The 143,807-nt window shown below is 45.0% G+C and overlaps 2 protein-coding genes and 2 long non-coding RNA genes across 8 annotated transcripts in view; 1 reads left to right on the top strand and 3 right to left on the bottom strand.

The window, feature by feature from the left end:
- Positions 1–9,781: 9,781 nt before the first annotated feature.
- LOC311582824 lies at positions 9,782–10,841 on the bottom strand. Its single transcript, XR_014774258.1, has 2 exons — positions 10,588–10,841; positions 9,782–10,494 (listed from the first exon to the last, which is right to left on the bottom strand). It is a non-coding gene; the product is annotated as an uncharacterized lncRNA (long non-coding RNA).
- Positions 10,842–50,237: 39,396 nt separating this feature from the next.
- PTGER3 (prostaglandin E receptor 3) lies at positions 50,238–117,849 on the bottom strand. Of its 3 annotated transcripts, XM_084757071.1 has the most exons (5): positions 117,171–117,825; positions 115,167–116,314; positions 86,875–87,054; positions 53,239–53,327; positions 50,238–50,381 (listed from the first exon to the last, which is right to left on the bottom strand). In XM_084757071.1, the coding sequence occupies exons 2-5, from the start codon at positions 115,983–115,985 to the stop codon at positions 50,378–50,380; spliced, it is 1,092 nt and encodes a 363-aa protein (XP_084613197.1). In that variant the 5' UTR covers positions 115,986–116,314; positions 117,171–117,825; the 3' UTR covers positions 50,238–50,377. The 3 variants fall into 3 exon arrangements, with proteins under 3 accessions (XP_084613197.1, XP_084613199.1, XP_084613198.1); XM_084757073.1 differs by lacking the exon at positions 86,875–87,054 and having other exon boundaries at positions 115,167–117,849; XM_084757072.1 differs by lacking the exon at positions 53,239–53,327 and having other exon boundaries at positions 115,167–117,826.
- Positions 117,850–126,081: 8,232 nt separating this feature from the next.
- On the bottom strand, positions 126,082–138,671 carry ZRANB2 (zinc finger RANBP2-type containing 2). Of its 3 annotated transcripts, none has more exons than XM_084757076.1 (11): positions 138,541–138,671; positions 136,937–136,989; positions 136,740–136,848; positions 135,923–136,005; positions 133,835–133,911; positions 133,306–133,440; positions 132,494–132,663; positions 131,099–131,185; positions 129,216–129,374; positions 128,207–128,281; positions 126,082–127,719 (listed from the first exon to the last, which is right to left on the bottom strand). In XM_084757076.1, exons 1-10 carry the CDS (start codon positions 138,594–138,596, stop codon positions 128,248–128,250), a joined length of 963 nt encoding a protein of 320 aa, XP_084613202.1. In that variant the 5' UTR covers positions 138,597–138,671; the 3' UTR covers positions 126,082–127,719; positions 128,207–128,247. The 3 variants fall into 3 exon arrangements, 2 of the variants coding, with proteins under 2 accessions (XP_084613202.1, XP_084613201.1); XR_014774523.1 differs by having other exon boundaries at positions 127,627–127,719; positions 128,207–128,277; XM_084757075.1 differs by lacking the exon at positions 128,207–128,281.
- Positions 138,672–138,905: 234 nt separating this feature from the next.
- Positions 138,906–143,807, top strand: part of LOC311583463 — a 4,932-nt gene continuing 30 nt past the window's right edge. The window contains exons 1-3 of the long non-coding RNA XR_014774524.1: positions 138,906–139,037; positions 140,067–140,107; positions 143,587–143,807. The exon at positions 143,587–143,807 is cut by the window's right edge and continues 30 nt beyond it. This is a non-coding gene — a long non-coding RNA (uncharacterized lncRNA). The remainder of the gene's footprint in view (positions 139,038–140,066; positions 140,108–143,586) is intronic.

The raw sequence follows: 143,807 nt of genomic DNA, 5'->3' as shown, positions 1-143,807 counted from the left end.
GGCTGGTGTGAGAGCCACACTCCACTCTTGGGCATTGTGCCGAGGCCCCAGAACTGGGCACGTCACTGAGAGGCAGTGATGGGTGCTGACCTTACAGGTGCCACTGTGGGTCTGAATGTTTCCATGGTACGGCCCTTCCAACCTGGCACTCCATCTCACACAGGCATGGCCGGGCTCTCTGGTCCCTGCAGTGCTGCCTCCTGGCACACCAGAGGCCCACGCCGTGCACACATGAGGTGCTGCTTTCCCTGCAGGATGTGATTCCCCTTTCTGGCCTGAGAGCCACAGCTCCAATTCCGCCTTCCCCATTTTCTGCAAGTGACTCTCTTTGCCCCACAGTCTGGACAATCACAGCACAGCTTTGCATTCTTATTTCCACCCGGCCCATGCACAAGTCTCAACTCTCTCGCTTTTCTGCTCTGAAAACGTGAACAACTCCCCCCCCACACACACACACGGCCTTTCTGTGTCTTACTAGGCAGCTGGTGTGTAAGAGTGTGCGCTCACAGATGGAGAGGAATGGCTTCTATGACTTTGCCTTCCCCTTGCAAATATACTTTACGAACCTCTTACCAGGAAAGCTGTATTTCTTCCAACCTCCTGGTTAACCTTACAGATGCTGCACTTCTTTGCAGGTAATCTAAAGATATTTCATTCAGACATATGCCATACTATGATATTCCTGAGACTAGGCTTCTAGACTGAATTTTATCAACCAGAGATTTAAAACTAAAATTCTGTACATTACACATCAGAGACAGAACGAGAACTGTGCTATACGGTCATCTATCTTCCTTAAATTTTAATATTTCTAATTTATATTTTGAGATCCAAGATTTTTCTCACAAAGAGATGCACTGCTGCTAGCATAGGGCCCTCAATCTGTCCAGGAAAGTCAGGGTAGGGCCAAGAGCTGCTCAGAGGCTCTGTGGGTCCTCACGCTGGCTCTCTCCCTAGTAGCTCCCTAGCTGTGTTTCCCAGCTCTTCAGAGCTGGAGAGAATTGAATTTGCTTCCACTTAGGCCCCAGTAGGTTGCCATGCTCCCTGAGGGACTGCAATAAATACTGACTAAATTGGATATTGCCCTGTTATCTTTCCCTCCCAGTTTCTCAGGCCTGCCAGTTCCCAATTCTCTATCCTTGTAGTGTTCCCTCCATTTCTCCTGTCTCTGTCACATACACAAACACACACACACACACACACACACACACACACACACGCACATGCACACGCACACACAAACACACACGCACACACACACACACACACACATGCCTGCACATATGCACACCTTTCTGTATCCGCGCTTGTTCCTTCTAGCATCATTGCATTTTCCCAAGTAACTTGACACACTAATAGATTTTTATATATAGAATAATCCATTTAGCATTTTTTTCTTGGAAACTTTTTTTTTTTTCAGTTTTCAGCTGGAGGCACCCGGGAAGGTGGGTTGGTTTCTATTCCACACATACCATCACAAGTCAAGCAATGGGCCACAGGGTCTATGGTCCTCTGGGCTTTTTTTCTCAGCTTCTGCCCAGACAGACTGCATTCTTCAGTGCTGGGACGCAAGGCACACTGAGCCCGGAGGGAATTCCCGCCTCTCATTCCCCTTCTGTTTTAAACTCCACTCTAGTATCTTTGGCCTGAGATACTGGCAGAGGAACACATTTACACAAAATCCTTGGAGCCTTGTGTCCTGCCTCTCCCCAACGCTCTCCCCCCACCCCAGTTTCTTTTTTTTTATTAATTTATTCATATTACACCTAGATTGTTAGCCCTTCCCCTGTTTCCTCCCATTCCTCCCTCCCTCCCACTTCCCCCCTTCTCCCCTCCCCTATGTCTGTGATTGAGGGAGACCTCCTCCCCCTATATATGCTCTTAGAATATCGAGTCTCTTCTTGGTAACTTGCTATCCCTCCTCTGAGTGCCGTCAGGCCTCCCCATCCAGGGGACATGGTCAGAAAAGGGGCACCAGAGTTCGTGTGAGAGTCAGATCTCACTCTCCACTCAACAGTGGAGAATATCCTGTTCGTCGGCTAGGTCTTGGTAGGGGTTCGAAGTTTACTGCCTATATTCTCCTTGGCTGGTGCCTTAGTTTGAGGAGGATCCCAGGACCCAGATCTGCCTGTCATAAAGTTCTTCTTGTAGGTTTCCAGGACCCTGTGGATCCTACTATTTCTGCTCTGGTTTCTTAAGGACTGTTTCTGGATGTGGTGTGATGCTCTTGATTTTCCCTGCTGTCTGGTGAATATGGAAAGAGTGACGGCACCTGTCCTTCACTGTGTTACCTTTAGCATAGTTCTCTAAATGGTATTTATGCTTGGGAAGTCAACAACCTAAGTGACACTAAGGGCTGAGGGCATCATGTCATGCGTGGATGGCAGAGGAAACCTCTGACCGATTTAGGAGAAGCATATGGCCTGAGAACTTTATTGGAGTGCTTCATTTAATATGCTGTGTATATGTGCACATGTGTGTTTGGTTATACGCGTGTGCACATGTGTGTGCATGTGTTTGTGGTCCCGAGTAAAGCCTCACCTATCTTCCTTAGGTGCCATCCACCTTGGCTTTTGACACGGGGCCTCTCACTGGTCTGGAGGCTGCCACTCAGCAAGCCTCAGGGTTCTGTCTCTCTCCATCTTGCCAGGGCTGGCATCACAAGCACACGCCATGATATCCAGCTCTTTTTTAATGTGACTGTGGGCTCTTAGGTCACCATGGTGGCTTCCTAATGCAAGGAAAGAGGCTGGAGGAGCCAAGTGACTTTATAAAGGACACATACCCAATAGCAACAACACCACACTTGTTAAATGTGAGTGTTTTGTGTTCTCAAGGGCAGAATTTATGCCTTGAAAAAAAGAAACTCTTCAAGGTTATTTTGGTATGAAGTGTCACTCATGTTTATGCATTAGTTTGTGATTATTTTTTTAAACACATTCATAAATTAGAAAAAATTTACACTACTTTGGAGTAATTCTTTTAATTTATAGTCTAACTTAATTGAGTCCCCTAATATTTAACTACTTTCATTAATGTAATTTATTTTGATTCCTTTTTTAAGCACAGACATCATCTGACTTAACAGTCCTCTTAAGAACTCATTCTCACAAACCTGGTAAGTGAATTTGCGGTGTGACAGAATCAGATTCTCCTCAGGGTAAGACTTTGTCTGAGGCTGTAACTCTAAAATAATGGCTAAATAACTCTAAAATAATGGCTAAATAACTCTAAAATAATGACTCAACCGAACAGTTCAGTCTGAAGCTGCAAAGCTGCCTGCTGTTCTAAATGCCTGAGTTTTCTCAAACAATTTTTAAAAATGAAATTCTAAATGAACGCACCTTCCTAAGTACAAATGTTTCAGAGTCGTCACACGGCTGCTGGGTTCTCAATAAATAATGGCAGATGTTGGCCTGTCTATAAGAAGACAGTTCTACCATCCTGAGTGACTATTTTCCTTGTGATGTTGGCCCCTTGAGGACTGCTGCTGGGTCTCAGATGGTTGTCTTCATCTGAGCTGCGTGCCTGAGAGCTGCCTGGCCCGTGGCACCTCCTGTCCAGCTCTCTCTCTTGCAGGCAGAATGTGTGAGCATGACTCCTTGCTGTGTGGCCCCCAAACAGGTGACACTTTAAAAGAGAGATTCAAGAAGAGAGAGCCAGAGACTCGGGCTGAGAAACAGGCCCCTCAGATGATGCCATCAGAGCTGACTGTACTCCTGGCTTCAGCGGAGGGAGGACTGAGCAGAGAACCTGCCTCCCCAAATTCAGACTCTCCTCCTCTCACATAAACCAGGACCCTTTAGTTCCTAAGCTTGTGATTTGTTAGAAAGGGGTAGAAACCAAATGAACCGCATTGTTGCCCTTTGACCTCAAATGTGCTCCAGACTCCACAGAGCTGTTGAGGTATCCTTCACCTGTACACACACACCTGCTCCCAAGCTCTCACAAGTAGGAACTGGAGGCGGCCTCTCTACTCACAGTGCCCCACGTTCTCCTGGATATTAGAGTGATGCACCATGGAACTCTGTGTCTCTTGCCGTGGTATCTAACTCGAGTGATGCACCATGGAACTCTGTGTCTCTTGCCGCGGTATCTAACTCGAGTGATGCACCATGGAACTCAGTATCTCTTGCCGCGGTATCTAACTCGAGTGATGCACCATGGAACTCTATGTCTCTTGCCGCGGTATCTAACTCGAGTGATGCACCATGGAACTCTGTGTCTCTTGCCGCGGTATCTAACTCGAGTGATGCACCATGGGACTCTGTATCTCTTGCCGCGGTATCTAACTCTTTCTCCTGAGAACACTGGAGTGCAATCAGTGTGATTGCGCAGAGCTAGACTCTACTTTGAGAGACAGTGGTCACGTAATGACAATTAAACCATCTGTGTGTATAAGAAACGACGAAGAACATTTCTGCTCTGTGAGACCCTATGCTCAGGGTGGAAATAAGCTTGTAGATGCAAACTCTGCTTCAGCACGTGGCTGGCAGGAAGCTCCAGTCCTCAGACCCCGGAGGCTCCCGACATTTTCAGAGCTGGGGAACAGCTCAAGCTTGTTTCCTTCCAGTTCACGCTCTGCTCTAATATGATAGATGGTTTATTATTTTTGTCCATACTTTCTAATGAAGAGTCTAAATAATGTCTCCGTATATTTAAAATTCCAAATTCTTGTGATCTTATAAAGCAGAATAAAAAAAATCTGTTTTAGATGTGAGCTGGTTGATTTATCTAATCTACCATGTTCTATCTGGGTGGCTATGCTACCTCATAATTTTTCAAAACTTATATCCAGGAACAAACTATAGACTGGTATGCAAACAAGAACAAAGATCAGAGAATATTTTCTTTCTTTTATTGTGCTTGGACATAAGTTTCTATTCAGAAGTCTGAACAACCTAAAATGAGTGTGGGAAAGGCAGCTTCCGAGGCTTTTGGCCCAAGGGGGAAACAGTGAAGTGGTCTGGCCTTTCTGTTCTGTTTTGATGTCAATTAAAGCTGCGGTGTTGTGGGGGTAGACAGTCTGAAAGTCAGAAGAACCATCACGCGCAGCGGGCGGCACCATTCAGCCTTCTCCAGGCTGTGCTTCTGGGAGGGCAAGAACGCCCCACAGCTCTCTGGAAGTGGCAGGGGACCTAGATGTGCTACAGTAGGCTCCCCTCAGTCAAGAGGGGCAGGAGAACCCAGATCAGCATAGTTGGGTGTGTGGGTGGCTCCCATGCACAGAGAATTTAATGATCAGAAATAAATAAATAAATAAATAAATAAATAAATAAAACCACCACGGGGACAGGGCCAAGTGGAAAACGCACTGTGCTACATGTGGTCCTAGTCTCGGCAGTAGTCAATTCTTCTGTGGTCCCTACTCCATGTTTTTCTTCTTGAAATGACAGGGTATCAGCAACTTCCGATACGTCTTCGTGAAACCTTGAGCCCAGAAAGCAAACTTCCACCTCCTTAACTCCCTTTTGAAAGGCACCTGTGAAGTCTCCTCTTCTTGGGATTGATGTGTTGTCTGTTGGGCTTCGCCTTCCATCTTTTTTCCTGTCCATCTCAGAATGTTCCTTCTCCCCCCACCCCACCCCCCACTTTGACTCCTCTATGAGAACTGGATTCTTGGCCTCTTTGGGAAAGCTCACTCCAGGCCTCTGTGGCGCTTCATCCCAGTCAGCCTCAGCTGGCCCTCATTCCCTTGACTGCAGGGCAGAGGGGAGGAATGCAGACCTTCCCCTCCGTGAACAGCTGCGGCTGCAGTCCTACTGGCTACATCCTCAGCCCCAGATAGGCATCTGACTGCCTCCATTTCCTCTCTTTTGCCTCCCTTGTGACGACCCTGACATATGAATGCCCCTTTATCATCTTTACGGTGAGAACAGTACCGACTGTAGAGGCAAAGCGGGCTTCTCTAGATAAGAAAGCCAGTGAGAAAGTAAGGGGTGGGTTTGAGATTCGAAACATCTCCCTGGATCAAGCTGATAAGTCCAAGAACCTAGGAGCGGTGATAGGGGAGGTGGACACACACACGCTGACCCTAAAGCCAGGTTCACAAAGGTGTGCGCGCTTTAGTCACCCTTGCACACTGCCCTGCCAGGCTCCTTTGTACATGCATCACTTGGATAAAGGGCATAATGAAGTCATTGCAACAACTTTTCTTAGGACAGAGCTCTCTTCACACCTTGGTTCTTGACTCTCTCTGTCTTGGCCTCCAGAGTGACCTGAAGGCTGAATGTGGCTCCAGAGGGACATTTTGCTTCCTTTACTTCCGTGAGCGTGGCCGGCCCTTGTGCTTTCTTGCACACCATCGTCTCCGGAACCTGCCTCGCCACATTCTTTCCTCTTCTCTGCTGGGCTGTGTTGAGATACTCCTTGGAAGTCTAAGCATAGTCTGAAATTCTGTCAGCATGGCAGCCCGTTCCGTGGCAAACCAGAGGCCCTTTCTGCATTTGCAGCTTCAGACCCTAAGCATCCAGCAAGCGGAGACTGTCACACACACCAGCACTCAAGTAATGACTAGTTAGTGAAAAGTGAAGGGGCCGCTCCACTGTTTCCACTTGATTTTGGGATGGATCTCCTGAATTCTCATTTAAACTGAAAAGGCCATAAAAAGCCTACAGGTAAGTGGGACAGATCTATGGTGAGATATGGCAGGCCACAGTGAGGTGTGACCTACAAACATCTGAGACAGACCTGTAGTGAGATATAACCTACAATCAGGGATGATATACCTACAGTCTGCTGTGGCAGACCTGTAGTAATATACCAACAACAATATACAATATACAAAGAATAAACGCAGGTGTGGCGGACTACAGTCAGCTGTGGCAGACGTAGTCAGACACTACAGTCAGATATGGCAGACTCTGCTGGATGTGAGGTAGCCAGAGACAACTTAGTGACCTCAAGCCTGATGGTTAATTGCTTTGCATTTTATTTTCCTTTTTTTTTTGTTTGTTTGTTCTCATATTCTAGATAATTGGCAAAAATGAATTTTCAGACAAAAACAAGAAGACAAAGCCTCTCCACTTTTTAAAAACAGGCACACCCACTGTGGTGTGTGACCACCCACAAGGAGAGAACGGTAGCTGGTCCAGTGGACCTCATGGGTGGAACTGTGATCTTGGCGCAGCCTGCTTGTTTGGGCACTTTCAGGCTTGCATAGCATTCCTTAGCTCTAACTACATCAGCTGTAAAAATAGCAAGGACTCTTACAGCCTTGCTTGTAGCCCAAGGAAGGAAAGAGGCAAAACTGTGCCAATGCTAGATCACCAAAGGAGATCACAGACAGTCCAGGTACTCCACAGATGCCTTACTCAACATAGAAAATGGTATAAAAAGAGGCAGGAGAAAGGGCATCTGAGTGGCAGCTAACAGGGGGCACTAATGTATGTTGCATGAGTTGCTATTCAAAATCTTACGCACTGAGAAGGAAAATCAAAGCAGACCAGGGTCAGTGCGAACACGAGCTTCCGAGGCCAGGCAGGGTTTTCAGTAATCTATGAATAATTATTGGGGGCCCCCTTTAGTATGTGTGACCTTAAGTATGGGCTGCAGTTTGGAGCTGAAATGACCACCAAAAGCTGATGTGTTAAAAGCCTGACCTCTGGCTTGTGGTCCTGAAGTACTTGGCTCATGTGTTGCTGATTGGTGCTTAGTTAAGTTTATAGCAAAATGGGCTATTGCTGCTTACAGGAGGTAGGTCCTGGGGTGTGCCTCTGAAGGGAATATCCTGCCCCCCTCTTCTTTTCTCAGGCTCTTTTGCAGCTTCCTGTCTTCCATGAAGTAAGAGTCTTGGCGGTGCCTTTTCTTCCTGCTGCCCTGGTTGATCCCACAAGCGCTACCCCACCCCTGCCCCTGCTCCCCACCCCGAGTTGGTGTTGTAGAGTATTTTTTTTTTTTTACAGCAACAAGGTTGACATAGAATTAAATTCTAGACATTCATGAATTTCCAGGGGAGAAGCGTGGAGGGAAGGCAGACTTGCACCATATGCTCAACTACATCCCTCACAGGCTGTGACTGGGCTCCATCACATCTGTGACGCCTCACCTGTGCTGTTCCTGATAACCCTGTTCATAGGTTTGAGCAAGATAAGTTCCTGGAACAGGGCCTCACACAGAAGGACACCTGGCACAGGACGGTTTCCAGCTGCTGACATTTGTTTTGCACACTGCACCAGGCCTGATTAGTGTTGAAGGAGAAGGCTGCAAAGAAAACCAGGAGTGAAGGACCATCTCCAGCAGTCACACTTTTCTCTCTGCCCGCCCCCATAGCCCCCTCCCCCCAGTAAGCTGCAGCCTCCAGAAGAATTTTAATTCAGAACATAGCTTTTCTGGCAAGAGATCATATCCAAAGACTTGTGAGGTGTGTGTGATCTGGCTGGAATACAAACACGCCTTTAAGCCAGGAGACAGAGGCAGGTCCAGGCATGGTGGTACGTGCCTTTAATCCCAAATGAAGGTAAAGTTAGCTTGCAGTATGAGGTACCCATGTTTGAAAGTGATGTCTAATTGAGTGGCAGAAAAAGTGACAAATCGGAGAAAGATTTGACAGAATAGGATAAGTTAGCTAAGGGGCAATGCAGGGGGTGAGGGGGGAGGAGGAAGAAGGGAATGGAGAGGAAGAGAGAAGGAGGGAGAAGGGCGAGCAGAAAGGAGAGAGGGGGAAAAGGAGGGAAGGAGGGAAGGAGGGAGGGAGATAGGGGAGGAGGAGGCAGTTTTATTGGGAAAGTTTTACGGAGAGATGTTGAACGAAAGAACAAGGGAGACACAAGTGAAGACCAAACGAGCCAGAGAATGAGGAGCCAGAAGGTTATAGCAGACTGCTGGAGGTGGCTTGAGGCCAAGCAGAGCAATTCAGAGGCTGAGAGAGAAGCCAGATTGAACAAGTCAGCTGGGAGGAGTTTGAGCCAGAACAGCTGAGTTGAACCAGCCAGCCCAGAGCTCAGTAAGAACAAGAAAGGGTGAGCTTATTACGCGCTAAGTCTCAGAGGCTGAAGACGTTCTAGGCCTAGGTTAGATTGTATGGAGGCTAGAAGCTTCTGGAACTAGGCCTAGGTTAGCAGACAGAGGCAGTAAGCCCCCAAGACAACAACTGAAACAAGTGAATAAAAGCTCTATTTACAGCAGCCTCCCTGGACTTAGTTTACCTTTGTCTTTCTAGCAAATGGTATTATGGCACACCCATTGCAGATCCTGTATATACAATATACACACTGTATATTTCATCAGTGGGTGACATGACTGCTCCTGGAAAGCAGAAGCCATATTTGACTTTAAGTCAAGTTCCCTTCCTCGTGAATGCTGCACTACCTGGCTGCAGTGTAAGGAAGTGGGAAGGAAAGCGTTGAGAGGCCCGTGTGCTGGCAGTGGTGGTGCAGGCGTACCTAGCTCTGCTTCATGCACATCGTTTTCTCGTGACTGCTGATGGAGGCTGTGTGCAGTGTGCTTAGTAGTCCAGCACTTGAGAGATGAAGAAGAGGGATCTCAGCATCATCTTCAACTACATAGCAAGACTGAATGTTGCCTGGGCTATGTGAGAACCTGTAAAACTGATAATGATGAAAATAATAACAGCTTAATCCAGTTTCCTACATTTCCATGTTACTGTTTATATTGGGTGGTTTTGCAGATATGTGAAATGCTTTGTACATGACTAAGGGCTAGTATCTAAATAATACTTTCTCAGGAATAATTAAAATGTTATTGTACAGAACGCTAAAATAATTCAAGAAAAACTTCTTTTAATAATGACTGCTTCAACGAAATTCTCTAACTGTTCCAAATTTTTATTCTTAAAATGAAGGTGATCTGTATGTGACAGAAAAATTGGTACATACAGTTTGCCCAATTTAAAAAATGAAATTGTCTATCCAAAGGACACTTTGCTTTTTTTCATCAAAATGGAAAAGAATGCTTTGAAGAGCCAGATAAATTTAATTTTCTTATGTAGTTTTGATAGCATCATCAGTTTAATTCCGTTAACCAACAAATGGCATTTTGAGTCTGCCAGAAAATGACATCCAATTCTTAGCTTCCTAAATGGCCTCAAATAGTGTTACACTCTTCAGAATCTTCTGGGTGTTTGTTATGAAGGGTAGCTGGCTGTCTTCTATGGTTCTGAAAAGTAAATTCCATTTTCCCCTCCAAAATGTATGTTATGTAATTGCTCAAATCAAGATTAGAATATTTTAACAAGATGTTGTCACAAGTGAGAATTTCTGTGGGATTTGGACCACTGATTCCCTTTGGGCAAAATCATGTTGAGATTTGCATTTGTTTCTTGATGCTTTTCCTTCAGATCTGTCTTCTGTCACCAGCAGAGACTGCTGATTGTGGCTCCGTCTTGCAGACACCATGGGTCCCCCCATGTAGACAATGGATCCAGGACTGTGGAATTGCACGTGTACTCTCTCCCCCAATAGGAAGTGGCCATCCACACCCAGTCTTCCAGCTACTAAGATACCTCATTAGCATTACCACAATTTCTTCTCTGATCTGTCAACATTAATTACGGAAGATAAAATTTGGAAGAGAAATGACAACTAAGATAAAAAGAATAAGTGATATAGAAATTAAATGTCTGCTTACCGTTTTCTTATGTTCCTAAATATATCTGAAAATTGCCAATGCACCCTTCATTAGCGAAGTGTTGATGGCCATGAATTGCAACTCAGGTTAATGCAGTCCTCTGTGGACCATGTCACCTTGCCCAAAGTGTGAGGGAAAAGGTAAACTTAACAACTTGGTAGCAGACAGCAGGCTACAAGCTCCCCATCAGGAAAATAATTTGCCTTGAAGAAAGTCCTAGATACAGAATTTACTCCCTACAAAATAAATTTAGAGTGAAAAAATAAGAAGAAACACAGCCCGTAAGACAATGATGACAAACAGAGCATGTGGTGCCGCATGGTAGAGTCTGGAGCCACCCCTTGTGAGACACCCTCTGAGTGTGCCTGTGGAGCATTACCCAGTTAGGGCAGTGGAGGTGCTACACCGCCTTAAACGTTGGCATGACCATCCCAAGAATCAAGGGTCTGGGCTGAAGATAAAGGAGAGAGTGAGGCGAGTGCGGGCATTCGTCATCTCCACTGTCTAACTACAGGTGCTGTGTGAGCAGCCACCCCAGGCACCTGCTCCTTGTACTCTCTCCTCCCGGGTGGACTATGTCTTCTGGTTGTGAGACAAATTAAAACCCCTTTTAAGTTGCTTTTATCATTACACTTTTATTATGGCAGCAGGAAAGGTGGCTAATGTATCGGTGGTGTTAAAGAAATACCTGAATAAAGAGAGTAAGACACAGCAAGGGTACTGAAGGAAGGCGTTTTTGGTTACCTGGTAGTAAGGAGGAGTGGGGGGGGACGTCAGCTCTTGTGGGAACCTGGCATGCTGAAAATGTGGCTAAGGAACACAGGCAGGTGGCTAGGAGGGAGATAAGTGAGTCACAAAGGAGATATGGGGAGTAGTGCAGAGAAACAGATATTCAGCTGGGGCTATGAAGGTCAGTCGATACAGGCTCAGGTCAAGGTGGGAAGCAAGAGATTAAAAGGCTTGGAAAGGAAAGAAACACTTTATCAACAACTGCTGAGTGCAGTAGTAAAGGCAGGGACAAAACCCAGGGAGATCCAGAAAGAAGGAAAGCAAGTGTGTGTGTGGGGGAGGGGGGGACTGTAAAGGAGAAGGCTGAGAGAGTGTCCGGGCACAACCAGGAATCTGCAGAGACAGCACTGAGAGACATGGTAGGGCTGACATGTGAACCAGAGATGGTAGCCACTGTGGTAAAGATTTAGGTCGATCTATGAGAAAGGAGTAGCTAGCGATTCAGATTTGCAGTGAGTTGAATGTTGGTTTCCAAAAGATGCGCCCACATGCTAATGTCTAGAAAAGTCTAATGCTACGGTACTTTTTAAGTGTAAAGGTCTGAGCCACAATGGTCTGAGCTGGGATTGCCCAGCTGGCTGCTGAATCAAACCACACAGGGCCTTAAAGGAGAAAAGCAGAGAAAGAAAGATGAGAGAATCAAGGGGAAGACAGAAACAAGCAGACCGAGAGTGGAGAGGTGCTGCCCCAGGCCAGGATGGCTGAGCAGGAAGAGGCAAGGCACTTTTCTTCTCCAGCCTTCAGAGAGGTGTAGCCCTGTCCGCACCTCCAGTTCAGCCTTTGGCTTTCCAGAACTGCATGAGAAGACTTTTCCCCCTGATTCTGAGTCACCAAAAACTGTGGGGGGTGGGGGGCTTGTTGCATCCCTGAAGTTAACACAACCTTCAAACTTGGTCATTACAAGAGAGACAGCAATGGCTTGCATGGCACGGCACCCTCCGATTTACAAGCCTCTTCTTGTGGACAGGATCTTATTCTGACGATAAGACAGTGGGGATAGTCTGTGGTATGCAGGAACTTGAGATTTAAATAAATACAGAATAAAATTCTTACGTTTATTCTTGTGTCTCCAGATTTCTGTTTTACGTATTTTTTAGTAATGAATCTGTCCCTAAGCGCTGCCTTCTTGACATCCATCTGTTCTTAGTAGTTTTGAGTGGCGTCCAAATGGTCCTCGCAGACCTGGACTGGGAAGGAGGGAGTGAGAGGTGTATCGGGAAGTGAGTGCAATAGATCATAAATCAGGCCTAAGGCCCCTTTCCTACCTCGTGGGTCTCAGATATTGATTTTGAAATATTGGGTGAAGAGTTTCAGACTCTTTCTCTTTTATGAAATAAGGGTACTAATTCCTACTTGGGTTGGTTTAAGAATGAAAGAACTGTGTAAAACAACTTTGAAGTCTGCAAGGACGTTGCAAAATAGCAATTCGGCTTAGAAGGGGAAGAGGGAGGAGGGGAGGGACGGGCCCTCTCAGGGGGAACTCTTGGAAACTCTTGGAAACAGCATGTGCCTGCCCTGCACTCACTCCAGAGTCATTAGATCGGGGCCTCATAGACCTTGGCGGCATTATTGTGTTTTATAAATCTCAAGTTGGTCTCTTGCCTACAGCCGGATTTTACAACCCACACTGGAGTGGAGAAAGGTGAACTATGGAGTTAAACTCATCCTGAAATGACTCACACAAAACAACAGAAAGTGCCACTCTGTAAATTGAATGATAAGAGGAAAAGAACCTTTTTTTTTTTTTGGTGAGTTAATCTTGGTTGTCAACTTGTAGGAATTAGGATCATGATGGAAATGTGCCTCTGGGTTAGGGTGTTTTCAGGAAGATTCAACTCAGCAGAGAAGACGCATCTATTTTGTTATCTTTTTTGAAACTAGGCCAGAGCTTGCTTTGTAGACCAGGCTGCCCTTGGACTCGCAGGGCTTCACGTGGCTCTGCCTCCTGAGCGCTGGAGTTAAAGGCGTGGACTACCACACCATGCCAGGGAAAAGCCATCTTGACTGTGGGTTGCACCATTCCAGCTCCTGAGGTTCCAGGCTGAAGACAAAGGGGACAGTGAGCTGAGCACCAGAAATCATTCCTCTCTGCTCCCTGACTGTGGATGTCGTGTGCCCACGTGTCCCACAGTCCCGACTCTAAGCCTTCCCTGTGTGATAGGCTGATCCCCAAACTGTAAGACCAAACAAATCCTTCCTTCTTGAAGTTAGTTTTGTTAGGAATTTTGTCATAGCAATGAGAAAACTTACTAATGAAAACCTCTTCAACTATCCGTGCCTATGGCTTTAAAGTGGAAATAAGACCAGCTAATTTTCTTTAAATTTGGTTTTTCAAGACATGGTTTCTCTGTGTAGCCTGGTGGTCAGTTCTAGAACTCACTCTGTAGACCAGGCTGGCCTCGAACTCAGATATCCACCTACCTCTGCCTCCCAAGTGCTGGGATAGAGAATGTAGTGTAGTACACCTTTAATCCCAGCTCCACTCTTTACTACCAGCACTCTGGAGGCAGAGGTAAGTGGATCTCTGAGTTTGGGGCCAGCCTGGTTTACAGAGTGAGTTCCAGGACAGTCAGTGTAACATGGTGAGAACATTTTGAAAACAAAAAAACAAAAAGAGTAAAAAAATAAAAATAAAAATAAAAAAGATCAGTTAACTCACCATGCAGTTTTCAGAGCTGATTTAAAAGTACATGCACATGGGAGAGTGAGTTCATGCTGACCTGGTTCCTGACACCCTTCTCATGTCTGGAACATCAGAAGGCTGGAAACTCGGGCTGTGCTGACCTCTTCCTTATACACATACCTGAATTTCAGCCCTGTGCTGCATTTTCTCAGAGGTGAAGTCTTAGTAAGTGTGGCTCTGGTGTTGAGTATAGACACTAATCACATTTCATTGATTTCTCATAAAGCCAGTAGTTTCTCCTATAATTATTCACATTAGCTAAGAGACTAAGTGTTTCTGCATTAATCATTGCCCTAGGAAAATGCCAACTGTTTCATGTGCATAGCAACTGGGTTTGATTAAAGTCACAAGACACCATGCCCACTGTCAAGGGCATTGTGGTTGCTATAAGAAATAGTGGTGGAGAAGTCCAGGTATTGGACGTTTGTCAGCAGTCTTTGTTTTTAGTTATGGAAGATTAACTTTGTCTTGCAAGGCATCTCATTTTTGCCTTCATTCTGTAGTGTGCAAGGAATTAGAAAAATTGCTTCTTTTCTCTAAGGAATTTCTGACCAGCTCTCATACACACTTACCCAGCTCCAAGGAGCCTCATGTCATGTCATAAATGAACCATATTGTAACAATCTAATTAGAGTTGATAAGAGAGCACTCAATTCTAGGTAAAAATCATACAAGAAATGGCTGATTTCAAGTGGTTGTTTCTGTTTGACTGGTGTCAAAGGGTCAGAGAAACCAACCAAACAGCAATAAAATAAATAAAACCAACTTCTATGGGCAATAAAATAAATAAAGCAATATTAGATATAACCAAAGTACAGAAGGAACATCCACATGTTTATATTTATAAAAACAGCTAAATGGATGAGCAGAAAAGAGAATTTGTTCAGCAGAATTTTTTTAGTAAATATTATTGTTCAATGTTTATTATATATTTTTTTCATTAGTGAATTTATTTATTTTCTTTACATCCTCATCGGGTCTTCTCTTCCATGCCTTCCCTTCTTCCTTCCCCTCTCTCTTTTTCCTCAGAGATGGAGAGGCCTCCCATGGATATCAACCCTCCTTGGCCTATCAAGTTGCAGTAGGATTAGGTGTTATTTTATTCTATTGAGGCCTGACAAGGCAGCCCAGTTAGGGGAAAGGGATCCAAAGGCAGGCAATGTAGTCAGAGACAGCCCCAGCTCCTCCTGTTAGAGGACCCACATGAAAATCAAGGTCCACATCTGTTACATATGTGTATGAGGTCTAGGTGCATGCTTTTTGGTTGGTGTATTAGTCTCTGGGAGCCCCTGTGGGCCCAGGTTAATTGATTCTGTAGGTTTTCTTGAGAGCTTCTTGACCTCATTGGCTTCTTCAGTCCTTCCTCCCCTCTTCCACAAGATCGCCCACCTCCAGCTCTGCCTAATGTTTGGCTGTGGGTCTCTGCATCTGTTTTTATCAGCTGCTGAGTGAAGCCACTCAGAAGACAGTTATGCTAGGCTCCTGCCTACAAGCACAGCGGAGTATCATTAATAGTGTCTGGGATGGGCTCTCTCTCTCTTTCTCTCATAGCATGGGTCTCAAGCTTGACCTGTTATTGGCTGGCCATTCCCTCACTTTCTCTCCCTTCTTATTCCTGAACCTCTTACAGGCAGGAAAAAACTGTAAGTCAAAGGTTTTTTTGTGTGTCTGGGTTGGTGTCCTTATGCCGTTGTTGGAAGTCTTGCCTGGTGGTCATTTTAAGGTCTATAACCTTGTTGCTAGGGGTGTCGCCTAGGGTTTCCCTCATAAGTTCCACAGAGGTTTCATTGTCCTAGGCTTCTAGCTCATCCCAGAGATGCCCCCTCATCCCAGTTCTCTGTTGAGCAGAATTTTAAATCCTTTACAAGATGTCTCGAGCCAAGGAGGTGGGCATAACTTCCCATTTTACCCTTTGCACAGTGGCTTCCTCCTGATGGGAGGAAAGAAAAACAACTTAGTGAAGACAGCCAAGCAGCATGGGGATCGGTACCCATCCACGTCCGCTGGGTCAGGATGTTGGCAGCATGGTCCTCCAGTGACAACATAAAAACAGCCCCTTCCTCCCAAAGATCCACATCCCTGGTACAATAATGAGGCATGCAAGACACAAGAGTAGAACGTTATAAACTGTAAAGTCAACCCTCTTTAAAATTATAGGGTCTTTAATAGCTGAATAGTATTCCATAGTGTATATGTACCACAGTTTCTTTATCCATTCTTCTACTGAGGGACACTTAGGCTGTTTCCATGTTCTGGCTATTATGAATAAGGCTGCTATGAACATGGTTGAGCAAATTTTCTTGCTGTGTGCTGGAGCATCTTCTGGGTATATTCCAAGGAGTGGAATAGCTGGGTCTTGAGGAAGCCCTATTCCCATTTTTCTGAGATAGCACCAGATAGATTTCCAAAGAGGCTGTACTAGTTTGCATTCCCACCAGCAATGAAGGAGTGTTCCTCTCTCTCCACTTCCTCGCCAGCGTGTGGTGTCGCTTGAATTTTTGATCTTAGCCATCTTGATGGGTGTAAGATGGAATCTCAGCGTTGTTTTGATTTGCATTTCCCTGATGATTAAGGAGGTTGAGCATTTCTTTAAGTGTTTCTCAGCCATTTGATACTCCTGTGTTGAGAATTCTCTGTTTAGTTCCATGCCCCATTTCTCAATTGGGTTATTTGGTTTGGTGGTATTTAATTTCTTGAATTCTTTATATATTTTGGATATTAGACCTTTGTCAGATGTGGGGTTGGTGAAGATCTTTTCCCAGTCTGTAGACTGTCGCTTTTGATTGAGCTAGAAATGATCATAATGAGTGAGTTAACCCAGAAGCAGAAAGACTCAAATGGTATATACTCACTTATATCTGCATATTAGCCCAACGGGCATGTCCCACGAAAGCCTTCACTTACCAGGAAACAGCGACAGAGGAGAGGACATTCTAGTGGGACTCTAGATGAGAGAATCATGGTAGAAAGGCAAAGTAGAAGGACCCAGAGGGTCCTAGAAGTCTACAAGTAGAACATTATGATAGGCAGATTTGGGCCCAGGGGTCCCGCTCAAACTAAGGCACCAGCCACGGACAATACAGGCGGTAAACCTTAAGCCCCTACCCAGATCTAGCCAATGGACAGAACACTCTCCACAGTAGAGTGGAGAGTGGGATACTACTTTCTCACATACTCTGGTGCCTCACCTTTGACCATGTCCCCTGGACGGGGAGACCTGGTGACAATCAGAGGAAGGACAGCAGGTTACCAAGAAGAGACTTAATACCCTATGATCATATAGAGGGGGAGGTAATCCCCCTCAGGAACAGTCATAGGGGAGGGGAATAAGGAGAAATTGGGAGGGAGGGAAGAATGGGAGGATACAAGGGATGGGATAACCATTGAGATGTAACAAGAATAAATTAATAAAGGAGAAAAAATAAAATTATAGGGTCATAAAAGATGAGGGATTCAAGAAATGCGGGGATGCTTCGGCTGTGTCTCTCAACCCTCACGACAAAAGCGTCTTTCTGTAGGAGATGCTGGGTACAGAGACCCACAGCTGGTCAGTCAACATGCATAGAATCAGAGACTGGGCATGTCTTGGCTCTAAGGGGGTCATTTATGTCACATCTCCTCCTGGACAGGCTCAGGGGTCACCACAGAAGAGGGTGGTGAAGAGCCAGTGGTAGTGCACATCTGAGGAGAGGCAGAATTTGCCAGACATGACAGGGCTGTTCTACATCCAAATGCACTGCATGCCTAAGACCTTCAAGGCAGCTGAAACCAGAGCATGCATGGGGAGGGCCTCATGAAGTCCCCTTCGGAAGTTATGGTGGCTGTGGGGTGGAGACTAAGTTTCCTGCAAGGAAGTGGCCCCCAGAAAGGCTCCCCACACTCCAGATGATTGTCACGTACCCGTGTGCACACAGGCAGCACTAAATGGATTCGATGGGCTTGAAAACACATGCTCACTCGCACACACAACATTGGGAGGTAAAAAACCATGGGAGGGGCGGGGGGAGAATTGGAGAGGAAGCACAGAGGAGTCGATTTGATCAAACATATTATATGCACACATGAAGTCATCAAACAGTTAAAAAAAAGTAGACACTGTCACTGCCTAAAGAAAACATGACAGGACAGAATGTTATGCAGTGTTATGGCTGGCATCCTGGAGCATGAGAAGGCATACATCAGAGGGTTTGAGGATGCTTGAGTGAAGTGTGGTCTCAGTTAATTATGGCAGATCACTCTGGCTTCTGAGTGTAGCAGCTCTACCGCTCCAATGGAAGGCAGTACGCTGGAAGCATCTCTGCAAATTAAGAACAGTTCTAAGGTTCATTTTAAAACAAAGGCAAGTTTGTGTAATGTGTTTTCTTGTCTGAGAAGGCAAGGATGGTAAAGCACCTACTGTGAACTAGGCACTTCACTATGTGTTGTGGTTATAAAGACAGGCAAGATTGGGAGATTTTAAACTTAATTTAATTATAGGAATATAGGTAAATAATGAAAATAATATAGAGTAATTGAGAAAACAATTATTTTATAATGTCATTGATGGAGATATTTTAACCAGTATTTGGTGAGAAACATTGAAGGTTTAAGTTGCAGCTATATGAAAGAAATCTTTCAGAAAAGCAAAAACACCAAACAAGACAAAGATGGAAATGGAAAACAATTTATAAATCATCAGAGTAGCTTCCTGAATAGAGAGGAAATTGGAAAAGTGGCCAACTAGGCAGAAAGAACAGCCAATTACTGCTTACAGTGAGAGTTCTGTCAGTGGCTTTCGTTCAAGTGCACATAATATGTGCAGTTTTATGCAAGTGAAAGTGAAGTGTTTCAAACCCCTCAGAGTCCTAAAGGCCTGCTGTCTGATGAGACCCTGAGAAAGTGGGGGTGCATTCAAAGAAGACTCAGGACAAATGGTGGAACAGCTTCCATGAGGACAACTCAGCCTTGTGGTGGCAGAAACTCTCCCGCCTGATCTCTGTGCTATTAGGCTTCTGTGTGGCCTGATTTCCAGATGCAGCCACCTGCTGAACTGTGGGACGCTTGGCACCAACATACACAACACACAGACTATGATGTGGTGAAAACAACATGGACAGCGGGGTTAGCCAGTGTCTCTTTAATGTCGCCAATATGTTGAAGAAAAAAATATGACAAAACTACCAATCAGGATGTGACGTAAGAGTGAGGACTGGCATGTTCCTGGGGTGGAGTGCCAGTGGATTGTGTGGCCAGGTTGCTCTCCACGAGCTCTTGGCTATCAAGTCCTCCAAGCCATTAGGCTGTGCAAGTAATAACCCGCCACACAGTGGGTGCCAAGCTCGTGACAAGCTACAAGTATGCCCAGGTATGCCTGGAGGGTACAACTAAATTATGTCAGCTGCTACCCAGCGCCACCTGTCACCTAACTTTATAGAGCAATGTCTCTCCCTCGGGACACACCTATGACCTCCCAGAGGGTTCCCATAAACATCTGTCAGGAGATGGCTTGTCTCTGAGTTACAAGCATACTGCCTAAGCCAAACAGTCCCCTTCACTGGTGGCCGTGAAAGACAGTGCATAAGAGAAGCTGATCTGTAGCTTCTCTTCAGGAAGCCCCTCTGGCCATATGCAGACAGTGCATGTCAGTTGAATTCCAACCCTGTAGATGCGCCTTGTGGTCTGACTGTGTCCTCTCCTGCTCAGCTTTCCAGCTGCTGAGTGCCTGGGTGGCTGTCACTCTGACCAATGGATGGCTGTCACTCTGACCACTGCAGCCCATTTTTGCACAGCCCTGAACGAATACCTCCCAGTCAGGGAGGCCGAGTGGGCCGGCCCCTAAGAGGAGGACTATTTTTATAAACAAGGTATTCAGAACTTTCCTCCCACAGTTCTGGCAAGCCATTGAATGGTTTCTAGACACTTCTGTTTATGCTGGTAGCAGAGGTAGCCAACCTCTGCTCTGCCCTCAATGTCATTGCTCCTAGAAAAGGACACCAGCCAGTGAGCGCCCACAGGACCACACAGTGCACTAATGCCGTATAGGCTTCCAGAGTTTTCTGACCAGGCTTGAGCTCTGCCAACCTCAGCTCACCCACTGACTGAAGGACCCAATGGTGTTTTCTTCCCTTAACCACCCAAACAACCATTTGTATCTGGATCTATGTCTTAGGGTCTGTTTCTAAAAGTTAAGGTACACCTACGGTAAACACTCATAGCTGTTATAAATAAGGCTGAAATACTTACGTTTAGAGAAGTCCGAGATATCCCTGACTGGATAAAAGCCAGGCACAGGCCCCACACAGACATGTGTCTCACATGTTGCTGTGTGATTAACTTCATGTACAACAGCCAATGCTTTAGAGAGGCCTGTGCCCACGATTTGAAGAGACACATGTTTCATCCTATATCGTAAATATGCTACTCACTCCAAAGGACATTTTAAAAAATATAAGAGAACAAAATGGGTGGAATACAGGGCATTAAGGACAATAAGCCGGTGCAGAGAACAGCTGTCCTATGCCACTTCTCATGTGTAGACTCTCGTGGGGGGAGATGATAAAAGTAAAAACAGCCTATTCAGGGAAATTAAGATATCATGGGTTGGAGGACGAGAAATAAATAAGAGTAATCAAAGCCCATCATATGCATTAAAAAATATCCAGGTTTCTTATTCCATGTAATTAATCTATGCTACTGCACAGGGGAACCAAATAAAATATTCTGCTTTGGTGAAGACCTGAAGGTATCAAAGCATGTATGGAAAGAACAACTCACTGTGTCTGAAAGAGTCTCAAAGCCCCAGAGAACATGGCACCACGAGCCCATTAAGGCAGAAGTGTGATTGAGAGGGGGCAGCTCACGGGATGGGGCCCCACCATGCTGGAGATGTGCAGCCAATTTTATTAGAAGTATGAAGGTTTTTCTGAAACATCACGGCTGTTCCTCAGTGTAATGCCTTTCTCCGTACACCTTACAAAATAACCAGAGTGGAGACTATGAATTGGTCTGGCTTGTTGAATGTGGTGTCTTCATGGCTCAGAGCACAGCCACCGACCTGAGCACCTTAGCTCCGCACCACACACACACACACACACACACACACACACACACACACACACACACACACACAAAACTGGGTAAATTTTTGTTTTGTCTGGCTTCTTGTTAACAACATATAACTGTGCATGCTATATTTTCTACTAAGTGCAAGTTATTGCCTGACAATATGGACTTAGCCTCAGCCAAATAAATGTTTGAGAAAGGAACTCTTGAACAAAGGGAGTCCAGCGGTCCCAGAAGAAAACCTATGTCCATCAATCAGGATATTTAAGTGTGGGGAACGGGGTATTCTATGTCAAGGTGTGGAGAAAGAAAGGGAGTCATGACGCTGGGAGTCGTGATGGGACATTGTGTCCGGCTCCCTTAGCCCAGTGGCTGGCAGGGTTTCTCATGGGCAGAGCGTCCCCTGGAGCAATGGCCACTCACTCCCCGCCCCCCACCACAAGGTTTAGTTTGCTTTGGGGCAACAGCAAATGGCTAGAGTTCAAGTACCTTCTGAATTTCTTCAAGTTGTGCCCAAGGGTGTGATAGAGAGATTAGCGGGACCTATGGCACGCTTCCTCCAGCAAGGGCACACCTCCTAATCCTTCTCAAATAACCAGCAGCTGGGGACCAAGTATTCAAACATATGTGCCCAGGAGGCCTTTCTCACCCAAACCATCTCAGTTACTAGATGACATCTGGTGACAATGGAACAGCCATTGTCATCAATATAAACAATGGGTATGTGCACTCATAGGTGGACTTGTTACTTTCCGGGAGCTAGGCTAGAGACTTGTTTATAGTTTGATAATCTTCTCTGCCTCAGAGAATTTATAGCACTAAACTAAAAAATATTACTAAAGAATTTATCATAAATACAGTTTATAGCATCACAATAACTTTAGTAACATTTAAGCCAAGGACACTATTTAAACATAGCAACACCACAATTTTTTTATTTAAGTAATTTATTCAGATTACATCTCAATTGTTATCCCTTCATTTGTATCTTCCCATTCCCCAGCACCACAATTTTTATGAGGTATATGGATTGGCTTTTAAAAGTATTGTTTTTTTTAAATAAAGGAAATTTGGCCACTCAATACCTTTAATCCCAGCACTTAGGAGGTGGAAGCAGATGAATTTCTGTGAGTTAAGATCAGCCTGGATTATATAGTGAGTTCCCCGACAGCCAGAATTGTATAGAGAGACCCTGTCTTGAAAAAAAATTAATAATAATAGAAAGTACTATACCATAATTTCCCAATTATAAGTCAAATTGGACAAATTTAAGAACATCAAATTTTGGTTAATACAGCAAAGTGCTTTTCTAAATTTTAATTTATTATAATTTACTCAGATTACATCTTGATTGTTATCCCCTTGCTTGTGTCTTCCCATTCCTACCTCCATTCCTTTTCCACTCTATTCCCCTCCCCTAGACCTCTGACAGAAGGGGACCTCTTCTCCCACCATATGACCACAGCCTATCAGGTCTCATCTGGATAACCTGCTTTCCCTTCCTCTGTGTGCCATCGGGCCTCCCCACCACGGGGAAGTGATCAAATCAGGGCACCAGAGTTCATGTCAGAGGCAGTTTCTGCTCCACCTCACCCAACAACCGTGGACAATGAGCTGTCCATTGGCGAGATCTGACGATCTGAAGTCTAGGTTCACTGCATGCATTTTATCCTTGATTGGTGCAACAGTTTGTGCAGGCCCCCCCCCCCCCCCCGGTCCAGATCTGCTGGCCTTGATGGTCTCCTTGAAAGACTCCTGAACCTTCTGGGTCCTTCCACCATCCCATTCTTCCATACCACTCTCAGCACTGCACCCACAGCCTATCACCCACTGGATGGAGTCGCTCAGAAGACATCTATGTTGGGCTAAAATCCACTTATAAGTGAGTATGCACCATTTGTGTCTTTCTAGGTCTGGGTCCTCACTCAAGATGATCTTTTCTAGTTCCACCCATGCAGCTAAGTGCTTTTTAATAGGTGATGAGAGATATACATATAACATTTTATATTCTGGGCCACAGAGGGGTTGGGAAGCAGGAGAAACTAACATTTTTCTGTATATGTTTTACTTTATGCAGTTACAAGACACTAGTAGTAAACACAATTTAAAATAGCTAGGATTTAAAATAGCTATGAGCTAGATAGTTCTGTAAATTCACATTGCTCCATTAATATGTTATTTCACTTTTTGAGTGTGCAAGTATTGTGTTTGTTCATCACACAGTGGGATGGGGTCAGGAGATGTTTGCATTCAGGCACCTTGGCCATACTGAAGGCCATTTACCAACCCTGTCATGCATTTCTCTCTCTCTGGCTCCCTTTCTTTTCCAAAATTGCCCTTTTTATATTCAGGACAAATGAGCATATACATTCCATGAATGAGAGAAAATATGTGGTGACTTACTGTCCTTTAAGTAAAATATGTGGTGACTTACTGTCCTTTAAGTAAAATATGTGGTGACTTACTGTCCTTTAAGTAAAATATGTGGTGACTTACTGTCCTTTAAGTAAAGAATCCAGTAACTAGGGACCTAGGTTCTAAGACTTGATTGAAGGAAGAGTCTGGGTGCTTTAAGTTGAGAAAATCTTCAGACTATAGGAGTTCTATAAACTTTGTGTGTGTGTGTGTGTGTGTGTGTGTGTGTGTGTGTGCATGCGCGTGCACGCGCTGCTATTATGGAAAACACAGTCTCTGGCATTTCTAATGGCCAGTCTAAGGTCAACATCAGAAAAGTCTAACACCCCCTGCTGTGTTTTCACTCCTTGCCTTTTCTGTGACACCCACGCCCTGAGGGATTTCTTCATTTTTCTTCTAACAATAAGACTGTGTCGTTCACAGCCGTTATTCTGCTGTCTGCTGTGAAAGCCAAAGAAACTGTGAAGTTAAGTGTAAGTATTAGCTTTTTCTTCAGGTTCTGCTTCTCTTCCCTCCCTCCCAGCTCTCCTCACACTTCCCTCCCCTCCCCACTGCTTCATACCCACCCTCCTTTCCTCCTCTCTCTCTCCCTCCCTCTTTCCTTCTCCTCTTCCTCTCCTTCATTCCCTCCCCCTCTTCCCCCCTCTTCAGCTCTCCCATACACTCTCATGCCCAAGGTTCAAAAAGAATGGGGCTAGTTTCTGACAAAAAAAATTAATTCTCATTCTGGCCCCTGTGATTGACCTTATAATTTAGGTAAATTTATGTAAAACATCAAAAGTGTATATGGGGAGAGGAGGAAAATAAAGTAATTAAAATTAAATGAGTAATAACTGAAAACCTAGTGAAATATTGACCATATCATTAACTTGGTCTTGTCCACTCTGGTTAATCAAATACCCTGTGACACACATGGCATTGAAACAGCATCTCACTCTCAGCCGGGCGCTCTGTTTACAGTCTAGTGGTGAGCTGGAAAATGAGTAAGGATGTAAGTCTCTCCGAGTTCCCAGAAGTCCCAAGGAAACGTTCTTATCTCAGCTGTCCTTTAAGTTACTGGTAACTGAGAAGTAAATAACGCTTTGCATTTCCAGGGCTTTATTTGGTCTCAAAGAACTCCAGGAGAAAAGAAAGTGGGAATAAAACTTAAATGCCTGAGTGAACCAGTAGTGCAAGCTAGCAGCTTCCAAAATGAAAAAATGGCTGAGACAGTTTTCTGTCAGAACAGTCACCCAACACTCTCTATAATGTTGGAGCAAGATAAAGGCTTTACGTTAATAGAGATGAGATATGATAGATACTGAATTTCATTCAGGAATTTAGACCCAACAAGATAGGAAAGATGTTTATTTCAAGTTTGACAAATACAAATAGCCAAATCACTATGAATATAACATTTATATATCTCACGATTGTCTCATGATTCTCCCTGCTGCATGTAGTTTGTTTTAGTCATGTGTAATAAAATAAATATATATGTTAAAAAAGAGATTATATTCAGCAGTTTTAAATACAAAGAAGAAGAAGGAGGAGGAGGAGGAGGAGGAGGAGGAGGAGAGAAGAAGAAGAAGAAGAAGAAGAAGAAGAAGAAGAAGAAGAAGAAGAAGAAGAAGAAGAAGAAGAAGAAGGAAAGATCTTTCAGGAAGTTTTCTTCCAGAGAGCAGGTGGCTGAATTACATAGATAAGTGAAACATGGGCCAGAAGCAGGAATGCTGTTTTCTGGCGTGAGGTGGAGCACACCCCTCTTCAGCTGCTTTCCAAGAAATACCTCTTGCCTTCCTGTACGGACAGGGTTACATCTTCAGACTTTAGCTAGATCATAGCATTCATATCCAAAGATGGAGCCAGCTGTTCACTCCAGCTGGTTGTGCTGTAGCTGGGAGGAGACGACAGAGCCGAGTCCACGTGTGGGTCTTGCTCACCTTGCCAGCCTCGGCCACCTGAGTGTTTCTTGGGGCACTGTACCTATCCTGAGCCTTGACGTGTTTGGCTTTCTCTGCTTTGTGTCCAACCCATAAGCCACATTTAATCCTCATCCTATCCTTTTCCTTTCCCTCCTCTTTACTCAACAGCCACACACTCATGTGTCATGCTGTGTGTTTCATGTATCACGTGTCGTATTTAACATCATCAGTCCCTCATATTATTATTTACCTCCATGTATATGCATTCCATGGTTGAATCATGAACTCCCAACAATCAGAGCTGTGTCCTTGTGCCTCTACCCTTGTCCTCTTGTCTGGTGTGAGTTAGAGCTTGGCTAAGGCTTGATGGAGCATAGGTGTAAGGACGCCCATGGTCCTGCAGGGGCTCTGTGAGTCTTCATTGCCTCTGCAAAGCCTTGCGCGCCATTCGTCAAAGGTGGAAATAATCCTCCTCCCTCCCTCTCTCTCTCCCCTCCCCCATCTCTCCTCCTCCCCCTCCTCTCCCCCTCCCCTTCCCCGCTCCCTCCATGTCTGTCTGTCTGTCCATCTCTCTCTCTCTCTCTCTCTCTCTCTCTCTCTCTCTCTCTCTCTCTCTCTCCCTCTCTCTCTCTCTCTCCCCTCTCTGTTCTCAAAATGCTTTATTTACTGCTTGTTGCTGCCATCAACATTCCTGTTTTTCATTTACTTGCACCCACCCTGTTAGGAAAGGACACTGCCTTCTCTCCTCCTCATCTCCATGTACAGTTCTGCGCTTTGTTGGAATGACTACACATCTGACTCTCTCCCCCACCCCCAACAGACAGTCAACAATGCAGAGGCTCCAGGAAGAGGAAGGGTGACCAGCTGAGAGCTAAACTAGACCCAAACTCTTCATGCGTCACAACAAGCTCCTCTTTACTGAAGGAGTGAAGCAGGTGGTGCTTCTTGGATTGAAAAGATACTCACTCTTCATTAATTTCCTTCAGGGTCTCCTGGAAATAAGGAATTCAGGAAGGGTTGTGGCTTTGGCTTTTTAAAAATTCAGTGCTTAGGGATGAGTTCACTTTTGGCACATATTCCCTGCACACAGATTGTCTCAACTATACCAGTGTCTCTCATATTCTCCCAGCCACCTCCCTCCGTGGCACCTGCTCTTGCATTTTAAAGGTTTTAACACAGCTATATAAAAATCTATAGTTCACAAATAAGAGAAAACATTTGATAGTTATCTTTGAGTCTTGCTTTTTTGCTTTAGTGTGATGATCCATCCACACCCCTAGAGGGGACAATATTTCCAGGCACTAGAAATAGCTGGGGCAACATCTTTGATAGATGACTGAAAATTTAGAGCAGGCTCTGCGTGTTGAAGCCAACAGTGACATGGGTGAGCATGGCAGGACCAGCTACTGAGAGTCAAACCTGTAAGGATCCTGTTCCCCTCACAACACACACAACTACACTTTCCACGGAAAGTGTCTGTATTCTAGACTCAGGCCAATAGTACAAAGTCCTGTTCATTTCACTTCACAGTGTCATAAACTAAGCATCAGAGGATGCTTCCTATAGGTGAGGAAAGTAAGGCTCAGAAGTGTTCAGTAATTTACCCAATACTGAGTATTATCACAAGGTGCAATTTAATCTTGATCAAAGCTTACAATGGAAAAAAATCAACCTCTTTTCAAGGACCTGCTATGGATGTAAGTGACCCACACTTGCCATCGTGGCTTAAAAACATAACTTTATTCACCTTGATTCATTCAAAAGCAGAAAAAAAAAGTGCAACCAACCCTTAAATATCTAGAAAAGGGAACTCATGAGCCCACACATGGAACCAACCACAAACAAGGCAATGCTAGCTAGCCCCAGCCAACACTGACCAACATGCAAAATTAGCCATGTGAAATTTCCTCTACCTCCCTGCGGCCATCCTGCATTTCTGGCATAACCACGAGGAATGGAGACCAACGACAAGATGTTGCTGCAGGAATCAAACAGACACCTCTGTGCTTCCAGCTTCCCTTCAGGATCTTAGCTGCCTGCGCTGAAGAAATGCAGCTTGGGAAAGCAGACCCTGGAACTCCACTCTTCTGCTTCAGTTCTGCACTTGGGAAACCCTGCCTCTTGGCACCTACTTTTCATTATCAGCAAAAGCATCTGTTTACCCCAACACTACAGCCTTACTCATGACAATCTATAAAGGAGACACAGGCCTTTATGCAAATAGGCAGGCTGCATGCTTACTGGTGTGAAAATAGACACAAACGCAATTGTTACCTAAAACTGCTCATTACCAAAAACACTCGAAGTGTGCTTTGCAAAATCACTCCCCAGACCACTCTTAACAATAAAACTTCCTCAACAGAAGATGGTGGAATTTTCTTAGAAGCCAGTGGTTCTCAACCTTCTTAGTGCTGTGACTTTTTTATATAGTTGCTCATGTGGTGATTCCCCAACCAGAAGATTATTTTCCTGCCACTTCGTAACTGTACTTTTGTTACTGTTATGAATCTTAATGTAAATGTCTATGTTTTCCAATGATTAGGTGACCACTGTGGAAGGGTCATTTGATCTTACGCAAGGGGTCCTGACTCATAAATTCAGCTGTAATCTCAGCTGTTGCAATGAGGGCTTCCTCTGGCTGGCCTCTTTCAGCCTGCCAGTTCTAGACTTTTTCTCACTGGCTCTTTCAGATGCATTTTGATCACTAGGCCAAACAGACCTACCTTACACAAGATACAACCAATGTTAAATGTGGTTTATACTTTAGAGATAAAATGAGAAAACATGTCTACAGCGAAGCCACCAAAATGCCTCAGTCTTAAGGTAAAGCAGATTCGAGGGAAACAATTTAACTGTGATCGAGGAAAAGCACAGTAAAGTCAGAAACCGTTCCGAGTCAAGCAGCCCAAATCTCTTCTCACTGCCTCCTGGCTCCCTCACGTATGTTAGACTTCAGCGATGTGTCTGTCCGTTTTGCCTGCTCTTTCTCTTTCTGCTCAGTTCTTATAAACAGAAATAGCAATAAATATATCATCCAGCTATTTAGTGTATTTTAGCCTAAGTTAGAAATAGAAGCTGGACCTGTGCCTTAGTGGGAGGACTGTCTGGATTAGTGGAGCTGGTTCTTAACCTTGAACATGAAGCACTCACAAGTAAGCTCAGTGCAGAGCGTGACCTTGTTGGTGATGTTTGTCCTCGGTTTTATTGTCTGTCCTGCATTTAATTTGTTGTTATAGCTTACAAATCCGTGGGGCCTTAAAAGAAGCCCCTAGTGAGGCGTTTTGTTGGGACTCTGTATCTAAGTGCACCCTGCTTCCTATCTTTGGTCACTCACATTCTACCTGCACAGGTGTTTTCAGTGGTGTTGATGAATATAGAGACTGGAAGGACAGAAACACTGGGTGAATGCATGACGTTCAGGATAATTGAAGAAACCTTTACAGAAGGAAAGTGCAGGTAAGCTTCAGCTTTTACCAGGTGAAAAGTATGGAAATCAAGCTAAAAAGGAAAAAAACTCCCACAAAGTCTCCAAGGTATGCGTCTTCCAGAAAAAGGATAATACCAGCAATTTCAGGACAGACTGTGTTTCAGACCATGGTCTCCATTGTTCTGGATGGGTGTTCTGGATGGGTGTTCTCTGGTGTTCTGTATGGGTGTTCTCTGATGTTCTGGATGGGTATTTTTCAGTGTTCTGGATGTGTGTTCTTTATTATTCTGGATGTGTGTTCTCGATTATTCTGGATGAGTGTTCTCCATTGTTCTGGATGTGTGTTCTCTGGTGTTCTGGATGGATGTTCTTGATGGATGTGATTAAGGCAGGATTGCAGTGGCATGCAGAGAGCAGGCACAGTGATGTTTCATTTCTTACTGAGCCATGATTTAATCCAACAATTTAACAGCAGAGAACTAACTGTGGATTGTAGCTCTACCCAGGGTACTTAATCCTAAAGGTGATTTCAGAATTCAAGACACTTAAATTCATTTGACTTCCCCTAGCAAAGGGAGACTGGTAAGATAAGATCCAGCTGAGGAGCAGGAAGGATCGATTAACTCTCGAGGACGCAACAAGTAGCAATGATTTTGTAGGTTCTTCAGCAGAACAGTAGGGGAAAACCAATCTTCACGTGTTTAGGAAGCTGGTGTTTCAAACCAGATGACAGAAGAGAACAGAGGAAGTGTAGTGTTTGCTCTGGTATTAAGCCATGCTTGTTATAGTGAAGCTGTGTTACTTGAAAGGTGTCAGGGATGACCTCACCTGCCAGGAGTATCTACTTTATAGTTAGCCTAGTCCCCAAAATACATCATGGTAGAGTCACCTGTGGACTTGTCTCACGTCAGTTCCTGGGATAGCAAGTCCCTATTAGTTGAAATCTAAGAGAGTTGATAGCTGACAACTAGTAAATAGCAACATCTTCATCAAGAGAGAAACAAAGGACCAAAGCGCATGAAATAAAATACAATAAAACAACACTTTCAGAAGATCTTCTGTCCAAGATGCATCTTCCCATTTTGCATGCTTGAATAGGGTTCCTTTGTTCCCCAACAGGGTTGGGAATCACTTAATGACAGAGTTTAAGGTTAGAGATTGACATTAGCATCAGAGTAGAACAGAAATGACTGTGAGTATAAACAGTACATTTCAGAGGAAAAAGGATTATCAGGCACAGACCATCATGGCAGCTACAAGTCGAGGCTGGGATTGGTATGCGCTAAGCTTCTAGGGTTTCATTTATCACAACTAAAGACTCTTCAAACTCTATTTTAAAATAGCATGCAACGTTCCTAATAAACCGCAGAGCATCACTAATTTACACGCCACGAAACACAAGTATTTTAATGTCTCCAACTTAACTTAGTGCTTACTGTGTAGCATGAATCAGTTGGACTGAAAGTGCTGCGCATGATGGAGATCCTGAGGCCCTCATCACTCGTGGGCTTAGGACAGCATGACTTAAGCCATTCCGCTTCTGACTAAGTAAGTTATCATAAACATGTTTACTTCAAGACACTCTCCCAAACACATTGAAACCCAAAGAAGGAAGAAAGGAGGAGGAGGAAAGGAAGAAAAGAGAGAGAGGAGGAGGTGAGGAAGAGGAAGAGGAGGAAGAAGGGGGAGCTTTCCTACAGGAGAGTTCCTTTCTGAGTCACTTCACTCTTCTCTGATCATGGCCGTGAGGAAGGGATGGCTGTTGTGTTCGGTTTGGGAGACAGTTCATGGAGCAGAGATATTTCCCGTGAGCTGGACTAGAGCCAGGAAAAGACTACAACACAAGAATCTCAGCATAAAGCAGGCAGCTTGGCTACAGCTTTGTTTAGTTTTTATCACCACACAAGACACTTGAACTTGATAGACAGTGTGTCACTTTAACACACTTTGACTTTGTTTCTGACAGATGGAATTGGGAGGGTTTTACAGATTTCTTTGAGACATGACAATATTTATAGACTCTGTTCTTAACAAAAGGTCAACTACAAACTAGTACCTCAAATATTTTCACAGGGTTCTCAGTCCCTCATGCCCATATAGAAACACTCAACAGGGCTTTTACCTGATGAGCCAACCTTCCTGCAAGTGTTTTGTTTTCTCTGATCTTAGAGACTACGAGGTCAACTCTTGTCATTTCATGCTAACCAAATGGGATGCTATGACTGGAGTCTAAAGTGCTCTCCAGAGGCCCCTATTTTGTAGCAGGCAGGCCTTTCAGGGGTATGATCTAGTCTTTGGCTCCAGTCCAGCCACCATGGGAAGAACTGCTATGTACACCACCCACCCACAACCAGCTCCACCTGCACACACGCCCCCTCCCCATCCCATGCGTCTCGGATGCAGTGAGTCAAACAACCCTTTCCTCACCTAACCTATCTGTGGTGGTCTGAGCAAAAGTGGCCTCGTAGCCCCATAGAGAGTGTTGGTATTAGGAGGTGTGGCCGTGTTGAAATAGGTGTGGGATTGTTAAAGGAAGTGTGTCACTAGGGGGTGGGCTTTGAGGTTCCAGAAACTCAAGCCAGTCTCTCTCCCTCCCTCCCTCCCTCCCTCCCTCCCTCCCTCCCTCCCTCTCTCTCTCTCTCTCTCTCTCTCTCTCTCTCTCTCTCTCTCTTTCCCTGCTTGCTGCTGATTCAGATGTAGAACTCTCTGCTCCTTCTCCAGAACCATGTCTGCCTTTGTGCTACCATGATTCCTGCCATAATGATTATGGACTAAACCTCCGAGCCTGTAAGCCAGCCCCAATTAAATCTTTTCCTTTTAAAGAGTTGCCACTGTCATGGTGTCTCTTCACAGCCGTAGAAATTAAGACCCTGCCCATGCCAATTATTTGGTCACAGAAATGAGAAACGTGGAAGTTTGCGTGGTAAACGTCAACTTGTATGCAGGATATGGGCCTTTAAATGTGGGATGGAGTGCGGCATTGTAGCACCAGACACAACCCTTCAGCTACTAGGGATGGATTATTTTGAAAAGCTATTTATATTCTTTTTCTTTGAAACAAAAAGAGAGTAGAGAAAGATCATAAAGAATGTTTAAAGTTTCTTATTTAACTGTATTCAGGGAAGTATTGCGTTTCTCAGGTTGGCCTTGAACTTCCATTGCAAAGGAAGAACTTGAATCTTGGATCCTCCTGGATCTCAAGTGCTGGGACCACAGGCTTGTACCAGCACGCCTGACTCTGCAAGTTATCGGAAGTTAAACCCAAGGTCTTGGACATACTAGGCAAACATCTACAAAAGGATCGACGTTCCCCCCCCTTAAAATGTCTTATTTAAAACAATTTATGATATTAAAAATAGGAAATCAAAACTTAGAAGACAGTTAAGACAAATTAGTGCCCAAGGGTCAGTCCCCAAACATCTCAGGATAGATGTCAGGTTATACGTCTCAAGAAATGCAGGGTCTTTCATCACAGAGAACTCAAACATCATTTGTAGGTGATGTTTGCCGGGCGGTGATGGCTTACATAATTTACCATAATAGTGCTCTCTGAAATAATTATTTGAGGGAAATAGTTGATAACAGCGCTATTTTAAAATATTTACATTTCCTCATATTAACCTCATCTAAAAAGGTAAGCTTCCTCTAGCATCTGGACAGTGTTTGGAGATTTGATATTTTTCCTAACAGTCACTTGATAGGAACTTTCTTTGGATTCCATCGCTAGCCCAGTGGTCATGTGGCTATCTTTTCTTTGGCGCTGATATCTCACTCTTGCCCTCACTTGAGCAGGTTAAGGAAAATGTTTAGTTAAGTGGCTCATGGCTTCAAGAGAGCATTTGTTTCTAGCCAGGAACTCATGGGGGAGGAACACAGCCACCTCTTCTTTGTTAGTTTACTTACTGTTTTGTTTTTTAAATTTAGAATCTTTTTTTCTGTTTTCTTTTGACTTTTCTTTATCTCTTAGATTGTTATTTCTTTCCTTTTCAGTGGGCTCTTATAAGAGCAGGCTTAATGCTTAGGCACACACCTCATGGTGACCCTTGCACTTGTCAGGACTGCACTGGCACTGAGAAAGCCTTCTATAATGATTTATCTTATTATAGTACTTGACCTGCAGATCTTGGAAGGTGTGCACTTTCTCACTTTTGACATCAAATAACTGAAAAATAGCTGAAGCACTGATTTGTGACTAGACATATTTAAAATATCCCTTTTCACTTAAGAGCCATTCTGCTTTGGCTCTAGAATGGGAGTTTTGAGACAGCGTTCCTCTGCCATTCCCAGAGTCCACAGGTACAGCTGAAGATGTCGTCACGTAGGAATACAACACCCATTCTCCCTTCCCTGATAACTGTAAATTTCAGTTTTCTTTCCTGAGATGTGGTTCTGTACTCAGAACTTTTTGGACATTAGGGTCCCACACAGCCTCAAGCTCACTGTGGCACATGGAGCTCCTCCAACCTCTCCTCTTCAGTAACATAACCAAAATCTTGCCACCCAAGCTGGACACTTCGAGCTTCTAGAATCTTCTTCTTTCTATCGCCTGCAAAGTCATCAGTAGTGATCCCAAGGACTCTCCTTCCAAGTGTCAGCTCCTCTGCTCCATCCTCCCTATGGATAGCCCTGCTCTGGGCCAGAATTAACTACACCATCTCTGGAAATCATGTCCCCACTCTGAGTCTGCTATAAACCTTTCTTCACAGTGCTAGCAGCGATACATGTAAAAATTAAATCTGAGATGGCTGTAATACCTCGTGTCTTTTGGTCATCCAAGCACTCAGGAAGCTGAGGAGGGGGAAGGTTGCCACCTTCATACAAACTTCCCGATAACTCAACAGTTTCCTTAATTACCTTTGCAACTTCATTTCTTGACTGCTAGCTCTCACGTGTCCTAAGCTCCACCAAACCAAACCAGGCGGGATTCCAAGCTCAGACATGTATTCTTTTGTTTTTATGCCTTTGTTTCTGCTCTTCTGACCATGGGAACACACTCTTCCTTTACGATCAGGGGAAGGAGAAGGTGTTGGGGACTCATGTTCAGCGTGTGGCTGAGTGAGGTGCCCAGCCAGCTTACAGGACACATGGGTGGGGAAGGCAGCCTCAAGTGTTTCTGGATGTGATTGCCTTTGGAGACTGGTCCTTCAAGGAAGTAACTGAAGTTAAGTGAGTTTTGGAGAAGGAGAATTGTTATCTTACTGCTCTCCTCCTGAGGACAGACAGGTGTAGGCTGTGGAGAGAAGGCAACCCTCCTCCCAAGGATGATCCACGAGAAAACCAGACCTCTTGATGTTTTACCTTAGACATCAGTCTCCACAGTGGTGGGAAGGGCTCACCTGTGGTGCTCTGAGGTGCAGCTGTGCCAGCTCCCAGGGGGCGGGATTGTTCCTTCTCTGCAGCTCAGCAGCGTCCTGTCCCACATTTCCCCATTATCATTTACTGTAACTGTTTTCCGTTCCTGGTGTCCTTGTTTGACTCCCTAACTGGGCTGCCCATGTGGGAGAGGCTTCCTTAAGCCCTGACTGGAGAGGAATTTAGTGTTGGGGTCCCTTTCACTGTCTACCTGCCAGACAGTGAATTTGACCCTCAGTGGCTGTGTCGTAGTCTCTGGCCTGCCTCTGTATCCCTTTCCCTCCTAAGCCTCTATACAATTCCTGAGTCAAGGCCATGAGTTCTGCTTCCTAGCAACAAGTTCTTTCTAGCAGGGGTGTTGGTTGTTGTAGCCGCTGCCTTTTGGTATTTTTTCCAGCATTCTGTTACCAGGGTAGAAAGTCTGAGGTGCACATAACCATAAGCTAGACCTTTCACACCTACGTATTGCTTTACTCCAAGCTCTGTGCTGCATTTGGGTGGTTTGACTAATACAATTTTATCTCAGGAAATTTGAATCGAGAGCTAGAGAAGCTGATACCAATTTCTTCTGTATAGTTGAAACCACACCAGGATTGTGGGACAATTCTGAGCATTTGAGAAGCAGCGAAACCTGACCGAAGGAAGGGAGACATATCCCACTGCAGAGAAAGTGCAGAAGGAAAGCCCGAATAGGGGAGGGCAGAGAAAGAAGGGGGGCGGTGGCTTTTGTTCTTAGGCATTGCACTTCCTGCTCTCAGATTCCATCGGGTTCCTGGAACAAATCTCACTTTGCATTGAGCTACTTCAGTGGATTTCCATTACTGGCTTAAGTTCATTGTTTCACTATAGCTAACATCTTAGACATTGAACACCTGATGAATTCTCCCAGGAGTCTGATAACCACATTTCAGATGCCCTTTTTAAGTCACTTTACTCTGGACCACAAGGCTCAGCAGGACCAACGCTGGGGCAAGAGATCAGCTTACAAAGGAATTTATGGCGCATGCCGAGCCAATATTTTCATCAGTAACACTTGGAGGAAGCACTGTAACGAGGGGAAATCCTCCTGAAACTGCTTCCGTGGCCAGCCTGACAGCCTGGAGCAGGACTTGACTTCACCTTTATCCACTGCTCATCCTCTGATATCTATGTGCCACTCCATTTTCAACTCACATGACCCCAGCTTCGTGAAAAGCCACATGTGATGAGGTTTTTTTTTTTCTCTTTCCCCTGGAATAGCAGGCTGTGATGTTTACAACAACAATGCAGGCTGTATCTGCCTTTCAAGTACATGTCTGAGAACATGAGAAGGAGAGAGAGAGAGAGAGAGAGAGAGAGAGAGAGAGAGAGAGAGAGAGAGAGAGAGGGAGAGAGAGAGAGACTCAGGCTAGAGACTTGGAGCCATGATAGAGTCAAAGACCAAAGCTTTATATGATTTGACCCAGCATGGATTTAAAAAAAAAAAAAAAACAAAATTTTGCTATCCTGGTGATAGACTATCTGTTCCATATCAAATTGAAAAAAATTCATAAGGCAAGAAAAACTCCTAAAAGAGCCATGTTTATCACTTGAATTACCATTTGTGGAAACATTTTTGGAAGAAAAGGCTTACTACTCTTTGAAAATCTCATTCCTTGATACACATGTAATGCATTTCTCTTGGTGCAGAAGGGATTCATGGTATAGAATATTAGGAGTCTTCAGATTTTAACTGAAAAATCTATTGTATATCTGTGACTTTTTTATTTCTGAGAAGCTACAGAGCACTAAATATTAAATGAAGATGGTGGTGGAGGAAGCTGTGTCGGCCTCTCATCAACCTCATCAAGGCTGGAAAGATGGCATCTGTTAGGAGTGCTTCCTGCTCCTCTAGAGGACCTAGGTTCAATTCCCAGCACCCAACCCCAGCACCATGTCACTAGCTACAACTCTGGTTTCTAAAAATCAGATGCTCTTTTCTGTCCTTTGAAGGGACACATACACACATTCACATACTCCAACACACACACACACACACACACACACACACACACACACACAGACACACACACACACACACACGCAAATCATGTATCTGGGAAATGAGTCAGAGGTTAAAGGAAGGGCTATTATTCTAAAGGAGCTGAGTTCCGTTCACAGTACCCACGTGGTGGCTCACTGAGTTCCGTTCACAGTACCCACGTGGCGGCTCACTGACTTCCGTTCACAGCACCCACGTGGCGGCTCACTGACTTCCGTTCACAGCACCCACGTGGCGGCTCACTGAGTTCCGTTCACAGCACCCACGTGGCGGCTCACTGAGTTCCGTTCACAGCACCCACGTGGCGGCTCACTGAGTTCCGTTCACAGCACCCACGTGGCGGCTCACTGAGTTCCGTTCACAGCACCCACGTAGCGGCTCACTGAGTTCCGTTCACAGTACCCACGTGGCGGCTCACAACCATTTGTAACTCCAGTTCCCGGGGGCGGGGTGTGTGTGCGTGTGTGATTCCCTCTTATAACCTCCATGGTCACTGCATGCTTGTGTACACAAGTACATGCAGGTTAAACTTTCACATACATGAAATAAAAAATAAAGTAAATCTTTAAAACAAAAGTCTTATTTTTAAGAGATGGCGCTGGGTTCGGTAAAGCAACCATGTGGTGACCACTGGAATGAGTTTCTAGAAGGGACGTTATGAAAAGACCTTCAGTTAGCTCATGTTTCGATTGAGACAGCAAAAGAACTGAGGAATTCTGGGATCGTGTTGACATGTGGCCCCTACCCTGGGGAGATTCCCGAGATCTCTCATTTGTAGGCGGATGCCCCTACTTGACTCTTCCCTTTCAAAACCCAGACTCTGCAACCTGAGCTCTGAGTGTGAGCTCTGGGTGTGTGCTAAGCCTCCACTTCCATCGCACACTAGGTTTACACCAGACAGTTGCTCAGCTTCCTTCTTTGTTTGTGATGCATATATCTAGGACGTTCTTGAGACAGGCGCTGTTTGAAACTCTTCTATCTTAACTTGAATAAAAAGAAAGAAAGAAAGAAAGAAAGAACATTATGTATGGCTCTTAGCTTACAAATGAGCAGATGCAGAATGGGTGTGGCAGGCAGACTAGGCGGCTCCATTCTAGAGTGTGTGCTCCTTGTCCTAATGCAGTCTAAACTACAACGGATAATCAGATAAGGGTGCTTCCTCCTCTCTGTGGGTTTCCCGCCTGAGACAGGTCACGTGAAGCATCTTACATGGGAGTAGGCAGAGGGGTCCATCGTGGCCCCTGAGATCAGCTACTGGGTAGGACCTAGGTGCTCATGGGTGAGCCTGTCTTGCCAACAGCACCTTTTAAGTGTACACACCTGGGCTTCTACTGTCCTTTTTCCACTTGACTTTCCTTTTTTCAGTGGTGTGCCCCAGCCCTACCCCCAGCTTACTTGGCTGGGGTCCTGACTCAGGTGTGCATGGTCACATGTCTTGTGTTTCCAGATTGGCTGTACTTCATTGACTTTCAGAGTGATTTTCTCTCTGTGTCCTTGAGCAGGTCCTTCACTCAAAGATAGCAGAGTGACTTGTTGTTTTAGTTGTCTTCTACGTGCTGTCCACTCTCTAGTGGTTGTTCCTAGGACTCAGCTGGGGCTCTGCTGATGCTTCTACACCGAAGGAGCCAGCGCTGCCATAACAGAAGCCACTGGGCTACACAGCTCAATAGAACTGCACAACTCTGGAATTGGCTGCAGGCTTGGATTGGAAATTTTGCTCAGAGTAACCTCAGATGCCCCTCTAGTTTGTTCAAGGAGCTGCTCTGTGGTTTGTAGTGTGTGGTGTGAAGGGCGGAGGGAAAAAAAAGTTCTCCATGTGGGACACACAGCCACATACAGACACAGACACAGACACAGACACAGACACAGACACAGACACAGACACAGACACAGACACACAGACAGAAATGCAGAAGAATGGATCCTTGCAAAATCCTGGGAACGGCCCAGGTCCCCAGGGTTTAGCTGTCTTCCCTTATGAAATGTTGCCTAATGTCCTGTGTACAAAGTACACACGACACACCCCTTCTGCCTCAAATTGTTTTCTGATGTTGAGTTACATGAATAGCCCACCAGGATTAAACAAATCTCACACCTCTATGCTGTCCAAAGGGATTAAGTGCCTCCTCTTGAAATGTTCCATAAAACCAGAGTTGTGATTTAGAGGAGAAGGAAAGACCATTCCAGACATGGTGACAGGAGACGCCAAATTGGAGCCAAGAAATGGGGGGGGGGCGGGGGTTGAGGACTGAGTTGGGGGAATCTTGTAGTTGGACAGGTAGTAAAGGCCATGGTGGATTTTAAAGCTGAAAACCTACCAAGAGCATTGGAATCAAGACTTTCCAAAGACTTTTCCTGACACTGGTGCCCTCTAATCTGAGCTGGTCAGATTTGAGTCAGTTCGTCAATACTCTTTCTTACTACTTAAGATGCCTGGGAAATGAATATATAAATTAAAGAAACTGATGATAAAAATTCAGAAAAACCAAAATGCAATTAGAATTCTGGTAAAAAAAAAAAAAAAAGGAAGGTTACAATGAGAGGTTAACAGTTAATCCTTTTGAACATCAGAATCACTGATTTGTAATGTCTTGATTTACAAAGAGAGGGAAAAAAACAAATTTAATAAACAGCATAAACCATTAGGACTTATCAGGTGTTGTGTCCAGAGGCAGGCCATACTTATAAAATTGAAATGTTTTAGCTTTCTGTGGAGCAGAGGCCAGCTTTGTGATCTTATGTGTTTGGCTTTCTCACATTCTTATGCCTGATTTTGTTGGAAAGCGGTGAGGGGTAGGGAAATGGCTTAGTGAGTTTATGGTGAGAAGCTTGTGAGAGGGAAAGGTGAGAAGCAGCCATTTAGCCTTGATAAACTTTTCATTAGTCACCGCATTATTCCGAGCTCTTCCTCTTCTGGTGGAGGGACAGCATTCATTTGAAAAGAAACCATCATGGCCCTGGACCAGCTTTATTTAAATGACATCACTGCTGGGGCAACAGTTTCTACAACATATTCCCCATCTTTTCTTTGCTAACTAAAGGTCAGCATAGGTCTTGCAGAACGGTGGAAATATAAAAATTTTGCAACAGTAAGATTTGGAGTCAGAATATGCTATACCCAACCCCCCAAAATTAAATATATAGTTTTAAAAATCCATGGTCTTGGTTTAGTAGGAGTCACCAAACTTCTCAAACACTGCAGGCACATTTCTTCTACACAAAATAAATCAAAATATTCTTGAATTCCTTCTAGTCGAGGCTGCAGCATCTCCCTCCATCTACACATTTTCCCTTTGCCTGGAGCAGACATGTTGGTGGTTCAGAACCCATGCTACCCTATGCTAGGCCTAAACTGGGTTGTAAGTGGCCAACTTGTTTTTGCAGCTTTGAGGAAAAAATGCCCAGATCTGCCCCTGTCTAAATCAGCTCTGGTTGCTGATAAGCTGCCCTTTGCAAAGTCACATAGCCCTGAGGAAAACAGGCTTGGGGTTGTAGCCTGAAAAAGAGAATGCATTTGTCTAAAGTGCAATGGTCACTGTGGCTTGTTGCCTCTCTTCTGTGCTTCGGTGATGTTAGGGTGTGAGTTCATACTGCTCAGGACATGGTATTTCTTCTTTTCCTCGTTCTCACCCACTACATACTTCCTCTAAAGTTGGCAGGGTACTACTGTATGGTGCCGAACCATTCTGGGGTCTCCCCTGGCCATGTGAGTATGTCTAGTGAGGTCTTAGGCCTCCTCTGGGGTCTCCCCTTGCCGTGTGAGGATGTCCAGTGAGGTCTTAGGCCTCCTCTGGGGTCTCCCCTTGCCATGTGAGGATGTCTAGTGAGGTCTTAGGCCTCCTCTGGGGTCTCCCCTTGCCGTGTGAGGACGTCCAGTGAGGTCTTAGGCCTCCTCTGGGGTCTCCCCTTGCCGTGTGAGGACGTCCAGTGAGGTCTTAGGCCTCCTCTGGGGTCTCCCCTTGCCATGTGAGGACGTCCAGTGAGGTCTTAGGCCTCCTCTGGGGTCTCCCCTTGCCATGTGAGGATGTCCAGTGAGGTCTTAGGCCTCCTCTGGGGTCTCCCCTTGCCATGTGAGGATGTCCAGTGAGGTCTTAGGCCTCCTCTGGGGTCTCCCCTTGCCGTGTGAGGATGTCTAGTGAGGTCTGAGGGCTCCTCTTATGCAGCTCCAGCCTGTCCACCCAGTTCCAGCACACATTCCTGTAGGACCTGAGGACTCCCACCATTTGAAATCAGGAAGATTCAGTTTTGCTGTGTGTGTTATGGCCTCTGCCTCCTGTAGCCTCTACACATTCAGGGTAAGAAGGACACACAGATTTCCAAATTAAGGAAATGTTACTTTGATAGAAGGCGAGAATTCTGGTGAGGTTTGCATGGCCTTGGTGTAATGCGTCCTTGTAAAGCTATGGTAGGCCCCTTGGGTGCGCAGGTCTCCTGAGGACGACCTTAGGAAAGATCTAAGGAAACGTGTTGCATTTGCTACAAGTACCAAGAGAGGTTGACAGGGACTTCAGGGAGCCACAGGGAGGGCGGTACTATTGCATGTGTCGGGGGGCTCTTGAGGTACCAGGGCATCAGATGGCCTTCACACTGATCCCCACAGCAAAGGCCATGTGATCTCTGTGGCAGGAAGATGGGTGGCCACTTTTAAATCACCTACCTCACACAGAATAAGAGGAGAAGTTCAGACCCAAAACTAGTACCTCTGGTGACAATTTAATTTTCCCCTCTCCCTTCACTATTGATTTTTGCGTGTGTGTGTGTCTAGACAAGTAAATTCAACATTGTCTAGGCCACACTTGACTCTCAGTGGAGACAGTTCTTAGTCATGCAGTGGGGGAAGTGTAATTCTGTTTTCTATATTTATCCAATGACTAAAAAAATAAATAAATAAAAGAAAGGGAGAAAATAAACTATAAATAATCTCATAAAATGATATGAAGGTGGTGGTGCCCAGCAGAGACCTTTCTGGCCAAGAAAAACAAACTTCCATGGAACTCTTACCTCTGCCTACAAGAAGGAAGAGAGAGTAGAGGTCTGTTCAAAATATCATTTCCTTAAGAAGTTATCAATGAGTTCTTATGAAGGATGCAACTCTTAACGGCCTTAAGGTAGGAAGTAAAATGCATCAAGACTAATTAAAAGTTACTAAGTTTTAGATATTAGAGCTACCTTGAAAGTTACATTTAAAATAGGATTTGGGCTGGAGTGTGTAAGCTCACCCCCGTGATCTCAGTAACCAGGGCCCGGTGCAGAGAACCTGAAGTCATAGGCCCGAGCTACATAGTAACAGCCTGTCTCAAATCACGTGTGCATGTGCACACTTGCACACACACACACACACACACACACACATACACACACACATACACACATATACATACAGAGAGAGAGAGGGGGGAGGGAGGGAGAGAGGGGGGAAGAGAGAGAGAGGGAGAGAGAGAGAGAGAGGGGAGGGAGGGAGAGAGGGGGGGAGAGAGAGAGAGAGGGGGGGGGGAAGAGAGAGAGAGAGAGAGAGAGAGAGAGAGAGAGAGAGAGAGAGAGAGAGAGAGAGGTTGAGGCCAGGCTAGTGAGCTTGAATTTTAACTTGGTCGTGTAACGCTACTGACCTTGGGAGAGTACATGGATCCCCAAGGTAGAGACAGATCCTGAAATGGAAGTTTCCAGTGCCAGTCTCCTAGAAAGAAGACAGCTAGTGAGAGAGTGGACATGAAGCATCTAATCAGTGTGATTTTCAAATTCCACATCATCTTGTAGGTTTCTAGGACCCTCTGGATCCTTCTATTTCCCCATTCTCCCATAGCTCTCTCACCTAGAGTCCCAATAGGGGGTCCCTGCATCTATCCCAATCTCCTGGTAAGTGAAGACTCTCAGGGGACATCCTGTTGGGCTAGTGTCCAATTGTAAGTGAGTATACACCATGTGAGTCTTTCTGAGTTTGGGTTAACTCACTCAGGATGATCATTTCTAGTTCCACCCATTTGCCCACAAATTTCATGATGTTCTTGTTTTTAATAGCTGAGTAGTATTCCATAGTGTAAATGAAACCTACAAGAACATCTGGAGCCTTTTGCACAGGGCTCTGGGTGTGTGGCTGTTGCCAGGTGCAGATCTGGTCACATCTGGAGACAATACAAGCAGTAAACATTGAACCCCCACTCAGATCTAACCAAGGGACAGGGCATTCGCCACAGTTGTGTGGAGAGCGGGGACTGACTCTGGCATGAGCTCTGGTGCCCCATATTTGACCATGTCTCTTTGGTGGGGAGGCCTGGTGGCACTCAGAGGAAGAATAGGAAGGCTACCAAGATGAGACTTGATATGCTGTGACCATGTAGTCGGGAAGAAGGTCCTCTGCTGTCACAGACCTAGGGGAGGGGAATAGGGTGAAAGCGGGAGGGAGGAACGGGAAGATACAAGTGAAGGGATAACAATTGAGATGTAATTTGAATAAATTAATTTTAAAAATAGAAAAAAATTTTTCACATCATGTGATTCTCAAGAGTCTCTGATTCCTATTTCCAAGTAATACAGAACAGAATGGGGTTCATTCAATCAATAATAAAAAGAAGGAAAGAAAAGAGAGGGGGAGCAAAATAAAAGGGAGAAGAGACCTGAGGGGAGGAGAGAGGGAGAACTTTCCCAATGACCCATATGGGAGGTTTTGACTAGAATTTTGCTGTTTGTGGCATCTAAAGGAGTGATTTCCCTGGCCCTGGCATACACAGCCTCCCCACACTTTTGGGAAGGCTGTTTTCAAGAATTTGTTTGCTCATGTTTTATTTTTTAGTGTGTGATGCTAAAAATTGAACCCGGGGCCTTGCAAGTGTTAGCCAAGTAAATGCTCCACCTCTGAGTGACAGCTGTGGCTCAGCTCTGTTTAGCCTGGTGCCAGCTGGTATTGGGCAAACACCATGGTGACAGGGAAAACAGGAGGGCAAGTAGATATAGAAAGAACTTCATAAATAATGCCCGAAGTGTCATTATTTTCCCCCCAAAACTTGCATCCACTTTTAGAACACAGTACGCGTCTTTTCAACCACTAGTTTTTTTCCTTTAAAAGTGAGGATCTGAGTCTGTAGGTAAAGTGCTGAGATGGAGAACAGCTGAGGGATTTACAGCCACAAACTTCAAATCAGGGGAGATTAGCAGCAGGTGAGACTAGCAGTGTGCGCGTTAGACACGGAGAGCAGCTTTCTGTGCCTTTCACTGGCTCTCAGAGTCCACCAAGGCCCCAGAAGGAATTGTGTTGGAGGCTGGAGGGGATGGGAGGATTGACTTGGGTCAGTGAATACAGTTCAGGGTGAAGAAGTGCAGGACTGTCAATTATAACTCTAACAAGCTAGGGAAAAGAAGACAAGAACGGGTCTCTGCACCTGGCAACAGCCACACACTCAGAGCCCTGTGCAAAAGGCTTCACACAAAGCTTGAGTTGTCCTCCTTGAACTACACGTAACATTAGCTTCCCTCTGCGCTTCAGCCCCTACAAGCATACGGCTCCGATTTGGGTTCTATCAGGAAGAGGTCTTGACATTTAAAGCTGTGAGATCAGCTTGAGTTGAAACCTTAACTCTAAGAACTTCTAGAACTTCTCGCCTTCCCAACCATGGGACACTCTTAGTTTAATTCAATCATATAAAGCCTGACATAAACAACAGAACACCATTTCTATCCCATGCTCATGAAATGTGCGCTATGTGCTCTTTACCAGGTATTATGGGGTCAGGTGTATGGTTACTTTTGAGTTGTCTGTCTTAATTGCAGGTGGATTGCTGCTGGAATTTGCATTCAGTTCCCACATCACTATCTCCGGCAAGCCCTCTTCACGGCAGGTGCTGTGAACCACAGTTGGGCCCCCAGTGACAAGGTTCATCACCCCTCCTCAAACCCTGATGAAGCTGTAAGTGTCTATACAAAGATGAGGTACAGAGGCCCTGATCCAGTTTTGCTGCGGCTGCGTAACCCGGGGTCCATTGAGCAGGAACACTGAGATGCCAAGGCAGAACATGATGTACCTACAAGCCACGGACACTGATGGGCAGATGGATCAACAAGTCATCATCCAGAGATTTTTCTTCAGGAAAGAAGGTGGCAGAGTGGTCGACTAGCAAGCAAAGGGCCCTGGGTTTGATTTCACTAGCAGAAAAGGAAAAAGGTCCTTTGGAAGAGAGGTTCTTTAGCTGAAGGTGAGTTAGGGTTTTTCATGGAGGGATGAGGACGGAGCTCCCAGTGTGCAGGCACAGTAGGTGCCAAGCTACCCTCAATAGGAAGCAAGACAGGGATGAGAGAGAGAGAGAGAGAGAGAGAGAGAGAGAGAGAGAGAGAGAGAGAGAGAGAGAGGCAGAAACCTCATGGGCTACAGTTCCTGGTTTGAGTTTCATCCTGAATCTCATGGGAAAACAATGCAAGTGTTAAGAAAGTAGGGCCTCAATTTATGAACAAAATGTGACTCTGGTAGCAGATAGAGACGATGATCTGAGGGGCCTCTCATCCGGGTGCACAGTGAACAAAGCTCAGACTCAGTCCTGGTGGGGAAGACAGAACTGAGAGGAATGTACACAACTGAGCATTTAGCGAGCTCAAGAAAACATGAGTTTGATATTTTATCCCTTTTGCCCAAGACCACCTAACTTTGCCCTACACTTCCTTACTTTGACCTTTCTTCAATATTGCCTAAAAACCTGTTTCATATCCTTTACCACTAACATCCCCGCCAGCACCTTCCCCACCCCCCTTAGAGCACTCAGTGAGCTATTTATAGAGACAGGTTATCAGGCCACACCTGATTAAGTCTTCTAATTTGTACCACACTCCTGGTTTCAACCTTTCACTGTTGTTGGGAGCGTTTGTCTGGCTTCATGCTGGGATTTTAGTGACATGGGTTATTTTTCTGAAGTATTACTCTACACATGTTTCATGTGTTAATCTAAGGCACTGAAACGGACTCGGCACTTAAGGTAAAAGTTAAATCGATAAACCAATACTGTTGCTCACCAAAAGAAATAAACTAAACACTGACCCTCATTGACAGCATCTGATGTGCTTACTTACAAAAACAACCACTACACTTTAGCCTAAGCCCTTCTAAATTGTGTATTTTCTTTCATTATGCTCCATGTATCCTCTATACCTTGCATCTTCTGCCTTCTGTGGCCTGTAGGTGTGGCTAAAATTCACTGGGGACAAGGGAAGGCATAAACTCAGATAAATGTTCTCTTACACATAGACTTACACTTATTTATTCACTTTCTATATGGGCAGTCACCCCATATTAAAACATACTTAAAATTGCTTTCTATAAGAAGTTTGCTCAAACTTAAAGACTGCCCAAAATGGGCCAAGGTCAAAGAGGGCGTATGTAACGCACACTATATTGGTAAGTTGTCATGTGCTGTAAGTTCACTCAGAAGTAGGCTGCATCAGACAATTGCGCCCACCACTACAGACCCAAGCTTGCGTGTGTCAAGAGCCCTCCAACACACCCTGTCCTGGGTCAGGCTGGCCCATGGCTCTGCAATGGGGAGAGGAACAAACAGCCAATGGTTTCAAGTATTAAAAAACACTGAGCTCTTAAAAACCTCATTTTTCAACTAAGGTTAGTATTGTTTATCCCATAATATAAGAATGTCTACAGTAGGGATGGGAAGATAATCCACAGAAAGAAAGCTCAATTAGGAACTCCAGCTGGCTGCCTCAGCTTCCCCAGTTAGCCTCTGATGGCTATTGTGAGCACCCAATTTAATCATAGTATCTTTCTGCTATTTGCTGTTTCACTTGGAAGTCTCACCAAAGGGGACCCTCTGCTCCGCCTGGGGCTCACGCGGGAACTCCATCTGGTTGCTTCAGTCCCCTTCTGCTAGGTGTTTGTAAGGCCCAGTTTGATGATGTCACCTTTCCCTGCTGTCTCAATTGTGCTCCTCCAGGCATCTCCGCTGGATGCCATGGGCACCGAGTGTGATGTTGGGCTGTCTGTCTGCTGCTCCTCTCTCTAGGCTCCTCTCTCTAGGCTTCGCACTGCGTACTCTTTTACCTTTTCCCGTTATGTACTGAATAAACTCATCCATTCAAAACCCAGAGCACGGTCCCTGTAGCTCATTCTCTGGGCTGGGCAGACAGGAAACCACAGGGTGACAGGGCAGGAGGTCGTCAGCCGCACTCACATATGCTACAGTTAGATGGCGGACGACTGTGTCTTTATTGGTCACCTCTGTGTGCTTGCTCCCGCAGTGCAAGATGCATAGCTGACAGGATTCACAGAGCACAGGTCCTGGTTACAGAAACCTCACAATGTGGCCAGTATTAAAAAAAAAAAAACAGCCATAAAGGCTGTTAGATGCGTTTCATACAAGATATATATATGTGTGTGTGTGTGTATATATATATATATGTATGTATATATATATGTACATATACATATACACATATATAATCAGATATTGAAAACCAAGCCTAAAGACATGAATGAAGCAAGAACCACTTTCATTTACAGTCAATTAGACATTAAAAATAAGAAAGTATTTAGTAAACCCAGGATTCCTGAAACAAAGAAGCAAAGTGTTTCAAGACAGCAAGGAGACAGTTAAGTCGTCACAGTGAGGTCAAAGTACAGTGAACAGAACCTTAAGAAACCCACATTGTGACAGTATCTTATCATGCCTCAGATACATCCCTAACCATTGAGGGTGTGGGAAGGCTGCATTGTTTTAAATACATTCTGTAGCCTTCTTGTAACTTTCATTTCCTGTTTTTTTAATTTTAATTCTTGGCTTTTCTTATCAATAATAAAAGAGCAGACCGATTAAACTCTGAATTTTTATACATATTGTAGGCTACTCTAAATAACTACAACACATACATCTACACATATCTGTAAAAGGTAACGAGTCTACCTTTCTCTTTCTTCCTTGGGGAGACTGGAACAGATGCAGTTTATAATGAAAGCCTGCTTTCAGAGACCAGCACAGCTGCTTTCTGCTGGGCCGGCCTCTGACAGCAGGTTTGGCAAACTTCCTGATATTCTGGCTTCACACTGCTTCAGAAGCAGCCTGGTGGACATTTATTTATTTTCATTCACACTGGTTTGAATTGGTGCAAGTGTGCTGGAGAGTGGGCTCTACGGGAAGTCGGTTTTCCCAGTGCAAATGTCAGAGATCTAAAGTGACTCAGAATACATTACATGCAATGTACTACACAGAACATATTAGATGTATGTAACATGCCATATGTCACACATATGTAACTTGAATATGTGTAATATACTATAAAGAGCCAAACACACAACACATGTAGTATCTTACACACGATGTATAACAAAGAATCCACATATGTATATTTGGAAAGGAGCAAGAACTCGTGTCTGCACATCTGCTTAGCACATTAACATTACCCAGCTCTGTGTGTTTAACCATAAGCTTTATGGCTGGTTTTAAAATTGGATTAGGTTGACCAATTCCACTGAGGCAGTGACTCAATGGGTCTCTTTATTTTGAGGACTAGGCCTTGTTATATAACCTTATTATAATGGTTGGAGTGGTGTTTGCTGACGATACTGATGACGAAGGCCTTAAAGATTAATTCACGTGTCCCCGAATCATAGCACAAGTGCACATTATGGCAGAATTTTGCATTTCTGGTGAACCCAGTCTTCAGCTGATGGTTTCTCTGCACTATAACTAAAGGCATCCTTTAAACTCCATTCAGTTTTGTTGAATGCCGAAAACCTCACTGAAAACTAAAGCGTGTTTTAAACACAGCACCAGAAAGTGTTTTACATGGACACACACTTTCTCTCTGTCAGACAAACCACACAGGGGCCAGCCTGGCACCCAAGAGTCGCCTTGGTCATGTTTCTGGTTGCTGCATGGACTGTGGCTTTCACTGGAGCTAACACTGCTGTGCTGAGCTCAGTGTGATTCGTTTGCTTGGATACAGATGCGTTTTAAATCAGAAAGTTAACATGAAGTTTCCTCATCTGAATGGTAATACAGGAGAAGCTTCCCACCAAACTCCTCCCTGTTTTAAACTGGGCCCTGCATATAAATGCCGCCCCTGCTAATAATATACTAGCTGAATAATAACTTTCTAAATGCCAAACATGACAACATGGTGCTAAGAGATTGATAAAGAAAATATAAGAAAAAATGGCTCTAGACGTTGTTTTCCAAGGTGTGTGTGGGGGGGGGGGGGAAGACACGCACAGTGAAGATGCTTAAGGGACAGTGCAGGATGATGTCATGGGTTCCACGTTATGTCAGGATGTGGGTACAGATGAAGACACACCGGGGTACGAACCGTCTGAGACCTAAGACAAGGTGCGATCATGTGGGAAGCGGGAAGCTCTGCAAAAGTAAAGCTGATGGTGAGGCCTTACAAATGATAACACACAGGCGCTAGAAGTGGGTTGTGCCCAACTTCAAGTAAGGAAGTCAGTCTGAAGTTGAACTGAGCACTCATATGGAGTACTTTGAAATAATTCAAAACAAAGGCTTAGTCACTGCCAATGCCTAACTGGCATCTGTTGCATTACGGTTCACTCTGTACCCAGTGGGACGTGCTGAGGGGCTCAGGGCCTACGCATGGTGTATTGAGAGTCAAATCCGGACCCTGCTGATGCTACATCACCTGTCCTATAAGTGGGGTGGCATTGCAGCACATCTTACTGATGGTGCTTGTGGAGAACACTGGAGAGAGAGAGAGAGAGAGAGAGAGAGAGAGAGAGAGAGAGAGAGAGAGAGAGAGAGAGAGCCCTGTCCTGTGAAGATGAAATAGTAGACGGCAGCCCGGTACCCACAGAGGTGAGAGATGGACATTCCTCTGGTGATGGTCTTTGCTCTGTGCTCAGTAATGGTCACTACACATAAGTCTGAGAAGGACACAGATTCAAAACAAAGCAGTGGAAGCTGACAGACGATTACTTACAGACAGACGGACAGACAATGGAACCTGGCAGTGTGACATAGTGAGTGCCAAAGCAGACACTGAATAGCTGCCAAACTAAGTGGCCTAGGCTGGGGGATGGAGTTGAGAGGGCAGATAGAAGAGGGAAGAGCAGGTTGGTGGATTTGCAGGCCGGTAAACGTGTAGCAGATGGGAACCTATCAAATAACTCAGACACTTTTTCAAAGTCCACTATTTCAACACACACACACAACTTATTTTATTTCATAAAAAGTCACAGACTTATATGTAGAATAGCTGTCACTCATTAATTTCGCCCCCCCCTTTCTGTTTGTGCTGCCTGAGCACAAATTATGAGAAACCTTATGTTTATAGTGATTCAAAAATAAGATTGAACTGGAGCCATAGTTAGCTGGTTTCCTTTTAGTGACTCTAACAGCATTTAGCACCTGGCCTTGGAACTGTTAGTGACACTTGGGAAGGTGCCGTTAGCGACACTTCTCCCATTACAAGTAGAGAAGCAATGGCACATTCCTGAAGTACTGAGGGTCCCCTAACTAGAATTAAATTAGAAACTTCATTTCCCAGTCTCGCTGAGAAGGACACGACTCTGTGGTGCCAACGCCTGCATGGGACAAGCATCCTTTGTACAATCCCTCCTGTCCTCCATGTGGGCTTTCTCATCTTGTTAAGCTCCTGGCTCATTAGATGACGTTTGCTTTCAACACACTGATAGTAGAGTTAAAACAGTTGAAGATGTCCATGTCCATAAAGGTTCCGGGGCTGGTGCTGCAGACCCTGCTGCAGTGAGTCTCTCTCCAGTCCTGCCTATGCAGTCCTGCTCCGCTTCTCAAGTGTGGAGTCTCAGTCCTGTACAGGAGCCAATTAAAGTCTAGACTCTCAAATTATCCCAAGAAAGCTTGCTTGCCAGGCACAGAGGAGCTTGTCTGAAATCCCAGCACTCGGGGAAGCAGAGGCAGGTGGATCTCTGTGAGTTCCAGGCCAGCCTGGTCTACAGAGTGAGTCCAGGACAACCAAGGATACACAGAAAAACACTGTCTCAAAACAAACCAAACAAACAAACAAAAACCAAAAAAAAAAAAAAGAGAGAGAGAGAGAGAGGGAGAGAGAGAAACCTTGCTTGGTGTGTTTAATGGCAAGGAAAAAAAATTAAAATATGAGGCCAAAAGGAGACACAATCTAAAATAATTCAGTTTCCTTCCAGGAAGCAAGGGCTTCAGTGAAAGTCCATCTCAGGTTGCTCATCATCTGTTAAAACACAGAGAAAGACCTGTCAGTATAGTAGGGATGTTGTTTTAAACATGTTTGTGTACAAAGTAATAGTAACATATAAATAATAAATATATATGCCATGTACAGGAAAAAACACATGTATGTAGAAGGTAGGTGTGTTTTATAAGGTACATAAAATACACAGCCTAGCACACAAATCCCAGTAGATATAACTATGATTTTAAAAGATGGAAGAGCACCTTGAGCTCCTGTTAAATGCAGCCCTTCTCCCATCACACAGAGTCTTCTGCTAGATCTAAAGCAATGTGCCAGGCTAGTTACTGTGAAGCAGCTCAGAGGCTCTCACGGACAGAATTGTAAATCTCTAATTCTCTTAGAAAGCATTTTCGCTGCATGTGGTTTTCAAGAGCACTATAGATCACACACCACACACTCCTTTAGTCTTCTTACGCTAAAAGAAAATACAAGTATTAGAAAAAGTGATCTCATAACTGAGGGTGATGGCTCAGGCCTGAAATCCCAGCACCAGAAGGCTGAAAGAGGAGAACGCACCGTTCAAGGCGGCCCTTGACCCCACGAGTTTTAGGCCAGCCTGGACTGCAGAAGACACTATCAAACAAACTAACAACAACAACAAAAAAAAAAACAGCAACAAAAAAACCAACCAACTAAACAAAACAGCAACAATAACCCCTCAGTATTCCATGGTGCCCAAGGTGATGGCAGATCCCGGCTTAGGGAGCTCCTGTGTGGTCCTTGACAGACTCTTGCATACACAGTATATTAAAAATAACACAATATATTAGTCTACAGTGTTTGGAAATACTCTGGGAAGTGCATGTTCTACATTAAAGAAACAAGAACAATATTTTTAAAGCACACATAATAAATGCCTACAAATGCGTGCAGTAAATGCACCAGAGAAACTTCTGAGAATCACAGAAAAAGGGCTAGAGAAGTGGCTCAGCCATTAAGAGCTGTTAAGAGGAAAAGACTGTGTGTATGTGTGTGTGTTGTACGTATGTATGTGTTTGTGGTATGTGGGTATATGTGGTGTGTATGTAACTGGTGTGTGTATATGTGTATGTAGTGTGTGTGTTGTGTATGTATGTGGTGTGTGTATATGTGTATGTGGTGTGTGTGTATTTATGTGTGTGTGTGTGTATATGTGGTGTGTATATATATGTGTTGTGTATGTATGTGGTGTGCGTATATGTGTATGTGGTGTGTGTGTATTTACGTGTGTGTGTGTTTGTGGTATGTGTGTATATGTGGTATGTATGTATGTGGTGTGTGTATTTATGTGTGTGGTATGTGTATATGTGGTGTGTATGTATGTGGTGTGTGTAAATGTGTGTGTGGTGTGTGTGTGTTTGTGGTATGTGTGTATATGTAGTGTGTATGTATGTGGTGTGTATATATGTGGTGTGTATGTATGTGGTGTGTGTAAATGTGTGTGTGGTGTGTGTGTGTTTGTGGTATGTGTGTATATGTAGTGTGTATGTATGTGGTATGTGTATTTATGTGTGTGTGTGTATATGTGGTGTGTATATATATGTGGTGTGTATGTATGTGGTGTGTGTATGTGTGTGTGCGTGTGTATGTGGGGGCACTAACTCTTGTGCACATGCCTTAGAGTCCAGAATAGGGAAAAGAGACTCAGATCGTTGGCCACTGTGAGTCACCTAACGTGGGTGCTGAAACTACCCCAGGTCCAGTGCAAGAGGTGTCAGTGCTCTTAACCACTGAGCTATATATCCCCTAAGCTCTATAATTTTTTAAGCATTTCCAGAGTCTACCAGCATATATTTGCTGGTCTAGTTTCCAACTTCATAGAAAAACATATTCAGTTTCTTTCTCTGAAAAACTGAAGTGACTCTCTCTCCATCACCACAAACAGAGATAAATGGCCAGGACAGTAACACCGTGTACTAAGGAGAGGTAGTTCCCACACCTGGAAAATCAGAGAACAACACAAAGTCAGCACACTGCCTTCCTACTTACTTAACACGCCAAATGTGCTGTCTTTTTAAAAACAGTGAAGCCCTTTCCTTCACATCCTGTCTTTTGGATATGGGTTACAGAACCCAGTCAAGCTGATGGACTTCATTCAATCCACTTTTGCTCTGGGGTCCCTAACAGACACAGCGAAGCCAGTGTCCAGGGAAGAACTGATTTTCTAAACGCAACAGGATCAACTTGCATTTTACTCTCCATTATGCTCTGTGTTCCAGGGTGTTCATTCACCGAAGGACTCATTTCATACAAATCAAATCCAGAGGGGACCCGGGAATGTGCTGGCCACGTGACAGAGACGCCGGTTTCTGGCGTCTAATTAAAATGCTGATTCAGTGCGTCTTGTTATGAACACGAAGTGTTGGGGCAGTTGAGTTGTCTCAGTTGGCTCTCAGTGGGAGGAAATGTCTGAATACTTTTCTGGATTGAGATGAGTGTGATGACGTCCAGGGGTGAGTGAGTGTGTGTATGTGTGTGTGTGTGTGTGTGTGTGTGTGTGTGTGTGTGTGTGTGAGTGAGTGTGAGTGTGTGGGAGTGAGACAGTGTCTCCCACTGGCGTGGGATTTAATCACGTAAGTCAGGCCAGCTGGCCAGTGAGCTCCAGGGATTCGCCTGTCTTCCCCTCTCATCTCTCTACCACTGAGGTCACAGGTAGACATCACACCATCTTTTGACATAGGTTCTGTGGGTTGAATGAAGGCCCTCACGCTTGAGGCATGCACTAACAGACCAAGCATCTCCCCAGCCTTTACTTCACATTTTAACTCTCACAGGTATTTTTGCCTTTGTAGCATCACCGAGACCTGAGCAGACAGTGAGGGAAGCCCCTGTCAGGCCGGCCGCCTTTTCATCTCACCTTTCCAAATGGTCGCTCCACATCAGGGCTGAGGAGCCGGGGCAGGGCAGGGAGGTGGAGCTGGAAACATAGTTAGGGTGCTGCCTGATCTGTGGACAGACAGAGGTGTCAGAGGACAGAGCTACTGACCTTGGCTCTCTCCATCACATGATGCTCCCTCAAACATGGTGGAAGAAAAACCAAAGCCCCCTCCCCACATGCACACACATTGATTTACACTGGTCCTGATAAAAGAAGGAATATGCTTTACATTATGTTACCAAGAGCATCACACTTCTACCATCATGCTGAGGACCTGGGATTTGCACTCTGCTCCCTCCGAGTGCACATCTGAAATGCCTTCTAAGTCTCTGCAGTGGTGACCTCATCCTTTGTTGAAAACCCTGAATAAAAATGAATGTGATACAATGGTCTAAATCTGCTTCTTCCAGCTTGTAATTTTTCATTACTTCTGATTAGTCTTAGGCAAAGGCCAGAATTCTTAGCTAGACATAAAAAAACAACAACAAAAACAAAACAAAACAAAAACAAAAACAAAAACAAAAAAAACTGTTTGGTTTGGCCTCTGGCTGGGAAAACTAGCCTCATTTTAAACTTCCTTCTGTTCCTGTATCTTTAGCCTTCACTAGCCATCCTTGATGGGGTACAAATGGGGTCACATCTTCCCTCCTGCAGGGTCCCTGCTCCTGTTGGTGGCTAACTCTTACTCCCACCGTAGACCTTAACTTGTAGCTTGCTTCCTCATGGTGCCCTGCAGGACTTTCTCTACTACTTAATGCTTGCTGTTTGTCTCTTTAGGAACTCACTGTTGGACACCCATGGGCTTTATGTGTATTTTTTGTGTACTGTCTAAGGGAGAAGACTCACGCCTGTCTGCTTCTATTTGCTGCTGTGTCTCTGACCTGCAGATCATGACAGTAAGTGTTTGTGGCTCAAACGATGCTGCCAAATCAGGCCCAAGTGCCTACGCTGGATAGGAGTGCCAAAGATGCTACTGAGAAACTAAGAAGAGACTTCTCCGCTGAAACACATTTCTCTTTAATGTATATGTCAGTAATTTCCTTAAAAGAGAAAGCAGAATGAAATATGAAGTTGTTTTGGTGCCCAGGTGTAGTTTAGTCTCAATAAAGTTGTCGGGACCGGCTAAGGTGGCACACCTGTGGGAAACGCGTGACATTGATTAGCTTGTCAGGTGAGCAGGGCACCAGCTGGGTGAAGGAGAGGGGCGAGCTCATCAGGAAAGTGCGTCTGGATGCCTGCGACATGACATGTCTTTCTTACAGTTCTAGAGAAAGCAGGAAATACTGACATTTTTTTCATTCAAACACAACTCTGGATCAGGGTTAGACTTGGGAACAAACAGTGTGTTTTGCCGTTTCTTCTACAAGGCCCTCGGAGCCCCCTTTATTTTTCTTGTAGCTGAAGAAATCCCATCTGGCTGGGCCGGGTTCTGGCCTCAGTCAGCCTCGAGGTTCCTCCTGTTGCCAGTTACACCGCTTCCTGGTGTTAAACACAGTTAAGCCTGCCGTGTTTGTCAGCTACACCCGAGCAGTGGACAAAGCTTCAGAATATGGTATCAAACAGCAGAGGAACACTGAGTGGGGCTGCGGCAGGGTGTACCAGTCCCTGTGCGGCTGTGGCAGGGTGGACCCGTCCCTGTGGAGCTGCGGCAGGGTGTACCAGTCCCTGTGGGACTGGTCTATCCATCCGGAACCACAGCTCGTGCACCACACATGAACCTAACCCAAGCCATGGCCTCGGAACAGTCAGGTGTCTGTGTGAGCTCCTGGCCGGTAACGTGTGCACATCTTGTTTGGGACAGTGATTATGGGTGCAATCATGAGGGAGGGAGAGTGGATAAAAGCCTTCACTTCTCAATTCTGCTATAACCTCCCATAAAATAAGTCTGGTTGAGGTGGCTGTATACTTGATTGATGATGGTTAACCTAATAATGGCTTTCCTGGTGATGGTTTATTATCTACATTTTTCTTTACTCAAACACACCCTGTATACGATTTCTAAGACAAACATCAATGTGTTCTACTAAAGACTTTCAGTTTTTGTTGCAACTGGACAGAGTCCTCAGGCACCCAGGATGTCCCTGAGTGGCTCCTGCCATCCTTGTGGTGCCGCTGACCTCCACGTCCCTCCTGTTCCACTCTGCACTTGGTGAGGCACGAGCAGCAACAGGAAGGACTCAGATAAGGAAGCGAGCCATCAGCCAGAGCCGCATGCACAGTTTGTCACATTATGGTTTGCTGTGGGTGGGAGGGCTGCCACTGCATGGCTTGGGCATCCTGTGAACAGCAGCATTTTCTGACCACCTGAGATCTGATCCCCTTACCTGGGGTGGGGGTGGGGGTGGGGGGCTAGCTTTTAGACTATGCCGAGAACTGGGATTTAAAAGTACGTTGTCACTTGGCAGGCAAAGGCAGGAGACTGGAAGTATATGGCCAGTCTGGAACTTACTTAAGGTTGAAGGTGAGAACAGTTGAGAATATTCTTTTGAAGTCTACCCTACCCCAGAGGTACCAAACTCTTGCTTTTAAAATCATTTCATGGTTAACTCCTCAAGTGCCTCCCGCAGTTCCTCCAAAAGGGTATGGGCAGCTGCAAACAGGCCTCTCAGACTCCTCAGCTCTCCAGTATGGAGCTCAGCCTGTGTGCTGCCCAAGGACTTCTTAGAACAAAGCCCCTCACTCAGGTAAGCTCATAGGAGGCCAAGTGTTTCCCACACCTCACAGATGCAATCTACTCAGTTTTCTTTGAATATGAGCATGCAAAATGTTTAGTCAAAAGCATATCATACCACTTATCTGAAAGTGACATTTCTAGACATTTTTTGGTAGAGTTTTGTTTGTTTTTGTTTTTGTTTTTTTGTTGGTTTTAGTTTTTTGGTTTTTTTGAGACAGAGTTTCTCTGTGTTATCTTGGCTATCCTGAACTCTCTTTGTAGACCAAGCTGGCCTCAAACTCACAGTGATCTGCCTGCCTCTGCCTCCCAAGTGCTGGGATTAAAGCCCTGCGCCACGACACCTGGCTGAGGTTTTTTGTTTGTTTGTTTTGTTTTGTTTTTTCCCCGAGACAGGGTTTCTCTATGTTATCTTGGCTGTCCTGGACTCGCTTTGTAGACCAGGCTGGCCTAGAACTCACAGTGATCTGCCTGCCTCTGCCTCCCCAGTGCTGGGATTAAAGGCTGCGCCACCACGCCCGGCTCTTTAGCACGTAGGGAAAGAAGTCTACCTCACAATATGCCTTTGCTGACATATCAAGGCCGTTGTTCTTTAAGAATCCAGGTGTGACACTGAACAGCATCTACCCAAGGCCGGCTTCCTTGTGGCGACTGTGGCAAGCGTGCTGACATACCAGTCACTGGCCAACACCTTAACACGGCTCGTTTTGAGTCTTTTCTCTGTGTGTCCTGTGAACCCCGTGGCTGCCGGAGGGTTGAGTGAGGGTAAATGGCACCTCTGTTTACACTGCCTCTGTGGGCTGAACTCTGAGCTAGTCTGTCTGTGCACACGCATCCGCTAAGTGTCCTATTCCATTCACTTTCCTAGTCCCTGCAGCTCAGGGCTGGGGCAGTCCACACCGAGGCCTCAGGACTCCATCAGTATAAACATTAGCTTCATGTTTTGAGAGGGGAGAGAAACTTCTAGAACTCTCTCCCATCATCTCTAGTCACCCCTGTTGTTATTACAGCCATACTTCCCTGCTACCTTCCCCTCCCTCTTCTGCCTCCTGTCCACTGACTCCTTTCTATCCATTTGAATGTGACTTGTGCTGTTTGAGTTCATCCTTAAAAGCAACCATAATTATAAAGTACCTTTCCCCTGACAAGCAATGTTCTAAACTTTTGACCAATCTTAACTGATCAATTATCACCATCTTCCCTTGACACTGGAGGAAAATGAGGAACCTACAAGATGTGACAGAGTTTGGTTCAAACCACGCATGTATAAATGATACCTTACCAACATATAGCTAATATGTTATGCATACATGGCTTCCTCTAAGTCCATCACTGAGTTTCACTCAATGTTAATAAAAAAAAAAAAATCAGTGTTAGTAACTGTCAGTATTTGTTGCCACGGCTGGTACTGCAGTTGTTAAGGTAAGTATATCTGTGTTGTAAATTAAGCTCTAGCACAGATAAACTTGGCTCTTCCTTTCTTTATAGAAATAACAAAACATTATTATCTGGAATGAACATATTGTTCAGACGAGGAATACCATAAATTTATTTTCATGACATTGAAAAGTAATTTGCTCAAAATTAGTCATTTGGTCACTAATGATTAAGACTAAACATACCTGATAAAAATGGAATTGAAGAGAGTTGAAGGGCTAATTTTAGGATGTTGATATGGAAATCCAAATCCCTCATGGGCCACTGGCTTTTTGTAGTCCAAACAATAATATGCAGACTATATTACCTGATTTCTGCCTTGAAGAATGTATGAAATGGTAGAAAGTCCATTGGAATAACAAGAAACCGTAGAAAGGGCTCTAATTGCAGGAGAAGACAGTGTGATGTGGTTCTGTTCTTACTCAAGTGTTGAAAGTCACAGCTCATCCCGAGGGTCAGCTCTTAGGCACAGGGCCAACCACTCCCAACAAGTTGGTAATCTTGTGAATAAGCAAAGCTGCACTTTTTAAAGCTAGAAGGAGTCTTAGGGATCAAGGAATCCAACTCATTTACACATGGGGATGTGAAGCTGAGCTGTTTTTCTGGTAACAAAGCTGGATTTTGGTAAAGTTCTGTCTGGAATCCAGTTTCCTCATTTTTGTCCCATATGAGGCCCCAAGAATAGATGAGTGGATTTCATCTACTTTATAAACAGCCCAGAGCATAAGTTGTTCATCAAAAAAGAGAAAGGAGGGAGGAGAGGAAGGAGGGAGAAGCACAGACGAGGAGAGATAGTAGAGGGCGGAGAGGGGAGGAAAGAAGTACAGGACGGGGGGGGGGGGGAGAGGAGAGAGAGAGAGGGAGAGAGAGAGGAGAGAGAGAGGGGAGAGAGAGAGAGAGAGAGAGAGAAGAGAGAGAGGGGGGAGAGAGAGAGAGAGAGAGAGAGAGAGAGAGAGAGAGAGAGAGAGAGAAGAGAGAGAGAGGAGAGAGAGGGGGGGAGAGAGGAGAGAGGGGAGAGAGAGAGAGAGAGAGAGAGGAGAGAGAGAGAGAGAAAGAGAGAGAGAGAGGAGAGAGAGAGAGAGAAAGAGAGAGAGAGAGGAGAGAGAGAGGGGGGAGAGAGAGGGGGGAGAGAGAGAGGAGAGAGAGAGAGAGAGAGAGAGAGAGAGAGAGAAAGAGAGAGAGAGGAGAGAGAGAGGAGAGAGAGAGAGAGAGAGAGAGAGAGAGAGAGAGAGAGAGAGAGAGAGAGAGAGAATGCATTCCTGACCAGAATGAGAGCTGACAAGGCTGCTCATGGCCAGGACTGCTTGTCCTGAGCTCCATATGTTGATGGGTTTGTGTGTGCTGATGCCTCTGACAAAGCGCAGCCTAATTACTCCAGGGTATTTGGATGAGTGATCTTGTGTTCTCACATAGTATCTATAAGGAGAGATTAGCTCCAGTTATCGGCAAATGTCGTTGCTTGTGATGTTTCGTTGAAGTAAGGGACTTGCTCAAATATAGATCATGAGCCATACCAGAAACCAACCGAGACTTTCACATTACTCTCTGAAAGAGTCTAAGTTGGTAAACTATTCCAGAGGGAAGATAAGGACAGTGAGTCACCTCAGCCAAGGCACGGGCTCTCACCAGCTCACCCTGAGGAGGAGGAGGAGGAGGAGGAGGAGGAGGAGGGCCTCTGGTGCCAGGGCCCTAGCCCCGCTGCTGCAAGTAAATTACTGTCCAAAATGCTTGCCTTGTTGCCAGATTTTGTGACTCCAGTACTTTGCTTGAATCTGGGTGTTTTGAAAATGGTACTCTGTGCTTTTCCAATACACTACCATGTATTAAAAACAGAATAAATCTTAATTACACTGCCCTCCCTGCATTAGCATAGGCTCACAATTCCTTGAGGACTTAGAGAAAGAGACATATAAAAGTGATTTAGGAGATTTGGGGTTTCCTAGGATATAGAAAGAACTGTGAGGAGGAAAGCAAAGTAATAGGCCTGAGCCAACACTGCCTGCCACAAAGGCATTTCACTTTGAGGTGAGCAGTCTCTGGAGAAGCACAGCACCCTTCCTCCACCTTCTCTCCATATGCCCAAGGCTTTCACACACAATTTTAGGGTCACATGTGATAGCTGGCTGTCAAAAGCCTGAAGAACGTCCAGGGTGAAGTCAATTCTCCTGTGTAAGAGCCTCCTGGAAGACAGCAGAAAAAGGCTGAAAATCCGAGTCCTCATCTCTTGACGTCTGTGACCACACCTGGAGCCTCTCACACCAGGCTCCAAGGAACCTGAGTGCTGAGAAGGGTCCTCGTCCCAGAGCGGTCTTCATCTCACATGGTGACATAATAGGCTTCAGCGTGCTCCTTTAAGACCTCAACGTCATCACAGACAGCAAAGGAGGCTGCTTGGTAGTGCAAGGTGTGCGCAGCCCCGGGTGTGATTGTGCAGAAGCAGGGCATTCAGACAACTCAGCGCTTCTCTGTGAAGAAAGAGTTAACAGTTCTTTCCATGGAGTTTGATAGACATCATATATCCACACGGCCAGTCATCTCTGTACTGCCTCGAGTTTTCATTTCCTCTTTACATGGTTATGTTCTAGGAGAATATGCGTGCTTCATTTGGACACTAAGTCATTTAAAAAAATCTATATTCCAAAATGGTATAAGATAAAAGGACAATAAAGATCCGTATTCCAAGTGGTTAGTCATGAAATTATATGCATACAAGTGACTCTAAACAGTCTGAGTAGATTATGTTTATATATTCAGGTATGTGTATTCACACATATGCATTTACTAATAACAATTAAAGAAAAAGAGGCCAAGATTTCAAGAGACAGCAAGGAGGAGCATATAGGAAAGAAAGGGAAAATTATATTTTAACTTAAAATTTAATAACAAAAATTTAAGGTGGTATCTAAAGCAAATTCTATAATCTAATAATCTAAATTTAACAAAAAATTTTCAATGGATCAGTGTTCAGATATTATGCTAATTTTTAAAAATGTCAACAGGCAAATCACAAAGAAAGAAAAAAATAAATCCATATACCAACTGTCTAGTTGAAATGATTCTTTTTTATATATTTACTGTGTGTGTGTGTGTGTGTGTGTTTGTGTGTGTTTGTGTGTCTGTGTCTAGGTCTCTGCCTCATCTGTGTTCCTAGTGCCCATGCAGGGCAGAAGGAGTCATATCCCCTAGGATTGGAGTAATAGTTTTGAGACACCACATGGGCCCTGAGAACACAACTTGGGTCCCCTGTAAGAGCAGTCAGCGCTCTTAGATGCTGAAGCATCTTTGCAGCATCAATTCTAAAACAAGACAAAACACAACACAACAAAATGAATAAACAAACAAAAAGCCTGCTGGGAATCTCCTTCCATAACCGCAGCACTTTTTCACTTCCTCCTTTATCATGCTTGTACGATCATGTGGCCCCTTTGTTTCCTCCATGGACCCTGCCGTGAGTCCTCTCAATGACTGGACTGTGGCCTGGGAGTGTGAGCCAAAGCCTTTTCCTCCCCAAATGGCTACTTGTCAGAGTGTTTTCTCATGACAACAGATGAGAAAGCAGACCACTCTAGATGACTGTGGGTAAGGTTGGAAGGGACAGAGCTGACAGTGTGGCTCAGTCCTCAGGAGTCACGGCAGCACACTTTCAGCTGTTTTGGACATATATATATATATATAAAAGATTCTGTCCACTGCTGTCCACTCTGACTGTGGGGGTATGCAAATCCAAGTTGTAGGTTACTTAGTGGGTGACATATGACCTTGCCAATCAAGGAGCCACTTGTGGGTTTGATAATTCAACTTGAGCAAAGAAACAAGCCTCTGGTGGGTCTATGGGGGAGCTTCTAGATCAGATAACTAAGGCAAGGCGACCCATCTTGGTTGTGAGTGCCACTGTCCATGAGCTGGGATCCAAGAGTGAACGGCAGGAACAAAGCTCCGCTCCCTGAGTGTGAATGCAATGCGAGCTCCCACTCCTGACGCCTCTTCTCCGCTGTGGTGGATCGCATCTTTCCCTGAGTGTGGATGCAGTGCGGGCTCCCGCTCCTGACGCCTCTTCTCCGCTGTGGTGGATCGCATCTTTCCCTGAGTGTGGATGCAGTGCGGGCTCCCGCTCCTGACGCCTCTTCTCCGCTGTGGTGGATCGCATCTTTCCCTGAGTGTGGATGCAGTGCGGGCTCCCGCTCCTGACGCCTCTTCTCCGCTGTGGTGGATCGCATCTTTGAACTGTGAGCCAGAATAAGTCCTCTAGTGCTTCCTCTGTGTCAGGTACTTCGTCACAGCCAGGAGGCAAGAAACTGGCACAGCTGACAAGGCCAAGATGTTCTCTCTTTGAGGCTTTGAGCCTGGAAGGCAGTGTCATGGTTTGGGCCTGAAATGTCCCTTAATGCACCATGTCTTCTTAAACCATGAGCCCAAGCCAGTCCTGTCTCCCATCGGCTGCTTTCTGTCAGATTTTGCACATAAAAACAGGAGAAGTAACCAATGAGAGTGCCTGGGGACTCACAGCCTCCCTATCATCTTTATTGGTTACTTTTCTTGGCAAACCAGGAAATAAAAGGCTCAGGCCAGAATTGGGAGCATGCCCCAGTCATCGACATAGCCCTTAGGTCTGAAAAGAGGCCCCAGGGCCAGAAGATATACAGCCTTCCAAAACAGCACCACCAACTGGGGACCAGTTCCTCAAACATATGAGCTTGTGAGGGTACTTCCTATTCAATACATCCATTTGAATGGAAAATATTTTTAAAAGGAAGTATTTTTGTAATTTTTGTAGAAGATAGCTAAAAAGGAAATAAGCCTACATATGTATGAAATACATTAGAAAAAAATTTGGTGTCTGAGATTGGTAAAAATATTGTCCCCTAGCACCAAATTCCATTTTTATGCTAAGGGAACATAACAGTAAGATGACTCCTACAGACATTACTATGCTCATAGATTAGTGTCTTATGTAGACATCACCAGAGAAGCTCCATCCTATAGTAGGTGAAAATTAATACAGAAACCCACAACTGGACAATGTGCAGAGAGCGAGGGGGATTTGGAGCACTCAGCCCTAAACTTCTCCAACAAATGTCTCCCCTCAAGGAGCAGGGATCTGTACAGAAGAGGGGACAGAAAGACCATAGAGTCAGAGATGACAGATGACACCAAGAATACAGTGTCTTCCAGACACAACAGGACTGACACATGAACTCACAGAGTCTGGGGCCAGCATGAGCAGGGCCTGCCAGGTTCGAGCCACATGGAGTCCTCGTGCTGAGAGGAGGAAGTGCACACTGTCTCCCACGCCTGCCTAAGAACCTATCTCCAAAGGACAAACTTAGTTTTCTCTAATGGAGCCTCACTGGGTATATAAACCACACTAAAGAGTTGTCCTCATGCCCAGCCGTAGATGGCCAACACAAAATGAGCACCTTGGTATTTCATACTATTTGTCTTATAGCGCTTTTGTTTTATTGTTTGCTTGTTGCTTTTGTTCTGTCTTACTGGCCTTTTGACTTTATATTTTGTTTTCCAATTTTGTGTTTTTATGGGTTTATGTGTGTGTGTGTTTCTTGTTTTTCTTCTTAAAGTCTATTTTGTTTGCCTTCTTGTTTTTTCTAAATACAGAGAAAAGAAAAAGGCATGGAAATGGGTGGTTGGGGAGGACCTGGAAGGGGAAACCATGATCAGAATATATTGTATGAAATTTTTTTCAGTTAAGAAAGAAAGAAAGGAAGGAAGGAAGGAAGGAAGAAAGAAAGAGAAAAAGGAAGGAAGGAAGCAAGGAAGGAAGGAAGAAAGCTCTTGCACATGTAAACCCTTTTTCACTGTAACCAGAGGGAATTGCAGAGTGAGTGCAGCTGGGTGGCAGAGCCAAGCTTGCAGAAGACCTGCTCATGTTTAGAGGAGGAGGTAACGCTGAGTGCGGAGCAGAGAAATGACATCCTCCATCCAGCATGATGCCTCGACATCAGGAACAGGAACCCCAAAGAGGAGGAAGAAAGGACCTAAGCCATGGAGGACACACAGACAAGGTGCATGTGTGTGAGTGTAAGAGGGAGGCTGATGAGGAAGTCCTCATTTCCTCTGGTGTCTACAGATGCCACTGGGATTAAGGGACTGCATGGGAAAGATGGACTCTAGAGAGACCAGTTGGCTTTGGTTAGGGGCAAAGAGTTGTCCTAGTAGAGATTGTAGTTCATACAGGTGAAGGGCCCAGAGCAGTATCTCAATTCTAGAAGGAAATGGCTGTGCCTGCCATGTTTTCTATGCCAGAGGGAGGATAGTAGTCAGGGCTGAGCCAGCAGGACCACAGGGCTCCAGATGTATGAGGGAGCACCATTGATTTACCAGCATCTCTCTTCTTTTCAAGATAGGGATCACCGATGGGAAGTCCTGCTGGTTTGAGGGGCTGCACCTGGTCCACACGCAGCTAGCTCGCTCTCCTCTACCAGGTAGTGAGCCATATAGAAGAGCCTGCCCTTCACACTGGTGCCATCGCAGTCAGAGAAGACACAGAGCATGAGAGAGACCGCGCTGTCCTTCTGCTCCCAGCCCCCAGCACATCAGTAAAGAACAAAGACTAGTGGTCCTCAGTGGTGTTTCAGAGTTCTACACAACAAACTTTAAAACAGAAAAAAAATTTTAAATTCCTAAAATCACATCAATTTTACAATAGGTATTGTCACAGTCATAGTAAACCGTAAGTTGTGGGTGGTGCATGCAACCACACACACCCCAGTTAGCAAAAAGGGAGAAGCAGATGTCATCAAGGCTGAAAAGTACAGCAACTGCCCCTATAAACATGTGAATATGGGCCTTTCCCCTCAACTTAATGCATTACAGAGATGATCAGGAAGAAATCCAAATTACAGCCCACAATGACAAATTAAAAAAGGCCACCCTGATTCCAAACAAATGAGGTATGTGTATATAAAGGCAAATTAAGCCTGACAGAAAGTGCAGGTTCTCCTCTTTTGAATAACTTGTCATCAAAGTGTTCATTGAGGCTCTCCTTGCAGTTTCCTATGGCAAGCAGGTGACAAGAAATTCAGCTCGGACAGAAAGCAAACAAAGCAAAGGCTCTTACTTACTGCCGAGTCAGCAGCTGAGAGGCTCAAGGAGATTGACTTCTGGGGACATGGTAAGGTGAGGGAGCCATGGAGCTCATGATAAATCAAAGTTCAGCTCCAGGGCAGAACAGGTTTGGCTAATAATCTGCATTTCTGTGCACTGGGACTTTCCAGTCCCTGATGCAGGTAGCTGCTGTCTGTACAAGTGACTTTCCATGGCTCTCATTACGCATCTTTTTAAAGTCATGTTTTATTTTGAGGTATTAAGGACAATGTTCCAAAGTTATTATCCAGCAATAATGAATATGAATATATTGCCAAGTTGCTTTCTCTCTAAATTTGGGCCAATTGAATACAATCATTAACAATATACGAATACTGAATTTTCAACATCTTTTTAAAAAATTTGTTCACTTTACATCCAGATTGTAGGCCCCTTCCTTGTCCCCTCCTGATCCCACTCTCCCTCCCTCCCTCACCCATACCCTGTCCTTCCCTCCGTTACTCCTCAGAAAGAGGATCCCTCCTCCCCTAACATCTGACCTCAACCTATCAAGTCTCATCTGGGCTGCCTGTATCCTCTTCCTCTATGGCCTGGCGAGGCCACCCCTCCAGGGGGAAGTGATCAATGTGTGGGGGCCAGAGCCCATGTCAGAAGCAGTCCCTACTCCTCATATTATGGGACCTACAAGGAGACTGTGATGCCTACCTACTACATCTGAGCAGAGGGTCCAAGTCCTCACAAAGCATGGTCCTTGGTTGATGCATCAGTCTCTGCAGCCCCTCCTCTGCCTGGATTTGTTGGCTCCATTGGCCTCCTTGGACGCCACCCAGCAGGGGATCCCAGCAGAGGCTGAGACACATAGCCAAACTCTGGGGTGGGGCACAGGGAGTCTTGTGGAAGACTTGGGGGCTAGAGGGACCTGGAGGGGTCAGGAGCTCCACGTAATCACCCATAGCCATTCCACAGCCAGAATAAGTTGTCCCCACTGGGACAGTTTGGTCCCATCAGACGCTCTTTTATGCATTAGACAAATGCTTTAGCCTTTCAGTGAAGATCAAATCAGTCACCTCTTGCTGATGGTGTGGGTTTTTTGTTTTGTTTTGTTTTGTTTTAATGTATAAGATGTTGTCCAGGTAGTAGAAACATCTTGACTCGGTAACAACAAACTTGCTCTAAACTGCACACGGTTTAAAGTGACCGCTGTGCAGTGTACATCCTATGCGTTGAAGGGCTATGGTGAGCCTAAACTCAGTGTACATTTCTTTATGTCCCTAAATCAGGGAGACATTTCTCTAAGGTGACAGGGTCAGCCAAAGCATGGCTATACAAAATCAGCTCCAGAGTGGACTCTGGAATCTGAGACAGAAGAGAAATGTCTCAGTTTTAAATATGAAACTGTTGTTAATAGGAATGAAACTCCCAATTATTAGACTTTACCAATAAGGATTCAGGGACCAGATGCTGGGGTGAAAGCCTGCTAGCTCAGAGAGGTGGAGGAAGCACCCTGCTGACCTTCCTCCTCAGCAGATGCCCCACTTCTACTCAGTATATATCCCAGAAAAGGCCCTTCCTTCTTCTCCACACTGTCTCAAATACCCTTTAAGTCAATGTCCCTCCTTTCTACTTCCTGTGTGTCTCTCTATCCTCCAGACTTCCTCTCACTCTCTATGTTTTCCCCCTATGTTTATTTGCTGTCAGTGTTGTCATTTACTCTCCCTCTTGACCTAGGCTTAACTTTATTTAATCCTGTTTTCATAATGCTCTTGGATTAAAGGTGTATGCTAAGGCTGAGCCATACTACAACGATTTGCTTACAGTAAACAGAAAGTTCTAGCATCAAAGTCTGAGCCACACCACAATTAGAAACAGGTTTTTACAGTTCACAGTCTTCGGGTTCACAATGGGAGCAAATATCCTTTGATATAAAACAATGTAGTGAATCATTATTATCTCGCATTTTTTAGTCTGAAAGTCACACTAACTACAACCCTCAGCCAGAGTCTGAACAGATACCCGGACATTAAATAACCCCCACAGGGAACAGACATCACAGGGCCACTCACTCCCTGCAGTGTGCAAAGCTTGTGGCTCCCAGTAGCTACTCTCCCCTTCTTTGTGAAAGTGTCCATCACTAACTAGATACCAATGCATTCCGTGTTCTCTCTGTGTTAGCTGTGGTCATGTGATGAAATTCTGGCCAATCACATGTAGATAGAAGTGATGAGACTTCTGAGAGTTTTAAGGAAGAGAGGCATGCCTTTCTTTACTTTCCTCCCTCCGCCCCTCAGAAAGTAGACTCAATGGCTGGCACTCAGGCAATTGCATTGGACCAGGAGGCAGTGAAAAATAATAATAATAATGAAGCAAGTTTTCTTGCTCATGGAAGGCTCACCTCTTTCCTGAGAGGAGGGCACACTTTGGGATCTTGGTGTGAGGTGTGCCACAGACTTCTGCAGCCATATAGGGCAGTAGAGATCCCCCAGGTCCAGGATGCAGTGCTCAATCCAGCTATATGACACATAGAGACACACAGAGATACTCACAGACCCACAAAGACACACACACACAGTGGCACACGAATACACACAGACACATACAAGCCGTCACACACGCATGCCTTCTCCAATATGACGTAGGAAAACTCAACTCTAAGGAACACAAGCTTGCCACAGCCTATAACTGGCTTCAGCACTGTGTCCTGGGCCTGTGGATCTCTATTGCAGAAGTCTGCACAAAGAGATGGCTCAGTGGTTAAGAGCACTGACTGCTCTTCCAGAGGTCCTGAGTTCAATTCCCAGCAACCACATGGTGGCTAAAAACCATCTATGATGGGATCTGATGCTCTCTTCTGGCTTGAAGGTGTACATGCAGGCAGAACACTCTATACATAATAAATAAATAAATAAATAAATAAATAAATAAATATTTTTTTAAAAATCCCAAAGTGTGCCCTCCCCTCAAGAAAGAGGTGAGCCTTCTGTGAGCAAGCAAACTTGCCTCATTTTTTTTTTTACCAGTTTCCCCTTAGGGCTCAGATATTGAAGGAATAATTTAAAAGGTCACCCTGCACAGTGGCTCAGCCTTTGGTGCCCTACCTCACACAGGCACACAAGAGACCCTCCAAAATTAAGTCCTTCCCGCTCCTAACATTGAATGTGGACCTTAACTCTGGGTAGACCTTTTCTTCCCCAAACCAAAGATTCTTTAAGAACTCTACGTTTCCTTTCTCCGTAGTGGAACACATATCTCGAGTTTACTTGGCTTCTGGTATCATTACTGTACCTTTGCCCACCCCGGTTTGTCACTGTCTGTCTTTCTTAAAGGGGGAACTGCAAGCGGGACAAGGGAAGTCTGGTGTGTAATGTTCAGGCAACGACTATGTGGTAGTTGAAGAGCTGGGAGAGCCCTGTGCTACACTCGTTTTCTGAGGAATCCATAATGTGCTGAAGAGGGAAGTGGTCTTGGACAGAAATGCACATTTTGTGCGGTTAGGCAGCAGCCTTGTCTCTGCTGCTGCAGACCCCATAGAAGGCCAGGGCTAAGGAGTGTAGGAAAGCCTGTGGATCGGAGGGTTGGAGGGAGGTAGTGAAAATCCCAGTGTGAGCTGGATCCGTGATGAAAAGGGAAAGATCTGGGAATAACCGTGGGGGCTGTTAACCACAGAAGCAGGAAATACCTCGGAAGTGTCCACCCATCACAGCCTCGCCATGAAAGGCCTTTTCATAAAAGGTTCCAGGAACAGAAATGACTCGTCAACCCTTAACAGCCCCCCGCCTCCACACCTGGACCACTGAATGGGTCGGGAGTAGGGGTACTGAGTCCAGGGTTCAGTGCATGGTGTAGCCAAGCCTCGGGCTCACCACAGCTGCCCATCTTTTCCGGCCTAGGTACTCTGCTCTCAGCTGCCTGCCTCCCAGTTGAGGCTTTTCTGGGGACTCTGAGTCAGTCCTGACCATGCTCTCCCCTTACCTTACCTCAGAAATGTGGCGTAGGGTTCTGCCAATGATGGTGCTATGACCGCTGTGCCAGGCGGAGTCGCTGCTTCCTAGTGCTGTAGTAACTTCTGTGAACTCTATCGTTCTTTCTGCTGGGCACCCCAAAAATCCTTGTACTTATTGATGGGCAGCACTGTTGTGATCCTTCAATTCAATGAGTTTTTCTATACCTGCTAAGTATTTCTACTTCAGAGCCTTTACTGACATCGAGGCTGGGCACGTGGGGAGAAGAGGGAACGGGACAGGTCAGAGCGCCAAACTTAAGGGTGTGGTTCGTTATTCACGGGTCTAGAGGGAGGTGGGTCAAGCTGAGGGGTGTGGGGGAGGGGTAGAAGAAACCATCACAGACACAGCTGAGGGACCGAGCAGAGGGGAGAGCCATTGGCTCTGAATTCTGCAGAGAGAGGAAAGATTTAGTCTAAGCATTGATGACTTGGGTCTTCATGCAAAAGGAGAAAAAGGGGCGCGTATAAATAAAGGAACACAAGGCTGAGCTGTGGCCAGCCAGTTTGCCAGGATTCCAGAGAAGCTGGGACCCCAGCCTCTGGACGCCTCGGGAATGAGAAATTGAGCCTACGCCCTGCTAGCTTTGGATAAAATACAACCTTCTATTTGGGACACAGCAAAGGCTTATGAAGGAACTACAGTCTGACTCTGCTAAGAGGGGCAGATACTTGCTGTAGCAAACGGGGAGAGGGCATTTCAGCAAAGTTTGATTCAAACACTGCACCCACTCTTGATGTGATTTTTCTTTTATAACCGATTTATTTTAATGGGCAAGTAACAATTTTGTTTATTTATGGTTTATTTAGTCGATTGATATATTAGTCTTTCTCTTAATTTATCTGTAAAAACTAAGAATAATTTTCTGCATCTACCTAAAACATCCAATGAAACAAAGTTACATATATTTAAGTGCCTCAAAAACTGCTGAGTTCCATGACCATAAATGACTAGCACATTGATATTTTATTATAATCATAATTCATAATTTACTAACCACTCTTGAAATTACCATGAAGGCATTTCTACAAATGTATTCGTGCTGTTTAGTGTAAACATTGGCCGTAGTGGGTCAGGTATGGCTATACTAGGTCACTTCCCTTAATTACCTTGGAAAACATTATCCCTAACTTGTAGACATGAGCAGAGGCTGACAGCTGCCCAGTTGCACTGTTTATATAGTCAGGAACCAGGGATCGTAGCTTCCATACACAATGGTGCTATAACAAAGGCTGCTAGGGGGAATCGGCAGCAGTCAAACCCACACCCTGTAACTAAAACAGTGGCTGGCCTGGCAAGCTGGGCCCACGGGTGCACAAATATCCTGGGGGTAAACAAATACATTCCAGTGGGACTTAAGGCCCTCTCCGCAGGCACTGTAGAAATCTGGCCAAGAACCCATTTCTTAGGAGCCCCCAGGCCCCAGGGTTGAATCTACTATCATTACTCTGCTAAACACACTTAACTTCCAGCTGCCCTCCAAACTCCTCCCTCTCTGCCCAGAGAGTGGTCCTACCACAGCACCATCTGTGAGGTTTCTTTGTGCAGTGGACAGTGGTTAGCACAGAAACTCACAACTCTAAGAGAGTTGTGTGCGGAGAGTCAGTGTCTAAGGAGTGTTGAGCCAAAACCCGGACATCTATGCACACACTCCTGCAAGGTCAGGGACCAACTGGGAAGAGAGAGTAGAAAGATGGTAAGAGTCAGAGCCATTGTTCTCCTGAACACCAGGAGCTGCGGTTGCCTGCACAAGACTGAGCTGGTGAACATCCTAGCATGGACTGGGAAGTCGTTCATGAGTCCACAGCCCCACTGGACAGTGTGTGTGTGTGTGTGTGTGTGTGTGTGTGTGTGTGTGTGCATGTGTGACTCTCTGTATGTGTGTATGTGCATCTGTATGTGTGAGTGTGTGTGTGTACATGTGTGACTCTCTGTATGTGTATGTGCATTTGTATGTGTGAGTGTGTGTGTGCATGTGTGTGAGTATGTGTGTGTCTGTATGTGCATGTATGACTCTCTGTCTCTGTGTGTGTGTATATCTCTGTGTGTGTGCATGTGTAACTCTGTATATGTGTCTCTCTGTGTGTGCATGTGTGAGTGTGAGTGTGTGTGTGTGTGTGTGTGTTTGTGTGTGCATGTGTGACTCTCTGTATGTGTGTATGTGCATCTGTATGTGTGAGTGTGTGTGTGTACATGTGTGACTCTCTGTATGTGTATGTGCATTTGTATGTGTGAGTGTGTGTGTGCATGTGTGTGAGTATGTGTGTGTCTGTATGTGCATGTATGACTCTCTGTCTCTGTGTGTGTGTATATCTCTGTGTGTGTGCATGTGTAACTCTGTATATGTGTCTCTCTGTGTGTGCATGTGTGAGTGTGAGTGTGTGTGTGTGTGTGTGTGTGTGTGTGTGTGTGTGATGAAGTCTGGAAGGAGTGAGAGGGTGAGTGTTGATCTAGCAGAACGAGATCCTAAAAGAACAACAACCCTCGGCTTCCTTTGATGAGGTGTGACCTCACAGAGCACATAGTACTCTGCACAGAGAGGATGTCTTCAGGGAATGCTTAGAGACATCACAGGCCTCTGCAAAAAACAGACATCCGCACCAGAGTCTGTGCTGTAGTGAGGTTGTTGAGTAGTTGAGTAGAATGGCTCCTGAGCTTGACTAATCTGAAAACCATGGTTTATTCTACCGATCCGAGTACAATGACCTCGTTCAGTCTCTGGGCTCACATGAAAGGGCTGGGTTGAATGCACCCTTAATCCCAGCACGGGGAGGCACCTTGCTGTCTAACCATCCAGTCTAGCCAAATCAGCAAGATCCAAGTCAAGAGACCCTGTGTCCAAAACAAAGTGGATGACATCTGAAGACAACACATGAGGTTGCCTACCCCACACAGATGCTTCAGGACACGTGCACACCATACACACACACACACACACACACACACACACACACACACAGAGAGAGAGAGAGAGAGAGAGAGAGAGAGAGAGAGGGAGAGGGAGGGAGAAACCCTATTGTTGGTTTAAAAAAAAACAAAGACAAGAACCCACTCTGGTTATGTAAATGTATCGGTTCCTTATATTAGTTCAAACTTGTAGTGCTTCCCCAAAGATCTAAATCCAATGATTCATTCGTTCCTATATTTAAAACTCTATTTCTCTCTTTTTAAACTTAAAACACTTCACATACTTGGTAATGCCACACAAAAATTTGGTGAGAGAGGTTCACAATGGGTTTATCCTATTAACTATAATACATATACATAATAAAATATGTATTATACATATACATAATAAAAATGATCAGGATAAACAATTAATTAGCCGAGTTGGACCAAGTCCATTTTTGTTTGTTTGGTTGGTTTTTCGAGACAGGGTTTCTCTGTGTAGCCTTGGCTGTTCTAGACTCACTTTGTAGACCAGACTGGCCTCGAAACTCACAGAGATTTGCCTGCCTCTGCCTCCTAAGTGCTGGGACTAAAGGCATGCGCCACCATGCCTGGCTCCAAGTCCATGTTTTCATGAGCATTTTATAGTGAAGCGAATCTGTCTCTCATATTTATGAATGCTAGATGTTCTCATTTAACTACTGGAAAATAATCGCTGTGGCTCTTTTAACTTTTTCTCTGTTTGTATGAACAGAATTTTTCAGACAAAAATACAAACTGGAGAAATGAACATAACCGCCTATCCAGACTACCAGTACAGAGAGTTTAGCATCACACAGAAAATATTTGTCTCAGGGGAAGACATTTGGTGACAGACACTGCTAAGTTCAACTGCTAAACTCTGATAAATCTGCTTCGTTCACACCAGTTCAGACTCGTAGCCACTCTACAGCTGGTTTGTTTCATAGGACCCTGAAATCCGGAGTTGGGTGGAGCCTTAGAAAAGTATTTGTGTCCCCTCCTAGCTCCCCTCTGGTTGCCCAGCATTTGCAGGACACAAAACAGGGTCAAGAAGCTTACTGGGTCTTCAAGTGCACCTTTCTATCTTGGGCCACATTAGTTTGGCTTTTTGTTTTATTTTATTTACATCAAGTCAAACTTTCTCTGTAGCAACTTTTCACCCTTTGCAGTATTGAAACACACCTGCTTCCATGTCACACTCCTTAAACACATAGAAACTCCATCTTGGCTGCTGTTTATAGTTATGCTTAAGGAGAGACTTTCAAAGACCAGCACTTCAAAGGGATGGATGGTGGCTTACTCTGAATGTCATCATACAATTTTCCTCTGCTCTCTGCTTTTCTCCGTGGTTGGAATTTCACACCTGAATATATATTGTAATTGTAATGGAAAGTACATATAAGGCTACTTATATTGTGGGGGGATATTGAAGCTCTAAATATAATGAATAAAAACTGAGACTGTGTTAAAGAATCAAGTAATCTTAAGTCTGGGATGTAGGAGAGCAAAGTTCAACTCCCAGGGACGTAGCCTCATGTTAACAATGTTCATTACAGCTATGTGGAGGATATAGAAACCAAGTGGTCACTTATTCAATTGGTAATCCAAACCTACACAAATCAAATACCCTCACACATCCCTTCTTTTTACAGCATCAAAGCCAGGAGAGAAGTGGGACCTTCAGGACCAGCGGATTGCTGAGACCCCAAATGCTAAGGGAAATGTGATTGATTCTGTCCTAACCGAACACATCTGATGACTTCATGTTTTTTCTCAAATGCAGTGTGGTCCAAGCATTCTTTGATAGTTCTATTTGATAATTCCTCCATAACTAGACAGACAAAAAATTATCTTATGTGCATACAAAATATTGTTCTGTCTTCATCTTGATAGGTCTGTTGTTGACTTTATACATGAAATAACGGTGACAATTAGAATGGGTAAATACTTTATGAAGAAGCGGGCATGCAATGCTGACAGGTTTGCCTCTTCACAACACTCACAGTCCCTACGAACTAGAAGCCACGAGGCGGCAGGTGTGTCATGCCAGTCTGTACCAGCCAATGCTGTGAATCACAGATGGGTTTGGCCAGCCTGAGCTCTGCTGAGGGGAGGGGATACAGGGACTCCGCTAATGATCCTTTCTGAATTGCTACATGGTTCTTTATCTCACAAAGAGACATTGAAATTTTGATTGTAAGCCAAGCGTGGTGGTGCATGTTGTAAAGCCAGCCCTTGGAAGGCTGAGGCGGAGGGATCACCGGTTCCGGGTCAGCCCAAGCTGCATAGCAATAGCGTGTTATATAAAATAAAACAAGGCACCCAGATATGCTTGGTTTGCTGTTTTCTATAAATTCTCCTATTTTCTATGGAGCTGCTCCACACCCTTCATCTCTTACCGTGCGGTGGGTTGATAGGGCGGATGTTACACACTGGTGGATACACTTAGCTTCATTTGAAGACTGAAACACTTGACTTCTAAGCTTCACTTCAATATTAATAATTCTCAGAAATGAAGGACCTCTACTGATTGCTTATGTTGGAGTTTCATGAAATGCTTACAGTACATGTCTTTTTGTTTGTTTGTTTGTTTGTTTTTGAGACAAGGTTTCTCCGCGCAGCCTTGGCTGTCCTAGACTTGCTTTGTAGAGCAAATTGCTCTAGAATTCACAAAGATCTACCTGCCTCTGCCCCGCTGAGTGCTAGGATTACAACCATATGACTTATCGTATAAAACTGTTGCATCCACTTATAGCTGAACTCAAGATTAGAAAAGATGACATTAGTTTCATTAAGATGGGCGGATGAGTAAATTAACAGAGCTAATTTTACGCTCTGCGTTCTAGGATACAACATTACCCGGCTAGGTCTCTGAAGGCCACACAGCCAGGCAGGAGCCCTGGGGTCAGGCTGTCCTGTGTGAGGGATTTCCCAAGTTGGTGCTGCTGCAGCTGTCACTTTATCTCCTGCTGCTGAGGCAGCAACTCTCCCTCCAGACGGGTGTCCCCTCACAGCTGCCCTGCAAGGTAAAGTACTATACTTCTTCATACAAAAAGGTTATGGGATTTTACAGTTTCTTTAAAATCCCACAGTTATTAAGACCGTTTTGGACCTACACACATGCCCCCATAGCCCTGACAGTACTCCCACGGCACTTCCGTTCCAAACACAGACCCCACCGATCAAGTTGGCAACCTGCTTGCCTCCTGCCTCTAGAATATTCTCCTCTCGGCACAGCCTGTGCCGGGCACAACATTATCTGAGTGGGCCTTTCGTCATTCAAAGAGACAGAGGACTGTACTCTCTGCAATGAAACCATGGGATACAGTCTTCCCTTGCTGCTTCGGTTTCTTAACCACTGTCTTATCGAAACCTGCTTCCATGAGATGAGATCCATCAATTATTATGTAATTTTAAAATGATATAATTACTGATAACTACTATGAAGACTTCTAGACGCCATACTCAACGCAAACTGCAGAGAAACTGGCCAGCAGAGGGACATCACGGCTCATTTTCCTAAGCAACTCGTTTAATTTGATTTCATTAACTCCAGCCTAGTAAAAACAAAATTTTAAATAACTATAAGAAATGTGTTGAAGCCATTCTGAATAAACCTCACTGGATTCCCCAGATGCCTGAGGGCTGCATTTATGTTGAAATAGTCAAGATTATCATAAGAGATGGGATCAGTACAGACTGCACTGTGTGCCAACTTTCAACTCACGAGCCCTTTGGGTAGTTTGCCTTCAGAATTCACGTCACAGTAACGGTAGAATTTGAATTTGGAGATGTTTAAACTTTATCCCCTTGGGAAAAGGAAACAGTAGATAAATGTTCTAGACAGTCTGACCAGGAACTGGAAAGCACCGAGAAGAAAACAAGAATAAAAAGCTAGCGCACGTGCTGGAGAGATGGCTCAGAGGTTAAGAGCACTGACTGCTCCTCCAGAGGTCCTGAGTTCAATTCCCGGCAACCACATGATGGCTCACAGCCATCTATAAGGTGATCTGGCCTGAAGGTAGAGAACTGTATACATACTAATAATAAATAAATCTTAAAAAAAAAAAAAGCTAGCGCACCACGTAGATTCTGCCTGTTAAGCAACAAGCGAAGGAAAACCCAAAAAAGAAAATCAGGAATTATTTCTCTTTCTCAAAGACAAAATACAGCCTGCATCCAAAGTTGCACCTTGAAGGCACAAGTTAGTAGAGCAAGTTTCAAAATCGGGCAGAGGGCACGACATCGCTGCTGACAGTGGAGCTGCAGTCCTGACCGCTAGCCTTTCACTTTTCAGCTTCTCTCCCATGCTAAAAACCAGAGAAGCAAAAACCAAATGGGCTGGGAGATGTGATCTTGAATAAAACACACGTGACAAGCTTTTAACTTCTGCAAAACCCGCAGGCCTGGGCAGGAAGTGTCTGCCACTTCAGTCAACCACCCGCCACCCCCAAGCAGGTCTCCCCTTCACTGCTCACGCATCTAAGGAGGAAGAACCCGGACGTTTGCAGCACTGTGAGCATGCGCAGATTAGACACATGGGCATACCAATTTTTGATGAGACTCTTGTTTGCTGGCGTAGCCAATCCTGTTGGAAAAGCTGGCTCGTTACGGCTTCTGAAGATGGTCTGCCGTTCTTTGAGTAGAGCCTCAGAGGAACACACCCTCAGGGATCAGCTGGGAGCTTCAGAAATGCCCACAGCTGGGGCAATTCTTTGGTCAAGGATTCGTGATATTTAAGTCAGCTGAGAGCAGGTGTGAATCTCAGCTTTGCTCACATTCCATCTATGTACATAGTTGGAGAGTAGCCTCTAATGGACCCCAGACTCCTTCTCAACAAGTCCTACCTTGTGGCCCAGGCACAGGATCTGTAGGCCCCATGAAAAAAAACAGGATCATGAAATGAAGTCTACACTGTTGTTACCATGACCTTGGGTTTGCTCACATTCACCTGAAGATGCCCAGGAATCATAACTTTTGTTCATCTGTGTTTTGTTTTGCGACAGGCCCACAGTCTGTGCTGATTTCAACTTCAAATCTATCTATCTTAACCATCCAAGTGCTGGGATGCCACCATGTGCCACCATGCCCAGGTGAAGGTTTGGCTCTTGACACGTTTTCCTAATCAGAAGACCATTTTGAAAGCAAATGCCATCAAAATAGTGAATAATTTTTTTAAAAAATCAAGACATGGGGTGTAGAGGACAGGGCATCCAATTAGGATGGATGAAAGGAATGTATTAAATTTGTATTCTATTTACAACGAGAGAAAGGATGCAGAGAGAACCAAGGTCGGCATGTGGCATTTAATAATGGTTGAACAACACAAGCAACATACACATTAGTTAGAAACGTAGCAGTGAAAATGTGCTAGGACAGCAATCTCCAAGCCACGCAGAGCTGCAAGGTTTGAGCGAGGACCTCAAGGCTTGTGAGAAGCCTTTGGCATTATTTGCCTTTTTATAACGGTATTTTACTGGCAAATTCATTACACATACTGAAGGGCTTTAGAAACATAATTTTAGGAACACCGTGAACTTGGACCATATTTATCTCGCAACACACTCTCTTTTCTCTGGGTATTTTTTTTTTCAAATTATACTATTACCAAAAGTGTATTGTTTAAGAAAAAAAATACTTATTTCGGGGAAAAAAACTACACAGTTGAGTTATAATGAACAGTGACCGAGAGGTTAAGTTTTTCAACATGAAGACCGCACCTACGTGCAGCAAGCCCTTGTTTTAAAGATAAAGCCAAAAGAAATGGAGTGGCTATCCTAAATCACGTGCCCCATCTGGACAGGGACCAGCCTTCTAAGAGTGCTTAAGGTTTCTGATGACAGGGAGTGCCTAAAGCTGAAGGGAGGAGCAGGGGAGACAGAACCGCCATGTTAGCTTTCAGATGGGGCTCCCCTAGTGCAGCAAGGAACAGGCCTCTCAGTAAGACCTGAGACTCTCTTGTTCCACTTGCCCTAATAGTCATGGCTTGGCTGGAAAATTTGATGGCTTATCAAGAAAATAACTAGTAAGTGACAGTCTGACTGTTACTTGGCATTGTAACTCCTTGCCCAGGGTGGGAGACTTCCTCTTTTACTACTTTTCACAAGAACTTAGAAACTGTTTTTTTTTGGGAAATGACTTTCTTTGAAAGATTGTTAAGAATATTTACACAATTAACCTCATGCATGGATTCTATCAGGAATACTGAAATGACCGCAGCCCAGGGAAGACCCGTTGATGAGCAACCCTAATTATTGGGTGAACAGCACTTAGGTTAGTAATCACTCTTGGCCATTATATTAACAGTTATTTTTATATACAATTACTTTTGTCACCACAATTCTGAAAATTACTCTGTTAGGGGGAATTTTTCAATGCTCAGAAAACAGCAAAAGTAGCCAAGCCTGGTGGCACATGCCTTTAATCCCAGCACTTGGGAGGCAGATGCAGGTGGATCTCTGTGAGCTCGAGGCCAGCCTGGTCTACAAAGTGAGTCCAGGACAACCAAGGCTATACAGAGACCCTGTCTAAAAACAAAAACAAAAACAAAAACAAAACAAACAAACAAAAACAAAAACACCCAGCAAAAGTAGGTGACAATAAGCCATCACTTTTCTTTAAAAAAAAAAAAGACATTTGGTGACTCTTCTCCAAACCACCTACCCTTGAGAACCCTCATGCGTTGTTGTACAAACACTTCTACAGCCTTGCAAGTCGGCCCCACATCCTGAATGCAGCCCACTTCCACACCTGACAGCTACTTTTTCATTGATGGATTTTTTTGAGGGTTCTAATATTTCATTTCTGTCTTTATGTATGAAGCAAGAGCAATGCAGAGACAGATTTCACAAAGCACTCTGAACTTCCCCCTAGACCATAAACTATAGTGCAGCCTCTTCTAAAGGCAATGGCTCAGTGTGAAGGGTGTGTGTATGCCTTGTGTTCCTGTGCAAAGATTGGATCCGCTCGGTCCTCCCTGGAGCCTGCATTTTAAATAGCAACACACATGCTTAGCTCATGCAGAACTGTGAATAGAGTTGTGCCTACTTACACATCCTAGCCACGTCACATTCTAATCATTAGCTTGTTTGTGTGTGGACTGTACTCAGGGTTAGGACTGTACTTCTTATAAATTCTGAATATTGATTTGGGCTGCTCTTGCTGACTCAGCACAAAGTGAAACAAAAAAAATCCTCTTTGTGTTGAGACAAATGAGTCACTGGATAATTTTTGTTTTTAAAAAACATTGTCTTGAGGGATCACCTACTTAATGTAATGCTTGGCTAGTATTTGGTTCCTAGCACTGCGGGTTGGGGGATGGTGAGAGAGAGATCCTGTTCAGAGTGAGAAAAGCACATTTGTCTCCCTAGGTTTGGTCAGGCTCTATCTTATCATCCTGCAATGGCAGATTTTAATGACAGTGTGATGAGGTCACTTGGCCCTGTGTCTTTCTGTCTGTTCCCATGGGTCTCAATTGAGGTGTCAAGGAGTGTGGATGGCCCCTGGGTAGTAAACATATTGACTTGGTTACAACTTCAGCTTTCAGCTTTTTTTTTTTTTAACAAAACAAGGAAGTTTACTCAGTTCTTGACTCATGAAGAAACTCAGTGAGAGTCCTTAGCCTGTGTCCACCAACTCCCAAGGAAGCCCATAGATGGACTTGGTGGTGGTGGCTATACTACACAGCTCAGAGGTCCTCTACACTGCACACAAGGAGGGGACCAAATGTGCTATCAAAGCCTTTGGTAATAATTCTGTCTGAGGGATCAGCCTGGTTAACTCACCCAGAGACATTTCCTCAATATCCACTGCCTGTGATAAAAACCATCTTCTGAGGAAATGCATGGTCTGTAGTTCCCTCACGTGCACCAGGCAGGTGAATGATCCCTTAAAGCAAAGCTCTACAGGACAGCTGCCATGAAATGTGTCCTCAGTTACAGAGAATTAACACAGAAAGGGACATCAGAATGGATGTCGAGGCATCAATAGAAAGAAAATACTCCTGAGAGAGTGTACCTCCCCTTCTACGAATAGGCTTATGAGCTTACAGAAGCCGGTCAGGCCACTGTGATCCAGGCGTCACTGACATTGTGGTGCTGCATTTTCGCACAGTCACACACACATATTCTAGGGTCAGACTTCGGGGGAAACACCACCATAGGGGACATACACCCACTTGGATCCACGGCCCCTTCCTTTCTTTTCTTCCTTCCTTCCTTTTTTCCCCTTATTTATTATAACTTATTCACATTACATCCCAATTGCTATCCCCTTCATTATATTTTCCTGTTTCCTCCCTCCCTCCCTCTTCCACCCTATTCCCTTCCCCTCCCCTCCCCTCCCTGCCCGGGCATCTGACCTCAGCCTATCAGGTCTTATCCGGTAGCCTGCATGGTTTCTGCTGCAGACCAATATGTCTAACTGGCAGTCTGAGGGCAAATTTTCTTGTCCCCATTAAGGACAAAGTCTTGGTATCTAGTGAGTAAAGGCCCACATGCTGTTTAACATTCCTACAAGAAAAAAACAATCTGCCCCAGTGTGTCTGCAGTGCCCAGGCTGAGTGGCCTGGTCAATTCTTCTTTGGGAGTTAGAGGTGGGTGGGACTAATTGGAAAGCTGTAGCTTCTGGAGAGGTGACATGAAAAGACCTCTAACATCCTCTTCTCCCTCCAGGGTAGCAGCTGTTTCTTTTCTCCAAAACACAATACTTTGCCTGTCTCAGTAATTTTGTAGCTCTGGTCAAATCCTCTCCCTTTCTTCCACTAGGTTGTAAGCGCAAAGTGTGAACTACGTATTATCTGTTTAGTGTGTGTGTGAGAGTGTGTGTGTGATTGTAAGTACAAAGTATGAACTACATATCTTTTGTTTGTTGTATGTGTATATATGCATGTGTCTGTGTCTCCGTCTGTGCATGTGTCTGTGTGTGTGCCTGTCTGTGTCTGTCTGCCTGCCTGCCTGTGTATGTGTGTGTGTGTGTGTGTGTGTGTGTGTGTGTGTGTGTGTGTGTGCGCCCATGTGCCAGGGCTGCATGTATAAGTCTGAGGACAACTTCCTGGAGTTGGCCCCCCCTCTATCATGTGGAGCTCCAGGATCCAACCCAGGTTATCAAGCTTAGCAGCAGGCGCCTTGGCCTGCTCAGCCATCCCACTGGGCCATGCAAAGAGTGAGGGATTAAAATTTTAATCCTGGTGTTCTATCACCATCCAGACATTAATGTGTGACAGGTACACGAAGTTACAAGCAGAAGTACAGACCTGAGGCGCTGGCCCAGACTCTCCACAACCTGTGCCAGCAGCATTCACTCAACAGCTATCAGCACAAAGAACAACTGACTCCTGCTGCCCAGGACACAAATCCAGGGACATCACAGCCCATGGACAGCAGGTTCCCCATCACTGTGCTGGGGATTTCTAGTCAGACATACCCACTCTGGCTATAACGACTTTCCCTGAGCTGTGCATAATGCAGAGTGGGGGTCCTGCACTTACAACTCCAATGTGAGAGGAACAAGAAACAGATTTTGTCCTAGTAGCCTTGTCTTAGGAAAGGAAGGAAGGCGGGCTCAGTGCACTAGTTTTAATAGGTCTGGATTTCCAGAGCAGGGTGAAGCCTGGTCATTACCTGTACATGAATCCAGCAGTGGGGACTGTTGATCAGACACTGATATGCACAAGGAGTGTTCTTATCTTAGGGACCAGTGGTAGTTTATACCAGTATCCACAAGAGCAATGAAAGAGTTTAATTTATGAGTGAGATTTTGTGTTAAAAACAGCAACCTGAGGAGAGGCTGCATGCTGAAAATGCAGACAGAGCGCCTCTCCAGCATGCAGAGAATCAGTGAAGTGCTGCATTAGGTTATGCAGGGAGGACACGGCTATTGCAAGACACTGGCTGTCATTTCACCGAGCATAGCAGTTAGGAGATCAGCAAGATGCTTAATACCAGTGTGAACAAAATATCCCCAGCAAGAAAACATTCCTGAGATTAGGAAATAAAGACAGGGACACTTTATATCATTTGCTTTATTTTCATTTGGCAGACAACATAAATAACAAACATTTATTAAATAAACAGACAAGCTGTCCTTGGATGCTATCAGAATTCTGACATGCATCTTACACATTCATTCTGTCTACACAGTATTAGTATCAGCCTATGAAACACACAGTAGGTCATCAGCCTATAAAACACACAGTAGGTATATTTAAATATGCTGCAGAGAAATATCCAAAAAGCTTTACACAAGGTGGCAAAACATTCCTTCTTGCACAGCCAAGCATGTGGGGATGAAGCAGTGAGGGAGAGAGGCGGGGGGGGGGGGGGGGGGGTGGGGGGGGGTGAGGGGGGCGGCTCCCTACTCTGATCTCTTCAGTGGAGCTAAAAGTGCAGGTGTAGCCAGTAGCCCACTCCAGACAGTGGGATCCTGTTAGCTGTGAGCAGACCACAGTAATGTGACAATAGGTTAATTTCTCTCTCTCTCTCTCTCTCTCTCTCTCTCTCTCTCTCTCTCTCTCTCTCTCTCTCTCATTTAGTGGTTATCTGAGTGAATACCCTCACCTCTTTGCTTCTGGGTGAGCAGTGTGTAAAGTTAGACGAAGCCCCTCCCTGCCTCTGCTTCTGAGTTCTGCCTTAAAGGACCAAGGATTTTAATGGGTTGCTGTGGACAAGTCTCACCACCGTCCCCACGTTCCCCACCCCACGCACACCTTCGTGGTCATCCTTTTTAAAACTTCAAGCATCTTGAAGAGTATGTGAATTGCATGCATCTTCCCTGGTTTCTCAACAACAACAAAAACAAAAACATCATTTTCCCCCCAGAATCTGAAAACTACAAAAGGAAACTTTTTTTTTTAATGATTGCTCAATTTTGGTGACTACACACTGTCCAAAGATCTGCTTACTTAAAAAAACAAAACAAAACAAAAACCAAAAACTACATACTTTAAGTGTAAAGCATTTCACACCAGGATCCAACATGTCACATTTAAAAGGGATATTAGATGTGGAAGTATTTCCAAGATACTAAAAAAGCATAGAAAAGGCTGATTTAGTTCCTTTCCTCCCTCTCTTTCCTTCCTAAAATTGCCGCATTGAAGCTGTCTAGAAACAAGCAACATGAGCCTCACCTACAGCAAGTATGTCTGTCCTCTGTGCTGTCTGAGAGGACAAGCAGGCAGGCTGAGGAAGGCCAGGCCATGTGTGTAAAACAGTGGCAAGGGTGGGTGTGGGAGGCCAGCCCACGTGCTGTGAAATGTTGAGGACACACAGCTGGCCGTAGAGAAGCTCCTGGAAATAATACTCTTTGTCTCAATTGCAACTCAGACATGTAGGCAACTGAGAGGCATGTGGTAAGTTCTCCTCACTAAACAGAGAACATCCTCTGTTTATGGCATCACAGCGTGACGGTTGGAGCTAGAGGTCACAGGCAGACACATGACCTTCACCTCAGGGATCACAAATGTGGTACTTGAAGGAAATGGCCTCCTCAACTCTCTGGTTGGTGCTTTGCTTGCCAACTGCTTCCTTGGGTTGACTTTTAAGTTTTGTAATGCTCTCATATGCAATACTGTGAACTCTCATCAGCATTTTATTGCCACAGAAAATGCACCTCTGGGCTTAATCAAAGGCGCAAAAGTTTTTAACACTTATTTTGGTTTCAATTTTGACATATTTCAGTTTTTAAGAACTACAAAACAAACACCAAGTGATGATCTGCGATACTCTGCCACAGCCTAGGGCTTGGTGCCTAGGGCTCGGTGGATGAGCCACATTTTAATTATTCTAGTTAAGCTGTTCCTGTATTTACAGCAACAAGCACTCTGCAGGGTGGCTTGCCACTCCTCCCCACATCGCATGCGCTCGAGAGCTAACTGGCAACACACATGCCAGGAAATTTAGAAGAGCAAAGTTTTTCTATGTTTTCATCTCTGGTTTGATCTCAACTCCAAAGAACTAATGAATAGTTGAATAATTTTTTTATTCTGGGAAAGCTGATATCCAGCCACTAACTTGGGGCCTCCAATCAATGAAACTATGAAAACCATTGATTTAAATAAAGGGTCAAAGCCATTGGAAATGTAAGCATCTGGGACACTGCCAAAGGGCTACCATTTTGAGTCCTCTCTGTGAGGACTTTAAGTCTTGCCATTAACTTGTGGGACAGTCTATAATTTTTCTGTAACCTGTCAGATCTTTTATGAAATGAGGAAGAGTTAAGCAGAAATATACACATAACTTTTATATAAGAATAGTTTAAAAAAATTTAAAAAAAGAATAGTTTAAACCTATTGTGAGTATACATACGGATTTAAAATGCCTTGGTATAAAGCATTAGACAAGTTTCATAGAGCTCACTGTTTTGTTGTTGTTGTTGTTGTTGTTGTGTTGTTGTTGTTGTTTTGACATGCAGTCTTTTGTTGCCTGACTGGCAGGAAATCACTATGTAAGCCAGAGTAGCCTCAATGTGAGGTGAGCTTCTGGCCTGTACCTCTTGAAGTCTGTGACTAGAGGCAGGCATCACCTTGCTTGGCTCTAAAGTAACAGTAATACATTTTTGTTTCTCCAACTGAGGAGTATTTTTAAGATAGCCACTAAAATCCATTTTACTTGAAACCTTAACTCTTTGTATTTGAGACATATAGTCTCTCCCATCTATAACATGACATGAAGCCTAAATTCATTTGAAAGCTACAGACACTTGCTAATTTTACATGTGTTTCTACATTTCTCTCACTTGTTCTTTCTGTGTGGGTTTTTGGGCCTCTAACAAATACTTTCGAGTTGAGGAAAAGGCTCTAACCCTAAACACGCACTCTTCTTCCTATGTGTGCATGGATAAACCAGCAGTTTGGAAGAGAACTTAAAGACTGGTCAATTGACCGTGAGGGCTTTTTGGAGTGCCATGGTATTGATGACTGCAGACTCATATTAAGAAAGAGATACAGAAGGCTTCTGTGACAACTCCTCCCCTCCCCCGCACCCCAAAAGTAACAGCGTAGACAGAAAGCCATTGAAGAGAAGTCTTAAAAATTGCAGTAAGTATGCTGAGGTGTAGTAAAACTGAGGGCTCCTGGTGGGGGTGCAGGTAGGGAAGGCCTCGGTTTCCCTTAAGGGGCTGGCCACCGAGAGTTCGATGAGGTGAGGAGGAGGGCAACACAAGTCGGACATGCTTTCTGTTTTTCTTCCTCAACTTGTGGGGGGCCAGTCACATGGGGGTGGACTTGAGAAGGCTGGGAATTGAGAGTGCTCAGGGTTGGTGACGTGAAATTTTCAAATAATCAATAAAAAATATTACAGAAAAAAGAAGACTTGCGTGAACTCAGAAACAGAGATGCCCCCTTCTGTCTGCAGAAGCACTCTCCCTGCACAAAGAGCCTCTGTAGCACCTCACTGAACTCCCACTGTCCAGGACTCTGGGGGACTTTTACTTCTTAGCACTTTCATTTAACACTTGGGACTTTTATTTTACCGCTGGCTTCCTAGGTAACAAAGCTCACAGTTTCTCGTTTCTGCCTCCTCTCTAGCTTGTTGAAAAGCAGCCTTTCCTTCTCTCCTACCTCAGAATCCCTGGCAGGAACTGACTTAGCAGGCCAGGATAAGTTTCAGCCTCTTCTGTTTTTTTCCAATTTGATGAAAAAACGATGCTCTTTTGATAGTGACCTCCTTTACCAGTTGGAAATACATCCTTTAGATTATTAACACAAATGACAATGTGCTGCACAGAAACACGGCAAATGCCTCTGTTTACTCATGTAAATAAGAAGACATTTACTATGGGCTTGAAGAGCTGTAACAAATGTGTCAACAGCCCCAAGAGTGAGCAGAAGTTTTGGGAGAACCTCATTTACTCAGCCATGGAATTAACAGCAGGTGTGGGGAGAGGTAACAAAATTATACTGTGTGTATCTACCTGATCACAGGAGGGCTGGGAAGCACCCCAAAAGCAAAGCCTACTTGCTATAGGGTCATGTAAGTATTGGGGGAGGACAATTTTGTCCTATATTCTATGAAGCACATCAAAGGGATATTTGTTTTATAACAGGGATGGCAAAGGTTTATTCTTGTCTTATTTTCACATATGGGTTGTGGAGCCATCCTGGGCGGTACCAGTTCTTTAGATTCTGACTCAGTTTGACATGACAATTTAGACAGATTATCCTAACTGACCTAGGCCAGTAAGCATGATTAATCTAACAGATACAGTGTAACAGTTACAATCAACCCTCATTCAAACTGGTACTAACCACAAGAAAATGCCACTGTGTAATGAGCAGAAAGAAAACTCCAGCTTTGAGGAAACTAAGACGCAATAATGCACAAGAAAAAATTTTCACATTGTGTATTAAAGCAGTTACAGAACAAAGCTGCCAAAGAATACGGACAGTGTCTGGGTGCCCCTGAAGGGGCACAGTGTTTGTGGGGTAACTTTTCACCTCTCCAATCCTGAAGCTTCTTGTAATTTACCTGTGACACAAGGAGACCTTAAGCCAAAGCATCAATCCCGTGCCCTCATAAGCTGTGTGAAAAGCCAGCCAGATGCGGAACTGAATTAAGAAGAGCGCTAACCTGAGACAAGGCAAAGGCTGGGGAGTCAGAATTAATATTCCTGTCTTATAAGGCAGGCAGACACTGGTGGGAACAGAACTGGCCCACAGTTCTCAATCCAGTCTTCAGGTAGCATTCTGAAACACTGGGTCACGAGTCTCCTAGGTTGCTCATGACTCTCCTCCAGGCTTCTAAGAGTGCAAAATGCGTTCAAAGGGAAGAACATCCCACAACAGTGGGTAGATGCAAACGGTCTTATTGGAAACAAGAGTAATTGGAACTTATTGGATTAAGGAATAAACTTCTATAACAACCCAACCAAAGTTAAGTTTTGTAAGGTTATGAGCTAATAATCTATTGAACAATATTTGAATAGCATCAAGACAATGAATATGTGGATACATTATACATTAAAAAAAACAATTAGGTTCTTTAAATTTTGAGTGGGAGAAAATATGTCAGAAGAAAAGTAACAGAGACAATGATGAAAGAGAACACACCCAACATCCTTGGACAAAATAATTCACTGTGACCTGGTCCCCTGCCCAAGGGGTTTACACGCCAATCTCCCCACACACAATGTGCTGGAACAGCAACCATCCTTACCCCAGGCATCTTCGGGTCGTTTATCATAAGTGTTTCGTCACAAGTAACCCCAAATTCAGCTAAAACTGGCTGAGACCCAAAATACCAGACTATGACTAACAGATTTTCCCTTTGTTTGTATTTCAGGATTTTGGCACAGAGGGGTTATCTATGCTTCTCAAACCATCCAGTTTTATATCAAAAATTCCATCCCAGCACATAAACAGCAGCATGCCAGAGATGCCTCAATCTGTAAGGGTTAGGGACATTGGCTGCAAAAAGCTGTGTGTGTGTGTGTGTGTGTGCTCGCTAGCTATGTTCTCTCTCACGGCTGCACTACTTCGTTAGTTAATGAGACGGGCTGCCCTTTCTGTCCATTGCTAGAGCAGCTTGAGACAGCGTTCGCTACCTGGCAGAACTTCTGCAGAAGGATCTTTCTTAGCAGCAGATAAACCCAGGGGTCCAAGATCTGGTTCAGCGACGCCAGGCGAACTGCGATCAGGAAGGAATTGCACTCCTTCTCCTTTCCGGTCTGTGTCTTGCATTGCTCGACTGACGTCTGGTTGAAGATCATTTTCAACATCATTATCTAAGAAAGAAGCACAGAGAGTTGTTGCAAAGCTTGACAGGGTCGTGGGCATTTCTGCAGAGCATCCGGCCCAGACGGCGTTTTCGAAAGCTCCCTGCTGAACCTGAACCGGGTGTAGATCCAGACACAGTAACAGAATGCCACTACAGACTGTGCTACAGATTTTCCCACATGTTGGGCAATTTAACACGACACAGTCTTGTAAAAATATGTGGGTTTTTGGTTCTTGGCTTTTGAAATTTAAGAGGTCTGGATATAACACATCTCCAAATTAGCTGAATTTGCCAGGAGGCTGGTACCGAATAGAGACCTAACAGTTCAGCAATAATGACGACACATTAATATAAATTCCAATGATTCTAGCTAAATATGTTCCTGAAAGAAAAACATAGAAGAAAGGGTGAAAACACAAGCACATTATTGTGATTCTCATTAGTGGTTTTGTTTCGCCAACATGAGTGCCATGCGAAGTCACTCATATGCATTTAGTAGCCTTACAAAGCTGGGTCATTGCCACTTCTCTTTTGCAATTACAAAAACTGTAATTTAATGATGTGAAATGGCTGAGCCAAATTCAAATTTTAGTTCATTAAAACTACTGGGTTGCAGAGATGGCTCCAAGGCTGTATGAACGCTGGCTGTTCTTCCGGAAGACTTGTGTTTGATCCTCAGAACCAACATGGTGGCTCACAGCCATCTGTAACACCAGTTCTTGAGGATCTGCTGTCCTCTTTTCTGGTCTCTGTGGGAGCCATACATGCACACATGGTGTACATGCGTACGTGCAGGTAAAACGTATTAATTTAAATTAGATATAAGACCTTCATGGCACATGTTATTTTATTTTTAAATCTTTGTATATATGTATATGGAAGGGCATCTCCATCTACATGTTAAAACAAACTCAGGATGGTGGGCTATCCTGGTGTTATCTCCCAGTTAGTGTAGTCCCAGCAACTACAGTCGGCTTACAGAAAACAGATACACATCTGGCAAGGGTTTATATTTGAAGGGCTATACTACGTGATACAAATATTAATGCAACACTATGTAGCATTCACAAGTATGTTTGAATTAATATGTTTGTGTGGGTGAATAGTTGTTATTTTCATATGAAGAAAAATGCAATGGTTCTTAAGCATAGGAGAAGATGTTCAAAGTCATTAGTCATAATAAAAACACCAACAATGAGGAAGAAACATTTCATACCCACAAGACATTATAAATGAGGAACTGTGGTCATCAGAAGTGTTAGTGAGAGGTGGGGCAAAAGTGACCCCAACACAGGGGTGGGATGAGCCCTGATTGAAAGTGACCCCAACACAAGGGTGAAGATGAGCCCTGGTGAAAGGTGACCCCAACACAGGGGTGAGGATGAGCCCAGATGAAAAGTGACCCCAACACAGGGGTGAGATTAGTTCTGGTGAAAAGTGACCCCAACACAAGGGTGAAGATGAGCCCTGGTGAAAGGTGACCCCAACACAGGGGTGAGATTAGCTCTGGTGAAAAGTGACCCCAACACAGGGGTGGGATGAGCCCTGGTGAAAGGAAGCATGAAGATGTAATTTGCCTTTATTTTTTTTCACCCCAGCAATACCAAACACACCGTTGGGTCTTTCTGAGCAGAAGTGGCGTGTCATCATCCCTGGCATCCCTGCTTACATGACAGTGGGGGACAGGAACAACACAGACTCCAGTTTATGAACAGAAGCAAAGACAGGGGTTGGCTTCACCTCCCCAGACCTATGTCAGTACTAGTCATGTCCTCACGCAGTGCCTTAGTTAGGGTTTCTAACGCTTTGATAAAATACCATGACCAAAAGCAAGTTGTACGGGGGAAGTTTATTTGGCTTACACGTCCACCTCATAGTCCATCACTGAAGGAAGTCAGGACAGAAACTCAAGCAGGGCAGGAACCTTCAGGCAGGAGCTGATGCAGAGACTTCTGACCTCCACATTTGAGCTGTGGCATACATAAGCCAACACTCATATATACACATCATACACACACACACACACACACACACACACACACACACACACACACACGAGGGAGAGAGAGAGAGAGAGAGAGAGAGAGAGAGAGAGAGAGAGAGAGAGAGAGAGAGAGAGAGAGAGATCTAGAATTCAAGACCAGCAGTGCAGGGATGGGCTGGGCCCTCGCACATCAATCACTAACTAAGAAAATACTCTAGCTGGGTGTGGTGGCACAAATCTTTAATCCCAGCACTGGGGAGGAGATCTTTGTGAGTTCGAGGCCAGCCTGGACAGCTAAGGCTACACAGAGAAAGAAACCCTGTCTTGAAAAACCAAAAAGTCAAAAAAAAAAAAAAAAAAAAAGGGAAAGAAAAGAAAAAAGAAAGAAAGAAATAATATGCTCTACAGTCTTGCTTGTCTACAGCCCAGTTTTATGGAGGCATTTTTCTCAATTGGGGTCCCTCCTCTCAGATGACTCTAGCCTGTGTCAAGTTGACATAAAAAGCAGACAGCACACAAGGTTAGCATACAGATAGTGCATAGGATTATGGATAAAGTGTGTTAAATCAAACATTGTTAAAACAGTCACTTAAAAACTATTTTAAAGAATTTTTTACTTTAAAACTGTGGCCACAGTCTCACCCGAGTCCAGATCCTCCAACAACTGAGTCGGAGCAGTGACCGTCACCTGGCCCCACAGTGCAGTGAAGTCTGTGGGAGCAGTGACCGTCACCTGGCCCCACAGTGCAGTGAGTCTGTGGGAGCAGTGACAGTCACCTGGCCCCACAGTGCAGTGAAGTCTGTGGGAGCAGTGACAGTCACCTGGCCCCACAGTGCAGTGAAGTCTGTGGGAGCAGTGACAGTCACCTGGCCCCACAGTGCAGTGAGTCTGTGGGAGCAGTGACCGTCACCTGGCCCCACAGTGCAGTGAAGTCTGTGGGAGCAGTGACCGTCACCTGGCCCCACAGTGCAGTGAAGTCTGTGAGAGCAGTGACCGTCACCTGGCCCCACAGTGCAGTGAAGTCTGCGGGAGCAGTGACAGTCACCTGGCCCCACAGTGCAGTGAAGTCTGCGGGAGCAGTGACAGTCACCTGGCCCCACAGTGCAGTGAAGACTGTGGGAGCAGTGACAGTCACCTGGCCCCACAGTGCAGTGAAGTCTGTGGGAGCAGTGACAGTCACCTGGCCCCACAGTGCAGTGAAGTCTGTGGGAGCAGTGACAGTCACCTGGCCCCACAGTGCAGTGAAGTCTGTGGGAGCAGTGACAGTCACCTGGCCCCACAGTGCAGTGAGTCTGTGGGAGCAGTGACCGTCACCTGGCCCCACAGTGCAGTGAAGTCTGTGGGAGCAGTGACAGTCACCTGGCCCCACAGTGCAGTGAGTCTGTGGGAGCAGTGACCGTCACCTGGCCCCACAGTGCAGTGAAGTCTGTGGGAGCAGTGACAGTCACCTGGCCCCACAGTGCAGTGAAGTCTGTGGGAGCAGTGACCGTCACCTGGCCCCACAGTGCAGTGAGTCTGTGGGAGCAGTGGTCACCTGGCCCCACAGTGCAGTGAGTCTGTGGGAGCAGTGACCGTCACCTGGCCCCACAGTGCAGTGAGTCTGTGGGAGCAGTGACCGTCACCTGGCCCCCAGTGCAGTGAGTCTGTGGGAGCAGTGACAGTCACCTGGCCCCACAGTGCAGTGAGTCTGTGGGAGCAGTGACAGTCACCTGGCCCCCAGTGCAGTGAGTCTGTGGGAGCAGTGACAGTCACCTGGCCCCACAGTGCAGTGAAGTCTGTGGGAGCAGTGACAGTCACCTGGCCCCACAGTGCAGTGAAGTCTGTGGGAGCAGTGACAGTCACCTGGCCCCACAGTGCAGTGAGTCTGTGGGAGCAGTGACCGTCACCTGGCCCCACAGTGCAGTGAAGTCTGTGGGAGCAGTGACAGTCACCTGGCCCCACAGTGCAGTGAGTCTGTGGGAGCAGTGACCGTCACCTGGCCCCACAGTGCAGTGAAGTCTGTGGGAGCAGTGACAGTCACCTGGCCCCACAGTGCAGTGAAGTCTGTGGGAGCAGTGACCGTCACCTGGCCCCACAGTGCAGTGAGTCTGTGGGAGCAGTGGTCACCTGGCCCCACAGTGCAGTGAGTCTGTGGGAGCAGTGACCGTCACCTGGCCCCACAGTGCAGTGAGTCTGTGGGAGCAGTGACCGTCACCTGGCCCCCAGTGCAGTGAGTCTGTGGGAGCAGTGACAGTCACCTGGCCCCACAGTGCAGTGAGTCTGTGGGAGCAGTGACAGTCACCTGGCCCCCAGTGCAGTGAGTCTGTGGGAGCAGTGACAGTCACCTGGCCCCACAGTGCAGTGAGTCTGTGGGAGCAGTGACCGTCACCTGGCCCCCAGTGCAGTGAGTCTGTGGGAGCAGTGACCGTCACCTGGCCCACAGTGCAGTGAGTCTGTGGGAGCAGTGACCGTCACCTGGCCCCCAGTGCAGTGAGTCTGTGGGAGCAGTGACAGTCACCTGGCCCCACAGTGCAGTGAGTCTGTGTTCTCTAGAGCTCCTGTCTGAAGCCCCAACACCCACTGGGATACTACCAGAGCCAGGGGTTTGGAGAGGTAACTCAGTGTAGATCATAGGACAATGCTCCTGGGCTGAGGTCAGAGTCTTTGTAAGGAGAGGGAGGTCCCCAGTCTCTGTGCTGGCTGTGAGGACGCAGCCTGAAGACAGCCATGTCCAAGCCAGAAAACTGGCTTTTAGGGGAGCTGAGTCAGGAAGCACTGGGCCGTGGAGTTCCCAGCCTCCAGAACCGTAGAAATGCATGCCTGGCATGTAAGGTGCAGTGTCTTAAACTGTGGGATTGTGACACCATATGAGGTCACCTCACTGAATGTGGAGGTTGTAAAACAAAACAAAACAAAAATTCACCAGTGGTATAAGGCTGTTGCATGCGCAATGACCAAAAGTGAATGAGTGCGAGATACTTGTAAATGTGCTGAATCTAGACGTCCCTAGTACCACGCTGCAGCCTTGGTTCCGAAATATAGCACCCATCATGCTGCATGAGGCCTACACCACTGTCTTCAAACAGTTCAGCTCAGATTTGAGACTACTGTGTTAGGAATTACAAGGTTGAGCCCAGCGTGGTGGTGCACGACTTTAATCCCAGCACTCGGGAGGCAGAGGCAGGTGGATCGATGTGAGTTCAAGGCCAGCCTCGTCTACAAAGTGAATCCAGTAAAGTCAGTATTGCTACACAGAAAAACTCTGTCTTAAAAAAAAAAAAGGGAATTGCAAGGTTTTCACTGCACAAACAGGTCGTCTGTTCTCACAGGATGGTTTTTGTATGGAGCGAGAGACTTGCATTGTTCTCTGACCTTCTCACCTGGAAGGTGTCAAATCAGTATAATTTTGGGTTTAGAACTGTGTTACAATATTTGGGATTAAAAATAAGTCTCTATTTTAACTTCAAAGCATCTGTACAGTTAAGGAAAGACTCAAAGGAGTGGGAGAAATCTTTGTCAGCTATACATATACATACACAGAGAACTCAAGAACCAAAGCATTAAAAAAAAAAAGCACAGCCTTATCAACCACAGAAATGCAAATTAAACAGAGCTTACGAAGCAGACTACACCCTTATCAACCAGGGAAATGCAAATCAAAACTTTGAGATGTCATCATATTGTAGTCAGGGTGGGTAAGATTAAGGAAACGAATGACAACAAGTGATAGTGAGGGCACCCTGAGAAAGGGACCCTCTTTCTTCACTGCTGTGGAAATGAGAAGGGTGCAGACACTACGCTGTGGAAACAGTATGAACAGCCCTCTGTACGCTATCCATACATCTACCTTGTGACTTAGCTGCAGCAGTCCTGGCCCACGCCCAAAGGGCTCAGTTATCCTGTCACAGAGGCACCTAAGAGACCTGCTTATCCACGTCCGCTGCTGGTCTACTCACAATAGCAAGGGGACAAAAACAGCCTAGGTGTCCACCACCTAATGAACGTACAGTGGAAATGTGTTAACTGTATGCAAGGGAGCTTTGTTCAGCCGTGAAGAGAAATGAAGTCAATACATTTGCAGGTAAGTGGACAGGAACTTGAAAAGCTGTCCCAGGTGAGGGTGTCAGCTTTAAGCCTTTAAGTTTGTGTGTTTAATATGAAATACCGGTAAGTAAGGTAATACAGTAACTAGGAAAGAGGCCGTGGGGAGATGGGGGAGCAGAACGCACCTGATAAAAAGGTAGAAAGATAGTAATAGGGAGAAAAAGCTGGGGGAGGGGTGGGAAGGCAGTGCACAGGAAGGAGGGATGCTCAAGCTAAGAATGTTTGGAAAAAACTGTAAGTTCCCTGGATATATGTGCATATAGGAAGGGACAGAATTGGAGCTACCTACAGCCCACACACTAGAGGCAGAAGGACACAGTCCTCCCAGAAGCCACAGCTCCCCAACAAAGAGCCCAGTGCGGGGTGCGGGACACTTTCCTCCGAGTTGTTGGTTGGGGGAAGGTGTCAAAGAAGCCTCCCAAGCAAGTGCCACGAACCTTGGTTACCCAGAAGAGCTTGAGGATGACAGCTATTGGTGAGAATACCACTTGTTTTTGTCGCAGCACATAGGGAAATCAAAACAACAGTGTGGCCCCCTGGACACACTGGCTGCAGTCCAGGGATGCCCATGCCAGACTAGCCTCCAAGTCTGTCAAGCTCAAGTCCTGTGCCTTTTGAGCCACCAAGAGTTTAGTGCTTTGTGAAAGCAGCAGTAGGAAGTTATTGCCTCCCCACACTGAGCTCCTGTGAACAATAAATGTGGAGTGAGAACGCTGCTCTCGCTCAGGGATAAACCGTGTTTACAGTCTTCACTTTCTTAGGAACTCTTTCAAGAACTGTGAAGGAAAATGTAAAACATCACCATCAACTCCTGCCTGAGGGACCTCGGTTTCTAGCAGACAGCAGACATCGCTGAAGGCATGCTATGCAGTGGTGTGAGGCTAGAGCTCAGTGTATTCGCTTAAAAGCTTTAAAACTTCTCTTTTCAACTCATGGTTTTGTGTGTGTGTGTGTGTGTGTGTGTGAGAGAGAGAGAGAGAGAGAGAGAGAGAGAGAGAGAGAGAGAGAGAGAGAGAGAGAGAGAGAGAGAAACACTAATCAACCCTCTTTCCCCTTATTTTAAACAGTTGCGAAGTTTCTGCCTACTTCTTGCAGAGCCTTGTAAAGGGCAATCATCTAAAATGTATTTAGCCATTGACTGTCTTTCAGTAGTTGTTTGGACCAAGTTACTTAAAGTTGCTTGAAGTTGTATTTTCATTTTCTCTTATAAAATAAAGTATTGAGTTTCTTTAACTCTTCGTGGTCATGAATATTTACAAAATGACGCACTAAAATAATATTTTAGTCATTTTACAGAGCCCTTCTTGCTTATTATAAATTAATTTTATGAGACTAATAATTTAAAATCATTTTTATGAGGCTAACATAGGTTTCATGCCCCTCACACAGGTTGCTAATTTCCTATACGTTCCCACTGGCAGTGCAGTTATTATAAAACTAGGAATAAGCTCTGTAAGCAAGGCTGGCACCCTGGCAGCCAAACCAGCTCTTCCCAGAAATCACGTGCTGGGACACTCGCAAGTAGCTGGAGCTGAAGGCAGCATCCAGGATGCTCCCTTTCCAACTGACTGCAGAGAAGGAAACGGGGCCTCAGATAGCCATCTCATCTTGAGTAAGAATGCAACTTGGCATCTACCTGAGGATTTCTTATGCTTAAGGAGCTAATCTGTGATGCCGACTTTCGTGTGTGAGCCTGCAAACTTTTGAAGCTGCTCAGACTTTAGGAGAAAACCTTGGGCATGGATCTGCACACTGGTGCAGTTCTGCTCTTCATAAGGGGGAGGGAGAAGGAACATACAGAGCATATTCAACTGGTACAGAAGGGGGTTTCTTTTTCTTTTTAAATATATACCTTGCATTGCTTTTCCTTCTGAGCAGCCACATATAACATAGGATCTGGTCAGGAGAGTTGGAGAGGCAGCATCCCAGGTTTCTTGCCACTACCCCTGGAAGGAGACATCTCTGCACTAAAGACAATCAGGACCAGACGCCGTCAAGAGTGGTTTTCATAGTCTGCACTTGGATTGTACTCTGTGGCAGCAAGTTGGGACTTCACACACTTAGAAACTTCCAGAACTAGCCTTCTCGGTTCAGAAGCTCCATGCTGTGAGTTGTTGGCCAGCTGTACCATTGAGGATGACAGATAAATGCACATAGACAAACTAATTAGTGTCGCAGAGATTAAAACTGGCAGGCTGCTCGCAGAGGCCTTGATGGGACTTTCACACATCCTTGCTTCACTCCTAATATAATTCTTTAAGATAAATTTCTTTACAAGCCAATCCATCTGTGACGTTTTGCTCTGGAGTCGGCTGAGCTGCGGCAGGGCAACCTGCTCCACTGGAAATCCCTGTCCTTTCACGAACACGTTGCACTTTATACTGGAACCAGTTTGGGCCGGTCAAGCACGTAATTGCGTGATGCGGAGGATTGCTGGAGGACCGCGAACACTGCTCTCCAGCAGCCGCTCTGCTTGCTAGTCAGTTGTCAGGTGGCCCCTGGGCCGCGCTCCGCTGTTTCTGAGGCTTCCCTCGCTTATCCGATGCAAACACAGGGTGACACTCAGCTCATAAACACCAAGACAAGCTGGCGGAGTCCTTTCCTCTCTTGCCGGCTTTCGGCACCACTCGCTGCTCTCTGGGTTTTGCCAACCACCCGCTGGACCAGAGACTTTCTCTAATAATTATGGAATAAAGCCATTTGGAAGAGAAAATAAACACAAAGGAAGAAGCTGTAACACGGAAGGCAATTCCTCCCGAGGGAAATTTCACACTTTCGGAGTAAATGAAGGACAAATACAAAGTTTGAGATTGTGGCTGGCGAATCGTGAGGCTCTGGGAAATGTGGTCTCAGGAGCAAAACTAAAGGCTTTAGGCTGACGCTTTGCTCAGGAGTTCAAGTACTTTCATAAACTGGACCCGGTTCTGATTGGAAGTTAGAGACAGGCACTTAGGTTTTTTTCCCCCCCTCGAAACAGGGTTTCTCTGTGTAGCCTTAGCTGTCCTGGACTCACTTTGTAGACCAGGCTGGCCTCGAACTCACAGCAGTCCGCCTGCCTCTGCCTCCCAAGTGCTGGGACTAAAGGCAGGCGCCACCATGCCCGGCCTAATCCACCATCTTTGAAGCAGGACCAGCACACGTTCACCACCATCCTCTCCACCTGGCACGGAACTTGCAAAAATGACAGCAGGGTAAGTGTAACCAACACCTGGTCTGCACAGGGCACCGGTTCCCAGCCCAGGGTCTGCCCACTGTAGTGCAGACTTCTAAAAACAAACAAACAAACAAATAAACAAGAAAAAAACCCAAAACAAAAACCACTTGACATTCAAAGACAAGACAGTGCAGGAGAGGCAACCTGCAGGAACAAAAGTGTCTTAGTTGCTTTTTTTGTTGGTGTGACAAAACACTGAGGAAAAACCTGCTTGAGGAGGAAAGGGTTTGTCTGGCTCACGGCCCATCCTCACAGGAGGAAACCAGGGCAGGGTCAGAGCAGGAAGGCAGAGTGAGCCAGTAAGCAGTGCTTCTCTGTGGCCATTGCATCAGGTCCTGCCTCCAAGTTCCCCAGCCCTAAAAAATGGCTTCCATTGAATGCATAATGTATATGCTTTCTAACACTGCCATTGAAAATCATGAAGTAACATGAAAAAATGTTCAGGATGTGGAAAAAGAACACATACTACATCTGTAACTAAGAATCAACTTCTGTGTATATACACAGAATATTAGTAACAGTTACCAGTGAGCAAGAATTAAGGCAATTTCTGTTATCTTTTGTGTGTTTGTTTGTTTTCCAAATTCCCCACAATAATCATTATTTTATACTTAGTAGAAGCATTCCATTTAGAATGTGCTGGGTGACTTAGCTCTACAAGATGGTCTAGTAATTTGTTGGCAAGTTGTTAATGCTTGACCCAGCCTAAAACCACAACAGGGTCATTTTGGTTTGAATCCTATGCAGTCAATGTGTGTATAATTTAACAATTAATAGGAAAAAAACACTTTGTAGTTTATCAAAGAATATGGCTTATCCAACATATTCATTCACTAGAGGCAGTGGAACTTTGTGGTAACAGCTAGCTTCTGTTACAGCCACAACATGCAAACACATTGCTTCCTGCACTGCAGTCAGTGCATGATATAAATTAATGGTCAGATTTCCTTTACTTTATTTATTGTTTAGCATAAACTGGCAGGGCAGCAAACTCCAGGGATCCTCTTGCCTCTGCCTCTGAGCACCGGAGCTACATACAGGCCTAGGCCACTGCACCCAGTTTTTATGTAAGTGTGGGAGATTTGAACTCAGGTCCTTTTGCTTAAACAGCAAGCCGTCTTCTCAGCCCTGGGATTATGTCTTAATTTACTTTTTTATTAATTAACTTATTTATTCACCTCACATCCTGGTTGTAATCTCCCCCCTCCTCTCCTCCCAATCCTACCCTCTCTTTCCCATTAAGGTACCATACAAAGTAAGAGGTGTCCTTCATTAAGGCATTTTCCAAACTGTTTTTGTTTTTTGTTTTTCTCACCTGGTTGGACAACAACATCATTTGACGTTGTAGTGGGTCAAGATGACAGCTCTGGGTGTGCACTGTGTGACACCTTCACCTTGGAGGATCCAGACAAAGCCGGAGTCACCTCCAGGCTCAGGGTCCCCCCTGGACCCCATGACTCCCTCCAGTGCCAGGCCGTTCTCCTGGGGTACGTCATAAGCTGTTCACAGCCTTAAATCTCCTCTCAGAAGACACAGCATCTGTGACCCTGTCTGTGCCCTGGAAACCCTCCATCCAGAATTTCAAAACATTTCAACACCTTTCTAAGTCCCCCAGTTATAGTTAACTTCACTCTAGTTTGACTTTTCAGCTACCACTTGACATCTCTAAATTTCTGCTGGCTTTTTCTCTCCTTTTCCTCTTATGTCTCCCCACCCACCCCTCTCCTCCTCCCTCCTCCCCTCTCTCCTCCTCCCTCCTCCTTCTCTTCCCTCACGCTCCTCCTCCTTCTCCTTCTCTCCTTCTTCTCCTCCCTCCTCCCATCTCTCTTTCCTTCTCCCTCTCTCCCTCTCTTCCTCCCTCCTCTCATCTCTTCCTTTTCTCCTCCCTTCTCCTCTCTCTCAGGGTTCATGAACTATCAGTACCTCTTATTACTCATAACTTCCAGAAAATTCTATTTCTGGAATTCCAATTATAGCCACAGTAGTGCCTTGAAGCTGATAAGTTGAGGTTGGAAAGTAAGAAAAACAGCATACGATTAAAATAAAACGTCTTGAGTCATTAGAAGAATTTCTATCATCTACTTATTTATTAGCATTTCCCCCCAAAAAATATGACCCAAGGAAAAAGCAGAAGACATGATATGTTGCTACCATCCTTAGGATAGATACTTGCTCTCAAATCTCAGTACTCCATGTCAGCCCCCGGCCATTGCATGAGGGGACTATGCATGAGGCCAGCCATGAACTCGCGAGAATGCCTCCTTTACAAGCAAAACCCCATATTGCAGCACACACTGCTGTGTCCCACAGAGCCTGAGAAGTAATAAGTCACCTCTGTTTTCTGTTCTTAAACAAGGTCACTGTGGTGTGGGTTGAATGTGAGTGGGCCCCACAGGCTCACATGTTGAATTTTCGGTTAGCATTGGTGGAACTGTTTTGGGAGGACTAGGAGCTGTAGCCTTGTAGGAGGAGGTGTGCCACTAGAGGCGAGCTTTGAGGCTTCAGAAGCCCACCTTAGGAGGCCCCAGTCTCTCTGTGTCTCTGCCTCCTGCTGGTGGGTCAGATGTGAACTCTCAGCTCCTGCTCCAGCACCCTGCCTGCCCTCTGCCATGCTCCCCGCCTTGATGGCCATGGACTAACACTGAAATGGAAGCAGGTCCCCAGTTAAACGCTTCCTCTTATAACTTGTCTTTGTCATGGCACTTCATCACAGCAATAGAACAGTTGCCAAGATAGCCACTAGTGTAAGCGCGTGCCCGCTGGCCTGTGTTCTCAGACTAGGAAGTTCAAGAGTATTGCACTAAAACCTAGGGAAGATGGCAGAAAGGCATTCCAGTCCGAGAGGAAGCTAGCTGCCCTGGTCCTCTTCATCAGGAACCTCCCAATGACATGCCATCAGGAGGTGGCTCCCTCAGATCTCAGCCTTTCTAACCTGAGTGCTGTTACAATGACACCATGGACTTTACAGGGGCATTCACACCACAGCATCCACCCTCACAATTCAGCTGGCTTGCAAATCTTCCTGCCAGGGTTAGGCTTATAGTCACCAAGGCCACCAGAACTTCTAGACTCCATGGGAGTTCATTCTTTTCCCCAAACACAAAACAACACACCCTCATGGAGCTGACCAGCTTTGCCCACATTAACACCAGTCCTGTTGACTGTAAGCAGGAGTTGAGTTGTCCTTCAAGGGCAGATCCACAGCTAAAGGGACTGAAAGTGTCTCAGTGCCTGGGGTTCCCTTGATGCCAAAAGACTTTGTGACCTTCTGACAAAAGAGAACACTCGGTTTCTAGTGCTTCCCTCACGCTGTTCATTGGACTGAACTCTTGCCCACACCATGGCTGCTGATGAACATTTTTAGTACCTTGCCTCCTTTTGGGGACATTACGAATGAAGATAACCCTTTTAGGGATACCAACCTCAAAGAAGCCAGTTACTCAGCCTGCTTCACTCACAGTTTGGAAGCATTTGGTAAACTGAGTCTCAGCCACAGTCACTGGGTAAGTTCCACGTACTGGTTGTTGTCTGACTGTGCTAGTTACTTGTGTTTTATGATGAAATGCAAGAACATCCTTTCATTATCATCATGTGGGTGTAGGAGCTAAACAGAGGAGGGTCATGGCTAAGGCACACAACAGATGAGCACAGCATGCGGTGTCCCTCACAGGTGCCTGTCCCCTTCTGGTCATCATCCTCTAAGCCGCCATGTCTTTACTGTCATACTTGCCTCTTCTGGTCACTACATGGGTGGCAGGAGGGAGCCAACTGTCATTTGGTATTTCCATAATGAATAGTGAACTTTAGGCATGCATGGAAAATCTTGTTTGTTTGTCAGGAAATCTGACTTTAAGATGTCACTTAAATTACGGTCAGCACTTAATAATTTTATACCAGGTTTGAGAAACTTGAGAAAGATTTAAACACACTGTGTCTCATGGCAACATTCTCAATGATTCATCTGTTTGCTGTCTTGGTGAGTTTCTCTCTGTCCATTGGTTTACTGGAATTAATACCATTTGGTTTAGCAGCAGCACAGCCACAGAAGGAGGCACATAAGGAAGAAACTTACCTTCCCAAACTCTGCCTCCCTGAGGACCTCAGGCTCTCATCACCTGAGTCCGTTATCTCTGTCTCCCCTTGAAATGTGAACTCTGAAATCCATTCTCATGCCTTCCAGGACAATCACAACACTGCCCATACTATTATCTCAAGGAAAAATCTTTAGGGGATTTCATTATAAGTTGTAATGTTGATATCTTCAGGACTGCCACACAGAATGTTATGCTTCTCTGAGGAGACCTAATGAAGGAGTCTCTCAGTTAAAATAAGGGAAGTACAAAACCATCCACCTAAGGCAATACTGTGGGGTAGCAATAGAAGTCAATCAACAAACATGAGCCATATTGTACATTTCAGACTTTCAGTAGATTCACTTTCAAGTGATAAAACTAAACTCATTTGATTTTATCTAAAAACATTTAATTTTATTTCATTTTTTTATTCAATGTACCTGAATGCTAGCTTCAGCATCTAACTGTTTTTAAAATGTATTGAGTTGTTTTACTTCCCACGTTTTGTTATCCTGGTCATGGAGGAAGTGGTGGCCATAATAGTTCATGTCTGGAATCTCAGCACTCAAGCAGCAGAGGCAGGCAGATCTCTGTGAGTTGGAGTTAGAGGTAACTCTGTGATAATTATGTAGCAAGTTCCGTGACAGTCAGGGCTACAGAATAAGACCCTGCCTAAAAAAAGAAGAGGGGGCGGAACCCTCATCTTTTAAAAACTTAAAAAAAATAGTTTATTCATTCTTTGGCAGCTCATGTTTGTATATCACATACTTTTTATCGTCTTTACCCGCCGTGCCCTCTCTAACCCCCACTTACTCTGAACCCTTCTTCTTACCAACAAGTCTCCATCCTAATTTTCATGTCATTTTTTTTAATGACACAGAGTTTAGTCAAGGCCGCTTGCATGAGTGTGGGTGTGTCTCTCCACCTCATACATTGAGACAGTGTCCTTCACTGAACCTGAAGCTTGCCAATTTCAGCTGGGCTGGTGTCCAGTGAGCACCAGCCACCTTCATGTCTCCAACCTCACCCCTAGCACTGAGGACACAGCCACACAGCCACACAGGGCCTTTTATAGGAGTCTGACACCCAAGCTCGCACAGCAGTGTTCTTGTGCCGTGACCCACCACTCCAGCGCAGACTCCTCAGCTTGGGGCGGCTAGCTGAGAAGCTTGCTGTTGTGCTGAGCCCTAGCTAGCGTCACCAGCTCAGATGATGTCCTGACTCTGGACTGAGCTGTGCTTCATTTATGCTGAGAGCAGCATCCAGTAAATCTCCTCAGCACCCTCCCAGAGGCGTTCTCCATTTGATATTTCCATTGTTTCTCTACTGTAACGGAATCCCCCATTGTTCCGTTATCCCCAGAGCACCTTTCTAGACCTCCTGCTCACTCTTCATTCTGTGGACACCAGGAGTCAGAACAGCTGTTTTCTATTGTTCCCACAGCTGCTTCTAATTAACTCCTATTGTGAAAGCAACATTGTTTCTCCCCCTCTTATCTATTCTAAAGATATTTTGTCTTCCTAAGAGTTTTTATTACATGTAGCAGAACTGAAACAATATTAACCACAGGAGAAAAAGAACTGTATAGTATTCTTTTTGTTTGTTTGGGGGTTTTGTTGTTGTTGTTTTGTTTTTTGAGACAGGGTTTCCTGGTGTATACTTGGCTGTCCTGGACTCACTTTGTAGACTAGACTGGCCTCAAACTCACATCGATCTGCCTGCCTCTGCCTCCTGAGTGCTGGGATCAAAGGTGTGCTCCACTATGCCTGTACTCATGAATGTTCCTGTGGCAACTGAACAGCTGTTCATTGTGTACTAGCTGATTTATTGCTTTGGAATAACAGTTGTCATTTGGTTCACTAAATACCATTTATTGGGTGTAAGACTTAAAGCATGCTGTTTAGTAGGGGAGAAAAAGATAAAAGCATTGCTAGCAGCCATGATTCAGGATTGATACCAATATTAAAAAACCACCTAGGACATGTAAAGCTTTGAGTGTGGATTTACTGATCATCACTGATCCCAAGCCTTGCCTCCTTTCAGGACATTACACCATTTCATTTATTACACAATCATTTATGAGTGGCTGCTATGGACACACAGATACATCATCAAGTATCCATGATCTTCACTCTTAAGCCATTTATACTTTACAGTGACCCAGATAAAACAAGGATATCCACACAAGGGAGACCACGTAGCTAGCTTGTCAATTGCAGAGGCAGTAAAGCCAGACAGATTTGCTCTGAAGGCTGGCTTTGCCCTTTCTAAGCTTTGTGGCCTGAAAAAGTGATTTAATATTCTTAAAAGCTGTTCCTTCATTTGTATAGAGTCTGGTTGGCAGGACAAAGTGCGATGTGTAGGACACGCACAACTCTGGCCCGGTAAAGCAAGTGCTGGCCAGCCGAGGGCGCATTCTTCACTGTTAAACACACCTGGATCTAAGGAGTAGAGGGAGGGAAAGGGGGCGCTAATCATTCCCCAGGCTAGGGAAGTGCCACACCCACTGAAAGGAGGAAAAAAAGCTGACAGTTTGGAGAATTTTAGAAGAGGGAGAGTTCATATGTCTGTGTGTCATATGTCTCTGCATGAGTTGTTCTTAGAACTCCAAGTTTTTCATGAATGAGGTGAGTACATGAGGGGCATGGAACACGGCCTTAGGCTACGGGCATGGCCAAAGCCAAGGCTCTGGATTAAAGAATCCAAAAGCATCTTAGTGTGGCTAAGAGAGCATGAGAAACAACATTCCAGGTCTCAAGTTGTAGTCACTGAGATCACACTGGGTTCTCTGAGGCTGTTTCCCTTTCCATAGCAGAAGAAAAGAAACTGGTGAAATGTCAGCTGTGCTGCGCCATGCCTGAAGATTCTCAGTGTCAAACAGCCATCCTAATTTTGACTAACACCTTCGCATTAACCAAAGGGTCCCCAGCAACCAGCTTTCTAAGCATTGCATGAGAAGATGACTATTTGAGATGACCAGCTGAAAAACACTGGCCTCAGAAGACTGTCCCTGTGTGACTGTCCCAACCTCATGCCACGCCCATATAGAGAAGTCACTTACTGCAAGGCATTGTGGGAAAAGGGAAAGTTTTTACAGACTAGTGCTAGACAGATAAAACTTCCACTGCCCTCTACAGGGATTTTAAAAATACGTTCCTGAGAAACCCATGTTCCTAAGAATACCAATCCATTAACAAATTGCTGGATGTCCCAGGAAGTCTTTAATCGTGATGGCTTGCTGGCCTACACAGATGTTATGAACTTATTTCACCTTACTATTCTTGATGAAATGATTAGAAAGTGTTTAAGCAAGCTAATCAAAAAAAGGGCTGGTAAGACAGCATGTATAGAAGAGTCTGGTCTACTGATTACTAGGGTTTTGATCCAGGAAGGTCTGTAATCTGAAACCGCGTCAGTGCAGCTCAGAACCATAGGCCTGGAAACCCTGTGCTTGTCTTTGTGAATGTTAAATCAGATACTAGGAAGGGAAATTCTCTCAAGACTGACTGAGAGGCTCTCGGCACTCAGGGGTCCTTTTCCCTGCCTGCCTCTCCTCACCGTGCCTGCTACTTCATTTCCCCAGCAACACACACAGAGCCCACAGACAGTCACACTACATACTAATGTTTCTGAGCGTGAATTCAATGATAGAACTGAACTCTGTCTTTTACTTTAATAAACAGTGTTTAGGAGATTTCCTTCCCCTCCCCCATTCCAAAAAACAGAGGCAGGGAGCCTGGTGCCTCTGAGGATGCCTTGACACAGCTGTGTCTGCCCCAATCTTCAGGAATGTTTGTTCACCAGCCAGCAGTGCAGAAAGCATTTTCTGTGAAGGGAGCTTACACGGCCAACACCAGCCAAGCCTCCAGCTGCTCACTGACTCCTGATCCCACGCTGTCCCAAGGTTCTGCTTTTTTGCTAGCTAGAGCCGACTCTGGGGAGGAGACTAGGCTCTGAAGCCAGAAGATGTTTCTGTTTCCTGACACTGATCAATGGCATAATTTAATTAGAAGTGGATGCCAGAGGAAAGGGCTTCAGAATTTCCTTCATGTCTTTTGTAGAGCAAAAGCTAATGTTAAAAAAAATGTTTTGCTCTTAGTTCCAAGCTAATCTTGGAGGAGGCCACGATCACTAAATAAATTTAAAAAAAAAATGCCATCCAGCATATCGGCCTCAGGACAGTCACCAACTTATCAAGAGGACACAGACTACAGGTTTACCTTTATAGAAAAAAAAATCAAGAACTTCTCTCCTTTAGTGATCTCCTCCCTGTGACACTTAAGGATCAAATCTGAGCATTTAAAGTCCTACTGCAGACCTCTCAGTATGCTCCCTACTCACTCCTGGAAGACCCTCCAGCTGCACGCCTTCATCATAGCTTTGCAAAACTCACAGAAGTCTTTGAAGATGATGCAGAGTAAGAGCGGGGGGGGGGGGGGGGGGAGGTGAGACAGAGAGAGAGACAGAGACAGAGAGAGACTGAGAGACAGAGAGAGAGAGAGACTGAGAGACAGAGAGAGACAGAGAGACTGAGAGACAGAGAGAGACAGAGACAGAGAGAGATCCATGGGATTTAAATGGCGCTTCAAGATGATGTAACCGTGAAAAACAAAGCCCTGCTTGCAGACTGTGAACATAAACCAAGCAGCTTGAAGCTGTAAGCAAAGCTGAGAAGAAGCGATGTCTGAGGTTGGCTCCTGAGAATCAGGGCGTGAACTGGGGATTTTGACACTTGGCAAGACACCAAAGACACACGGAGAAGGCTGTCTCCAGCCACTACAGCAACTGACAGCCCTGCTGTTGCTGGAGCCAAGCAACCTGCCCTGGCCCTTCTTCCATTTATTGTTATTGCCTAAAGTGGTTTTCAATACTCTTCTGTTGTTTACAGTCAGACCACCCTGATTTTTAAAATGTATGGAACACAAACTTGTGAGTGTGAGTTACTCCCCCTTCAGAAGAAAGCGGATGATCCTGAGGGCTAGTTTAGTCACAAATGCAATAAACAGCAAAGCAAACTTTGCTAGCCTGTGTGTCTCTGAGGCACAGTTCCCAGAAGGGGAGTCAGGTCTCAGAAAGGGAAAGCCCCCCTCCTCCCAAGGAAAATGGAATCTTAGCGACCATGGGCTAGAAGTGAGAGCAGCCACCTCCCCCTCAGTGTGTCAGGAAAGCCAGTTGTGGACAGCTCTGGTCAGAGTCGCCTTCTGGGACGGAGGGGTGAGGAGGGTGCCCTGCCAAGCACTGGTGCTGCAGCCTCCACTCCAGCCCAGCGTCTGGACACAGTGGCACCCCCATTCTACGCTTGGCCTTTGTTTGGTTGTTTGGCTGTTGTTTTTTGTTTGTTTTGTTTGTGTCATCCAGCTATTTTGGCTCCTTCTACCTCTTGAATGCACTGAGAAAGAGTGTGCACCCTCAGCCCAGTGTTCTGACATCCTGTGTGTTAGTTACTCTTCTTGCCACTATAACAAAACGCACTCAGCAAAAGCAGCTGAAGACAGAGGCAGGTTTATTTTGACTCTGGGTTTTAAGGGTGTGTTTATCACAGCGGGAGCCGCATGACTCCAGAGGCACACATGGCATCAGGAAGTGAGTGAGCGAGCGAGCACTAGTAACCAAATTCCTTCCTCCTCTTCTCATTTTTATGCAGCTCAGGATTCTAGTCCATTTGATAGAGCTTTAAACTCGCTGACAACACTCAGTGCTATGTCTTCTAGAAGATTCTAAGTCCAGTCAACTTGGCCATAAAGATGAGTCATCACACTTTGGCCTCTCTGGTCTCAGCTTAGAGATGACTTTTAGAGACACTGTCCCTCAGAGCTCAGTCCAAGAAGCCTCATCTCCCCGACCTCACATTGTTGGACTTCACCCACATCATCATGATAAACAATTTCTAAACAGTTCTAAGTTTCCTTTCATGGAATGTGACTGCGGAAAATAATATCAGTTTTGTTACAACCTCACATTTATCTAGAGACCTACTGCGCAGGCTACAGCTCTACAAACACAAGGTCCACGGGTTTGTTCTACCAGGTTGTAACTGTAACTCACATGCTATCAAGGTGACCGTCTGTAACTAGAAACTTCAGGACTCCTCAAGCCATGAGCTCAGGAAAGCCCATAGAAGCCGAGTGGGGGAGGGGTGACCCCAAGGGTCATGAGACTGCTGGTGCCGAAGCTTTGCATGTGACAGCCTTGTGAGGCAAACAGAGTCATGTACTTTGAAAACGAAGACAGCACACTCTCCTGAAGTCACATCTATAGGGTCTGTAAGGGACAGAACATGAGAAACATGGCTTTCTCTGAGTTACCTTTCTATCTCCAAGGAAACTCTACTGTGAGGCGCTCTTGCTTTTTTTCCTGTTAGAAACAGCTGTGTCAGTTGTCTTCCCAGGAGGAGTTTGGGAAAGTGACCAAGGTGGCTGGAATGTGTGTTCCCGTGAACGTCGCTCAGCCGGACAGCCCATCAAGTCCAGCAGCAGGACCCAGCTGCTGGGAGTGGTGACCTTTCCACGCTACATTGTCAGATGCCCAAATTGCTCACCCTACAGCAAGCAGTACAGCCATTGCCGAAGCCAGGCCCGATCTCCTTGAGAGGCATGGGGAAACCTACCTCTTTAACCACCCTCAGTGTCTTCTTCAACGTGGGATCGAGGCTGACTCGGCTTTTTCAGTGGAAATATCTCCTAACCCCACCTAGCCCACCCTGCCATCTCTATTCCCCAGAGGGCCTTAGTATCTTTGTCTTGGTTCACAGTGGGTGTGGATGGGAGGATTGGGGAGGGGAAGGTACACAATGGACTCTCCCAGCCTCCTCTGCATGGAAAGTTATGAGAATGCTCTACCACAGGCCACCAGTGAGGGCCAGGACGTGCCGCTTTATTTGCTCCATCAACATTTGATAGGACCCTTGTGATTCAGTGGCAGCTAAATTGTCTTTAGCTTATTTGAGCTGGAAGTGAAGAGTCTTACTTTATAACTTAACCACACACACCATCATCTTTTTTGTTTGAGACTGAGCACTGGTCTATCCTAGCAGGGAAGAGTCATGGCGAACCAGAGTTATATTTTTTTTTTTGGCACACTCAGAATGCTTTCTAAAAATTCTCAAAGTGTGTGTACTTCTTATTTCATAAATCTTAAATTTAGTGCCACAAAATTTTAAACCTAGTATTACGATCTGTTATTTGGTTTATTCCGAGCTATAGTCTCCACCTTCCTCTGCGTGTGTCTTGTGTGCCGGAATTCGTGTAGGGATGCACTAACCTTGCAGCGGTGATTTCATGTCCACACTCAGGTATTTTGTTGCTAGGACACATATTGATTGATTGACAGTTTGTCCAAATGTTGCAGAGACTGAGCTGTCAATTTTTAAAATGAGGGCTCTTGACCTTATAAAAAGGTAGCTTTGTTCTATAAAACCAAGGAATAGTATTCAAATTCAGGGGTAGACACAGATTCTGGCTCAACTAGTTTAGGGCAAAGGTGATTTTTCTAGCAGAAAGAACAACCCAGGATGAGTTGAGCTACCCAAGGCTCATGGCTGGCTGTGTGACCCTGGCGTTGGTCTCGCAGCTCCACCTTAGCTCTCTGGCCTCTCTCTCTCTCTCTCAGATTCAGCTTGTTCATTATCCACAGCTACTGATGCCCCCACTTAGGGCGGTTGTTAGACAATAGGAAACTCTTATGTGCAAACCCGTCTGACACAATGCTCAGCTTTGAGAACTTTCATCTTATTCTTGGAAAAAACAAAACAAAACAGCAAACACTTTCTAAGGCAAGGTTTTCAGACAAAGCTTAATTTTTCACCAAGAAAATTCCAGAAATATGTCAAAGAGATGTCTCCTTTACTACCTGGTCTTCCTGAGTGCTGGAGTTTTGGGTAAACCCCTTGATATACAGTGAAGCACACAATTTACCCAGGAAGTCATGGGGATTCTAATTCCTAACTCCACAATCACTTGCCAGGGCTCCTCCTCTTTCAATATGCCTGGACTACAGTGTGTCTTGACGGCCCATCACTTGGTTTCCCACTGCCATCCTGCCTATCACCCAATGCTGTACCATGCGACTTCCTCACACCTTTTACAGGAACTTCTGAGGGGAAAGGTTCCCTCTGATTGGTACGTCTACATTTTCTCTATCACCCGAGGACTCTGTCATTCCTCAGATCACGTACTCAGAGCTCTACAGGGCTCGATTACTGGAACAGGTGTAGCCAACTACCAAAAGCTCTGTGGAGGAAGATGCTGCTCCTACCTTGTTACAGTCATGGTCGTGAAGGAGCTGGGCAGGTTTCACACTTAAACACCACAGTGTCTTCACATGGTGTGGCAGTGCCCCAGAGCTGTGTAGCTTCCTAACCCTTGTGCATATGAGCCAGCCTCATGGCTGGGTATCACCTGAACCATCAGTGTGGAAGATGGTAGTGAGTATTCAGTAAATACTTACTGAGCGACTGGATTAAAAAAAAAAAGCGTAGTCTTATCCATTACACGTAGGCTTTAGGACATCTCCCCCAGAAACGTGCTATTCCCTCACCATGAAACCCACACCACGTCTGCAGCTGAGATACATTATCTGTTTAGTGCCACAGGAAGTCGGAAGCGGCAAGAAGGTTGGAACGGGTGGCAATTTTGCCTTAGTGATGAGACGAGAGAGGAGTAGCAAGATAAAGTGACAAAGGAAACAGATGAGTCCTTCTGTGGGGCCCCCCACTGCACCCTGGCCTGGGGCTGCAGGAGACAAGAGATGACATCCGTGATCTGCCAGGAGGCTGGCCCAGGTGAAGTCGCAGGCAACAAGAGCTACCAGGGAATTCTGTACACCAAGCTGCTATTTTTGAGAATTCCCACCAAGGCACCATCTTGCCTTTTCAATCTCTGATTCTCAACTTGAACAAGGTACCCCCCCAAAAAAAGAAGAAAATTTTCTTTCTTTTTTAAAAATTTTTTTCTTTTGAGGGTATTTTTCCTTTCTTTCTTTTCTTTCTTTTTTCTTTCTTTCTTTCTTTCTTTTTTTTTATTTTTTGACAGCACCTAATTTTTTTCTTCCTTAGCTCAGGCTGGCTTGTAACTCAGAGTAATCCCCCCTCCCGGCTGTCATCCGGGAACTATCTGGGCCTACCACAGACAGCACCATGTGCTCTAAGTGCCTGGTGAGCACAAGAAACAGTAAAACTCTAGTTCCCTACATGTGGTTTGAGCTAAGGCTCATGCAAATTCAGTTCTGGGTTTTGAGTCAGTGGTAGAGGCTCAGTTTGGCCTTGCTGTCTGTGACAACCTGGAGAGAGGGGCCCCATCCTTATGAGGTCTGCGGCAGAACCTGGCCTACAGCAACAGCCAGGTGCACAGTAACGTCAGCTCTGTGTGTGTAAAGAAGCCTTGACTAGAAAAGAGCCGCACAACGCAGAGGAGGCCCAGGCTCACTTCCAACCCAGAGAGCGACTGCTGAGGTGGGGAGAGCTGGCTGCAGATGAAGAGTCAGCCTCCTCTCACACGTGTGGGAAGTGAGTGGCGGTGGTGGCGCACACCTTTAATCCCAGCACTTGGGAGGCAGCGGCAGGCAGATCTCTGTGAGTTCGAGGCCAACCTGGTCTACAAAGCAAGTCCAGGTTAGCCAAGGCTACATAGAGAAACCCTGTCTCGAAAAACAAAAACAAACAAACAAACGAACAAAAAACCAAGTGTGGGGCAGGCTCGAGAGTGCAAGGTAGTGTCCGCCCATCGTGCAAGAGAGAGAAGTGGAACCCAGCAAGTTTTAAGGAAAGGGGCTTCCTGACAACTGTCTAGGGATGAAAGAACAAAAACGGCTGGCAGCTCTGGACATGGTGAGAGGAAAGGGACAATGAATTACAGCATCCAAAAAAGCAACACGTGTGCATGTCGTTTGGTACTTTTCTTACTTTTTGCCTCTTTTTGGAAATGTTAGATTCCTCATCATGTTTCCCGGTTTGTTTGCCAGAGAAGCTGTAAAAAAAGAAAAATGACCTGCCTTTTTTCACTTTTGTAAAAAAAAAAAAAAGATGATGATGATGATGATGATGGTGATGATGATGATGATGTCCTGGAAGTCAGAAGATAAAGGTGGATTCTGTCACCTGGTGCGGACTGCCGTGTGACATTCCTTTATGGAGGAGAAAGCACTAAACAAGGCTGTGATTTTCACACACGCGTACCTCACTTCCCATGATAACCCTCCTGTGAAATGGGCTGGCATTTTAAATCGCTGCTTCATGGCAACGCCCTTGCCTGAAGGGGACTGAGGATGGAGCGTGAACCAAGGTGAGGGAGGGCTCTTCTCACAGCAGCTTCTCAGTGGCTGGCTTAGCAACACAAGGTGGGCTGTGGAGTGGCTACGGATGAGTGAAAGAATGGAGCGCACGGTTCTCCCCGGAGACAACAGCACATCTGGGCCACGGTTCTCAGGCTGTCCTGACACCTCCGCCCACGTGGCCCTCACGGCAGAGGCCGCATGCCGGCCATCTGCCACAGCTCGGAAGAGCGAATGGCTGCATTTACCTGCCGAACTGTGATACCCTGAGGAGGGGGACTCAGGAAAAAAAAACCTACTTCCCACCTTTACCTGTGAAAGTCTGCATCTCTGAGAGAAAGAGGGAGTGGGAGAGCCCGTGGTCAGTAGGAAGAAAGTCCAAGCTGCCCAGCTACCTGCTTGATGAGCAACCACGGGAGATTGAGGAGGCATCTTGGGTCTCCGAGTCAGGGTGGAGACACACAGTGGAGCCTGCGTGCTTATGAGCACTGCACATGCTGAGAGTCCGGAAGGCTTCCTACTGCCCTGAAGGGCAAGGTTGGGGCTGAGAAGGGAAGTCTGGCCCTACAAGGCCCGGCAGCACTACAGGGCGTCCACAAGCTGGATACCTGTTATGCACGTTTCTGTTTTGTCCTCTGTGCCCGACCTCTGCAGCTTTTCGATGTGCAAGGCCAGTGGCTCACAGCGATGCTGTTCTGTAGACCATCCTGCTCCCTCAAGTGCTCAAGGAATACTTTCACAAGCTCAAGTTTAACTGCTTACATTTTCTAGTTATGATTTGTCTTCCTGGCTTCAGGTTATACTGGCCTCCAGCTGTTGTGCCATTCAGAGAATCTGTCAGTACACAGCACGGCACCGAACGGTGATTCTCCTAAGTGAAAGCACTCAACCCTGAGGACACTCTCCCCACAGAAGGGCCACCTCTGTCCACTGCAGATCAAGAGGGCACATGGCTTCCCACACCATGGTTAAGGCAAGAATTCCCTGCATCCAGGCAAAACAAGTAGCAAGCAAACCACAACCCAAACTGAAAGCAAACTCGAAGGCAGGAATCTTGGGCCATAACGCTGGCTCTAATAGGATAGAGGCCCACTCTTACCTTCAAGTATTGTGGGTGCTGGTGGCAGCTTTGGGGACTGAAGTTAGGTGAGGACTCATGAAGCCCTGCAACAGCACCCAGAGCTGTATCCAGGCAGCCACCTCTTTCCTCCCCTTCCCTAAGCCGTCTTCCCACTCGGTCTATGCTAACAACAAACTGACAGCAGAACAAAGTGGCGGCCAGCCTCACCATTTCCAAGGCTATATCTATATCCATACACCAGAGCCTGCTAATTTTCAATCTGTCTTCTCAATCTTCACGCAGAGGGCTCTGCTGCCTGCCACCCAGGCGGAGGGTGTTACAGGACTTCCTTCTGTTGTTACAGGACTAAGTAGCAAACTTGGATCTGGGGAAATACCACATGGATCCCTCTGATCCCCTGTGCACACGGTCCTTGCTGGCTGGGCCTCTGGACACACTGAAGTCAGCCAGGAGGTTGAGCCATGCCACGGAAGCTCTTTCAGGAGCACTTTCCTCTGAGGGTTAAAGGCATGAATTGCAGCCTATCTCGCATTGCGGTTTTTAGTTTCACTCATAACTGTGGAAGTACTACTGTTCTGGGGAAAAAAAATCTTATTTGTATGGGTGTTCTGCCTGCATGTATGTCTGGTTAGCATGTGCATGCCTGGTGCCCATAGATGTCAGAAGAGAGTGCCGGATCCCCCAGAACTGGAGTTACAGACAGTTGAGAGCTATCATGTGGGCACTAGAAACCCAAGCCAGGTCCTCTGCAAGAGCAGCCAGGGCTCTTGACTGCTGAACCACCTCTCCAGTTCCATTTGACTAGTTTCATCTAAGTCTATTTAGTGTTCAAATTATAGCACATGGTCCTCAGTTTTATTACTAGTGCTCAAAGAAAGAAAGGAAGGAAGGAGGGAGGGAGGAAGAAGGAAGAGAACCAAGCAGTATATTATATCGGAGTAAGCTCCAAAATGCAATGCATTCTTAACACTCTCACTTCATAAAACAAGTCACAGCCAAATTTTCTGAAGGTGCATATTCAAATCTTAATTCCCCTTGAGCACCATGCAAAAACATGTCAGGTGATACAGACAGAGATAATTAGCAGTTGGCAATGCTTTACATACTGTACAATCATATTGTCCCCTAAGACAATCTACCAAGCCAATCTACATGGTGAGCCTTATTAAAGCAAACACCTCTTGAAGTGCGTCTCCACTGAAGCATCCCTGTGAGGGCGTGTGGACACCACGCAGGGATGTGGTTCACCAGGACGGAGGACAAATACTTCCAAGGCTGCTGTGTCCAGTCCTGGGGCCAGAGATGAGCATCTGCTTGCTCCTCAGACCTCACCTTTCATAGTACCCATAGCTTTGAATGTATTGTCCCTTAGTGGCCACAGAATATCAATTACAGCTACTCTTTGGAGGTACCAGGCTACACAAACTCAAAATGTCAGCCTAGCCTTGTCTGAGCAGCATCCTGAGGGTTCCTGTGTCTAGGAATCTGACGATTATGTCAACTAACTGTACTATTTGGTGGGCACTGCTCATGAAAGGTTAATTTAAAAAAACTATAATAAGTCAGTAGGCTTCTGAATCAACTGGCTGATGCCAATGAAATGGCAACTTGACACCCAAACAGTCCAAACATTGCCCTGCTTCCCAGCAAGCCCCTTCTTACCAACCTCATCGTCTCAACAGCTTCTCACGCGATGTAATCTGCAAAGGTTTTAGGAGAGAGAAGCTCTGTTTGTGCTCCACATGAGAATGAGTGTGACAGATGGGACAGCAGCCTGAGGTGGAACAGGGAGTCCAGTCTCTTCTTACAGATGCTGGTTGTATTAAGTAGAGCAACTTTTTTTTTGTAACAGTAACAATTATTATGAGAGTGACTTCAAAAAAGGTACATTTTTAGCCAAGCAGAATATGGGTAACTAAATCTGATATGATCTCATGTTGGATTCATTTTAATCGTTTAGTGAGGAATGAACTTATAAAAGTGTTAGCTAAAATTCAACAAATTGGGAGCATCTAAGTGGACAGTCACCCATCCTTGTGTTTGAAGGACATCTCTCTATGCTCTGAACCACTAGGTGGGCTCCCCAACGGTTGTGGTATGTTTGGACACTGTTTGCCTTTCAAGCCATGCTAGTTCAGTGAAGTGTTTATTCTGGGAGCTTCATTTCCCTCTGCCTGGCCACCTACTCCCTATTTCTCAACCAGAGCAGTAAATGTCTAAAATTGGTGCTGATTCTAGTAAACACGGCACAGTGACCACTCTGTCACTTGTGGGCAGTTAGTCCCACCAGTGCTGTCCTGTCTGCACAGCCCCAGGCCAGTTATCACAGGCTTCTCCAAGGCTTGTCACTGCTCAGGGGAGGGTGGAGGAAGAGAAGAGCCACACAACTTTTTGAAGGGAGATTTAACCTCATGCGGCACAGCAATATGATGCCCCTGGCCTCTCTGCACATGTGAAATGAGAGAGGGGGGTGGAGGGAGGGAGGAAGGGAGGAAGGGAGGGAGAGAGAGAGAGAGAGAGGGAGGGAGGGAGGGAGGGAGGGAGGGATGGATGGATCAAGCCTATTATATAATGGCTGGTACTGAGCGCACAGCAGCATGGGGCTGCTGCTCTGCACATCTATTAAGCCAGGCTGCCTGAGTCTTAAGTAAGCATCCATTCTTTGCGAATTAGCAAACCACACTTATCCATAGAAGTTTCTAGCTACAAGTGCCACAGAAGAAAACCTCAAAAACACCATGTGAGAGTAGGGGATAGGGAGCATGCGGAAGCCCAGCTTCCTCTGCTTAGTTCTGTGATGGATGGTGTGGGGAGCCAGGGACCAAGAAGCCCTTACCTCTTGTCTCCGGAAACAAACAAGACCCCAGTGATCAGTCACCACCGGGTGGTGCTGTTGCTGTGTGTGGGTGGTACGGGAGAGTCCTCCACTTCTGTGTACACACAACCTACCGGCTTCCCAGGGGCTGCAGCAACTGAGCTTTTCTGCTCCTCCAGGCCGGCCAAGCTAGCTGGGGACTCTCACCTCTGGCGCAGAGCGACAATTTGCCAAGAAAGTTAGCCTGAGCGGAGCGGAGATCTCTGACCTGCCTGTCTCCGGTACCGAACTTTCTCAGCGGGTTAAAAGTAAAACGCGGGCCGTTGGGCTAGATTTGTCATCACATCTCCACACATAACGTGGGAGGGCAAACCTCAGTCTGCACTGGCCGCATCTGCTCACCTCTGCGCTCAAGTTGTCCGCACCTTCACGTGCGCCTGGCAAGTCAAGGCAGGCTGGGACTTGCAAACTCTGCAAGCAGCTGAAGCTCTGGACTGGAAGTTGAAACCTGACCAGTCTGCCCAGCGCTCTGGGTGCTAGTCACTTCCAGAAAGTCTCCATTTACCGCTAGCTACAAACTCTCCAGCCTTATAACTACTTACCAATAGGGGCGACCAGCAGGCGGACAGCACACACATGATCCCCATGAGCTGGATGGCCGTCTCCGTGGTGATCCGGCCCCACTGTGCGCTGGACTGCGAGGAGGCGGCCTTGGCCCGGCAGCGGGACACCAGAGCTTTGATGGTCGCCAGGTTGCAGGCAAAAGTTACCACCAGAGCCAGTAACCCCAGGCAGGCGAAGGCGGAGGCAAAGGCCACGCTGCCAGGCTCCAGCACAGGGTCCGTCTCATTGCCTGTCGGCCCAGTGCTGATGAAGCACCACGTGCCTGGCCACTGCACGCTGTAGCGGCCCACGCCCAGCACCGGCAGCAGCGCGAAGGCGAGCACCGCCAGCCACACTCCCAGCAGTACAGCGCGCGTGGCACGAGTCTTCATGTGGCTGGCGTACCAGTGAGGGGCGCGGATGGCCAGCGCGCGCTCTATGGCCATGGCGCTGGCAACCAGGAGCGAGGACAGCCCGAACACTGTCATGGTCAGGCCGAAGAAGGTGCACAGGCTCCCCGATGGGTCCAGCTGCTCCCAGCTTCGCTGCGACAGGTACACGAGGATGACTACCGGGCTGGTCAAAAGCTGCCCTACCAAGTCTGTGAGCGCCAGCCAGCCAATGCACAGAAGGAAAGACTTCTTGCGCTTGCTTTCGCGACGCCGGTAGCTGCGCGACACAAGCAGCATGGCCAGCGCGTTTCCCACGAAGCCAGTGACCATCATGGTGATGGGGAAGGCCACGGACACGGAGCTGGAGTCCACCGTAGCTCTTGACTGGTTGTTGTGCGCTTCGTCGGGGCCTCCCGGCGCCCACATGCCGGCCCGAGTGGCGGGGCCGCGGGAGGGCGCGCGGGACTGGGACCTCCAGGCTCAGGTGCAGGGCAGCAGCGGCGCGCGCTGGGGGACAGCGCGGGCCGGGCCTCTGCTCTCCATCGCCGGCCGCCGCCTGCGGGTCCCGGACAGGCGCCGCCCGGCGCAGTGCGAGGCTCCTCCCGCGCCGGAGAGCCCGAGGGGCGGTGCCGAGAGTGGGCAGGCGGAGGGCGGCGTCGGCTGGGATCACCTGGTGAGGCACTCATAAGCTCTAGGGAGCTTCCTGTCCAACTCTGTAAAGTGCTCTCGACAGTTTTTGGGTTACCTGTGTGACACTTGAGAAAAGTAAGGTTGAAATCCGACATGTTATTATCTGCATGAATCGCAATGCTGATTTCTTCTCAGGTTTCGGTGTCATTTAATCTTTTGGTATTTATTTTATTTAGGAAGAATATATATTACACTATATATTGTATTGTAATATATATATTCTTACAATGGTACTCACAGCTGGGAAAGGATAGGGATAAGCTTGTGTTTTAAGTCTTTACCAAAGTATGGCCTTATTTACTCTGGACTAACTCCAAACTCATACTGGGAAAGTATTTTTCTACGATAATGTCAGTTTAAAAGCATAACAACAGTTGATGTCATTCTTGTATGTAGAAGCAAGTAAGCACTGGGGTGAGAGAGTACAAACCAAATTAATATTTTCATCAATGAGTGAAATTCTAGTGTAACGATATATTTAAATTTTAAGATCATTTCAGAATTCATACAACAAAAAATGCCACTCTAGTTGTATAATTTTTCTATTTATTAATATCTGACTTATTTACATCAATATCCCCCTCTCTATATTTTACCCCGATCTGTGTGTGTGTGTGTGTGTGTGTGTGTGTGTGTGTGTGTGTGTGTTTGCATGGAGGTCAGACTTCAGCACTGGGTGCCTTCCACTGTGACTCTCTGCCTGGCACGGCCTGCCACACCCCAGCACAGCAGCCAGGCTTTTACTCAGGTGTTGGTAATCCCAGCTCAGGTCTTCATGCTGGTATGTCTGGCTGTCTCCCCAGGCCTTAAAGTTTACTAAGTGCTTGCCATGAGGACATGTATTTGCAAAGGTTCAGTAACCCTTCCCTTGTTATAGCATTTTTTTCTCCACCCAGTGTCCTATACTTTTTAGCTGCTCACCTTGCACATAACGTTGAGGCGCTCCGTGGCTGGATTCCTGTTGGTTCTCTGTGCTATCTGCAAAAGTCGACTTGCTGTTGGTCTGAAACAACACTGCCCTCTAGTGACTAAAATGCTAACACGCAGTGTCCCGTATTAAAGAGAATTTCTTTTAAAAAACAAAATGAAACCTCTTTTTAAAAAACCTTGTGTGTGCGGGTACCCGTGATTGAAGAGGCCCAGGGACAATCTGAGTATCATCCCAGGAATGTTGTTCACCGCTTTTGAGGCAGTCTTGCATTTCCTGGAGCTCACAAATTGGCCTGGAATGACTAGCCAGGGACTCTCACGGTCCTTGTTCCCCAGCCTGCAGTGCTGGGAGGATAAATCCACGCCACTAGACAAAGCATTTCCATATGAGCTTTGGGGACTGAGCTCAGCCCTGTACTTGCAAGGAAGCCACGGCCCCTTTCCCCGTTGAAGACAGCTTCCCAGTGGTCACTATCTGTTCTGCCTAGGCAATCTGAGATCTGGTCATTAGTAACAGTAATCGTCTCCCTCTCCCTGATTTAGTCCATGAAATTGCATCTCTGATTAACCAATAAACCAGTGGAGACTGAAATGAAAAGATCAGGCCTTCAAGTTTCATTAAAAAAAAAAATTAAAGCTTACATTCACCTGTTGTTATATCTGTAATTCTTCTCTAAAATGTTTTAATACACTAACAATTTACCTCATTTGTATCTTGCTTTTAGATTCAATCACATTTCAGTATTTAACTAAGGTGTATAAATGTGTTTTACCATATTGAGCTTCCATAGACTCTAGCGTCAGAACTAGACTCACTGTTGCCTTGAGAAGATCCTGTGACTCTTTCTCATGGAAGGAGTGATCCTCCATCTTTCACCCATTTGGAGAGTGCCCACTAGACACCTGATCTTTTGGACACTCTTAGTTTTAGAGGTTTCAATCAGCATATCGAAATCTCTACAGTTATCAGATTTATATTTTAACATTAAACTGCACCTGTTGCATATAAGGCTGGGCCGTCCTCACCCCTACTCCCCAGAGTATTGGAGAAGGCTGGGCAGCTGCTTCATTCCAACAGGGGCCCTTAGTTCCAGGCTGCCCTGTTTCTTTTCAAATCACCTCTTCGATTTCTGCATGCTTCTGAACGCTTCCTATTGAGATTAATACTTTAGCAGAATTTAGGTTTTGTTATTTAAAAACTAACATTTATTGAGATCTTCAAGGCAGGGTGATATCGGCAGAGAGAGACATTGCTGTTTTTAACGTGTCCTTTCTAAAATGCAAGCATCAAATCTTGTGATGGTTTTGGAAGTAGAGCTTACACAACACTCACATGGAAAGAACTAAGACAAAGGTCAGTGAAAGAGACTGTTCTAGAATTATACATATAATGTAGCCATATGGACTCCTTATTGCATATACACACACTACATATTTATAGAATCAATTGTTTTTGTCACAAGTGTTATGAAAAAGTCTTCAGAAATGCAGTTATGAAGCTAAATTATGGTGGTGTACAACTGTGATCTCAGCAGTTGTGATGCAGAGGCAGGAAAATGCCCATGAGTAGAAGGACACTGGTGAAAGCCACGTGGCAAGATCTTGTCTGAACTCCGCCCCCCAAATAAAAACAGGTTATCTACTTGTATGGAAATAAAAATAAAATGATCTTCAGCACACATAGAATGAACCAAGATTTAAATGTATGTTTGAACTATAAATCTAGATTAGAACAGAACACTGTACTCTTTTCTAATGTGACTAGGAGTACCCCTGCAGCATATTTTGATCACCCCTTTTGGTCAACACACATGGAAATCATTCATCCTTTTTAAATGCTAATAATCTAACCAATTAATTTTGAATGTTTAGATTATTTGGCAGTTTATCTTCACTGTCAAATTGGCTGGATTTATTCATCTAAGAGACACATCTTTGGATGTGTCTGTAAAGGTGTTTGCAGAAAGGATTGACCAGGGATGGAACTCTCACTCTGGGCATGGGCAGCTGCACTCACTGGGAAAAGCAGGAGGAGGAAACCAGCTGATCACTGAGCATTGATCTGCCTCCTGACTGGGGATGTGATGTGATGAGCTAGTTGCCTTGCACATTTGCCAGGATGACTGAAGTGCACGATGGCTTGTTTCCTCAACCCCACTCCAAACTGTAAGACAAACACTTGCATTGCTTTTGTCGAGTAATCTGTAATAACAATGAAAGGTAACTGATTCAGAAAGGCGGCTCTGAGAAGTGGGGCCATCATAACTGAGATTACCTAAAGATGGGCCCAAAGCTGGGTGCTGGAGGGGGCAGAACTGTAGGTGGGTCTGCCAATCCTGTTGGAGGCCAGATGAAGACAAATGCCTCAAATGCTAGATGGGAAACTCAGATTCAGTGTTTGCCCTGCTGGGTTTTGGTCTCACTTTTGTCCAGTTTTCCCATTCCATCCCCCACCCCTTAAATTCTAAGTTTAGTTCGTGCTAAATATTGGAAATATTTGTTTTGGTTTTGTAAGGGCTCACAAATCACTGTCTTGAGTCTCCGAGCAGAAAGGGCATTTGTGCAACCCTGTAGCGCTTGAGACTGGGGACTCTTAATAACTAAATGTACTTTGCATTATAAGATGAACACGAGGGTTTAGAAGACAGGGATGGAAATGTTATGACGCAATGTGCTTGGATGTCAAGTTGAAGAGGGCTAAACTTGTTAGGGTTCATCTTCTTTACTTGACTGCACTTAGAGGCACCTAGGAAAAATAATCCGAGTATGTCTCTGGCGGTGTTTCTAGAGGAGTTAGAAGAAGGAAAGACCACGTTGCGTATAGGCAGTATAATTCTGCGCATGGCCTGGGGCCCTGGCCTAAGAGAAAAGAAGAAAGCCCCTGAGCACCAGCACTCCTCTGGCTGCAATGTGACCAGGCACCTCCAGCTTCTGTTGCCTTAACTTCCATAATTGTATCCCTTCAACCTGCCAATCAACAGGCCCTTTCTAACTGTTGCTTTTGTTATTTTGTAACAACAATGAGAAAATAATAGATTTCCATACTTTGCTAACAGAAACTGTTTTAGCAACACATGCTGGTGTATTTATGGGGCTCTTTCATGTGGTCAGTCTCCACTAGTGAGTGGCTGATCTGGGCTGATGCCTCCCAGACTTCTTTACAGCACAGGCTTTGCCTGCAACACTGGCAATGATCAAACAGACCTCCAAGCTGCCTATCCAGGCCTGCTTACTAACCACAGACCATTCTTCCATCTTCCAGTAATACTAACTCTACCTTCAAGACAGGCCTCACACACATTTGCTTACTCAATCCCTTTAGCCACGACTTGGTTAAATTTCTCTTTTTAAAAAGTGCCTTGATTTTATACAATTTAAACATTAAGCGAGTTTAAAGAGCACTTAAACCTTTCAACCTGCACTCTTAACCTCTCTTTCTCTCTCCCTATCTTTGTGTCTCTCTCTGGGGCACCCCACCTCCTCCTTTCCCTCTCTTCCAATACTCATTTAATAAACTCCTTATATAATAAACATTTTTTTCAACCTGTATTTTACTTCCAAATTAACTAACATGAAGAGACTGGGGCATTTTCTTTTACATTATGAAGATAATTCTCCTTTTAAAAAATGTGATTCTGCTTTTCTAGTGTTAAGAAGTTTAACCTGTGAGATATATTTTATGGTGCCTCTGCATTGAAAGACATTGTCCTCTGTCCAATGAGGATTTCTCTATTGGATGAGCATTGTCCTCACCTGTAGAAACTGCCTCTCCTCATCTACCTGCCCTGTACTTCACCTTTTCCTTTGGGGGTTTTGAGAAATTCTGTGTAAGGTGGTGTCTGAATTCGTAAATGAAACTTACTTTTGAGGGTTTTTTTTCTTTCTTTCTTGTTAATAGTCACATCTTAACTTTCAAATACTGGGGATGAATTCGGTGCCTCAAATCTTACACACATTAGGCAAGTGATCTGTTGCTGAGCTATCCATCTCAGGTAGGCTTTCAATTTCCAAGTCTGTTGCTTTAATATCTCAAGTGGCCATAACCAAGGGTTGTGCAACCAGGCCCAGCTCAAAGGGTGACATAATGGTTTCATTTTAACAGGCACAACTAGCATCATTAGTAGCAAAACATTTTTCTCTACACTTAAGTTCATTAAATACTTATTTCACTGGTGTAGCTTGGTTGCAAGTAGGTGCTCTTTAGCGGGATCAGTGGGGATTTTGGAAAGATGGGTACTCCATGACTGTGGCATGTGCACCAGTGTGTAAAGATAGGATGGAGCGTGTCAAGGGGACACAAGTGCCAATGCTCAACAATTTTAATAAAAAATACAGGGTAGTATTGAATTATAACCCATGTATAAGGTAAATAGATGTACATTGACATATTCACAAGTGATGGAATACACAAGACCACATATGCAGATAACACCATCAGAAAAGTGACCCTGTTCATCAGTGCATGCCAGAAACCATTAATTCCAAACACAGTGAAAAATCACTTCATAATGGAGAATGCTAACACAATCACTCATGCAAAGGCTAATTGAGCTGTTGTGTGCATATATCATGCACTTTATGAGATGAGAAAAAACACTCTTGTAGCATTTTTTTTCTGAAAACCTATAATCCTAGTCTAATCAGAGAAAGGAAATTACAAACCAAAAGTGAAGATTATTCTACAGAAGCAATAAACTGTCTCAAGTCAGAAGAGTATCCTTGATTGGGTCCTGGACTAGAAAGATAACATAACTGTAAATTAGTGGAACTCAAAACCTGGTTTCTTAGACATTACATATGTACTACACATATGAGGAAAACTGATGAGGACATAGCAAAGTGTACTCTTTGCAACCTTCCCTTGGGCTTGGAGTCTTTCCCATTATCTTCATGTTCAGTTTGAATGTATTTCTAAGGTGGGTACAAACATCCAATGCAAAAGCCCAGAAATATTCATTGTATATAGCTCATATTTTGCACAAGCACAGGCAACTGCCAACCGTTTAGATTGACACAGTTCTGATTAAACAAGATTTATTTGAACTCAAGTCACTAACCACTGCCTTGATTACTTAAGTAATTATTTTGATTTCTGCTAGCATAGCTAAAGTGCCCTTGAATTTTATGTATATTTTTATGGTATGTAGCACGGTCTAAATATGGCATGCTATGGTATTTGTGTTGTCAACTCTGCAGACTCTAGACCCACTTGGGTAAAGGGTACTTGTGGACATGACTGTTGGGGATTATCCTGATTACATTAACTGATGGGAAAAGACTCATCCTAATTATGGGTGGGACAATTTGCTGAACCAGGATCTCGACCGTGAGAAAGAGAACCTAGTGCCAGCATGCATGGTGGCTGTCTGCTGATTCTCAACTAGCTGTTTTGATTATAAACTGAACCCTGCAAGCCAAATTAACCCATCCTTTAAAGCTATTGTGACGGTATTTTGTCACAAAGACAAAAAGACAGTTTCTAGTCATAAATATGGACTTGAAATGGCCATGTTGGTCCTTTTACAATGTTCCTTAATATCCTGGGCCAGATCAGTTGGTCAGAGTTTTCAAGTCTTGTTATTTTACTTAATCACATCAATTATAAGAAACCTGTGCTCATTTCGCCTTTGCAGCTCATTTTTGTTTTATATTCTGAAGACACCTAGGCGCACTAACAAAGGCTTTCAATTCGTTGATCTTACTCATTACTCACAGCTTTCATGTACACTTCAGAAGCCAACTCACTTTTTACTTGTATTTTGTTTACTCTTGGTAAGAGCGTGTTTCCATTCAGTATAAGTAGACAGGTGCAGTTCTACCTGTGGTGTTTGTTCATTACCTCTATTGATACTGTTTGGCTTTAATAACTTCACTGTGTTTCTTTTCAGTGGAGTACACATCCCTTTCACAGGCTCATTAACTTTTTATTCCATTTAATGTCTGTTTTGGGTTCAGTGTATAAACTAGCTTACCTTCAAGACGAGACACACTACACCATACAAGCATTTTGCACAAGTGTGCTTTAGCTTCTCTCTTCAGCAGCATGGCAGTTAGGAACTTTACTAGCACATACAAGCCCCACCAGATTATGCTTGTAAATTAAACATTAAGCATATTCATGAGCATGTTGCCCTATGCCATTAAAACTCAATGACAAAAGGATATTTAAGTCTTTGGTCAGACCCAGTGGTGAATTTTTTAGCTCTCTAATAGTTGGTACCCCACCTACACTTCTGATTTGTATTTTCATGGCATACACATGGCCTGCCTTGCACCACACCATCTAATCTTCCATCTACTTTCCGTTGGAAAAGGGAGGCCTTTCAGTGGAAACACAGGCAACCTGTAGAAGTGCTCAGTGATATAAATCCATGTAAGCAGCAAAATAAGTAACAAGTGTGGGCAAATGAAGCAAAGACCAAATGGAAAAACAAGTCTTTCCTAGGAAGAATTCGAGAGCGGATTTTGTATTTCCCATTCCTTTACTTTAATATCCTACACTTATTAGGATATTAAAAATCAAACTGCCCTAACTAAAAGCTGAGGCTAAGGTTGAGTTTCAGACCCTTGCCAAGCCAGAGGCACTTCTTAACATGCAGACCTGGCCTCTAGGCTCTCCTAGCACCCCCAGTCCTTACCAGCTACAGGACATACTCCACCCCCCCCCAACCTCCAGTCCTGCATTCCCCAGGCCAGGGGCTCCTCGCTAAGGAATCCCAGTGGGGTAGCAAATAGCTACGTGGGGTGGCTTTAATAAAAATGGCCCTCTTAGACTTACAGGAGTGGCATGATTGGGGCTATAGCCTTGTTAGAGTCACCGGGGCTGGATGTTGCAGTTTTGATGCTTAAGAGAGGAACACTGTCTCTCTTCCTGCTGCCTGTTGATCCAGATGTAAAGTCTTGGTTTCTTTTCCAGCACCCTGTCTGTGTACTGCCACACTTCCCATCATAATGGGGTAAACCTCTGAACCTGTAAGTCAGTCCCAATTAAATGGTTTTCTTTGCCCTAGTCCTGGTCTCTTCAGAGATAACAACTGTATGACCTGGGCAGACTCCTTCAAGGCTGCCAAGTTATCAAAGACAAGAGTGACAAACTATGACACTGGAGATTAAGAAGGTATTATTTTTAGTGTATCTAGACTAGGTTCGGGGACAAATGAAAAGCCAGAATTTCATGGTAGCCAGGGGAGTGAAGTCCTGGTTATTTTTTCTTGTCACCTTGATACACTGAGTCACCTGGTAAGAGATCATCTCAACTGAACAATTGCCCAGATCTGTACTGACAACTGCAATGTCTGTGAGAGCCTGTCTTAATGGCTGAGGTGAGAGGCCACTGTGGAGGGTACTATCTCTAGACAGGTAGGCCTGGCCTGTATAAGAAAGCTAGCGGAGCATGGGACCAGTTGGCAAGACACGTAGCAAGTGGTAGCCTCCATGACTCCGGCTGTGTTTCCCTGGCTTTGAGTTATTAATGCTGCAAGCATGAGCAAGCAGTGCTGCCTTCAGGTTCCTGGCCTCCCTCCTTCACTGATGAAACATGGCCTGGAAGTATAAGATGGAATAGAGTCCTTATCCTTTAAGTTGCTTTTGTTCAGATTGTTTTAGCACAACAAAAGAAATCAGTAGAGACTAGAACAGGGAGTCATCTTCTTCAGTGTTTAGTGGCTGGTAGGCTGCCCATGCTCATGCAGGCAGCACTGACTGGACTCTGGGTTAAAAAGAGGATATGAAGGTGGGAGTGGCTCATGTCACCAGGGTCCCAAGGGCCTTGTGGGTATGACGAAGACCCTTACATATATGTATGAACACTGTCGGAAAAAAGCAAACAACAACAACAAGACATAAACACCATACCAGCATTATTCCTTAGTTTTAAGAAATGCATGGATCCACAATGTTAACAAATACTGGAAATGGGGAGGCAGTTTAAGTATATATAACCTTTGCAACATTTGTATAAACAGCTATCCCAAAAGCGCCCACCCACAGCTTCTTCATCAAGTTACTATGCTAAAAAATATTTGAACAATTGGTTTACCAAATGTAGAAGTTGATCTGTTTTGCTTTGGTTTTTTTGTTGTTGTTGCTGACTTTTTTTTTGTTGTTCTTCTTTAAAATAAGACCTAATACCAAAATCTGTCATTACAGACTTGGCTCCTCTGATTCCTGCAAACAAGCTTTTCATTGTGTTGTGCTTTAACCTTGCATGACCTGTGTAGTCTGCCTGGAGATGATTCAGTGGGTACAAGTGCTGGCCACCCAACAATGTGAGACTGATGCCCTGGAGCCGCCACGCAGGTGGAGTGAATGAACCTCACAAAGGTGCTCCCTGACCTCCACTTCCACACATGGCATGTGTATCCCACCCCACATATCACATACACCAACAACAAATAAAACCAACTCAAGAAAAAGTGTTCTCTATTTTCCCAAAATAATACAACTTCCAGGTTAAGAAAGCCATGATGGCATTCTTATCTTAGAAAAAAACAAAATAAACAACAGCAACAAAACCCAAAAGTAGGCCACAGAGCCCTTCTTAGGCCCTAGTAGGTGGCCTGAGCACCAGGCAGCAAAGGGACACAGAATGGCAGCAAATGCCCAATCATCTTTCCAGCTGCCTTGTACTGACAGTTGTTCTGGATGCCACTGGAATCATAAGGAACTTAAAGACCACTGTGACTCTCCTAACTGACCCTAGGGAGTGAGGTATGGGATGTTCCCGGCAGCAAGCACACACATGAAAAGCTCAAGCACTCCAAGCTGTCACCTTGTTTGTTATGTCTGAAAGGGAGCACAACAAAGTGAACAGTAAAAAAAAAAAAAAAAAAGACATTATGAGTTTAGAACATTCGATCAGAGCTTAAAACTTTCTAGTTTACTTCTAATAAACAACACTTGATGCTTGACTCACAGATTTTATTTACATTTGTCTACAGCTCAATTAAACCAAATCAAATCATAATCATCTGAACTGTTTGTAAACTCCTATTAACTAAATTTATAATCTTGTATTTGCCTAGTACAGCCCAAGTTTTAAATACAGAAAGCACAAGAACAAACCAAGGCTAACACGTTGGATCTAGAAGAGCTGGGCAACTCAGAAAGTCGACTTTTGAGAAGTCTGAGGCACAATTACAAGAGAATAAGAGTTCATGTGCAACCTACAGTAAATGTAGCAAGGAAAATAAGACAAAAACAAAACACAGGAAAGCTTGTAAAAATATTACCAAAATATTTCTACGTACGGTATTTTGTTTTCATCTTTAGTTCAGTTGAGGAGAAAAACACTCACTTTAAAATAAAAACATTTTGTTTGATCTGTCTACTAGACATCTTAGAATGCTTTACTTATTTAAACTGCAGAAGACAAATACTAAAGGAGGAGAAACAGGAAAAATAACTCCCTAACAAGGAGCCCAGCACAACTGTCGGTCCCTTAGATACTTACCTTGCTTTGCTGCGGAAGAGATTGTTAAGAGAAACCTTTGAACTTCTAAACCAGAGAACAAAATGGATCTCAAGTGACCAGATTTTAATTTGAGAAATAAAACTCTGGAAGCATTTTAAGCCATATGTTTTTTCAGGTGAGGAGAAAATGATTTTGCTTAAATCATGCAAATATAAGAATTCTTGTTACTTCAATATCTACAGCGTTGAAAATCAGACATCTCAAGGCAAATGTTCACTTAAATTCATGTCTCTGTCAGCCTGTCACTGAGAATAGGTTTCAAAAGCTTTCTTCCATTTGCTCATTAACTATGATTCGTCCTTTTTAAAACCTTTGTCAATCAAGTACAATATTTGGTAACTAGATTTAAAGGATACCCACATTTCTTAAGACTTGTCTCTCAGACATCTGAAGTAAGATGCGGATGACCTTTCCCTCCCCCCGCGATGTTCCTGCATTAGTCGTGGTGTGAAGCTGACAGGAGAGACACGGAGTCTAAGGCACCTTCAGCACAGAGAAACTACAGTTCCCAGTTGTCAGCTTTGCAGCTTTGTAGTTAACTTCTGGTAAGAACCTACTGGCACAGGTGATCAACATGACCGGGTTGCCTACTCCTCCCACAGGAACAAGAATTGGTTCCTCCAACTAGTTTAACTGGCCTTGCCATGTGTCTGAAGTCCAGGCAAGGCCAGGCAACCCGTCTCTGTCAATAAGACATTTAGGAATGAAAAGGACAAGGATCTAACTTAGGAAACAATGTACTCTGTTACAGCTATGATGGCTTTAAACGAAGCAGATGGTTGTAAATAATGAACAGAGAATTCATCATACTGGGGGAACAGTATGGCTTAAAATGCAATGTACTTTCAATTTCACAAACAGTTGTATTCTTTTGAAAAGCAATAAAGGCATGCACCTCTACTAGCAGATGGAGCACTTCTGACCAAATGAGACATCAATGTCCTAAAAAATATGCTTCATGCACTGTACTCAATGTGTTTTTTAAAGATGTTAATTTTAATACATCATTTCTTTTTTGAACTTGAACGGGAACCAGAATGGGTTGATCCGGAAGACGACCTGTGGTGCCTGTAAGACATAAGAGGGCAGCACGGTCTGTCAACAGCACTAAACGAAGCTTCTGTTCCTAAGACTGCAAACACCAAGAACAGCAGAGCAAACACTAGGGACCTTGATGCTTACAGGAGTATAAAACCTAAGGTAGCTTACACATACTTTTGGATGTGAGCCCAGAATTGGTGTGATTTTAACTCAACACTCTCTACAATTTAAGAATACACACTCATTTCAAATATAGCCACCTCTCAATTATTCAAGGTAAATGAGGGAAAAGCCCATAATCATATACATGTACAAAGAAGGTGTGTAATAAAATCAATGTCAGCTGTACCACAGAGAGCACACCAGGTCTCTATGTAACACAGCAAGGCTTCTGAGTGCATGAGAAAGTACATTCAAAGCAATGTAGTTTTGGAAGTCTAGATCACATAAGGTGACTGTACAGTTAGTTAAAGTGCTAGAGTCATGCAGCCAATATGAGTAAGTCAGTATCAACCTGGGCAAAGTGGAGGTGTTCCGTAGGGGTTGGCCCTGGGCTCAGGGTTGTTTAATGTTTTCACCAATCACCTGGCTTATGGAATAAAGAACATGTGCATTAAGTTGAGATGACAACAAACTAGGGGGTTATATGTGGCTAAGATAAGAATCTGCAGAAGTGGTTAAGGAGTCAACAATGAATTCACTCAGGACAGAGTAACCTTCCTATACACAGTGCACAGGCAGAAGACTGGGCATCATCTAACCTGAGAGAGTAGGAATAGCAGTCTACCCTCTGAACCTAGCTGTCACCAGACTCTAACTGTTACTCTTTTCTTTCACAAGCTGAGAGGATACGGAAAATTGGCCAAGGTTACAAATGAAGTCACAAATCATTACTTATGACATTGAGAACCAAGAACAATTAGTGAAACCAAATAATCAAGTCTGTTGCAGAGGATGTACTCTAGACACAAGGACCCAGAGAAGGTCCTCCTCAAAAGAGAGAAGTGGATCTGGAATGTAAGATAAAAAAGTGCTAACTACAAACTTAATTTCCATGTAAAGGAAATTTCGATGTAAGTCAGTTACTAAGGAAACGCCCGTGCACGTATTTACATGAGGACAGATCCCAACAATTCTGCAAGTTATTCCTAATCAGGTACCCTAGGATCCCTACCATTTCTAATATTTAATTTAAAAAAAAACAAACAAACAAACACAGGTAAATTATTTCAACATACAGCTTTTGGGTTTCAGTCTTTAAAAGCACCAAAATAACCGAGAGTTGGCTATAATAATATACATGGTAATAAAAATCAAACAATAAAATGATCAGAGAATAGTCTGTCCTGTTAATTTTTTCTAAAGCTAATAAGCAAGCTAAACAAAGTAATCTGAATTCTGACATTTAAAGATAAAAAATATAATTAAAGGAACAAAGGAGAAAGAACTCTAGCCCTTGCCTAGAAAGTCCACCTATGAAACACACGTAAGAACACCCATCCTTATTCTACAGAAACCCAAACCTTTCGGGTGACCGTGATCTCGTTCGTCTTTTTTTGCGAACAGCGGGTGAAGAAGGTCTAGAGCGACTCCTCTTCCTGTCTCTCTCAGGAGATGATGAAGAACTCGAGTAAGATCTTTTTCGTGGGGAGGAAGAGCCCCTGTGGGACCTGGAGCTGGATCTTCATTGATTGAGAGACAAAGCAGACGTTTCATTAAAGGCAGAAGTGAAGACTGCTCAGTTCCCCAAAGCAAACAGGGTTGTGACTATGAGGATTTTATAAGAGGGAATACTTACTGCTTACTCAGCAGAAGGCTTCTGGGTCAACCATGAACATGTTCTATTTACGCATAAGCATTTTAATTTCATGTTTAAGAAAACTCTATTTACCCCATGGCAATTAAAAAGAAGTTTACTGAATTAAGACAGAATATTTTTATAACTGCTTATAGCTTTCCAATTTAAAGTATATAAATAGTGAAATCAAGAGGTAACTTCAATTCTGTGACTTCATAGTCAGAAAATAGGTCCTTCCGTTTGTGGGGTAAATCCATGTTATTTATGTAAAGCTTGCTGAGGACAATGAACTTAACTTCTTACAGGTAAGGTGCTACAGAGAGCTGAAGGACATGGACCATAAAAAGAACACCACACTGCGAAGTAGTTAAGGAAAATGCCAACTTTAAAACTTGACTTGTGCTTAGACTTGTGCTATGAAGTGGTAATATTCATGTTTTAGGTGGAAGTAATGTGCAATTTAAAATGCAAATTTATCTTCATCTACATTTTTAGTTTAAGTAAGTTAGCTCAAACTTCCCAAAAAATCATCTTTGGGCTTAAAATAAAATGAGAAAGCCCAAAAGGAGACTTCTTTGGAAAGTTGTAAGCAATTACAATGTTTGGGAAGGATATGAAGGCTGCTCCGTGAGCCTCAGTCCTTCAGTTCCCAAAGGGCCCACACCAAGACGCAAGGGTTTGAAGTGAGCACCAACACGTTAATACACATAAGAAAGCACCTTTGCGCTACTGTGCACTGGCTCAGTGAGTGTACCATCACTCTTCTCCTCAGTGGGACTCAACGGTAGCTGCCCTCAAACGCTAGAATGGGCTCAAGTCAATGAACCTTTCTCCAGAGCTGTTAGGAAACTTCAATGTGAATTCCCACAGGGGGATTTTAGAGGCTTTCGTATTAATGCTGCGCGCCTGCAGTAGACAACAATACAGTGACTTAACATAAAGGCAGCATATTTTGATGAAGTACAGAAGATTTTTTTCAAGAAAGTAAAAAACTAGCGTTTCAAATGCTTCTTTACCATTTTCCTTTGCTATCTGACTAAACACAAGTGAAATGTTCATGGCATTGCTTATATCAAACCCTAGCTAACATCCTACTTGACTTACTTTTAAGAGGGATGTTTGTTACACAGATAACTTTAAAGTCAAGGAGATTGACTAGACACACACAGCACTCGTTAGAAGCCGAGATAAAATTGGCAAAGCTGTTTCTGTAAACATCTACTTGTAAAACAAAATGTTTTGAAGCTGTACAATAGGCTGGCTGGTCTTCTGCAGTAACTTTTCATTTGTGTCAAGTTTAAGTTAACAACTGCAAACGTAACATCAATACAGTGGCTATCCGATGGCGTAGCTTGGCTTCACCTTCCTACAGTACACACATCTCTGCTATGGATGCACAGCCGCCCCATCTTTAGCCACGGGAGCGTCTTGGTGCACTGCGCCATGGGAGCATTGTGTGGTGAGATAAGCTGAGGCAAGTGAGTTAGCTCCCTAGCACTCGCACACAGCTGACAAACAGAAGCCAAGTCATGAGGGAAAGCGGCAGGGCCTCCTGCAGCCTGTAAGGATGTTCCTCTCTGCTTTACAGAGAGGTGCTACCTCATTCACCTTGATTTCGAACCACGGGATCTGGAATGTTCTCTGGAACCGGAGTGAGACCTTGACTGCGAGCTGGAAGAGCTTCTTGAACGGGACCTGGAACAACATGGAAGCATTTTTTCCCCTAGGACCACATTTTTCAGCTTTGTGATATGAACACTGAAAGAAAGACAATTATTAAGAGTGCACTTTTCCCATAAAAAGGTGTCCATGCAAGAATCATATTTTCCAAGCAATAATACTCAAACAAAGCTTCTTACTATAGGCTTAAACTAGGTTTGAAAAAACTCAGTGACCACTTTCCAAGCCCGATTAAATTACCAAAAGGTCTCTGGGTTGTAGGAAGAGAGCACTACCAGGTCACCATGCAGGGCTGCAGCTTACATTTTAATTCTCCACTGTGGACAACTACTTCCCTGACTGCCACACTCCTTACGATGCCCACTCTTGACTTGCTTGTCCTAGAGAACTAAAGACACAGCCTAGTGCTCTCCATTAGTTTCACTACTGTGGAGCCGAGGGAAACACAACACTTACGCTCTGAAAACCACAAACGACATCTCTGACACCATTTTCACTTTGTCCTCACAAAGAGAGACTATCACATTTTTATTTTTGTAGGGGAGGAACAGAAACTCAGTCTTGAGCTAAGGCTCCTTACATGCTGGATAAGGCTCTATCACTGGGGTAGATTTCCCCAGTCCTCAGAACTACTCTAAAAATGGCTGGCAACACATTTATTCTAAATATGACTAAAAATAATTGGCCATTAGTTGTGATCTGTACAAAGCATTGTTGCTTTTTTGTTTTGTTTTGTTTGAGACAGGGTTTCTGTGTAACAGCCCTGGCTGTTTTCAAACTCACAGAGATCTGCCTACCTCTATTTCCTGAGGGCTGGGATTAAAGGTGTGCACCACCACGCCCGGCTTGTGTTGCTTACTTTTAGTCATGTTATCAAATACATGTTTACAACAACTAAATATGCCAGACTCTATAGATGTGTAAGCATCTAAGGCTGGATTTGTTTCTTTATTCAGAAGATTAATCACAAAATAATCAAAAGTTGTGCAAATATCATTAATAGCCAGAAAAATGTTAAGAGCTAATCCTCTAACATACTGAAATAATCTCCATTTTACTTGACAATATCTGAACACACAGTACATAGATAAACATCTCTTACACAGTGCTTTTTGTATTTAAGTTACTCTAGACAAAGCTAAGAGGGTGACACAGAACAAGCAACTTCTATGCAGAGTACAAAGATAAAGTCTAGCTAAGGAGACTTGATTAAAATACTTGAAACAAAAAGCTTATTTAAATTAAATAGTAAAATAAAGTTTGTAAGTAAAAAGTTAGATACTGACATTTTGACTGGCGTTACCCTTGGCCTGCACCCTTTACCTGGACCTGGACCTTGAACTGGAGGGGGAGGATGAGCGTGATGAAGACCTGGAGTGAGTCGACCGGGACTTTGAGCGACTCCGTCTGTTGGTTTTCTTTTTGTTACTATCTTCTTCTTCACTTGCATCAAGATTATATTTTGAGAGATCAGCATCATCTTCATCCTCGTCCTAATAAAAATTTTTTCTATTTAGACATTTACATATTAATAATGCCTACCAAAAGGATGAATATTTATCATACATGAACATTTTCAGGTAAGTCTGTCACTAAACATTTCCGTGCAGGCTCATTTTCCACTTGGGAGTTGACCCTCTGTCTGACAGAAGAGGCTGGAGAACCACGCAAGGTCAGAACCCCCTGGTTCTCACAACATGCTCCAAACAGACCGTCAGCAAGTTTCAGCTCTGTCCGGAGTCCGTGGTCCATTACCACCAGCCTTAGTTTAGAATACTGTTTTCTCTGTATTACAATAAACCACTTGCTTGGTTGTGTGCACCTAGCACTTCAATGTGCCACTTATCACACTGATTATCAGGCACCTAGCTCTTCTATGAGCTTGGCTTAGAGGATTAAAAATAAGTAATTACGAGGTAAATACATGTCATTTGTTTTTTAAAAACACTTGCATTCCAAGACTTCTAAGATCAGACTTCAAAGTGCCCCGTGTCTGGACTGTAAACTCACACCGAGGTGACAGCTGTCCTCCTCACTCCCCTGCTGGGTGGGAGCAGGAGAGTGAGGTGTCAAAAGCATCTTGTGCTCCAGAAAAGTTCAAGTAAGATTAGGGAAGAATGGACAGGGGACATCACCTCATCCAGCTTATATTTAGACAGATCTTCATCCTCATCCTCTTCTTCTCCCTCTGATTCTTTATCTTCAACTTCCTTTAATATGGACGCAGGACCAACTGCCTTCCCCCTGTATTTTTTCTTTTTACGTCCGAACTAGAGAAAAAAATTTCAAAAGATTTCCATAGGTTAAAAACATGGTAATTATTTTATTTTCAAAACTATTCATTTCCATCTAGAAAGGCAGATGTGGGAATTTGAGCCTGTAATCCCTGCACTTGCAGGTGGAGATGGAGGATGCCCATTGGTCAGCTAGTCCAGCCAATGGTCGATGAGTTATAGGTTCAATGAAGCAAAGGAGACACTAACTCCTAAAACAAGAAGACACCAGTTTCAACCTACAGTCTCTACAGGCACACACACACGGGCACATGCACTCCCTCTACTGTATGCATCCCATGCACACACTGAAGAGTTTTTCTGAACTCTAGGTATTTATTAAATTTCTCTAACTTAACATTTAGTCTGCAAATACCCACTGAGAGCTTACCTCATCATATTCCCCATCGGATTCTTCTCTTTCTATATATTCAACATTTTCTCTTTCGTTAAAACCACCTCCATATCCTTTAAAAAGAGGAGCATAGATTGCTGTAACAACTCAAATAACAAAATGATTGTGATCACATTTTTCCCAGCTAACAGAAAATGAAAAACTAATTAATGGCGGTTATTTCTGTAACTAATAATTACTTGTCTTTTACAAGTAAAACTGATAGCGAATAAGTCAGATCTATTTTAGTTGTAAAGCCACAGCAGTACTTAGAGATCTTTATAACTTAAAAATTTTTCTTTGATAGGTCCTTTATGAAATACACGTGCAGAACATCTTTATCTTCTGCTATGACAAAGTTTTAAAAGAAATTTTTTCTCCCTTGTAATTTCTTCTAGCTCTTGGTTTATAAGAACCAGGAGTTAAATTTATATATTTATCAGATAGTACATATACTGAAGGTAGGATTAGGATGAACAAAGGGCTAGGGCGCATGGACCCAAGGAGCAATCTTCCTGAGGGCAGCATTAAGCACAAGTCACAGAGCTCTTCAAGAAGTAAGGCCGTAGGAGGGGCTCACAGATTCAGTTAGGATGTGATGGGTTCAACAATTACACGACACTGTAAGACAAGTAGCTGTGTAGGTAGAACAAAGAAATCTGATCTGGACACACGAGTCTGGGTATTACAGTGTATCTCTTGTTACTTTAAAATTTTGGTTTTAGAAGGAAATACACAGCAATCTAAGAGAGGCCTAAGGAAGGCCTCTGAAGAGTCCACATACCCAGTGGAGATGGAATACAGACTAACAGGGAGAAGCCCAGAGCACTGACAGGAAGGAGGAAGTAACAGGCAGCACTTGCAGGAGGCAAAGCTGCTTGTGGGAGTTATAGGTGGAATCCAAGCCATGATAAGAACACCTAGGATGTTAGGTAATAAGGCTCTCACACATCAAGAATTAAAAATAAACACGTGTAGACAGAGACAGATAGATGGACTGATAGATCAAGTGGAGAAAGAATAGCCTGGAAGGACTTGATCCAAGAGTTCTATCTGCCACTAGACCTCTGATTGATCTCCAGAAACCAAACAGGGACAGTGGTGTGCACTTAGGGAAAAGAGGCCAATGAGGAAAGTCGTTTTACCTACTCAAGAGCCTGGCATGCTGCATACTTGTGACATAATCAATGGTTGGGTTAATTGCTGGCAGTGGGAAAACTGTTTTCTGCCACAGGTTTGCCACTGACATACAGAAACAACAGAACCACTGTATCAGGCTTGCCCTAGGTCTGTAACCTACCCAGCCATGGACTGTGCTTGCCGTGTTCATGGTACCATGTTTGAGTCTGTCTTCTTTAAAGAGCTTTAAATCTAATCAGAACATAGTTATTTCCATAACACAGTGTTTTTGAAGTTTCACTAATAATTCTAAAATGTGGATAAGGTTAAGAATATATTTTAGGCTTAACAGGATGCCTTTAAAAGTATCCTTTACCCACAGGCGTGGCAGTGCACGTGTGTACTCCTAGCAATCAGGGAGGCAGAAGCAGGCGGGATCTCTGTGATTGTGAGGCCACCCTGGTCTACAAAGCAAGTCCAGGACAGCCAGGCTGCACTGAGAGCCCATGTCTAGGGGAGGAGGGGGAGTATCCTATACCTTTCTGTCATACTCGGTGCACACTGCTGCAGTACCCTTACCAACTAGCACCCACCCACCCAGGTGGGCAGAAAGGCCCTATCAAAGTATCCTAGAACCCCAAATGCTAGTGAAGGGCTGCCTAACACTATTTCGTAAAATGAAATTATAAAGAAAAAAAATTGAGTGTTAAGGGGGAAAAACCCTGTAAATAACATAAGATGTGCTGGGACATGCTTATCACAGCAGCACACAGGAGGATGAGGCAGAAGTAGAGAGGTGAAAGCTATCCTTCATTATACACTGAGTTTGAGGCCATGTATGGCTTACATAAACAGAACATTCACACACACACAAACTGAAGGAGAAAATACAGGTTTCCTTCTTTCCTGTGCTCTCTTGAGAAGGTAGTGTAATAACTGAGGCATTAGAATGCGGCTGTGTCTTACCTGTTCTTTCTTCTAATTTAGCATACTTTGGAGTATTACACATGTTACACTCTGATCTTCTGGCCCAATTCACATTACTGCAACTACAATTGTAAAAAACATCAATTTAGAAGGCCCCAAACATTGAAAAAAATATTAATTGAAGATTTTTGGTAAAAAATTAGTATGAAGTAATGCTCATTAATGAATAATCTAAATTTAAAAAAAAATACTGTTCTTAGTGCCCTCTAAGAAATCCTTTGACCTATGTTTATTGGTAGACAATTTTACCTTACAGACTCAAGGTCTATCTACAGGTGTCCACAGTTTTATACAAGACACTTTTCTGATGCAGTGTTATTTCATATATGTATGATTTATTTACACAGCACAAAATGTGGAGATTGGAAAAAATCAATACAAAATAAACTAAACTTGAAAGGCAACAATATTAAGAAATCTAACATGAAATAATTTATTATAGAAAGCAACTTATGCTTTCCAAGGTACTTTCATATTATAAGAGACAAACAAAAACCCCAAGTAAAACTATGCAATTACTTAGTAGCAAGAAGTAGATAGACCACAGAGCTTTCAATGCTGCCCATCTCTGGTTATCAGCTCATAAACACTCTACCACAGCAACAGCTGGGAACACCCCTGGAAAGATACAACTTAAAATTTCCCTTTCAACATTCTTACAGTAAGATCAATAAATGTTTGGCTTAAAAGGACACAGTATCTTGTCACATAATTAGAAAAAGTTCAACATCTTAATGTCTGGTAAGTGGCAATATTTTGCTACAGTAACAGACAGCAGTCTGAATGAAGCACATACGTTTTGCACTGCCAGTCATTTGCACTAAATAGGCCCCGGCTCTTCTCTGCCAGTGTCTTTCCTATTTCTGTTCCCCCGGCTTTCATCATCTTGGCCTCAGTTGTCTTCTCTGAAAACAGACAAAAAAATGCAATCTAAATCCTGGGAGGAAACCAGCTGCTTATACAGTAGTAAGAGACCTGTCCATGAGCACTCACCCCGACCACATCTGTTACAGCTGGTTCTCCTAGCGAAGTTTACATTTCCACACCTGAAAATAAAAACAAGAAACACTTAAAATAGTAATTTCTAGATGTCTAAGATGAAACAAGAGCTGAGTGAAAAGCTCAACCTTGTACTCACAACTACCTTAACCATGTCAGGACCCAAATCTTGCTATCTTCAGATGAGCATGTCTCAAAGTTATATTAAATTCCCTTGTTCCAAGGTGTCATCAGAATCTTCTTCAACAATTAGACAAGATACCAGAGTTGTTTTTTTTTTAATTAACTCTCAGTACAAGAAATAAATGTGATGAATTTTAGAAACACAGTATCCAAGCTGGGTGTGGTGGCCCACACCTTTAATCCCATCACTGAGGAGGGAGAGGCAGGCAGCTAACTGTGAGTTTCGGGACAACCACAGCTACACTTGGAAGCTGTCTTAAGAACCCAAAAGCCAGTAACTGCTGCCCCCTCCCCAAGATCCTGGGGATGGATCTGCCAGGAAAGAACAAGTACAGAAGTATTCAGGGGATTCACGAATGTTCCCTTCGACGGGTGATAACAACGGTTAAGTTAAAAAACCGAAAACCAGATACCACCGGATTAAAAAAAAAATGAGATAAACAAGTAAACAGAAGTTTAACACTACACTGAATAACTCCATCCAACCTAAAAGGTTGCTTTTGTCTGTTAAAAAAAAAAAAAGACACGACCCAAGTAACACTGAGAATGTACTCTGAAAAACGGTCTCCTGGATTTATTTATTCAGTAGAAATAACACTTTATTTCTGCCTTTAGGTAGGTGACCACCATCGAAGAGTCCTCTCGAAGTATCTGTGTGTATTTTCGGTAAGAACACAGACAACGCATTTTTCTGCGAGCCACATGGAAGGCAGAGGCTGGCGTCTTTCTAAATCTCTGAAGGGTTGCAAAGTGTCAGTTCCCTTCAGTGACAGCCCAAGAGGGCCTGGGTTCTGCTCTGAGCTTACGCCTGATCACACCGACCGAGCCAGGCGTCAGGATGAGTGACATCGCTTCCCCTGCTCCCTACACAGTATGCTACTAGGTGTTAACTCTATTTCCTAGCAAAGGCATTTCAAGTTTATACTCTGCAGCGGCTAGAGCTGGCAATCAACCGGGGCTTCCTCCGGCGCTGGCTCTCTAAGAACACGAGCTGGTGCACCACAGGGTTGGTTTTTTGCTTTTTTGTTTTTGTTTTCCTTTTAAATAGGGACACCTATTCGGGGCGATTCCCGGGGCCATAAGCCGAGCACACCGGCTTCACGGGCCACGTACGCGCTCGGGCTTCCTGGAGGGTGAGAAAAGCCAAGTCACCGGGGAGGGCCAGCAGGCTCCCGAAAGCACGGGGGCCGCGGGGAGGCTCGCAGCGCACAGCGAGCGGCCGCGTCCGAGCGCGGAGCAGGAGCGACGGGGCCGAGAGCGGAGCTCCGCGCGGGGTCACGTGCGGGCCGCCCGCGACCGCTCAGGGCCGGCGGCGGCCGCCCCGCCGTCCCCACAAAGGCCGCGGCCCCGCCGCCGCCCTCACCGGGGTCGCCCCGCCGCCCCCGGGCCCCACGCCGCCCCGCCGCCGCGCTCACTTCTTGTCAGGGCAGATCCAGTCCCCGTCACTGACTCGGAAATTCTTGGTCGACATCTTGGACTCCGGGAGCACGACCGCCCGCAGCGACGTCCCCACCGGAGCCGCGGGGCCTCGCGCCGGGCTGCCCGCGCGCCGCCAGACCCGCCCTCCGCTGTGGGGTGGGGGTGGGAGGAAAAGAGGGGGTGACGCAGGCCTCCTGGCCGCGAGCCTGGAGCCGCCGTGCGGAGACGACGCCCGAGAACCCGCCGCCCGAACTGTGGCTGTGCCCCGATGAGGCCTCACCGCGTTCCCGCGCAGGCGCCCTACGGACAGCCCGGCCCGGCGGCCATCATGGCGCCGCAGGCGCAGCAGAGGCCTTTATAGGTTGAAGGACCCAGAAGAAGGCACTTCCGCTTCCGGGGCGGGGCTAAGGAGCGCGGAGGCGGAAGTGACTCGATCGGGACTCAGAAGCCTGAGCCTGCTTGTTACCTAGGGTTTACTGGGGCGAGCTATAAGGTGGGCGGTTCGAGTCTTTGGAGAAGATACTTAGTTTTTATTTTATTTATTTACTTATTTTTGGACAGAATATGAGGCTTAGCCCATGTTGCCCCGGACATTGGTGTTTCGTCCAGACCAACTTCGAACCTCAGAAACACCAATACTGAAAAAAACACCAGGCTTTTCCGCGCCCCCCCCCCCCCAGGAGAACATGGTCTCACTTTTAGCTCCACTTGGCTTAGAAATCCTTGTGTTGCCAGGCCGCTTAGTATTTGGATGGAAAAGTCGTATTGATAAAGGAGGAGAACTCTCCTTTTGGGGATGTTGTTTAAAAACTTAGCTTTTTAAATATACGTGTAAGAGTTAAGCCCTGAACACATGAGAACCATCCAAACATTTTAGAAATAGGACGTCAATATTGACGCAATTACTGGTGTCATCTGATCCCAATCCTCTGCCTTTCCCCAGATAAGACCCTGGCCCTTTGACTTTATTCTCATGGTTTATAAAAGATTTATTTCATGTACTGTATGTGTTACAGTGTAGTTTTTAAAGTGAGAAATAGGGGTAATTTGTTGCTATAGAGGATTGTTTTTAGTTCAACATTGTTTCTGAATTTGCAGGTAACTGCATGTAGCTCACCTATATTTCAGTTACACAGTTAAAAATTCTTTATTGTGACAGTTAAGCCCCAAACCTGCAGTTTATCACAATACTCATGCAAACATTCTTACAGTTAGCCCTCAAACTCTGTGTTTTGCCATTGTGATCAATACTCATGTGAAAGAGTGGTTCTGCCATTTTCATGAGAAAAGTTTTCTAGCATATAGCTCATATCTAGGAGAAAAAAAATGTTAAGCTATGTTTTAGTTTTAATGTCTAACCTTTGGTAATTATAACAGCCTGGCCATCTCAGTTGGAAGCTCTTGGTTGTACTTTGATAGTTGTCAGTGCCTTCCCAGTTATTTTGTATTCTGTAATCACTGATTCCTCCCTCACCCCTTGGATTCTTATCTTGGGTAATGTGGAATTTTTCTTTTCTTTTAGCAAGTAATCCTTGGGCTGGCACCACAGGCTCAGTCTTGCATGTGAGTACTGGTTCTATATCAGTTAGCTCCTCAATATTTGTTGTGCTTTTAAAAACATTGTATATGGGTGTTTTGTCTGCATGTATATTTGTGTCCCACATGCATGCTGGATGCCCTCAGAGTCCAGGAGAAGGTGTGGGTCCCCTGGAACTGGGGTTACAGATAATTGTGAGCCACCATGTGGATGCTGGGATTTGAACCCAGCACCTCTGGAAGAGTAGTCAGTGAGTAATCTTAACCACTAGAGCCAGCTCTCCAGCCCCTGCTGTGCTATTCGAGTCTGTCCTATACACAAACACTTGGAGCATACCGTAGCAGTTCTTTTAACTGTAGTCCATTACATGAACTATTTCCATCCTGCTTTGATTTTGTTCTGCACCTGATCAGCTGATGCATAAGCCCAGAAATTGTGTGGGTTCGTACTAGATTTGGAGGACACACTTTTCCATCCACTTTCCCCCTTAGATTCCTCTCACATACTCTTGTCTTGTACTGTTCCCTTTGTGTGGTAATATGAGGTTCCCTTGGAGTGTTAGCAGCGTATCATAGCTGTAGCATTTGACTAGGGCCCTAACATGGTGAAGTGATGTGAGAAAAGAGAAAGGTGTGGGTTGTTTTTTTACCCCCAAGGCTACAGAGACTTACTTTGCTCTGTGTTATACAGACGTATAGTTTCTCTGCTCTCATTCTGGTTGGGAAGGAGTGGTGATTAAGTATTTCCTCCCAAACTGGTAGCTCATAGATGTGTGTTTCCTCAGATCCTATGGCTTGAAACAAAGTGGTTTTTCTTTTATTAATTCAGTTACTACTAATTGTGCTGATGTTACAGATTTACCAGCTTCACTGCCAGCTACAACAGGAAATAGCAAAGCTAAGTGAAGCAACCATTAACAAACTCACACCACTAAGCTTTGGCTTTCTGCTGCAGTTTGCCCATAGATAAGGCTGTGTTTTATCCAAGTTTTCCTTGTGGTGAATGGGAAAGCAAAGCAGCAGTGAGCCAGCCCCCATCCTCTGTTGCTGCAAGTTAGGGAAGTGCAAATTAAAACCACATGTAGTGCTACTGCCTATGCATCAAAGTGAACAAAGAGAAGCTTAGACAAGTAGAAGTTAGAGGACGGCTGAAGTCCACATCAATTGCAGGCGTGTGTCCTCAGCCTGACATGGTCTCACTGATGGTATTTTGGTTTCAGCATGCTGTGAGTATACCACCCAGGGGACATCATAGCTGAACTGTGAACTTTTCTTAATCTAATGCTATTTGGTATGCTTGCGATTCTGGATAGTAACAGTGAGCTAAGATGAGCAGGAAGAGCTTACACTCTATAGTGCACAGCTTTGCAAGACTATGTTATATTTGTTTTCAGCTTAGAGTAGGTTTGTCTTACAGTGTTTTGAATCCAGTGATCTTTATGTGGTTCCAAAACAAGGCAAGTAGTATTGTTTTCCTCTGGAAAACACTTGTCGGGCTCTACTCAGTCAGAACAAATGCATGCGTACACTATACCCCTGAAACTCCTCAGGGTGTTTCCTAAGCCCTGTGAGTGCTTCTACTGAAGACATGTACAGCGGTGTTCATAACTTGGCTCCTCATGATGCTCCCAGTGGGAAGTTTCCTGACTTTATCAATGGTAGCCTGAGTAAACAGATAATCACACAGTTGTTTAGCGGAATACAGCATGCAACACTAAGAGTAACATCAAAGCTGCGTGGACAACATGCATGTGTCACCCACAAACACAATATTGAATTGAAGAATCCAGACACAAAGTGGAAAAGTCTATATTATTTATGTTAAGTTTAATAACTTCAGAATTAATCTCATACAGTGGTTATCATTGAGGCTGGGGAGGAGCTAGTGATGGGAGCTAGTGAGTGGCATGCAATTACTGTAATAAAGGAGTGACTGCAGCTGGAGAAGCTACTAGGAGACTCAAGTCAACAGAAAAGTTCTCTACAGTGCGCCTGAGATGGAATACGCACAACTTAAGAGTGGCTTATGATAGCCCAGGATGGGTCCAGGGTTCTGGCCTGCCCACTCTACACTGCTGATCACCCTTGTGGAGCTGTGTGTGGACTCTCCCTGTTCCCCAGAGAGGACCAGGTAGTTCTAGGTTCCTTCAGTTTGCCCCTGCATCTATTGTTTTTGCCATCCAGGGCTCCAAATGGCATGTTAGGTAGCAATTGCTATGGTTACTCTTGCCCCTTGCCAGGGCTTTTCTTGTGGCAGCGCAAAACCAGCTTTCCCCTTTACACCATATCTTTTCCTGCTTTTAATTGGCACAGCTTCAGCCTGCTTTCCTGGGTCATTGAAAGTTTTGTTCAAATGATGGGCATTGCTTACCCTAAGGAGACTGCTTCATGACTCACCCAGGGCCCCTCACCTGCCCTTGCTGCTGGTGACTATGGGGGAGAGGCAGGCTCCCAGCTGGCTTTTCAGTGTTCAGATTCCAGAGACGCCATGAGGGGGGCCCAGAAGGGTTAGAAGCTATGTGGAGAGAAGATGGGTGCGTTGTAAATGCTATGATTCTATAATGTTGCAATATGCCAACAAGCATTTATGTGTTTGTGCAGCAAAGCATGACATGTTTCCTGGGTCCTCTTCCACAAACACACTGGCAATGTCATGAGGGCCACTGGACTGTGGCTCGCAGACTGCACAGTGGATGCTCTGGGTTATGAGTAGTGACGCAAAAGGCTCTGAACAGATGGCATCAGGGAGCTAAAGAGGCAAAGCATTTGACTAAAGCAGACTGCAGAGAGTAAGTTACAGTGACCGACAGTGTCACCACCCTTTCCTTGAAGTGAGGTCTATGAGATTAGCCAAGAATGGCATTTGTGACAAAAACACAAACAGGTCCCTCCTGCGAACAGGGAATGTTTTCTTGTGCGTCAGCTGGACAATAAATAGCCATACAGCCCATATTCTCACCCCAAATACTTTTCAGCAAGTTGCTACACCTCAGGTGTACTTTTATATTCAAATTGTTGCTAGAGAGATGTCCTCTCTATTCACCTCAAAATGTTTTGGGGAAGGTACTTCTGCTTGGCAGTCTGCACTCCTTTTTCTGCAGATCCCAGTATTATAGCTTAGCTGTACCTTTATATTCCAAAGTTCTAGAGTGCTGGTCCATTTCCCTGTGCACAAGCCATGTGGGAAAACCACAAAGGGAAAGGTAGCTTGTGTTGGCTGTGCACATGCATGTGCGTGTGTGCGCGTGTGTGTGCGTGTACACTGAGTATCAATTCAACACGAAATTAGCGGCACAGACAGCACATTTATATCTCTTAGCTTCTGTGGCTGAGAAGGCTGGGGGGCTTAGTTGCAGTTGCTTCTCAGTGTCTCACTGGGCATGTACCAAGGTGTAGATTTCTGTTTGTAATCCCAGCTGAAGCTTGGTGTCATCTTGTGAGCTATTCTGCTTGCTGGTTCTATGGAGCTCAGCCCACGAGTATTGAGGTCATCGTTTTCTTTGCAGATACTGGCCAGGTCTTTCTCACAGCTCCTAGAGACAGACATCAGACGTGCAGTCCGTGGCCCTCGAACACCATGGAGCTTATTGCTCCGAAGCCCACAGGAGAGCTTCTCCCGATCCTGCTGCTGCTGCTGCTACAGCTGCTCACAACAGCTATTGTTGTCGCTCGAGTCTTATATTCCATGTGACGCCGTAGGCGAAATGATTCCACCGTTTTGGTACAT

The sequence above is a fragment of the Acomys minous genome, assembly GCF_964271855.1.
Source record: "Acomys minous genome assembly, chromosome: 14".
Taxonomy (NCBI): Eukaryota; Metazoa; Chordata; class Mammalia; order Rodentia; family Muridae; genus Acomys; species Acomys minous.
The sequence above is the reverse complement of the archived record's forward strand: the minus strand, read 5'-3'. Positions and strand labels throughout refer to the sequence as shown.

Bases quoted from the DNA above. Each gene is read 5' to 3' on its own strand.
- PTGER3 (XM_084757071.1), bottom strand. From the start codon at position 115,985: ATGTGGGCGCCGGGAGGCCCCGACGAAGCGCACAACAACCAGTCAAGA. The intron at 87,055-115,166 runs GTAAGTAGTTAT...CTTCTTTCTTAG, and splicing joins CCTGCTGGTCGCCCCTATTG to ATAATGATGTTGAAAATGAT. The intron at 53,328-86,874 runs GTAGCGAACGCT...GTCTGTCCACAG, and splicing joins TTCTGCAGAAGTTCTGCCAG to ATCAGGCAGCACCCTAACTA.
- ZRANB2 (XM_084757075.1), bottom strand. From the start codon at position 138,596: ATGTCGACCAAGAATTTCCGAGTCAGTGACGGGGACTGGATCTGCCCT. The intron at 129,375-131,098 runs GTGAATGAGGTA...CAATCAATGAAG, and splicing joins TCCCGTGGTTCGAAATCAAG to ATCCAGCTCCAGGTCCCACA. The intron at 127,720-129,215 runs GTTTGGGTTTCT...TATGTCTTACAG, and splicing joins AGATCACGGTCACCCGAAAG to GCACCACAGGTCGTCTTCCG.